General features: G+C 38.4%; 2 protein-coding genes across 15 annotated transcripts; one reads left to right on the top strand and one right to left on the bottom strand.

The window, feature by feature from the left end:
- Nucleotides 1–1,651: 1,651 nt before the first annotated feature.
- Nucleotides 1,652–26,009, top strand: MYB (MYB proto-oncogene, transcription factor). Of its 5 annotated transcripts, none has more exons than XM_030490613.1 (15): nt 1,652–1,937; nt 3,543–3,614; nt 4,193–4,285; nt 4,694–4,914; nt 6,419–6,653; nt 7,463–7,543; nt 7,944–8,048; nt 9,380–9,637; nt 10,673–11,038; nt 12,617–12,759; nt 13,159–13,273; nt 13,359–13,484; nt 14,168–14,278; nt 14,921–15,028; nt 24,571–26,009. In XM_030490613.1, the coding sequence occupies exons 1-15, from the start codon at nt 1,782–1,784 to the stop codon at nt 24,685–24,687; spliced, it is 2,307 nt and encodes a 768-aa protein (XP_030346473.1). In that variant the 5' UTR covers nt 1,652–1,781; the 3' UTR covers nt 24,688–26,009. The 5 variants fall into 5 exon arrangements, with proteins under 5 accessions (XP_030346473.1, XP_030346474.1, XP_030346475.1 ...); XM_030490615.1 differs by having other exon boundaries at nt 1,653–1,937; nt 10,883–11,038; XM_030490614.1 differs by lacking the exon at nt 7,944–8,048.
- Nucleotides 26,010–52,604: 26,595 nt separating this feature from the next.
- AHI1 (Abelson helper integration site 1) lies at nt 52,605–140,175 on the bottom strand. 10 transcript variants are annotated; one of them, XM_030489768.1, is made up of 25 exons: nt 139,969–140,175; nt 135,488–135,552; nt 134,494–134,615; nt 127,756–128,363; nt 127,031–127,188; nt 125,735–125,948; nt 124,859–125,051; nt 123,533–123,628; nt 121,897–122,082; nt 119,704–119,856; nt 118,128–118,260; nt 116,802–116,925; nt 114,439–114,668; nt 114,008–114,111; nt 112,914–113,032; nt 109,276–109,406; nt 107,889–108,029; nt 106,316–106,518; nt 98,699–98,816; nt 77,512–77,570; nt 71,813–71,878; nt 69,314–69,476; nt 67,755–67,855; nt 55,859–55,938; nt 52,605–53,262 (listed from the first exon to the last, which is right to left on the bottom strand). In XM_030489768.1, exons 2-25 carry the CDS (start codon nt 135,495–135,497, stop codon nt 53,034–53,036), a joined length of 3,741 nt encoding a protein of 1,246 aa, XP_030345628.1. In that variant the 5' UTR covers nt 135,498–135,552; nt 139,969–140,175; the 3' UTR covers nt 52,605–53,033. The 10 variants fall into 10 exon arrangements, 8 of the variants coding, with proteins under 8 accessions (XP_030345628.1, XP_030345631.1, XP_030345630.1 ...); XM_030489771.1 differs by having other exon boundaries at nt 119,704–119,820; XM_030489770.1 differs by having other exon boundaries at nt 139,940–140,032.
- Nucleotides 140,176–144,179: the final 4,004 nt, after the last annotated feature.

Genomic DNA, 144,179 nt, shown 5'->3' with positions numbered 1-144,179 from the left:
GCGGTGCCTGCAACGCGTGGCCGCGCAGTGACTGCTAGATGCATACCTGGTGTTTACTATGTGCGAAACTCATTTTCGAAGTGATACTTGGAAATCGAGCCACAAAACTTCCTTTGGCATGTGGGCAGTCGCACAGCTGTCTCTGCGTGTTACTTAGAAAAGTGAATCTCCTCCGAGCGACGGCGGTGGCGGCGGCAGGGGAGGGAGCCGACTCCCTGGCAGCTGGAGCATGCGAGCTTTGGGAGGCTCCAGCTGTAGGAGAGGGGTGCGCGCCGTGGTGTGCCCAGTGGGAGCTTCAAGCCAGTGATTCCCCAAAGGGGGATGTGGGCCGGGGGTTAGGGAGCGAGCCGTGGGGCCTGGCAGCCTGCGGGGCCAGGGTGGCATGGGGCAAGCTGGGGGTGGGTAGGTGGGTGAGTCTTGGGGGCCACTCATGAGAGGCTGGGGGAAGGCCACATGCATCACAGCAGGCTGTGGAAAGCTTCTTGCGTGTAGCACAGTTTTCATGGCACGTGCCACAGGCCAAAGAACAGGGTTGAAGATGTGTGGTGTGATTACCCTGGCGTACTTTAAAAGAATGTATGTTTAACAGCTTTCATTCTGGAGGTGTTTGCGTCTTGACTAACAGTCAGCCACACTGCAGCTTAATTTAAAAAGTGATCTCCTGAAAACAAGCTAACAGCATAAACCTGATAATTTTATTACAAAATAACTTTATTTTAATGTCTTAGTCATGCCTTACCATACCACAGCATACCATACCATCAGATATATCAGAGTTTTTAGTCTCGTAGCATGACATTGTCTCCTTTCTAGCACTTGTGGTTATCATCTCTTAGCTGAAGGGTCAGAACTGCTGCTCATATCTTAAAAGCTGGAAATGAAATACTGCCCACCAGAAAGACAGCTCCTGTTGCAAAACACTCCCTTTTAGTTTTAGTGAACTGGGTAGAGCAAGCGCGGTTTGTGAAAGGAGTAGTAAGAGACCTTTCTACCCATAGATAGCCTCTGGGGAAATCCCTTAGTCATGAATTAGGTGAGAAGCAGAGTATTTCAAAAACAGTATGAAGGATTTAGAAATGGAATAGAGGCAATAAAGTCTTAAGTTAGAGAAACGAAGAGTATAAAAGGGTTCAATCATTCATTTTTTGGTTGCAGGATATTAAATATACCTGTCCTCAGCCCTTGTCTATCCAGACCCATAAAAGGCAGGCACATTTTATGTTAGAGCTTATTGCACTTAATGGCTTTACTTAATTATAGAAACTTTTGTCTTCACATACAGGGTCCATAGCCACATTCTCAAACAAGGTGTTTATTGGTTAACTTTTTGTATTTAAACACAATGTGTTTTATTTGGAAACAATACAGCTAGCTATCTGCTCTATTAAACATACAAAAACACTAATGGTTTTCAGAATGCATGGCACGAGTTAAAGGTTTTGAACATGCGCTTCTGTAATGGACACAGCCTCTAGTTCTCTTTATTGACCAAACATTGTATTTTAATTTGAAACCTTCATTGGTTGAAAGTTTGCCAAATGTGTAATTCACCACTAATCTAACATTAAGAGCAGGTCTAAACATGCACAGTAATACGAAGGTTGCCAGCCCTTTGCTTGTATCTGTGGATACCAAAAACAGCAGAACCAGTTCGGAATACTAGAACAACAGAATGCAGAACAAAATCTTGTTGTGCAAGTTTTAAAACTTTTATCTGTGTAACCTTTGTAAGGATCGTAGTGGGGTTTTTTGTGCTTTGTAATTAAGTAGCTCAAGTCCTCATGTTCCGCTCTGTGTCTCACTGTGTTTCCTTCTGCAGTATATATAGTAGTGATGATGATGAAGAGGATGTTGAGATGTATGATCACGATTATGATGGTCTGCTTCCTAAGACTGGAAAACGTCACTTAGGAAAAACCAGGTGGACCCGCGAAGAGGTAAATCCAAATTCATTCATCTCCTGCATATGAAAAGGTGGAGAGAGCATGGATCACATCCTTCTCTGAGTTGCTTACCTGCAAACCAACTTCAGTGACAGTCCCATGTGTAAGAATGAGGACATTGTTTTTGGCTCATTAGCTGGGTTCAGTGTTTTGTTTAATATTCAGGATCGTTCTTATCTTTAATGAAATGCATAAATACCATTTTTTTATGTCCACCAATGTCTGTGTTTCAGGTATGAGAGTCTGTGTAATCCCTGTTGGAGAAACAGATTCAGGGTCACCTGCAGCAGTGCTTGATTGTTGCTGCTGCCTCTTTTTGTTTGAAAACGGTTGCTATGTGAGAACTGACGTGTGTTCGCTGTCCCACAGCAGCAAACAACTGTGACAGAAACTGCTGCAGTCCTTTTGTGCCATTGGAAATTTGCACTTTAATTGCAGCGTTATGATTCAGGCTGGAAATAAGTTAAAAGCTGGAAGAAAGAAATCCAGCAGTACCAAAATTGAGCATTCAAGTTATATTTTGCTTTTGAAGGTCAGAATGTGCTTTAGTTATGATACCCTTGTGCTGACTTTCCGGGTAAATTGTGGTATCAAACACCTTCGCCAGGTAGATATCCTGTGGCCATTTAACTGGTCCAAGTTTATTGTGAAACACATTAATACAGTTCTTGAGTTCTGTTTTGACTTTCTTCTCTCTAACAATGTATATTGATGTATAAACAGTGGCAGGTCACCTCTTGCAAGGATTTTTTGTTTCTGTTGTTTTTTTTTTTAATCATAGTCTGCTCTTACAGAGGTGGATGTGGTTGCGATGTGGCCTGGGAGGAAGGGATAGCCGTGGAGCCCAATGGCCGCTGTCCTGTCACATGAAGTTGAAGCTTACAGGGAGGCTGTGATCAGGGAAGGGCAGGGTTGCTCCTCTCCTCTTGCCTCATGGGGCAGTTGTTGCATGTTTTATACTATATCAATCTTTTCCAGCATGAGATTGGTTTTTGTCTTTAGGGTCTGTATTTCTGGACTTGTCATTAAAAATTGCTATTGCAGGTACACAAAACTCCCTCACAGTGACCAGGAGCAAAAACAAGCCATTATTTTTATTGTGCATTCATTGTACACAGATAGGCAACGAGCAAATTACTGGAACTCCCATTACTTTCAAGACCTATAAAGCTTAAGGCTGTGATTTTCAGAGGTCCCCAGACAGCTGGGTGCCTGAGTGTTACTGAAGTTAATTGTTATTCCGATGCCTAGCATCTAAACATCCATGCCCTCCTGTAAATCCAGTACAAGAGTAACGGTTACATTGCTTTGAACAGTAAAACGGGCATGTATAAATGAGAGCCACAGAACAGCACAGAAAAAGTCAGTCTTTCTCCTGCAGCGCAGGAAGGAACCTACCAAAATCCACAGGAGTAGAAAAAAATTTCCTAATTTAGGCAATTAAAATTATGAGAAGACTACAGACCATGTCCCCTTACACTGAGGAATTAGAAATAGATGCATAAATATCTAGAAGGACACAATTAAAAAAAAAAAAAGGTATTTCATTTGAGATATTGCAATATTAATTATATCTGGGTTTTATTTTTAATGATTCAGGATGAGAAACTGAAGAAGCTGGTGGAGCAGAATGGCACAGAAGACTGGAAAGTCATTGCCAATTTCCTTCCTGTAGGTGGATATTGTTTTCTGTTTCCAATTCTAGTGACAACTCTTTATCAGAGGTTTCCAAGTAAGGGAAAGGGGAGTGGTTGCTGTATAGTTACATTTTAGCGGGAGATATAAAACCTCCACAGATGGAGACCTCAGAAGTTTAGTTAAAGTGTTGTGGAAACCCTTAACTTCAATTTCCTTTCAGTTCTCAGAAAGGGTTGGAAAGAATCGAACAAGCAAAAGTGGGGGGTGGCAGAGTGTTTCACAGTAGAAGGTCAATGTAACACTGAAACAAAATGTCTCAACATGGAGAAATAAGTTGCTTTGGTGAATTTTAAGTATGCTTTAGAAGATAATTGCTTTGTGAACACTGGCTGTGGTAGAGATACTGCATGTGAAAGCACAACAGCTATTGTGCAGAGAGTGAAGTTTCAGTATTGATAGTTGAGCACCTTCTTCTCACACCTGTATCACTCCATGTGGTTTAGTTGGCCATGAAATACGTCAGGAGCAAGTGTACCTAGATGAGAGTGTTACCACTCTGTGTTCATCTTGTCTAAAGAATGGTCTACTTTGCATATTTTACATTTCTCTAGAATCGGACAGATGTTCAGTGCCAGCACCGGTGGCAGAAGGTACTAAACCCAGAACTTATTAAAGGCCCGTGGACTAAAGAGGAGGACCAAAGGGTAATCAGTTTTCCTTTCCGTCTGATTATGACTCACTAGTGGATTTCCTGTGTTGGGGCAAAACTTCTAGAGACTTTGGTGGTCTCAACACTAATATAGCCAGAGGGAGACCGATCCTATCGATATCAATGCTTACTATTTGTGTAGTGCTAAGTTTTCTACACAAATTAATTAATGTTCCTCTACAGCACTGTAATGTAGAGTTGCAGTCTAGAAATGCCTTAACTGTTACCAGATTTTTCCTTTCAGGTAGAAGTATGAGTGGGAAGTGGGGAACCTTAATTGTGTGTTAGTTTTACTGTGGTAATTTTGAGAAATGTTGTTGAAAATATTGCTCCACCACAGAAAAAATTCATTGATTAATTATGCATCGTTAAATACCGGCAGTTTTTATGTCCTTCTTTGAAGGTAATAGAACTCGTGCAGAAATACGGTCCAAAGCGCTGGTCTGTCATTGCTAAGCATTTGAAGGGAAGGATTGGAAAACAGTGCAGGGAGAGGTGGCACAACCATTTGAATCCAGAAGTGAAGAAAACCTCCTGGACAGAAGAGGAAGATAGAATTATTTACCAGGCACACAAGAGGCTGGGAAACAGATGGGCAGAAATTGCAAAGTTGCTGCCTGGACGGTAATGACATACACCTTTAGCTCTTAAAGCATTAAAAAGGAAAAAGCTGCAGGTCTGAGCAGTCCGTTTCATTTGCCTCAGGCTGCACTTTATAAGACAGAAAATTTTGGAATCAAAACCTGGAAAGCCAGTGACACCAATGTGTTTTTTCTCAGTGGGGAACTGTGCTGTTTGGTTGGTACATGGAACAGTACGCTATTTTTACATGTTTTTAATGCTTGCCGTAGGTAAAAAGGAGCTAGTAACTAGAGCAAGACCATAACAATTTCCTAAATGTCTGTGTGTCTTATTTGCGCTTCCAACAAGTGTCAAAATTTAAATTAATTTAACAGGCAAGGATCAGGTAGTGGAATAAAATTTACATTTGGCTAAGGGTGTACCTTAACATGAAATCCAGTCTGTTTATTCAAAATGATTTAAGAGAAGGCTGCTTCAACATTTGCAATTGCTCCTGAATCATCCAGATGATTTTGGCCTGTTCAAAATCAATGTGTAAAACAGGAGAAACTGACTTCCTCAAACTTTGGTCCTGAAAGTATTAGTCTCATTGAAAGCTTATACACAGCTTGCATATAATTTCAGAGAGTCAGTGTCTTATTCACTCTGTAGTAAAAGTGACTCAACATAAAGTGTTCTCAAGCAAATAACATAAGCGCGGGAGAGGTTTCCCTTCCCATTTTTGTTCCTGCTATTTGGTGAAACATCTTCAAGGCCTAAATATAATGCCTAAGAGCATGATACTCTTTTAAGCTGTCATTCCCTAGGCTGCTTTCACCTTCTAGAAGAAAACAAGAAAGTAATTACCCCTTGGTAAGTTTCTTGGTAGCTTCCACGTATCACAGATACCACTTTCAATGATACTGTGTGGTGGTGATGTTTTTCAAAGAGGGGAGCTGTCTCCAAACATACTCTTAAAATCTCACAGACTTAGTAAGTTCGCTTTTTCTGACACATGTATGTCAGAATTTGAATCTCAGTTTTTCTGCAGCTAAGAAAAATCCCAACAGCTTTGTTTACTGAATTTGTATGTATATCACAAATAGTCATTGTCTAGGTGACCAGTTGGAAAGTTGCTTGGAACTTAGTCTTTTCACAGCTGTTCTCCACAGTCTTTCTTTTCAGCAATGAGATACAGTAAAACTCCACTGTAATACTAAGGCTTAGGAAGATGATGTTGGCAGTCCTTTAGGGTAGCCTCAAAGGGATATTAGCCTTTGCTGTTACCTTACCTCATGGGAATGAGGTGAGGCTGGAGAGATTAATTTCTTATAGTTTAAGGACCGAAGGCTTAGAGATTGCTTTTAAAAGTACATAAACAAACATAGCCCATTTGTCTTTTCCCCTGCCTTTTATACTGAGCACCTTTGAGAAGTCGAGAGTAGCATTTGTAAAGGTGGGGGCAAGAGAAAGAGACCAGCTCATGCCAACAGCGTGAGCTATTCATCTGTCAGAATTGGAAACACTCGTTTTTAAAACTCCTCAAACGCATGTATTTCTGTTGCAGAACTGATAATGCCATCAAGAACCACTGGAATTCTACCATGCGCCGCAAAGTTGAGCAGGAGGGCTACCTGCAGGAGTCTTCCAAAGCCTGTCACTCCTCAGCAGCTGCTGGCTTTCAGAAGAGCAACCACTTGATGGCCTTTGCTCACAACCCACCTTCTTCACAGCTGCCAGTTGCTGGCCAGCCCGCGCTGAGCAGTGACTACCCCTACTACCACATCTCTGAGCCACAAAACGTAAGTGCCTGAAAATGTGTATGTGTGGGAGTTATTTTGCTTTGTTCAAATTAGCCATACCTGTTTTCAGAAAGCATGAAGGGTTTTCTCGCAGTTTTGGTGGACTTGTATGTGTTTGATGCCAGGCAAGGACTTTGACTTCATGAAGTGATAAAAATACGTACATTTCAAATTGGTTGCTGATGTTCAGGTGATAGAATCAGATTCAGCTTTTTTAATGTCTCATAAGCAGTGAAAATGTTTCTAGTAGTGTTTCTCGTGCTGGTGAATATTACATTTCTTGAAAATCAGTTGAATATGGTTAATTTTGTGTGTTCTGTCTCAAAATCTCCCACGTTCCCTTTAGTACTATGCTGTTTGTGGGTTGCCTGTTGGAACCAAGTAAACAAGTATTGTTTTTAATCTGATTCCTTCTCTATTAATGATTAATAATGAAACAGGCTGTTGCTTCAGACAGCTCCATTGCAGAGTTTTAGATGATATAAATTACATCTTTTGCATTTTCACTTCAATTTAGAAAAATCTTGCAAGTGTATCTACAAATTACTCATCTTTTCTCTTTCAGGAAGGGTAGATATTTCATATATGAATTTTCTTTCTTCCTCTGTAATGGTCACTGTCATATTCCTAAAAAACTGTTTACTTTTCTTGTAAACATTTTTTTTGGGAGGGGGGGTGTTTGCTATTTCATTTCCATAGATTATAAATGTATGTACCTAAACCCAAAGTACGTTTAACACAAATTCACAATGCAGGCAGACAATATGATAGAAATAATAACTTTTAGTGTCTTTTGCTTTTTGGCCTAGGTCCCTGGTCAGATCCCATATCCAGTAGCACTGCATGTAAATATTGTCAATGTTCCTCAGCCAGCTGCTGCAGCTATTCAGGTAGATAACTTGTACCTCACTTCGTGAGTCAATTTGTTAAACTTTTGCTAAGTCAAAATGCAGAAATTGTGCATTAAGGAGACATTTTAATGTAACAAGTGTGGTGAAGAGAGAAAATGGGGAAGGTGGGGGAGTTCTAACATGGCTAATAATTGCTTCTTCTGAAGTGGATTTAAAACACAGTAGTTGACATCTGGTGTGAATGCTTTCACTTTCTCCATTTCAAATGTCTATACTGAAATTCAGCAGGGACTTTGGTAGTGGAAAGCACAATTGAAGTTTGTTTCATCTTTGAGTCTAATTTGGCTATTATAACCACAGGACGGCAAGCCATAAGCATTTTAGTTGCTACATCCTATCAGACCTTTATCTTTTCTTTTCCCTTAACTCTTAATTTCAGAGACACTATAATGATGAAGACCCTGAGAAAGAAAAACGAATAAAGGAATTAGAGTTGCTACTAATGTCGACTGAGAATGAACTGAAAGGGCAGCAGGCATTACCAGTAAGATTGTCACTGTGTGCTTGGATGGAGGGATAGCAGCATTACCCCAGTGCTGGTCTTTTTAACTTTTTACTCCCCATCTGCCTTCAATACTAATCAAGGCTCTATATTTCATTTCAAAAGGATGAAACATAGCACATATATAATCTTTATTTGCTTTGTAAATTCTTTAACTGGAAAAAAAAGCAAACAATTCACAGCTGTTTTACTTTGCAAAGTGGGTGCAGGGCTGGGCTCTGCAACATGATGTGATATTGGAAGCATGATGATTGTACAAAAATGAAAGATCCTACAGATCTGAAATCAATGGGATCCGCATTTGGGAAAGTGTGCAATGGTTCATGCCATGAAAATGTAGTGCCTGTACATTAGATTTTCCTTGTCTGTTTTATTCTTTCCTTCATCTGTGTTTTATACACTTGGTAAGCTTCAGACTTGGTGCACGTTTGACAGTTTATTTTACTTCTCCCAATAATGTTAGATTCTTCATAACTGCATGTGTGGAACAAATGCTGGCTATTACTGAAGTCTCACGCTTTGTTGTATATGCAATTGGATGTTAATGTGTGAAAACCTTAAGTAATGACTTTAAACCATCACCAAAGCCAAGAATCCCAAAATCATTTTTGAAGATAGGTGATAGCCAGCAGATTCTCTTTTTCTTTTTTTTTTTTTTTTTTTGGGTAATATTTAAATTAATAGTGAAACAACTGCATGCATGATACGTTAGTTTGGCCACTTTTTAACTTTAGTTAATGTTTTGCAATTTCTTCTGTTGCATGATCACACTGGAAAGAAACTTCTGTTAATTTGTTCTTCTGCTTTCCTAACCACGTTGATTTGACAGCCTCTTCATTGCATTGGTGTAAGCTGTAGCATTAGACAGGGACAGAAGAAGAAAAGGAGATGAGCAAACAAAAGCAACTCTAACTCTTAAACCTTTTAGCCTTCTACTGTGCTGAGCGCTCAGTAGGGAAATCCTGCCGTTTCTTGCTTCTCACAGAAAATGACTTGTAGACACTTCGAGCTTTTGGAGTAATACAGAATGAGTTGATTATGTGTTAGTAAGGAGATATGCTTATAATCCTGGAAGTAAATTATGAGGTAACTTTGGGATAACAAATACAATGCTGATATTACTTAAAATGAGATCTTGCACTGATGAAAGGAAACATCTTGACAATTGTTTCATAGACATAAGCTTTTAGATGATGATGCAACTACTTTTATCTTTCCTCCAGTGGCATCTGACACCTTGTGCAATTTCATTGCTAAGTTCCTTCTGCCTTTCCCCCCCCCCTTTTCTTTTTTGTTTTTCCTTCTTCCTTTAGACACAGAACCACACATCAAACTACCCCGGCTGGCACAGCACCACGATTGCTGACAGTACCAGGAGCAGTGGTGACAATGCACCTGTTTCCTGTTTGGGGGAACATCACCACTGTACCCCATCTCCACCAGTGGATCACGGTTGCCTACCTGAGGAAAGTGCATCCCCTGCACGGTGCATGATTGTTCACCAGAACAACATCCTGGATAATGTTAAGAATCTCTTAGAATTTGCAGAAACACTCCAGTTAATAGACTCCGTAAGTAGACTTGCTGCCTCAGGTGGATTTGTGCGTGGTCAAGGAGTAAGGGGAGAGGAACTGGGACCGTCCTAAATATGTTTCTGGGTTTTTTTCTGAGTAGCTTCTAATTGCTACAAGATCTGAAGCTTAGCTTCTGACATAACAAAACGTGGCTGCTCATAAATGAAGTGGATGTGTATGCTTTTTGTGGGTGTCTCCCTTTCCTGCTACATCTTGGTATGGGAGTGTGATTTTTAGCAAACTGCACAATAGGACCTTAAAACAATCTCTTAATGTTAAGTCTCCTTAAAATAAAATCAGAGACACCGTGAAAGATTTTAAACAATTAAATGATACTTATAGTTGAAGTGACATATGCCGTAGATTTACGTGTGATTGCTCATGTGGCCACGCCATTTTCTAGAGGTTTTTGTTGTAGCTTCAGTGGCTGCTTTTCAAAGTTTAAGGAGCTTGCCCTGGCATATGTGAAGGACTGGAAGCATGCATTTTAAATGCCAAGTAGCTGACCGACATCAACATGGGCCTTTTCTCATGGTGGTGTTTGGGATACCACGTGTAACAGAAGTGGCACGTTGAAATGTTTGTTGGTGGCACCCTCCTTCAGCAGAAGCAGACATACCTGCTTTATGCAGTGTCACATCCCAATTAGCACATTCAGAGCAGGCACATGAGGAGACCAGTCTTGGTTTAGAGCCTAAGGCACACATTTTTTGGTAGCAAAAGGCACTGTCTTCATAACAAGCCGAAAACCCTTCTCAAGTAGATAGTAAGGACATCATTTGACTCATTGTTTCTTTAGTGACTCAGTTGCCAGCAACACTGCTAGGTTGTTTGACAGTTTGATGTGATCAGAGTATATGTTGGAAACACAAATAAGCCTTCACAGTGTTACTACTCAAATAAACAGGGTCAGGCTGAACTGAACTGGGAAAGACTTTGTTGTTGTTGGTTACAGGCATATCCTAGCACTGTATTTTCATGAGGTGGCACTATACACTGTCTTATAGCTCCGTGCCTCCCACGTTGTTTCAGGATCCTTCATCATGGGGTGATCTCAGCAGTTTTGAATTCTTTGAAGACACAGACTCTTCGGCTAGCAAAGCTCCCTCAGGCAAAGTTGCGCAGCTTCAGCAAAGAGGGGCCAGTGCTTGTAGACCTCATGGACAACCCATCACAAACTTGAGCAAAATCATGTTGAGTCAGGGCTCTCCTGGCTCACCAAAGTCCTTATCTGCCTCACAGGGCAGTGCGGCTCCATGGGTCCTTCTTCGCAAAAGGAGAGGGCACTCCGGCCCCTTAGCCAGTGGGCACAGTAGCACCTTGGTCCTAGCTGACGGCAGCAGCTCAACTCCTCCTAAGCGCTCCCCTGTCAAAAGCCTGCCCTTCTCTCCCTCGCAGGTAGATCAAGACTTCTCCACAGATGTTACTAATTCTCAAAAGTCACCCCAGCCTTAACAATTTAGAAACTAATCCTTTGGAACAAATGACTAATTACTGTTGCACTTGTTGATTTCACTCCATGTTTGAATCTTCTCACTGCTCTTAGTCCTCACTGCTGAGGTTAGATCATCAGCAAGCTAACTGTTGATTCTTTTCTTTTAAATTAGTCTGTGGGGCTTGGGTTGTTTTTGGGTTGTTTGGTTTTTATTTGGATCATTTTTTTGTAGGGGAATATGATTGCTTGCTTTGCTCTTGCTGTTAACTCCTTCAGCTACTAGAGTTTAACATTTCTGATCATTTGTAATACTTTCCATCTCTGTCCACTTACAGTATGATTCATTGACCTAGAAAACCCCAAACTGCATTTAAATAGCATTCAGGTTGTGAGACAAACTGACAACAACCAGAAAATTCAAATCTTGGCTCACCGTCCTCAACACTGTCCACGTGGGGTGGAGCGGAATAGGAATGAGGAGGAAAATGGCCTGTTAAAATGGCCTGGCGTGCACTTCCAAATTCCTGTGGATGGTTGCTTTGTTTCACAGCTGTAGCACTATTTAAAAGTGTTTTGGTTTTTTTGTTTGTCTGTTTGTGTTGGTTTTGCCTCGGTTTGGCTTTAGTCCTTGCAGTCAGAGAAACACTATTTCATGAAGTATAATAAAAGACTGCATTGTAATTATCTCCCACTGTATCTCCCATTACCTATGAGGTATTTTCATCATATATTATTTATCCAGCGAAGTCCATATTTTCTTACGTATTTTTATAAAGTGTTTTTTAATCCACTGAAAGTTGAGTCTAGAAGGGAATACGGTGAATTGTTGTCATAATAAAGGATACCACTATGCTCACAGATTTGTGGACACTAGAAATGGAAAAATTATTTTAGGTTACTAAGTAGAACTTATGCAAAAGCAATTTTCTCCAGTCTAATAATGCCACCTCCTTTTCAGTCAGCTGTTTCCACTCCAAAACACTCCACGCACCCATCACAAGTGGCAGTTTTCATTCAATGCTGTGAAAATGGAGGACTTTGTTTTGAGAGAGTTGATCAGAGATTTTTTTTGCTGATGTAAACACTTTATTTACTGCCTTCAAAGCACGTAGATTCCCCCTATGAATATTTGTAGAATTTACAGCCAGTTCCTGTGGGTTTATTCCCGAAACATCCCTTACTCATTTTCACCCAGTTCATACTTGGGCTCACTGCTCTTAATATTAATTAAAATTTGTTTGCAGAAAATCCAAATCAGGCTTTCAAGATTTGGCTCTTAAAGTGGTGGAGAGTGTTTCTTTTTGGAATGGAATGCCATTTTCTTTGTAACTTCCCTGTCTAGAAGTGCTCATTTTGGCTTCCTGAGTGCTCCAGCCAAACTGTTGAGTATTGTTTTGCCATGTAGCCAGGTACCCCCCATCACTTAGGTCAACCATAAGGAAATAGTTTCTTTTTCTTTTGTTCACTAGCGTCAATGTAAGAAGTCAAGTCAACCTTGTAATCTGCATGTTCCTGTTGGTTTTTCCTTTCCCTGCCTGCAGTTCTTAAACACCTCATCCAACCATGAAAACGTGAACTTGGACAACTCTGCACTAACTTCCACGCCAGCGTGTGGCCATAAGATGGCTGTCACCACACCATTCCAGAGGGACCAGACTTTCAAAGCTCAGAAGGAAAATCATGTGTAAGTCTGTTATCACGTTGTCTTGTCGGATTCATGAAGTTTCATTTCTTCGGGTTTGTACACAACCAGAGGGCTGGGTTGCTGTATGCTTCCTGCAAAGTTCTTTGCTAACACATGCAGATTTTTCTAAGTTCGGAGAAAAACTTCCACTTTATAACTGTAGAGGTAGGTTATTAATACAGAACGATCACACATATAGAGTCACCAGTTTTTTAAATGAAGGCATTCCACCTTAGCGCAGTTAGAGATGTTCTGCTGGAAAAGCAAAATATAGATGACAGGATTGCAGGAAAATATTTGTTCAAGTCTTACAGCAGCCACTGCGTGTATGCCATATTTCTGTAAAGAAGTAATATTTCCAAGCATGTTCTTTTAAAGTTTTTCTCCCTCTTTTTAAAGTTTCAGAACTCCAGCAATCAAGAGGTCGATATTAGAGAGCTCTCCAAGAACACCCACTCCATTCAAAAATGCACTTGCAGCTCAGGAAATCAAATATGGTCCTTTGAAGATGCTGGTAAGAAGGAAACAATGATAAAAGTTGCTTTGATATTAGTGCAGAGGGATGTTCTGGGACTTGGTATAACGTTTCTTCCTTTCAGCCTCAAACTCCGACTCATCTTGTAGAAGATCTGCAGGATGTTATCAAGCAGGAGTCAGAGGAATCTGCGATAGTGGCTGGGCTACATGAAAGCGGACCCCCTTTGCTGAAGAAAATCAAACAAGAGGTAAATCTCAAACTTACCTGAGGCAATTTAATTCGGCACTCTTTGCTGAGAAACTTATACCAATACCTTTTCTGTTAAATAGCTGTGTCTGTTTTTCTTTCATGTGAGCCCCAAGATCTTAGTGTCAATTCTATATAGTATACTAGGCATGCCTAATTCATCTCCCATTGATATCCATAGAAGTCTTTTTGCTGTTTTCAGCAGGGGTTTGCTTGGGCCGTTCTAATGTAGTTTTCGTTTGAAACTTAAAAAGCAAAAAAATTAGACAGGAATTTGGATTGAATCTTTCTAATATTGGTGAAAACTATAGAAGAACCCTACGGGGACCAAGCTCCATGGAGTGGCTTAGAAACCTGAACATTTGAGGGCATTGCATTATATTACTTTGTCACTAAAGTTCTAAAAATACATATATTCTCAATCCTTTCCAGGGGATTAAACTCCTGAATCCTGACAGAGCTCTGAGTGCAAGTATTCAAAGTTTTATTAGGTGGGGATTCTTTTGAGAACCTTGAGCTTTTTTCTTCTGCAAAGAGCAATGGTGCTTTAAAAGACAGTACTGTAAACATGCACTGTGCATGGCTGTGAAGAATATTTATTCAGTTTATTAAGCAACTGACAGATAAATCTCCTTCTGGCCAGTTAGGTACTGGTTTTTATCATGGTGCCTTTCCTGATTTCAGGTGGAGTCTCCAACAGATAAAGCTGGAAATTTTTTCTGCTCGAACCACTGGGAAGGAGAAAACCTGAACACTCAGCTCTTCACACATGCATCCACTATGGAAGATGTGCCAGTAAGTGCAGGTTTTCACACCACCGAATGATTTTTCTGTTTTACATCCCTGTTCTGTTCTTAAATGCAAGAGAGAAAATATTTTATATGAAATTCCTCTCAGGTAGGCATTACTGATTATTTCCATATCATTTTCCTGTGTTAATCACAAGAAGCAAAATCCTGTTCAGTGATCGTGATCACTGTAATGCATATAGAAGGCAGAAGAAGTTGCAGTCATTGTGCAGCCCACAGTCTTTGTAAAGAGCCTCTACATGGAGGATGCCTGCACCTGCGTATAGAAATGAGTAGGTCACAGAGATAAAACTGGTAAAGAAAGAATCTGTTTTGTTTTGTGCAAATGAGACCTTATGTGAGCACAGTTCCCGTTGCTTTGCTGGGGCTACTCAGTCTTACTGTTATTCTTGCAGTTGGGTGTCTCGCTGGATGAAAAACCTTTGCACATGACAATGCTCCTGCAAAGCCAAGTCTTAGGGACCCTAGGCTAAGGTCTGCTCCCAGGGCTGAGCATTCCATTTGTGACCGTGCCCAGTGTTGCACCCTCTGCAGTCTGGCTGAGTTTGCTTTTAATACGTTTGAACTCAGGTTGTTCTCTTGAGTGACTGAAAGATGTTTCTGGTTTTTTTCTTCTTTTCCTGTTCAGAATCTTCTTACCAGCTCCGTTTTAAAGATGCCCATGTCTGAAGAGGATGGTAGTTTTCACAAAACAGTTGCAGTACCTAGGAACAGACCACTAACTAGTCCTCTGCAGGTAACCATTCTTTGATAAAAAATCCCTTTGTCTATCAAAATACACATATATATTGCTTTTTCACAGACCAGTTCTAAGTTTTGAGTGTGGAAGAATGATATGTTTAGATGATGGTGGCTGAGGATCTCAGTGTACCTGTGGAGCGTGAGGATGCAAAGGCTACAGCTGTGCCAAGAATCTAAACAGGGCAAAGCCCCATGCATGGGGCATTGTAACTCAGCTGGCTCCAGAGCTAACTTGGTAGGACTGAACACTAACACGGGCCAGAGGCTTTTTCCTATAGACTTCTTGTAGGCAGTCCTGCTGTTTTGGAAAGCAGGAAAGTTGAGTGGTGTGGTGGTGGCCAGAGCTTGTCACTGGCCTCGAGGCAAGAGGAGAGACTCTGGCACTGAGTGGCTGGCCAGCACAGATGTGGACAGTATTGCCCATCCAGCCAAGCACCAGGATGGCCTTTCCCTGAGTGTGGGCTGAGGTCACACCAGAAATGTGGTTGTAACCGGTGGTCTGAAGGGGCTTCATGATCCTTACAGACAGTTGTACATTTTGGGATCTCTGAAATGAATTAAATGGGCAGTTGTTGTAATGTAAGCCAGATGTGAGGCTGGGGTTTACATATTTATGTTTTTTTCAAGTGTTAACAAACATATAAATTTGCTGTACTTTAAAATACAGCTGTTACATAGGGCCTGATCCAAAGCCCTATGTCAAATAGGGCTTTGTGCCGAAGTCACTAGCAGCCTCTTTGTTGACTCTTGCAGGCTTCAGATCACAGCAAGTCATTCAGGGAATGAAATGCAGTGTAGGTAGCGATTAATTGTCCTTCCACCACAACCCGTATTTTTGAGGTAGATGAATAAGTGATTTTATAGCCTTTCCCTACCTGGGAAAATAGAGCGAAATTGTCTCATTCCCCAGGGTGAGTCATTGTCAAAAAGGAAATTATAACTCCATAGCTCCTGACTTTCAGACAGGTAGTTCACATAGCTAATCCTTTCTTTCCTTCCTCTTTCCAGAATTTACATTAGGAATTTATTTGCAATAGGCAGGGGTGCATAAAACCTGGTTTTGATTAAGCATCTCTAGCTAGGCATTATAAAGTGAGATACTAACATTTCACACATCCCCATTTGGCACAGTTTGCCATGGAGTAGGTTTGTATTGTGCACTGCAGAATCATTGGTGACAAGCAGCTTTGGAGGTCAGGGACTGTCTCCCCTCTGCATGGGGGTATCCATAGAGGCCAAAGACTCACACTCCCTATTGCTCATTTGCTCTTTTTCTCATGAACTGTATTTCTTAGCTGCCCCACAATTGTTGGCTAAGCAGAGGGTTTGAAGATCCACTGCCCCTGGGTTAGGGCAGTTAATTAAGGACTGAATTCAGACCACCTCATGGCAGAGGAGCCCAGGGCTCCAGCTCTGTAGTGGGTTGCTGGAGCTCCCCAGCTGGTGCTATGGGATGAGGCTGTTGGTCCCCATGTGCTCAGCCCCACTGACTTGCCAGCACGCTGACACCTGGCCGTGTCCCCCACCCAAACTCCAGGCTCCTCTGTAGGTTTAGGTCAACATTTTAGGGTAGCTAAACGGAGTATATTGTACATTGTCCTGTTAGTGGTAGTTGCCTGCTCTCTGCCTGTAATAAAAATGAAGCATCTGAGGTGCCTGTAAAATAGGATCTTTTGATCTTTGGCGTAACAGTGTTATGTTTCCTGCTATCTAAAAATAATTTCTTTACAAGCTGCTGTAAATGAAAGGGCTTGTTTAACCTTTTCTCCTCACTCACACTGGTTTTGTTCAGGAAGTTTACACGAGTCAATTTGTGGGATCCCATTCTTCAGTCCTTGCTAAGGAAAAGCGTGTTAAAAGTCAGGTATTTTCATTGTTTGGATAAAGAGGACTTATCCTTAAGTAGGAACTGAGTTAAAAAGGACTTCCCAACTCACCTCAGTGTTTAAAACATGTTGAACTGAAAGAAAAAGCAGTTGTAAAAAGCCCCCAAATGAATACTTAGTATGTAGCTTCTCAGTGTACCAGTATGAAGAAGGTAAAATTATTCTCTCTGCCGATGAACCATTGAGTGTTTCAGCTGAAATGTAATTTTAAATGAAGAATGAGCCTAGGGGTTTCTGTGATGGTGGCACAGACAGGTTTTTCAGAATGAAATACAGACTTTATAACAATGCAGTATTGTCTGCCAATCACTGTGCTCTCTGATTTGGGCTCAGTGTCAGGGTTAAAAGGGAGAATCTGCTTCATCCCTGGTTAAGACTGCTTGGCTTCCTACCAGAGGGGAGTTTGGCCCTGTACAGCTCAGAAAGGACAAGCAGTCTAGCTCTGTTTCACACCAGAAATGGCTGCTGCTCTGCCCCTAATACTTCTCCCCCTCCATTCCAGCAGAGATGGATGTGTGTGAGAGGACAGAGCCTGTCTAAAGGGTGCAAATTAATTGGAAGTGTTAGTGTTTGTGCTTGATTTTGACTGGTAGCATTTTGTATGTGACCAGTTTTTAGCATGTTCTTGTTCTATGCTTTCTGCACTTTCTGGTTTGGTGTATCGCCCTCATACATGTACCCATGCGCTGACACACAAACGAACACTGGACTAAATCCACTGATTCCATGCAGGTAGACATTAAACACAAAGTAACTCATCTGGGTAAAATTTAATTGTGCCTGCGTATGTTTACATTGCTGCTGTTAATATTTTGGGCCTGATCCAAATGTTCTTACTTACACAAATTCTCATTGACTTCAGTCCAAGTAAGAATTATAGCACTCTGGCACCTTTGGATGCGTGCATGGAGAGGGAAGAGAGAAAAAGAGCACTAAAATTTCTTTTTTTATATGCTTGGTTCTTCAAATTCCATTTTCTCTTAAATATAAACTTGCGTAAGAGGGAGGTAGTATGTTTACCAGCCCACAGTATTTTTCATCTCTTTAATAGTTTGCACTGCATTTACATAAAGAAAAAGATACTTGGCTAGTAATCCACTCACAAAATGCCTGACTACTTATTGCATTTTGGATACAGGACTGATCATAAGCAACTTGGTAAATAAGAGTTGATGAACATATTAGATAGCACGATCTGAATCACCATCCCTTAGGAGGAACAGCATGTTGCATCACCTGGCATGTGAGGTCAGGGCTTCATCCTCATTTGATCCCCTGCTTACGTCTCTATAAAGTGTTGGATGTAAAGGCAGCTGTTTCTAGGATCTTTCTGGTAAGGTGCGGAGGTTCAGCCAGCTTTTTTGTCCTGCATTGCAAATCTCAAGGTTGTGCATTTGGGTATTCTCTTACTGGTCTCATCAAACCCATGTGTTTTCTTGGGGTGGAATTACTCTTACACTCCGTTGCATAGATCCCAAATACTTCTGCTTTATATTTGCGGAGTTAGTTACACACTATATTTTTACATGGTCTATTTTTGTCATTCAAGCAATACTTAGTTGCACAGCAGGGCGATTTTGGCCTCACTAGCAACTTTTCCAAGAGTTAAGATTTTGGGATAACATCTTCCCTTACTGAGGCAAACTAATGATCTGTAGTGAGCATTTGCTTGCGTAGTGCTTTGTAAGAGGTTATGTAAAAACCCCTGTTTCTGGCCCTTCCTATGTAAAAGTTATGTTTCATTTCACATTATGTTCTGGAGCAGTAGCAGTACCTAACACAGCCAGAAAAGTAGGCTAAATCATAGACCATCCACCTAACCCTGCAGGCTATCAAAAGACACCATGAAATGGAACCTTTCAAGAAAATAGCGCTGCTTTGATATGTTCTTCCCCCAGTAACAAAGGAAACAACACAGGGTAGAAGCCCTGCAAGCTAAAGAGAATGTTCTTCAACCCCTAGCTCCTGTCACTTTCCATTTTTTAACCACAGACTGACACGTTTCAGCTCGAATTTCCTGACTTTCAGTGGTTTATGTAACCATTTTCTTTAAAGAGTAAGTTTAAAGGATTTTAAAACAGTTACTTGGTTAACCTTTTCAAGACTGCGAGCTGTCATTGAGCTTAATTTTCTCCATTTAAAAAAGTGAAATGCGGAATTTCATTTGCAGCTGGTTGTGGGACAAAAAGTATAGGTGAGGCAGAATGCTCTCCTGCAGCAGCAGGTTTCCTCTGTTTTTTCTGGGGCAAGAAGATCCCAAAGTCTCATACTTTTCCTTGTTTAACCAAGGGACACGGGGAAGCACACTGTGCTCAAGACGTGGGAGGTTTAAGATCTGCACAGCAAGTGAAGGTAGCCCTGTTGGTTTCCCTCTCTTGTGTTGTCCCTTCTCTCACCAGTGGTTGATGTGTGCAGGATCTGTGCTTGGCACAGCTGAAGGAGCAAAAGGAATTTGGAAGTTACAGGTCAGTCCTTGCATGTTTTCCTCCCAGGGCAGCAGAATTTGGGTTGCAAGCAGGTCAGGAGTTACAGCCGCCCCAAGCAGGCAGAGAGAATTAGAGCGACAGCTTAACTATCAGCCATTTGCAGCTATGCGTTCTGATCAGTGAATTAAAATAAAGTTACTTATAGACAAAATTAGAAAGGGACTGAACATCCTAATATGAGTTGCAGGTGCTTACCCCATTTTCCGTATCTCTTCTATTAATCTTACTTGGAAAGCTCATGCATCTCAAACAGGAGTTTTGTCTGAGTAAGGGCTTCAGGGTTAAGCTCCTAAAAGTGCTGCCAAATAGCTCTTTCCAGCTTTGGTATCAGGCTTAGAATAAAAGCTGAAAAGTTGGAGCATCTTACTCTCTCACATTTAGCAAGCTGTGTTTATGATCAACGTGTTTAGGAGAAGGCTGTCCCATGCCCCAGAGGAGGACTAGCAACAGGAGCAGAAATAGTGCTCTGCCTTAGCAAATGAAGTAGAATTCATTTATAGTCACTTGAGTTTTTGATTAGTCTTTACTGGTCTTAATAAGTACAAGGATTTATCTTAGTTCTTCTTCCTGATAGACTAGAAAGACATACTAGTCTACATGATACACATTGTATTCTGCTACGAACTTGCTTTGTTTAGGGTGTTGGTTGTTTTGCTGTTTCAGAAGTACTGCATTTTCTGTTGCAAGCCTTTTCATCGGCATGTTCTGTAAATTTTCCATACCATGTAATCTAAGGGAAAACTGGCAAGAAATCCAGGTTTTTGCAGTAGATAAACATGATAAAATACCTTTTAATAGTCTAAACCCTCTAAATATTTTACACATTTTGTCTTTTTTTGGTTTTAATTGCCAACACAACTTGGATAAATTGAAGTATGTAACACCAGTAACTTTGCCGAAGTTGCTGAAGATACCTGACAGAGTAGTGGAGATTTAAAGCCTGTCTTCTAACACAGTTCTTTGCCCAAAGATTTTTACTACACTTCCATCAGTTTGTGAGCTTGGCACTGTAGGACTGCAGCAGCGCATGGTTTTGTTGTCCACCCCTAACAACTCGAGGCATCGTAAGGCAGGAGCTTTCTTAAGGTATGCAGTCAGTGCATGAAAAGGTGGCCCAGGCTTTGTGAGCAAAAGGACTAGTTGTGTTAGAAAAGCACCTTTCCACAGTCTTTTCTTGCTCCGGTCTGTTTTCTCTAGATGGTCCAAGTTTTTATTTAAAGTGCTTTAACTGGATATCCCAGTTACAGCTTTGACACTTTGTTTACAGTTTGCATTCTGCCTGAGGGCAGTTGAAGGCACATTACAGCAAAGTGAGGTAGTTTTACTGCCAGGAGAAGGATGTGCTGGTAGGATTACTGAGGTTAAAAAAAAAATGAGCCATGGAGAATGGCATAGCTGGAATTGTACCATGGGTCTGTAATTTTATCCTATGGGAACTCAAAGTACTACACTTTCTTCTCCCAGCCACTCCCTGTTTCAACCTAAAGAGAGAAAACTGCTGCTGTGTGGAAGATAAAAATACAGCGGGAACTACTGGCTGAAAAGGCTTAAATTCTTTTAATTGACAGCAAAACTAAGAGTAGTCTCCCACTCTTTGTGGCAATTAAAACAATTATATATGGAATTAATTGTACTGCGGAAACCCCTTTCTTTCCCCACTGGCTAAAGATTTAGGTGCCAAAACAAACACCTCGCTCTTAGATGGCTGAATTTAAGTAGGAAGAATCCACTGAATCAAGTAAACCATGCCCATCAATTTTGGTGGGGTTTGGGCCAGGCCTTTTGGATTCTAGTTGCAAAGTTTTTATGTTTCCATAAACATAATGGACCTTTAAATGTGACAGGAGAGATGCAATGAACATTCTGCAAAAGGAGTGGTCTGACTTGGGTTTTTGCGCTGTTTCCCTGCATGCCTCTAGCTTTCTCTGGGGTCTCTTCTCTTTTGGTACATTTGTCAAGCGCTGCTTTCTGCGGGGCATTGCCGCTGTCCTGTAACAGAGCCCTGTAGATACTTGCTGCAGTGCTGGCGTGGAAGGAGGTGTTGTGCTTTTCCCTTTTTACCAAGGATCCCATGGCTGTGTATGCTCAACCTGGGTCATGGGATCCAGCGCTCCCTGCCAAGCAGGGAAGTAAAATCTCTGCATCGGGATGACTTTCACAGGTGGCTCGCAAGGCGGGCAAGGCAGAGGCATTGTGCTTTGTTTTGTGTTGGCTGCTGAGAGCCAAGGCTTCAGACAGAAAATGTTTAATAAAAATACCCACTTTAAATATTATCTAACTTCCCCCAGATAGCATTGAAAACTCTTAGTAAATATACTACTTCAGAAAATATACAAATTCTGCCTTCTTTGCTGGAGCAAAGCTCTCACCACTGTCAGACTGCAAAGTTAGTCTCTTTTTATAAATTTGCCACAAGAGGAAAAATAATGGTGTAATGTATTTCTGGGGAATTAATACAAGGGTCAAAACTCTGCGGGGAGATTCTCTCGTGCTGTCTCTATGGCAAAACTTGAGTAAGTTGTTTCATGCAGGCTCAAGTCTTGAGGTCGAGCTGATCCTCCTGTCATTTGCTGTGTCTGCTGCCCTGTGCTCCCTGGGGCGCTGGGGCGGCCGAGCCAGAGGGAGGGCAGGGGGTTACTGCCTGCCTGAGTGGCTTCTGCTGCACTGACATAGGTTAAATGAAGACCAGGCTTTCAGTGGAATGAGTGACATGCAGCAGCTTGCTGAGATGTTGGAGATATCAGCGTATAGATTTATTTTTTTTCCTTTGTAAGCACATGGCTGTTAATACAAACAGCTCAGTGTAGATACCAGTGACTAAGCCTAATTTATGAAATAGGGACACTCCTTGCCTGAAATTGCTTCTATTTTTTAAAAATTGACATCTTGTGACAGATGGACTTTCCCTTACATGCTCTCAGTTATTTGAGGGACTGCTGATCTCTCATTTCTAGACCAGTACATTGAAGCTTTGGGGGATCACAGGGAAATACCATTTGGACACATGGTTTTGTCCTTTGAAATGATGGATATTCTGGAGCTACTAACTGCTTTTGAGGCGTACAGACCAAATCTGGCTTCTGAGTACAACTGATGGCATTGTACCAGGCATAATTTGGTCCCTGATGCAAATACCTCTAAAGCAATAGGGTAAAATATTCACAGGTGACAGAGCCCCACTGAGGATCAATAGGAGGCTGTAGGTTCCCAGCTGATGTAGGTGCCTTTGAAAGAGCTACCCTGGAAGCTGTTTAACCAAGACATAAAAGAAGCTGCGGCATGTCGCATGCATGTCTGTGGCATGCAGAAGTATGTCACACCTGCATTTTGGCTGTGGCATGTGCCCTAGGCACAGCCACAGCACAAGGTATACAGCCAGCCCAGGTTGAACGACTCTAGCACAGAGGTGCATGGTGTGTTTTTTCACTTCACAGATGTGCTTTCCCACAAAAAGCTGCAAAAACTTACTGATTCCAGGCCTGACCTGGTTCTCCTTCACTCAGGGAACTCGCACTGAAGCTCAGCAGAGTTCTGCCTGCAAAAAGGCATCAACAGCAGAGACAACATTTGTCTACAGAGAACAGAAAGCCGTGTATAGGGAAGCCCAGTAGAAGTTTAGCACGTAGAAGACTAGCATGCTTGCCCTCATCTTGGCCGCACTGCTTGCTTATTCATTGGGTTTGTCCCTTTTAGGCTGTAAGCCCTCCAAGGCAGGGAACCTCGGTCCCTGTGTTTGTACCAGTGCCCTGATTAGGGCATGTTAGGAGGAATTATCTGTATTTCATATGTTGCCCAGCCTTTTACTATCCGTATGCCTCAGATAACACTGTTTACAGTCAGAAGAGCGTTCTCTAAGCATTTAACCTGGAGAATAATGTAAAGATCCTTTTGCAAAGTTAGCAACTAGAAGGAGCAGCACAAAGAGCCATGGGCTCACCAGCACAGTTCTGCTCTTAGCAGATGGTTTGCAGTCTATTAATTATGCTTCATCCAGCGTCCTAGATGTTGGGAAGGCTTTGGCTATCTCATTGAGCAATGTAGATCTTGAATCACAAAGATGATCCTTGTTGAAAGCAGAGGAAAATACAGAAGGGTTTCTCTTGGATCTTGAGCATAGACCTCCTCAATATTCAACAGTACTGGGATCCCCTCACTGGCAGGCAACTTTCCATGGAGCACCTTTTTGGAATGCAGGGTATTCGTACAAGTAGCTCTATATAATAATAGAGGTTTTGTTCAGGGCTTAGGGAACATCTCAATGTGTAAAAGCAGACACACTTGGGTAAGTGAAGGAGTTCAATAGAAAAAAAAAAGCATGTGTAAATGTGTATGTTACTGGTAAATTCCAGGAGCTTTGAAATTTCATTACTGTTTATAGCTCAAGGCAATGAGAAACATCTCACATGTGTAGTGAGTAAATAAATACAGGGCGCACAGCCCTCTGCAGATATGTTTATCTCACTTTAACATTATACTAAATGGTGTCTGTAACCTCTATAAATACCACAAGAAGTGAAATGGCTTACATGATAATTAAAATGCTGTTTCTGCTGAGAGCCGTGTTCCTCCCTTCTCCTTTGCCAGAGGAGCTCTGCAAATGGGTACATGTTAATCGCTGCTCACAGGTGAAAGCAGCTTCAAGCGCGGGACTTTTTGTTAGCTGTGGGCAGGCTGTCAAGATTGTCAGGTTGGTTCAGGGAACACAGGGGCAGAGCAGCTGTATTTCTAGAATGGAGGTTCTGCAGGAACTTCTGTGTGGCCATAGCACTGAATATTGTAACTGTGGGCTTTAGACTGCCTGTGCCCTGTTGACTGTAAGGTCCACCTGCAGACTTTTCACAGAAAGGAAGGTTTAAAGACAAGGCTGTAGATACGGACTTGGAGAGCAGCCACTACTTGAGAGGGACGTGGGGAGGTTTGGATCCTGGCTCTTGTGGTGTGCCCCTCTGCAGGTCGTCAGGTCTGCCCACCCCTCTGGTCGCTAACTGAGAAGTGGCGGCAATCTTTTTTTGCCTGTTGGGTTGAGAATTCAGTTTCTCTGGAGATGGGACAACATCGTGTCCTGTTCCTGCAACACTTAATCATGAGCAGGCATGGCTTCAGCTGGGGCTATGAATAGATCACATGATGTTCACCCCAAATCTCTCTGCCTGCTTCTCATTTAGCATCTGAACAACACCTGGGAGTCAGCATCCTGCGGGAAGATCGAGGATCAGATGGCTCTGACGGATCAGGCGCGCAAGTACATGGCCGCCTTCCCCACCCGGACTCTGGTGATGTGAAAGGGTCGACGGACAGAGAAGCATTATGGTTTTGAGAACACTTTGCCTCCGATGGGAAATTCCTGTTCCTCTGCATGAAAACTTGTCATGAATGGGAGAAGAGCCTATCTTTGTTGTGGTACAACAGTTGGGAGCAGCACAAAGTGCATTTAGTCACTCAGCATATATATTCTTGTTGGATTTCACCCAACTTAAGAGGATTGTTTTATTGGTTTTTTTTAATGATACTTGCCTAAATTGTTAGGTAGTAAGTTTGAATCAGTAATTAATGATCGTAAGTGCAGACTTATAATAATTTTTCTTGTACTTTTGGAGATCAAGCAGACCTAATACACCAGTATTGTTATTTCAGTGATGCGCTAGCCAGGGGTGGGGGTTTGTTTGTTTCTTGTTGAATTTTTTTTATAATAAAAGAGCAGGTACTCAAAACAGATATATTTTAAATCACTGAACAAAATGCATTGGTGTAAAAATACTGAAGTGAAAAGCATTACTACAAACGCTAGTCTGTGCAAAGGGGGAAGACTGATCAAGATCGTGAATGCTCAAACATCCATGCCTCTTGAAATTCTCTTTTCTGTTATGGTTCTAGACCATTATACATTGTGTGTTTCTGTCTGGGGGGGGGTAATTAGCTTGCTTGAAAAAATATTACTGTATGAAACATAGATTTATGAGAAAAATTATATTTTTATTCAGTAATTTAATTTTGTAAATGCCAAATGAATACTGTGTTTTGCTGCTACAGACCTTAGCGTGTAGACATGCTGCTAGTGTAAAAGGGGTAGAGCTTTATATGGAAAGAAAACAAATGTTGATGTTAGCTAATTGACTATGCACTAGCATTTCAGATCTTTTTATTTTAAATTTTTTTACGTCATTTATATTTTTTCCCCTTTTTTTTATAAGCAATATTTTTGAACACTGTTCCTGGGAGATTTTTTTCTTTTTTGTCTAGATGTGCTGTTTTGTTTCTCATTGGTTTGTAACAGCATGCATTGCACCTTCATACATTTGGGAGATCGCTGTCTTGTTCATGTTGTCTGTTTTGTTCCATGTCTAGCTAATTGTTCCCTAACTTGGGTCTTGTGTACTGAATCAGGTTCCTGGAAATACATGGTTCTATTTACTGCCATACCAAATCTTTATCGATATGGCAAAACACTGATTTTATTTTATTTTTTTTATTGTTTGGGTTTTTTTATAACAGCCTCTGACTTCGCTGCCTTAATAGCATTCAGTGCAGCTTCACCTGCACTTAATTTTTTATACGAAAATGTACTGCCTTGTAGATAAATAAAGTGTGTTCTTTTTTACTTAAACCCACATGGTCTTCTAATCTTGTTTGCCTTTAGTGTTTTGGCAGTGGTGTTATAGGCAACAATCAAGCCGAGAAGGTTTTTTCCAGCGCACTTAGATAAGTAAGGAATAGTTTTGCACACCGTAGGTAGCCTCAACATCCTCAAGTTCTCACTGATCATTAGGGAAGTGGAAGGAGCGCAGCACGAAACAGGAAATATTGAGCATGTTGTGGACTTGAGGCACATCTCCAGCGACACCGAAGTCCAGGCCAGCTGCAGCCAGTGAGAGGCTCACTGCATCTTCTGTGCAAAACGGCTGGGCAATTTATTTCTTCATCTGAGACCATCAGATCAAGAACCAATTGAATAAAGGCAAAATATTCTGGAGTTACGATACTGTAGAACAGACTTTTTCACACTTTTCTTAGGAAACCAGAGGTAGGAATATACTTTGAAACCCCGGTGCATTACACTGCACCGCAAATAATTGGGTAGGCCTGCAGAGCTTCACACAGTGTAAATGCTGAGAACATTCAGCACTGGGAAAGCTGGAGAGTAAAAGCAATTGCCAACCGAAAAAAAAAAGAAAAAGAAAAAGGTGCAACCTGCTGGGGAAAAAAAGTGAAAATTGCATTTTGTTTCTGACCTATCCCCCACGTGCGGTTTGGGGTCGCACCAAACGCTGGGGGAGAACCAGTCCTGAGGAAGTTTTGCAGCATTTCCCTCAGGCAGGACCCCAGTGCTGGGTATGGATGACAGAGAAGGGGAAGTCTGTGGAAGCACTTGCCTGTGCAAAGGCTGCCGGCTCGCCCCATAAAAAGGCTTGTGCAAGATGTGAGGGAGGGCTGCAGGACCCGATGGTGTGCAGTTTGGGAAGAGGGAAGGGTCTGCACGTGAGGCATGCCACAGCTTAAACACTGCGTTCCAGCTTAAAAGAAGGGGAAAAAAAAAAGGGAAAAAGGAACACCCAGCTTACAACAGGTCTTCAAGACAAAGCTCTTGCTGTGTAGGGCTCCAGCTGTAACTGCACCAAAGGTGGCTGAGTTTAAACAGATCATTATCTAGCACTCAGTGAGGAGCAGTGCTGGGAAACATGGAAGCTCACCCTGCAGGTGCCCAGCATAGGGACTGGGCTTTTTCCCTTACTCCTTCCATTGCTTTAAAATCCATTTTTAACAAGCAAACTCACTGCAGTGGTTGTCTTGTTGATGGACACGCTTAGAGCTGATACAGAGGAAAATGTTTCTTTTTCCCTTCTCATTTCATTGAAAATGCAAAACACTCAGTAGATTAAGGCTGATTTGCATATGTTTCTGCATGCATGTGGCACTCAGCATGAGCAAAGGAAGAGGCTTTGTTTGAATGCTGTAGCCCAGGAACCTAATTATTTTTCCTCCACCAACTCTTCAAGTTCCCTTTGCAACAAAGTACCACCTCCTACATGCCCCTCTCACACAAATATTCACGTGTGACTGTGCTCTGCTTACTCTCTGAAATACACATCTTTCTTTCAGAGGTCAAAGAGAAGTCCTACCTGTCAAATTCCAGCTTGAGCATGGATCAAGCAAGACCTATCCCAAGACAGGTCCATGTAAGTGGTCTTGGCGATGGCCATTTGGCCTTTCAGTGGCCCTTTGCACAGGTGTATAGCCATCCCGGACCCATTTAAACCTAGAGTAACCTACCAAAATGAAGGGAAAACAGGTTCAGTCAAGTTCTTGTTTAATGGAGAGTAGATATTTGGCTCAAATTCCTATTAACCTTTTTCTTCACTGTAATTATAACTTAATAATGTTGTCAGTGGGAATTCTTTTGATTTCTGAAAAGAATTTAAATTATCATTTCAGCATGTGCCACTAATTAAAAATGAAGAGGCAAAGGAGCCAGCGCAAAAATAAAGGAAATACCAGAGTGTGAGGAGTTTCCCACCTATACCCTGCAATTCTCCAGCTCTCTATGCACAGAGTCCCTGGGGTTCAACTCCCACAGGTCTGACATATGTGACAGCTATAAGCTTAAATTTATAATGTGCCACAGCTTGGACTGGCACTTTGGGAAAAATCATTATAGCCTGAATGAAAGAGCCAGACTTTGTAGCTGGGAGCCAAAATGAAAAGTCTGCTGAGGGTAAAGCACAAAGCAGAACACTGAATATTCTGTAGCACAGAGCGATCCTTAAAAAAAGCCAGGAGGCTTTTTCTTAGTATTTTCAATCTTGATCCTTATCCAGGCCAGCTAAGTCAATGGCAATCAGCCCTCCCTCAAGCCCACACAGTCAGGCACGTAAGCAAAGGGTGCTTCTGTAGGGTTGTGACTGGAGCATCAGAATTATCACCTCCTCTTACTCCTACCACATCTAACTGTATTTCTACCTCAGCCTTGACATAGGGGTGATACAAAGGACAGAAAAAACATCCTTGTTCCTTGAAATCTATTTTAAATGTTGGGGTTTGTTTTTTTTTTTTAAAAAGGCATGCGAAAAATACTTCGGTTCAGAAAAGAATGATTTTGAGGCACTGTTTTGCATCTTGCTTGTCAACTGGTTCCACAGCATGGGTGGAGCCAGCCGATAGCCCAGTCTTTGCTCAGGAGCAATGGTGACATTTTGCCTGGGTGGCCAAGGAAAGACACTGGCCACATCTTTCAATCACCAGGCTGATGTCTTAATTCAAAAGAAAAGTTGTTATTTCCTGACCAAATGCACTTGTTCCCCTTGTTTGCCTCTTTTCTTTGAACTTGACTTCGATGTCTCAGCAGTTTTCACTAAAGACCTTGGTATCAGCACGAACTTGTCGGTGACATTTTTCTCTCAGTGACTGATGCTAGTAAGGTAATGAAGACAAACCGTAGAAGTCCAAATTCTGCTTTCAGCCATGTTTGCGAGCTGGCATTGGTTATACAGCTCATTGTTAAGGGCTGTAAAATATCTTCACTCTGCTATTACTTTTCCATAAATTATTTGTGATCAGGTAGGGGTTTTTTTATTACAATTCCACTTGATTCATGACATTTCTTCAAGGCATTTTTCCAATCCAGTTGAGTATCCGAACAATTGCTGATTTATTTTTTTTTTAACAGAGCCTCTGCTTCCCAGACTGCACAGATCCACACTTGCAGACTAGCTTGACTCACCCTCAAGGAAATTTCATTTCATGGGCAAACAACTTCTACTACTTGATTAAATCACTACTCATCGCTCCAAGACGCTCTTCATGCGCACATCTGTCAGAAAAGCCCTCTCAAACAGCGAAGAAGAAGAAAGTTTCAGGAAGCTCTCCCCAAACAGGTTTCTACACTAACCATAGAGACCACCTCTGCATCTCCCGGTTCCTGCCGGCCCAGCTGCAAGCCTGCCGTGGCCCTCCCGATAAAGTCAGCCCCCAGAGAGTCTTGAAAGGGTGCCTGCAGGTGTGCTTTCCTGCCTGTGCCTCTCTCCCCGCTGCCTCTAATGTTTCATTAACTCTCTCATCAGCGTACATCACCATAGGAGTTATCTGAAGGCGAAGAGAGGCCCTGACTGTTTAAGTGATGGGGTTTTGGTATCTGTGCTCCTATGAGCTCAAGGCGGAGACCTCAGAGGCGCCGGCTCAGCCTTCCTGTGCAGATAAAGCTGCTGCTATCCTGTGCTGCCAGCAGGGAAAATGAAATCTCCATGGGGTTATAGCTCCTGCCTGCCCAGCCAAGCCTTGCTGCACCTAAGGATTCAATAGAGAAACAGCCGTGTTTTGCTGTCCAAAGTCCTAAAATATATTTCTGTGAAATAATAAAGAGCTTATACTCAGCTTTTCTTTTCTGCTCTGCTCATCCTCCTGGCCACCCCTTCTGTCCCTGTGGTTCTCTCTGGCAGGTTCAGCTCCATTTCACCAAGGCACACAGCCCACATGTGGTCTGGCTCAAACCCTGCTGAAAACTGATTGAAACAAGTTGCCAGTCTCCACAACATCAGTGAGCCCAAGCCAAAGCTTTGTCAGGGTTAAGGACGTGGACCATTTCCCTGCCCATGGCTGATGGGCCCCTGCTACTCCCACTCAAGACAGTGCTCCTGTTATCCCCCGGTTAAGGACCACCTTCTCTGAAAAGCGACCTCTGTATCTCAAGTTAACACCCTCCAGCCAAGCCCCATCTGTGCACAAAGGCCTTTCACTGGACGTGATTTGCCCCAGGCTGGGAGACCCACCAGGAATGGGCAGGACAGGCCATGTTACACTCAGCTTTGGCACCCTCTCAGCACCTGCCTGCTTGTCCAGGACAGGGATGACTTCTCCTGCTGCCCCATGTAGATCCCACCGTGGCACCCCAGGAGCAGTAACTCATGGGGAGACCTCTTGAGCTAGCACCGATGCAGGCACACACTTAACTTTCTCTAATCAAAGAGGTTAGAGTAATCCTTTCCTCACCAACCTCTGATTTGTAGCCACATCCTCTAACAGAAAACCCATAACAAATACAAACGCAGTTCGTATGGTGATAAGCTACAGAACTGATGTGATAGTCACTCCTTCATCAGCGCTCTGAAAAACATTGCTTCCTAGCACGGCCTTTCATTGCATCCAGTTGACATAGCTGCTCTTCGGATCTCAAAACAAGCTCCACTGCCACAAGAGAGGAAGGAACCTGACACACACCTGCCCCGTGATTTTGCCACAGGCATCACAAAGCAACAAACTTGCTTACATGGTGATTACATTTAAATGCTGGATTTTTTTCCACCCCTATTGTTAAATTGCCACTTATGAGGTTTGCTATGCTGTCTGTCCGACATCCAAAAAATACCTGTTACCATCCTCTCTGGCAATTGATCAATGGAGCAAGTAGAATTTTATGTGACATCTTGAATGGATTGAATGTGAAATTTTAAATGATGCCTTGGTTTGCCTTCCTATCAGAGCGGTACAAGCTCTTCTTCCTTCCTCTTTAACACCCATAACCAACTTTTATTGAAAGGATTTCAAGTAACAGAAACCTGCTTTTCCCTAGAGCACAGGAAGTTGTCCAGAAGGCTTAATGTCCCAAACATTCTCCTGTACTATCTTGAAGCTGACGCTGAGGGTGCTACAGCTTCAGCGTTGCTATGTAAAAGCAGGTTTCCACATCCTACTCCAAACTTCCCAGTAGAACCAGGCTTTGTGGAAGAAGGAGACCCCAACCGTTACATGGGTAGGTTTCGACTTACCAGATACCTGTTTTCTGTGCACACAGGCTGGCAAAGGTCACCCTGATTCTGGAGCAGTGTTCAGGTGTTACAGTGATGAGGATGTTATGAGAAGTTGCATGTAGAATAACACAGCTGAGTAACATGGTGTGTTGCCCTTACTGTTTCCAAGTCCTTGAATCTCCCGAGGAAGTTCGCATTCATTAGAGAGCTGCTGGAAGTCAGCAAAAGAGAAGCATTGACTTCCTGGGAAGTGGTGATTTTTCTTTACATTTACTTATGTTAAGTAAGTGCCTGCAACTATATCCATGTATCTCTCTCTATATATGCTTACTTATTCTATCAAAAATAAAGGATGTTTTACTGAGGAGGCCCAAATCCCAACCAGCAGTCTGAACCTACTACAGGCTGTATATTGGGTGCTTTTGCCATGGAGACTCTTGGCTGCCAGAACAAAAACCGTAAAGGATAGAATTCAGGCAAACACGAGACTCGGAGCTCAGAAAAAGAGAAAACGATCCAAACAAGAGGTTGCTGTGAGAACATCTTCTATGATGAGAACTGAAACTGCAAGTCACTGGTTTTCATTGAAAGCAGTGCAACCAAGAGTCTGAAATCAGTCATGTCCCCCAACTGATGAGTCGTCTGAAATCCGCTGCCTTCCAGAACACATGGATCCTGAGATCTCTCAGCTTCCTCATTTATGATCACAGATTTCTGTAAAAGGGTACTTAATTATTAAAGATAAATTGTTATTATTATTAATATTAATAATAATAACATAGACACCATAGAGAATAACATACACTGAAGTTGTCCAAGATGTTTTCTTTTCCCGAGTGAATAACAGATTATTTTTTTAATTTATGTTGTAAGTGATTTCACACAAAGGCATTTGTCTTAGAAGCTAGGTCGTCAGAGGTTTGTCCAGATACACTGCACTTTAGAGTACACTGGACTTAATTTCCCAACTGTGTTTTAACCCAATTCTTCCATGCCTGATGCAAGAGTTTCCATCCAAGTCAATGGGAGCAATCATGTGAATAACACATGCAGGTTTTGGCCTGAAAATCCCTACCACCCTCATTTGTGGGTCAAGGTTGGTCTGCATGGAGAAAAGCACAATGCAGTGCCAACAGTGAATGGCCTTTACATGGTCCATTTCCAAGAGATACAATGATACCACCAAATCACCAGGACTGCACGCACATAATGAAAAGTGACAGTGCAGTCATTTGTGAAGGATATAAGACAGCCATGGTAGTTAGGGCAACATTTGCATAATCACATTAACTTTGAGGACCTACTTTAAAACTGACCTAACAATGGCTGTCATTGTTCAAAGCCACAGCTGTCTATGCTGATGGCACAACAAGCTTGGTCAACTTGTGTCGCAGCCATCTTCTTCAGGATGTTTTAGAAAGTTTGACTGCAAAAAATCATGGGCTCCAGGACATCCTGTGAATGTTTGGCCTCCCATCATGGTTTGGGTATCTGGGAATCCATGGCTTTCAGAGCCGCGCAACAGTTGCGCTTTCGTTGAGACTGATGTAATTTATTACACAGCTTTATTTTTCAGAATTGTTCATCAAGGCTGTGTGAAAAAGCACACGGAGATTACTTATTAGCTGCTAAGAACATTAGAAAACACAGATAGCCTGAGCCCTGGTTATTTTCATCTTGTGCGAGTTACTGCTAAGATTTGAAACAAATCAGAACTTGCACTCCAGACATGACACTTCACCCACGTGCTCCTTCTACACAGAGGGAAAAGTGGACCATTTCCACCTTCGTACATGCCTTGCACAATCATCCCACGCTGTAAAACTGCTGATATTCAGCCAAAAATGCACCTGGCGAATGTTCTTCAGTAGAAAAATATTTACTTAAATTATCAGCACATTTCAGGGTAGTTGGCCGTATGCAAAGTTCTGATGAAAAACCAGACTTAGCTCAGAATTCTTTTTCTTGTTCTCTTTGTTTTAGAAAGGCAGCCTTGTCCACCTTGAAAAACATGTTTATTTTAAGTATTTTCAGGATTCTCAGACAAGCAAAGTGGTACTGGATTAGCTGCAGGGAACTCAAAGTTTCAGTTAGAGTGTGTCTTCTTTGAATAACACTAACCACAGGTAGAAAAATGACTAGAGCACACACTCTAGACTGGAAAACAAATAAAAAGAAATATTGAAGAAAAAAAACCCAGTTGTAGCAAAAACGGTTCAGCCCTTTCTGAGAATGAGGTTGAGGAAAACTAGTTTCTCCTTGCCCTGGTAGGCCTAGTTAGCATAGCTGCTAACATGAGCCTGTGAACTTTAACTGACTTTTTGTTTTGCATTGCATATACCTGCGATTAAAAATCCATTTAGGCTCCCCACTGTCATTTGGTCTTCAACCATGATACCCAGCTAAAATATTGTTGCAATGCTTTCATTTAAGAAACTCTCCTGCCTCCATGCTGTGTGTCAGAGACTCGAAATTTCAAGTGGGAGTGTCATTTGTAACTCTTATTGCTATGAAGATCCATATAAGTATGACCAAGTCATAGAAATCATAGACCAGTTTGGGTTGGAAGGATCTTTGAAGATCACCTAGTTCCAACCTCCCTCTCACTTCATTTGGCTGAGGACCACCAGAGGCTCCCTCCAGCACGGCAGCTCCTCTCCTTGTAGCACACAGCGCCTATTTGAGGTTGCAGCTGGCCATCTGTGACCCTGGTCCTTGCTGTCAGGGGCTGGTGAGGTGTCACACAGCAGCTCAGCTCAGCTGCCTCGGTCTCTGAGGGGACCCCCTGCTGCCCCTTGCTAAGCCTACATGGGAAGAAGGAGGTTACCTGGCGTGAATGCGGGGAGATAAAGAGCAAGGTGGGTGTAAAGGCAAGTTGGAAGCAATGGGAACTACTGGCTAGGAGCGAGATGTAAATGAGTGTATGAGCGTGTGCACACACAGAAATGTGACTGTGTAATTAAGATTAGTATTATAACGCATATACAGAAAAGTGGGGAGTGAGGAGAGGGTGAATTAATTGCATGGAGAACCTCAATTCTGACTCCCCTAACTTTGAAGTTCTGCACTCCCAAACCTTAATGATCTTTTAATTTATACTTTAAATGATGATTTACCTTTTGATTATTCAAAAGATGGGCAACATTTTACACCAACACTTTACATTCAAGCCAAGTAATTGAAAAGATGCAAATGCCTTTGCTGAAGAGATATGCAGAATGCCCTTCTGAGTAAAGCACAGGTAAAGTGAGTAAGCATATTAATATAGGCAAAGTTAACTAACCACACTATTATTTATATTTTAGGCACTTAGTTCATTAAGAGGATCAGCATTTTTTCCTCATACTCATATCTGAACATATGAAGGCTACTGGAATAGCTCAATAGCATTACAAGAGAACTTCAGATAGAGCGAAGATAGGGATGAGATCTGTTGAAACTTCTTCAGAAACACCTGTGCTGTTTCAGCATTTCTCTACTATTTCAGTACTTCAGAAACCCCAATACCTTGGGACTGAAAGAAAATACAGCTTTATATCACTTAGGCTCACATACATCTCCCACACCAAGGAAAGCATCAGAGGTGAGTACTGTTGAAAGTAAAAAATTCGATGGTCGTGCAATACTGTCTTCTGACAATCAGAATCAACCTTGGGCAGGGAAAATGATATAACACCTTCATTTGATCTTATTTTAAGTATTCCAAGAACTATGGTAATCCCTTTAATTCAAGTCAATGTCAGGATTCATTACATAATTTTTACTTTTAGAAATCAGAGCTGTGTTACTCATACACTCCCATGGATTTGGTTATTACTGAAAACAGACCTATTGCAATGGATTAACTAGGTATTTCATTATACAAAAGTCTTATATAGATTTGTGCAGGGATCCAGAACTGAATGGATGTTTTAAATTTTTCAACTTGACAAGGATGACATTAGTACCCCCGGGATTTCTGTCTGGAAAAAATCTGAATATTTCCTGGGAAAGACCAAAATGTGCAGAGCGCAAAGAGATGAACTAGGGAATCTATTAATGTGCTCAGTAGGCTGAGTACCAAACCCCATCTCATCATCAGACATGTCTAGTACCACCCATCTATGAAGAATATTTCTGCATTCACGCTACAAAACGCATGCTATCAGATGCCATTCCCAGTTCACCCTCACATACAAGCCTATTCAATACAGGCTCAAAACAAAGCTTTACCAAGTGAAAGGCTAACAGCAAAACAGCATGGCATTTAACTCAGGCCTTCTCCACTAACTCGGCCCATCCAAAGTTTGTACACCTGAAAAGGAAGTTTGGTTCAGAAAATCACACTTCTCTTTCAGACTCAGTCCATCTGAGGTAAAAAGTTGCTCATTTGTATAAGCAATCAGCATTCACTTTCCTCGGTTACCACTATTTGCTGACAGATTAGAGTATTTCAGGTTCGGGCCACACCATTTTACACAGACTATATTGCTTACAGTAAATGCATGCCTGCATTGGAGAACAATTTGAAATTATGTCAAATAGGAGCTCACAACAGCATAAAATTGCCTATTTATGAATAGCGCCTATGGTGAAAAGCACAGACTGTAAACATTACATTAAATTTAACTTGTCTGTAAGACAGTAATCAGCTATTACTAACACATCTGGATGTAAATTAGGCACAAGAATAGCATTGTAACTGCTTCATGTAACTCTCCAAACCAAAGTGAAACAGTGAGGTCATTTATCTTAATGATGTCAATATTCTGCCAAACATAAGATAAAATTGTAGAGTGTGGATAGAAACAGAAACCCATTCAAGCACCATGCAACATGCAAGTCCTCATCAGCTGTCATAGAATCAATCATAGAATGAACGGTTTGGGTTGGAAGGGCCTTAAAGACAACCTAGTTCTAACCCCCCACTCCTCACTCCAGGCCATGGGCACTATCACAAAAAGTGGCTCATTTACAACAGAGTAAGACAAGGTTTATAGGGAGAGCAATATTTTTATCAGACTACCTGGTACAGCTTCTTAGACCAATGGTTGAACTAATGCAAAGATATTACAGACTTTGATTTTCCCCGTAGCAGAAATCAGAATCTCACTTGCACCCTTAGGCAATCACAGCTACAAGAGCATTCACTAATTACATGACACACATGGGATGAAGTCCCATGACTACACATCAAACTAGTGGCGCAAAATGAGTATTGGCAAGACCCTCCTACACAAAATTAGATGTGCCATTAACACCACTCATTATAAAGTCTAAATAGCACAGATGCATAGGAGCATGCTGTATGTATATAAAACTAGGCAACATCCTCGGTCCAACTATTACCCTATTTTGCCTTACACAGCAGATGGTGGTACCTGTTGTAGAGACAGGTGAGATCTATCTGCAAACCAGCTAAGTGTTTTCTGCAGTGGTGGTGAAGAGAGCAAGTCGTTCTTTCTGGGGTACTGCATGCCTTGACATGTGAGATTTTGTTAATCTTTCTTAATACCAAATGTTATTTTATAGCCAAGTACCCATGTTATGCACATAAAGATACACTGCTCAAAGACTGATTACCATTAGAAGGGCAGCCCAAAGTAAAATTTAATACACACACACACCACCCAGCTACCTTCTCCAAATCCCCCATATACTTCATTGCAATATGCATGGGGGCTATTTTCAGCTGCTGTAACTTGTTGATCTCCCTTTAGCAACTTCTGTATTTTTTCCTCTTTTTGTTGTGCTTTGAATGTGTGGGTTTGTAGAGCAGTGATGTAGAACAACCACCTTAGGAAACAACCTAAATTAAGGATCTATTGATATTATTACAAAAAAGGGAAAAAATCAGATGTCTTTTGCTGCTGATAGTATTTTCAAAGCCCACAGAAACAGTGCATAGCTCTTCAACTTTTCCGTTGGACATTTTCAGTTTTTCCTCCTGCTAAAAAAAAACCAGTCTCCTTTCATGGAGACTGTTATCCTACAAGTCTTCTTTTCCACTCATATTTAAATATCTCAGCTCTTAAATCTGCTATTAAACTATTGTTTATTTCCATCACAACAGCAGGCAAAAATGTCAAGGAGAGCCTTATTGTACAACACAGTGTAACACAATCCCAGAAAGTTCCCATTGTGTTAAGCAGAATTTGCAGTTACGAGATCTATTTAATAGTATTGTATTTTTGTGAGAATAGATCTCGCCCCTTCAAAGAGTCCGTGCATTATCTGCTGCTCTGCGATGGGCAGTGAAGGTACCTTCATGGGCAGGTGGGACTATTTATTTTCATCATACACTAGCACATTATGACATAAACCTATAGGGTCTCTGTCAGAACTTCTTTTGTGAGCATACATCAAGCCGTACGGTTAGAGCTCCTGAGCGATCTTTTGCCTTGCATTGGATTATTGGAAGAGCTACAACAGCTCTTCTGTCGAGGAACTACACTAATGATATTGATTGGTATGTGTTATACAGTGGCGGCTTGTCTCTTCTGCCTACGGTCACTCAGTTTGGGATTCTTTCCATGCATTCATTGTCTCTTTCAAAAGAGCAAAAAAAAGAGAAAGAAGGGAGGGAGGGAAAAATCTCAAGCTATTTCTTTCGAGTCCAGACCTCCATGCAGTGGCCAGGCACGCACGGCCTCTTTTGTGCTCTGCCATGTTATGTGGCAATGCAACAGCTTTGATCCCCAGGAGAGCTGAGGCGGAAGTTGGTCTTCACCATTAAATTTTTTTTATAGATAGCAAAGTCCATCCTTCCACCTGCATCCAAAACACTGAGGCAGCTGGCAGAACAAAGTGCTAGAGAAAAATAGTTGACCAGAATCTATCTGAAATTGCCAGCATACAGGTGCAGTCTTGTTTTTCATCTCAGTCGCAGCAGTCCCTAGTGACTGTCAATGTTTTACTGAGACTAATTAACCCTTTTTTGCCTAGGATGAATCAGAGGGAAAAAAAACAAACCAAACAAACAAAACCCTCACCAACCTGCCACTCAAGCTTAAACGAGTAGAGAAATGCAATAATCACGCCTAGTCCAGAACTGTGCCACAAATAAAAAGGTTGCTATAAGAGCAAAAAAGAAACTGCAAAAGTATGGGAAACTTTGCATCTTAGGATTGTTGAGATTGCTCCAAGGTTAGCATGCTACTTCTAACACCTGAATGAGGTGGTAAAGATAAACAGAGAAATCACCCACTGCTGAAGCACCGCCAACTCCTGAGTGTAAAGGAGCAGTTGTTAAACAAGGAATAGTAAAACTGAACAATAAACTTGGATAAGCGCTGTAGACAGGAAGTCAGGAAATATAAACAACTGAACTGAAGATAAGAATTTCAGGATAGATAAGAATTCCCAAAGCTGCAGTTCGGCTGAGCCGTCAACATTAAACATTCCTTTGGATCCTCAAGGAGAACTGGTGGCCAAGGAGGCTTATGACTTTTAATTTTCTTCCTCAAAGAAGCCAGAGAAATCCCAATGATCCGTGCAAAAGGCAGGACTGTTCCCCGTGGTGCGGTACCTCGTGTTCCTCCTCTGTCTGGTTGTTCAAGTCCTAAACTATGGGCTTCCACTACTACCCTGAGGATATGATCCCATAATCCCAGTGTTAGGGTTTTTCCATTTACATGTAGCCTAAGTTTTGCTTCTCATTTTCATCTCATTCCTGCTGTTTATACCTCCTCCATTAAAAAGAAAACATCAATTGTTATTTGTTCCAAATATTTACCTCATTTTCGCATCCTCTCTAGCTAAGTGGCTGTCATTAACCAAGGTGTATTCAGTTCTCTGACAGCTGTGGAAGCCACCCCCAGGTGATGGCAGAGCTGTTCCGAATCCCTCCTTCTCTCAAGGGCCAGGCTTACCACAGCCACAGAGGGGAAAAGGTCCTTGCCTCTTGCCACAGTCACCTGATGCCTCAACATGGCCCTCTCAAAATGCACTGGCCTTTTTTAACTTCTCCCATCAGAGGATGAGCACATGCCTGACTTCACTACCAAAGAAGTTTCTTCCCTTGCGCAAAGTATATTTGGTCCGGGTTACATTTTCCCTCAACATCATTTTTTCCATAGCAACTTGAATTAGACCTAACCACATCTCTGATTTCCCACAAACACTGTCAGCTTCCTATCCACCACCAAAAGCTAAGTGATGGTAGGACAGAAAGGTTAAACAGACAAACCACATCTAGGCTTGTTTTTACCCTCATTCTTCGGTGTGACCATGTTAGGAGGAGAGGCTTGAGTATGAATTAAAAATAACGAAAATGGTCACTGCCTTGCTCTGCTTTTTTTCCAACATTTCTGCTGTCATGATTTCTGTGCTTCGGTTTGCAGGGTGGAGAATTTGGAAGAGGTTGCTCTCCAGATGTTTCAGAACCCAAATTCAGATCCACCAAAGTGTCTGTAGCTGTAAATAAGGCAGTTTTGGTAAACAAAGAATAACACATAGGTCTGGGATGAAAAGAACAAGAGAGGGAAATGCTCAGTTGTGCTGGTACCACAGTTGGTTCAGCGCTGGTGTCCGAGCCGCTGAGCCCTACCCGATCCACTTCAAACAAGCCATTTCACAACACCTCACCAGCCGGGAGTTGGGGATTCTTGAGCTGCAGTCACATTCCTGGCCCTCAGCAAAACCGCCCACTCTGCTTCTCAGGAGCAGTGTCAAAGAAAGCGATGCCTCCGGACCCAAGAGGTGGAAGCCTGCCACAGGGCTGGAACTGCTGGAAAGCCGGGCCATGATGCAATGGTTTGGCAATCGTCGGCTGTGCTGCAGTCAAGCTTGCACGGCTGTGCCAGTTATGCCTTCCACATCCCTCGCTTTGAAGAATGCCCTGCACAGACTCAGTGAAAGGGAAACATTTTCCTTGCCAAGAAACTTCAAGAGCAAGCCTTGGACATTCTTCTGGCTATAAAAATAGAAAATACAGTTGGAAGGCATCTCAGGAGGTCATTATGTTCATCCTCATGCTTTTAGGCAGCATCAAGCCTAAGAAGCATTCTTGCAATATATATTTTTTAGCCTCTTCTTGGATGTCTATAGTGGTGAGATGCCCAGTTTCTTCAGGCCTCTCTATTCTTAATGCAATGCTTTCTAAAGTCTTACCCAAATCTTCCTTGCTGCAGTTCAAGCCCATTCCTTCTTTTTCAGTCAGCAAAACCATGATTTTGCTGTTATTTTCCTCTTTTTGTTTGTTATTTTCCTCTTTTCAGCAATTTTAATATTTAATATTAATCAACAAACATCCTCTGATTAAATGGAATGAAATTTAGAAACATCAGTCATTAGGAGCCTTCAGCTGAAAGGCGGTGCACCTTGGTAAAGTAGTATGGCAAAGCCTACTCTCTGGTTGTAAAGGGCTCTTAAGCCTAGCATTTCAGGATTTAACTGGATTCACACTGTTAAATTGAAATTCCACAGCAAATGGAATTCTAGACTTGCAAAACAACTTCCTCCCGTCCATAAATCATATCACTTTGCATATATTTGAATGGTCAAACATCTATTTAGTCCTTGGAATGATTTGTTCTTTCATTAATGGAGACTAGATGAAAGCTGCAGATAACAGCTCACAAGTGATTGAACATAAAGTAAAACTCCTTTATTGTACAGGATCTGCAGCCTGAGCACCATGGCAATAATCTAATGATGCCAAAACTTGGATGCCCTTCAAATGCCTTAGAACAATGCATGCTGTCAGCATGACCTACACGAGGTACCAGCAACTGAGAAGCCAGAGACTGAAGTTAACGCTTTCCCCCTGCCACTGTGGGCAGCACCTAAGGGCAGTGTGCCTCAGGGGCACCCAGGAAGTGCTGTGCACCCAGAAAGCTGGGCAAGTGGCTGGTGCCGCTCAGGCCCTGCCTATCTGGGCTCCTCTTTCCTCTTCTGACCTCTAACATGCAGCTGCTATTGAAGCTGCCACTGAAACTCAGACAGAGGTCAAGCAGAGTTCTTGTTAGGATATTCCAGAGCAGTTAAGCCCACCAGCGCCCACTGACTTCAGCGAGACTTGCCCAGCAATGAAGCTTGTAAATATTTACTCTTGCAGAACTTCCACATTTTAACGTTAACAGGGGCTCAGCCTGAGTAAGGAGTGTGGGATGGATGTAATCCCTAAAGCTGCTCCAGCACTTTGGAGCAGAGAGTAGAGGAGCCTTCTCACGGCCAAATGCGCAGCACACTACAGCCAGTTAAAGTGCATTCAGCTGTACATTAGCAGCCCCTGTAGAAGAAATGTCCAGCTTTCGTTGTTTGCCACCAAAACCCAAATTATTTTAATGGCTGTGCTGGGATTCTTCAACATGTATGCCATAAGATCCATATGTACTCTGTGTAGCATAAAACTAAAACACAGCTGGAGAAAATACATTTTACTTGCAAGCAAAAAGTGATTTCTCAGACTAATACTTGGAGTAATTTGGTGCTTTCAGAGGGTTTGTGGGAATGGGAAAGGGTGGGGAAAATAACCCAACCAAAACATGGTGTAGTTAATTTCCTGACTATTAATTATTTCCCTTCTTTCCGCCAAATGGTTGCATTCACTGACTACATTATTTCCTGAACAGAAATAGCATTAATTTTGAGTTGCAGAGAAAGATTCCTCTGTTGAGAAAAAAATGTGGGATCATTACAAACCATTCGCTGACTGAGATCACAAAAGAAGAAAAATGGACATGAAAAAAGGCCAAGTTCTCCAACACTGAGACATTTCCGATCGGACTGTGGTATTTATTTTCGTTTAGACATGTTGCCCAGTGAATTAATGAACTGAAGGTGCACAGGCCAGGACCCACCAGGAATACTCTCCTCTCCTATCATAGTATCAGGCTGAATATTTTTCACAAGCCTAAGTGGTTACAGCCTTTATTAGTCCTGTTTCAGTCTAAAGATACTTCCACTCCTTAATGAGGGCGTGCTTACAATTCAGATAAACAGTGGAATTGCAGCATGACCCCCAATCTTTCGATACGGCATTATTATCTCACATTGTGTAAAATAAGGAGGGTCTCTTCATCTACTTCTTAACACACTTCTGTTTTGTTATCAAATCGGCACACCATCCTATATGCTAGGGCACGCATTCCTGTTTGTGGGGGACAGCAACTTGGGTCCTTTCCTTGCCAGCTTATCCAGTATTTATCTTCTCTCTCTGTTTTGATGGTAATTATCACTTATGAATGCAAGAAACCTGAGGGGAAAAGTAACCTCTCTTTCCTTGCCATGGAACATACTTCAAGGCTTTGAGGTTTTCTGGCCAGACTCCCATCCCAGATTTTTGGAGCTCCGGTGCGGCTTGCTTTAGAGTCTATTATAGCTGCCAGGGGAGAGTGTATTGTAATAAGTTATAGTCTCCAACTACAGCTGAATAATCCACTCTTTACAAAGGCCTTTTTCAGAGCTTTTTCATCCTGTGTCTGATATTGCCAGCCCCAAAAATAAGATAATCAAAATTGCCTATCCAAACCCTAAGACTGAAAAACATGAGTTTACAAATGTACTTTAAAAAACCCACCTCAAAACTTAGTCCTACCATGAAAATGGACTATTTTTCAACTACTTACTGAGTCATATAGGTACGTGACAGCTAAAGTTTTAAGATTCTGCAAGACAAGGGCTAGAGGACTGTACATTGTCAAGGCAGTCTTACACAGATTAGCTCTGAGGCTGCCCGCAGGAGAAATATTAGTATCTCCAGCTAAAGACAGGGAAATTGAGGTGGAAGTTCAATTTACCCAAGGCCATGCCATAAATCATCGGAACAGGACGATTAAAACTGAATAGCCATGGGCTCCTGAGTTCTGGAGAAAGATTCAAGGTCAGGATTTTTGCTCCAGTTGGAGATTTATGACAGAGGAGATGGAGATAATGAATAAAACATTTCCACTGTCATTTTTTCTCAAAGAACAGTTGTTAAGCACCAACACTGACCTAGTGGGTCTTACAGATGCTAGAGGAAGAAAAAGGCAACTAATAATAGTACGCATAACACAGAGAAAGGAAATATATGACCATCTAATTTAGATGCCTCCCGAAATACTTCTTTTTGCTCTGTCACACTGCTGTCAGCTAAAACTAAACTTGTCCACAAGAGAGAGAAAAATTAATAGACATGCTTTGTAATGAAATCACATGGACATATATCATTTCACACAGGGCTGCCTAAGTTCTTGCTTTCTGTAAAAACCTACACACAGTTAAGCACTCCTTTCGTGTCTCCCATTCCTCATCTCTTTTCTACACTAACAAATCCAATTCCTTGCACATTCCTCACAGGTTTCTGAATCTCTTGTCACCCCCACTGCTGTTCCCTGGACCCTTTTCAGTTTTCTAGTTTCAGTATATGGTGCCCAAAACTACAGCGAAGTATTGCTGCTGAAGCTTCACCAGCATAATTGGAAGGAAATAATCCTCTTCTGATCTCACACATTTGCACACCTGCTAATATCAACACTCAGATGACCTTTTTTCAAACAGACATAGTGTGTTGTTGATTCACTTGGGTTGCGTTTGAACCTATCACCTTCAACATTTTTCAGCAATGAAAGGCTGAAAAGGCATTTTATATTTTTGCCTTTGGTTTCTTCTTCCTCTGCCTCACACAGATCTCACTGGCTGCTATTTCACTCATTTGCACCATTACTTCCACTTTCCAAAACAATTTTTAATTCTGATCGTGTCTTGCAAAGTGCCTGCGAACTTCTGGTGTCACGCACAGGTTTTATAAATACTACTACATCGTCCAGCTCATTAATGGAAATAGTGAATAGAAGTGACAGGGAACTGACCTCGGGGACCTCACTTGCAAGATCTCCCTGCTATGATAACTAAACTTGGGTAACTCTTTTTTTGAATGCAGCTTTTCTTTTTTAATTAGCTATGCATCGGCCCCTTGTGATAGTTTCATCTATTTCCCCCCTTTGCTTATAAAAAATATCAAATGAGACAGTATCAACAATCTCACTGACATCAACATTTGTCACACTTTTATTATGCAGTCTTATTCACTTAGACCAGTTATACTGCCAAAGAGGCAAATTCATTCGAGTATTCAATATCAGTCTTTTTCATACAAAGATTTTTCTTGAAACATGGTCTGTAAATAAGCACATTTTCACTATGTTGACAGTGAAAAACTGTCAACACTGTCAACATTTCCTGTGACAATGTAATTACTATTTTTTAAAAAATTATTGTAAAATAACTTCTGGTATTTCTTAGTAAATACTGATAAAACATAACTTAGGCTAATGAATTAGGTCATTGAGTATTTAGACAACAGTTTCAGATTAAAGTTAATTAATCTGATTTCAGTTAAATGTCACAAAACCAGCTGTAAATTCAGCCAAACAAAATGGAAACAAATAATCATTTCAATATGTCTTGACAAATAGTTTTCTTGGTTTCCAGACAGCACTAAAATTCCAGATCATAACTTTAACTTCCCAAAGCATTTTTAAATGCTTTTCATCCTAGAGCAGATATTCCTTAGGACAGAAGCAGCAAAAAACAGTTCTACTCACACCTTTCTAGTCAAAGAAAGTTACAATGATAGTGGCAAATAACCAGCCAACCAACCTAAACAAAAGAGCCAACCTTCAAAAGGGCCGGTGCAAAACAAGGCAGCTATATCAATATTTGCACAAATTTGTCCAGGACTGAATAAGTTCTTTGAGTTACACGAGGCATGAGCGCATGAAGAAGTGAGTCACCCCCAGCATGGACAGCAGGGTGTTTGTCAGAGGGAGAAGCGGCATCTGATGCCCGGGCATCTGGCACGCTGCCACCCATCCCATTTCTCCATTTCAGCTGGAGTTTTAGAGAGGAGGCAGGAAGCCAGCAGGAAACTGAGGGCAGCTGGGAAGGAGAATGGGAGCAGCACCACAAATTGCGTGTCCTGCCAGGAGCCCTTAATCCCGTGTGACATTTGCCACTGCTTACAAATCCGCGTATCACAGGGCCTGTTTTCCACACTGCTGCACTGTGTAGTGCAGAGGCGACCAGTGCGCCACTAAAGCACGTCTCCACTGGTTTTGCACAGGTCCAAACGACAAGTAAATTACCTATTTCTTTCTCACCCTTACTCAGCTCACACAATTCAACCTGACCCTGCAAGATGTACTCATGTCAAGAAACTCCAAGTCACAAAGGAACTCTGCAAGTGAGGTTAACCACGTTCAGCTACAGTTTCAGGCGCAAATACATGCATCTTCAAATTTGGAAGCTGTGCCAGTCCATTGTTGCGTCCTAAGAAAGCAGGTATCTAAACTTAGCTGATTCTAGCTCTAGGAAGAGATGGCAGTGTTCCAAAAAATACCAACAGTTCACATGAATTAGGAAAATTAGGAGCAGGTTTCTTCAATGATACAGAGATAAGTTTCCAACATGTAGTACCACACATTCAAAAAAGGCACAAAACCACAAAAAAAAAAAACCCAAAAGATACCCCCAAACATTCACAGATGTTACAGCGCTGCTCTTAGTGTGGGAAACTGGCAGAGTTCAAGTGACTCAGTGAAGCAACCTCAGCCTACACAAAGACTAAACCTTGACAGTGCTTGACCAGTGTGCCAACCCCAATGTGCTGAAATAGTCGCTCTCCTCTCCATACAAAACTTGTCCTTCAAAAAAGCAACCCAAATTAAACATTAGATTTATCGTCTTTGGTGGCAGGCCCAGCAAGTGCATTTAGGCTGAAAGGGATTGGAGTCTTACAGCTTTCTCCTCCTAGTTTTTCATGGCTCAGGAGAAAGCTTTGTCGGTGGTGGTATGACCTGACTGTCAGCATTACCAGTCCTGTGTTGCCTCCTGTTCCACTGGTATGAAAAAATACTGGTAAATGCTAAGCATTGTCAGAAATATTAGCTCTCCTGATGAAGCAAACTGAATCAAGCTGCTGCTAGGTGACAGCACAAACTGACCAGTAAATTGTACCTTAGACCCTGGTCATTCAACACAGAACATACCAACAACCAGAACGTGGGAATTATCAGACATCTTTTTTCCCAATGAATTCAGGCTACCCAGGGACCTAACTGGAGGCAGCCAAGTCTGTACTCCTTGGTCTATGAACCTGATGTCAAAAGCACTGCCACAAGTGAGTCTCAGCAAGAGCCAGGTGTCCAGGTTTCCAAACATGACTCGAAAATATATATTATTTTGCTGCCAGAGAGTGTAAAGGGCAAAATGCCAGAGATGCTGAACTCAAAGAACTTGCCATGGAGGGCTTTTTCTGCTTTCAGAGAGAAAATTTACCCTGACTGAAAGAACAAGAAGAAAGCAGCTGTAGCTACCACTTCAACCAAGCATGCAGCAAAGAGCGCTGTCTAGAGCTCCCACCCTTCTTTCCTGTGCTGGCTCAGTGACTGGAGCGCATCCCAGGGGAGCAGGAAGCCTTGTCCTTGCTCCATGTCAGCCTGCAGCCCCCACTGTGAGGAGCGTGCCGTGGGTTGCTCCCCTGAGGAGTGAGTGTGCCCGGCTCCCTCCTGACCTGCCCCCAGGGCAGCCCACCTCGTCCTCATCCAAACGTTTGGATGCTGGGCCACAGATTAGGAGCTTTGGGGTCTAAAGTAGGAGTCCTTTGGCGACTAGGTTCTGAGATGGGCAGCAAGCCAGCTGAGAGCCACGTGCTGCTCCACACCTTCTGTGGGATGGCAGGAGCCCTCAGTCATGCTGCAGAGCGCACTTACTGCCCCTTCTGCCCTTTCCCTGATGTCACTTTCTCATTATGACATTATACCGAATCACAATTGGGATTAACCACTCCCGTATAAACTTATTATAGGCTTATGCAGGCTGCTAGAGATTGGCTTTAGATGGCATTTATTCTAATGAGCCTGGGGCTGATGTCACAACTAACACCCATGACTGTATAACCCCATTAAGCGCCACAATTAATGCAGGACACAAAATTAAGTTGCCTTATACAGTGTCTATACAAAGGTATTGAAACCCTGATGGCATACACTGAAAAAAAAAAAAAAGGCTCATGATTCAATGGCAAAATAAAAATGTCGAAGTGGAACTAAGGGAACAATTACAGTCCATAATAAAAAAACACTGCCAAGTGAGTAATGCTTGGTGATGACAACTACCTGCACTGCTCATCTGCACCAATGGATACGCAAAGGATTAATTTGTGCACATTAGAACACATAGTTGCAAGCAAGGAAGCAAAACAACCTATTCTATTTACCAAAATTTGGGAGGGAAGAGGGAGGGTTTTTCTTCAAATTATGCAGTTGTGCAGTGCTGAATTGGCTATATTTAGCTGTAGGTTAATAGCAGGGTATTCAAGACTGAACGTATTCCCCAAAAAAGAAGAATTTTGGTATTTCTTCATTGTAACTGAGAGCTGAAGCAATGAATTTAGGATACGCAGTTGAATACAGGGAGGACCTACTCCAGTCACCTCCGTAAGAACTACGGCAGTAAGAGACATTAAAAAATTTATTTGTAAGAAATGTGTACTAATCCTCTTTTCAACTCACAGACAATTTAATTGGAACTCTTTCACCGTTACTAAACAAAACCGAGTGTCTTAAACATGGGCAGAGAAAAAACCATGGACTGATCAAGAAGAAAGTTAAACCGACACTGAGTGTCTCAGCTCCTCTAACTAATTTCATCTAATACACAGCTAGGGCCTGCACTGACTCACAAAATGTGTGAAAAGAGGTTCCTCAGTTGAACATGTCCACAGACCTTCATTAGCTCTCCTTCTGACTCCCAGAAGAGTAGGATCTAAGCCAATATGTTCTGCAACCATTTCCTTTCAGCTAGTACTTCTGTCTGCGCTCACTTTGCTAGGGACACTTCATGATGTTGGTGAACGTGAGACTGGGAAGAATTTCTAGATTCAGAGAAATAAAGGTAATATTGGGCTGTCTTCTTTCTTTTTTTTTTCCCCATTCCATCTATACCTGCATTTTATGTGACTACAGAGTTCTCAAACAGCTATATCATAACAGTCTGTCGCAAGTGTATTGGGTGTTTCAGTTTGCCAGACCTGTCATAATAAATTAATTACAGGATGTTGCAGAAATGGCTGAGTTCCAGCAGCATCTTGCACAGTTTAATATAGCCCTATTTCCCCATTTCGATGTATTTGTGGTTAGATAAATCCTCAGAAAATTTACAGCTGCTACACGCTAGTTTATTATACCCCCTGCCTGTGCAGGCGATATAAGTTCAACAAAAATTTGATGTCTGCTCAGAGCTTAGATTTTACTGATACTGCTTTACCGGTGTGGAAACATTTTTCTGCTAAAAGTGGCATCTGCACTTTTTTCCGAGTATTTGCATTTGAGCATTAGACAGGACTCGCAGACTTGCTTGCCAGAGCCAGACATAGTGCAAATTCATTTGGCCTGATCAAGCCCTCACATAAAATCAGGTGAATGGAGTTTTAGATGAAACATGGGGCTATCATTTTTGTTCCTGAGTGCAACTAGAAAGTATTTTTCCAGTCTTTACCATTAGTGCACACTAACATATCAACTACAGTGACAATGTTGCTGCTGAAAGCCCAATCCTTGCTGACTTTGCTGGAGTTTCTTGTATAGGTGTCCATCTACTCCAAGTAGCTTGCAGGACTGGGACTCTACATATGCAGGTCACTGCTGGAAAACTAGACCCTTCTGAAGGAGAAGGAAGCAAGCAACTGGCATACAACAGACTGAAAAAAGGACAAAACCCTTCCCAAAACCACTATGAGTAGAATTCATCTATACGTAAGAAAAGGATCATATGATATTTAATGTTCAAAACAGCAGCTCGATGCTTGGTGTGAAATTCCCATCTCTGCTCTAGCTGTTTTGCACCGGATGGAGAGGCTGGAGCAGACTGAATCAAGGCAGAGGTGCATATTGCAACAGACAACTATAAAGGTGCCCTCTGAAGACTTGTGCCTGTGTTAGAGAAAGCTTCATCTACCCTAACAGCACTGCAAGCCATAGATGATAAGGATTTTTCTGGGCTGTAGCTCAGACTTAGGGCAGTACCAAGTTAGAAATTACTGGAGAGATGAAGGAGAATATTTGTCATGGGTTCTGAGCTCATCCAAAAAGCTCCTGTAAATGGCACAAAACTTCAATGTATTAAAAAGTGGTTAAATATCTTAATTTCTGAAGTCAAAAAACAGGACTGAAGCCACCAAAGCTCTGCTACAACACGCCTTCTCACTATCTTCTGTTCCTTCTTCTTAAGTTCCAATTTCTAATTGCCACATTCTTGCAAGTCTCCCCCAGACAGCAGTTCTCTTCTCAAGCTGCTTATTTCCCTCTCTCAGACCTCCTCTCGTTTCTATTCCTCACATGCAGCAGTTTTGCTCCTAACTGCACATAATTTGTACTTCAAGCAGTAAAACTCCTTGAACTAACACAGTAGGTTTTTACAAGTGCAGGTGTACATTCATGAATTGATTTGTACAAAACACTCTGGACAGAATGCTAAGGGAAAAAACCCACGGTACAAACCTGTACGTGAATCTTTCTAGCCTCCCTCCACTATTCAGAAAATACTTCCATCCCCTCCCAATTTCCACATCCATAAAATAGGTTGCACTGCATACATACCAATTTCATATGTGCTAGAAAAGGATTATTAACCCCCACCACCACTCTTTGTGTTTACCAAACAAGTGTTTTTGCTTTAGTCTGTTCCCGCCTTTTAAATGAAGGATTTCCTATTCACCTTAGCAATTAGAGCAGAAGGATGTAGTGAATGAAGTGCCTCATTATCAAGTTTGTATCCGCGGTCTCTGCAGAATGGCTACCATGCCGGCTATTTTTCATAGCTGTCTGCTTTTGCTTGTAATGGGCCATTGTTAACCCTAATGATCCTGACATTCAATTCTCCGGCAGACAATCAGGTCCAGCCGGCAGATTTAGTTCACTAGTCAACAGAGACTTTCAGTTGTCATGTTCCTCTGTGTTCTCATTAGCCCTTGTTTGACTGTGATCCATCCCCTACTGCCTTCTGAATTAAGTGATGCTACAAATACACCAATTGTGTTTTATGATGTCTGTTCCTCAAATTATTTAAAAAAAAACCCTAAATACAACCTGATGGCTATTGAGAAACACAGGAAAATGTGCCATCCATTCTTTCCTATTTTGTCGATTTACACATTGTTCTCTGTGTCTCTGTCATATCATAAAAATGTAATAGGAGCTGTATGTTGTAACCCCACACACAAAACCTGAAAACACCAGAACAATGAAAGCCCTACTATGCTGTTATCACCAGGCAGTTACAAATATCTAATATTTACCCTTTCTTAAACAAGGTTTTATCTGCTTTGTTCCAGTAATGAACTTGTATCACCCTCTAAAAACTGCTCAAATAGACTTTTATAACTCTCGTATTTTAATTCATAGCTCAGGGAGCAACTTTGCAGAGGAAAATTTTTGGTAGGCAATCTGAATCCTTGTGGAATTCTATTCTTCCACTGGAATTTAAGTCCTTTAAATACTCAGACAATTTTCAGCAAATACACATATGCTCATTTTAAAGTTATTTTAAGTCCTACATAGGTTACACTAACACAGAAACAGGAAGCATTATATAAAGTTTAATTTAAAAACTTACTTTTTTACCTGTTATCTTACTCGAAACTGTTTAAAAGTTTTATCCTTTCTTGGAAGTTGAAAATCCCAATAGCATGTCTGAAGAATAAAGAATCTACTAACACTGAAGAGAAAAGCATTCTCCCTTAAAATGAACGTATCAGCCTTTGCCATCATGCGACATTAATAATTTGTTAAGAGATTTTAGAGTGAGGGTTCTAATTTTAACACTGAAAGATCGCTTAGACTTTTTTTCTTAAATTTCAAACCTTTTTGTTCATACTCTGTCAAATGAATGCAGAAAACTCTCGTATCTCAGTGACATGGTATAAAAGAAGCGTCTAACCAACCACGTAGTAGGGAGAGAAAAATTCGAAAAACAAAAGCTATGGCAATTACAAGAAAACATTATGAAAAGTTTATTTTCAACTCCCTGCATTTTCATGTTTGGCTCTTATTTGATTCCTTCTGCTTAATTGTGATTTGGAACTGTGCCTTGGAAGACACTACTGCTGCCTCTCCTCTCAATTTGGAAAGTGTGGCAAAGCAGCTCTATTCAGCTTCAGAGCAGTGAACATAATTGGAGCCCTAGTTCGCAAGCATGAAAGGAGGTGCTGTGCCTTTGATTAGAACTACCATCTCTCTGTGGTGTTTATCTGAAGTGTTATTTCTGTCTTCAGTGTCCACAATGCCAAATTAACATTTTACAATGCTTTCCAGTGAGCTCCTAGATCTTGGCTGCTGCTCAGCTCTCCCTGACGTGGAGACTGATGTCATGCTCTGCTCTTATTTTAAATGTGACCCAGGACATTTTAAGAAATGTACAGTGTTGAGGATTTTTCCCTTTTATAAGATCTTTAAATCCCACATCAGACAGAACGATGAGTTGGAACATGTTGCAAAAGCAAAGAGATAAAGAGGCGAGGAGCCTTGCTACAATCAGGCGCTCCCAGTACCATGATAATTTTACACCACCCCTGACTGAGGAAAGGGACATTAGTAAGTTTCCAGTACAAATACGCAAACCTCATTTAGGAGAAGACTCCATAGACAGGCTCTAGGCAAAGCAAAGCTAGGACTATTAGCAAGGAACTATTACCAGCAGGGCCAAAAGAGTATTTGCTGCTGTGCGTTACTCAAAAGAAACAAGTTCACAGATTCTTCTGGCTTTAAAACATGTGCAGGGAAGATATAGCAACATATAGCAACTAGTTCTCCACATCTGGGTGCATTTCACACATCAGCGCCCAACATTGTTATTCTCACTTCTTTTTTTAATGGAATCAAGAGCCCTGCCTACTAAATAAGGGCTTTCTAATTTTATGTTATTTATTGCTTCAGAAAGGGAGGAGGAAGAATTTCCTAGCAGAGTAAAAATAAACTGGACATCATCAGCCAGAAAAAATACCAACATTAACTGATAGGAAGTGTTTTGTTTAATATAAACCAAAATTATTTAGCACTGTACATAATTAGTGAAGTCATTAGTTAAAGTTTACCACATAATACTCAAGTGAAAAAAAAAAAAGATTAATGACACAAGTGAATAAGGACTACAAGTAAAACAAACAGTACAGTTGGGTATAAAATATTTCATTCAGACAAAAGGAAGTATATTTGGCAAGACTGCTGCCAAAGCAGCCAGGAACTCTTACTAAACTGCAATGCATCTTTATTATGTGCAGAAAACCTCATTTGAAAAATATAACTGCCTGGAATTTGCAACACTTATTTACATTGGTAAGCATGAGTAGTCCCACTGAAGACAGTGTAATTGCATAGGTAAGTTACTTGAAATTTGCTTTGGAGCTGCAAAATGCAGTCCAGGGAATATCTGATGTCAGGAAAATATTTTTTAAAAGTTTGTTTTCAGGTACATTGCAATGCCAGCGTTCCTTTGGAATTTTACCATTATGAACACTCCTCTATTTTACTTAAAATGCATTTTAAACCACTAATTTAATAACTTACGTAGTGGTTGAGCTTGTTTTGTTCTATATCACACTTTTTCACTTGATTCTCTGCTCCCAATGGATTGACCTACAGTCTACAGAAACGCCCAAATTAAGGTGTAACCAGATACTAAATTGATTAACATTGTATTGGACAGTTTCAGATTTTACCAGTCCAGTGAGGAGCTAACATTCAAGTTCTGCTGATTTCCGGGAAGCCAGAACAAAAGTCTTTGAAAATAGTTTTACACCATTAGTAAGTCACGACTGGTGCCATTTTGCATATTTGAGTATTTGTTTCTTGTTAATCCTAGAAGTGAGATTGCGGCTGCAGCCTTCAATGTGTACACTGAAGATCACACCAGTATTTGGGATTAAATTATGACTACACGTCATAGCATTCAGGCTCAAAGGCAATATTTGTCTTTCCATTTGTGCTTAAGTTTGAGCCTCTCACTGCCTTTTTCTTCTTCTTCAATTCTACCCCATGGGCTGGTGGTTCATTTTCAACACCATTAGTTGTAACTGATGATACAGAAGTATTGAGACCCATTAAGTTGTACTGATTTTCTCTCTCATTCCTCTGTATCCTTTTCTTCTTTTTCTTTGCACCTCTAGAGGAAGGTGGATATAAAAAGAGTAAAAGAAACACAAAGTTAGCCCAAATTTAGAGCTTTTTCCACCCACGGCTGATGTATTAGAGCAATTGTCTGCCTGTTCCCTGAGTACAATGCTGAAACAGCTACAAAAACTACCGTTCCACAGCAGAACAAAGACAGAAAAAACATGAAGACGAAATAGGAGACCACTCCACAAGTCTACTTTTTATCATCGTGCTGCTTTGAAAAGAACAGCTCGTGATCTTAAAAATCAGCTAGCCTTGATCAATAGTCAACAGATGTAATTAAAAACTACAAATTACCAGTCTCCTCCTCTCATAAAAGCCATTGCACTTCTTTTTCTCTCCCAAGCTTAGACACCAAAATACTTGCAATTAAAGAGATTCCTGGTTTATCTACTCAACAAGAAAAAGACAGGCAGGCAACGTGGATAAGATTAGCTTTTCCATTTTAACTTACGTGAACAGATTTACAGAATCAGAAATCACTTTAACGTCTATTTATGCCTATCAGACTTCATTCAATGCCAAAACTATCAGTCAAGCTCCTGCATCTTTCCCAGTTAGTGCCTTTAACAAGGAATTAGACAGGTCTTGCAGATGATGCCAGGGATTATGCAGATGTGACACCACTTCTATCATGAATTCCCACTCTTGGCAGAAGTTGCAACTTTAACTGTAAATATGTAATAATACTTTGACTGTAACCTTTCAAGGGCAGGTACCATCTTTGTTAAAAATTTGTATTGTGCCTAGCACAAAGAGGTCTTGGTTTGTGACCAGAACTGTTATGTTGAATGCTGCTGAAACATGTAAGTGCATGGGTGAACCAAGACTAAAAATGTAATGAGATGTGTGCAGTTTCCCCCAAAAGAGTGCTACAAGATCACTACTATTTGTGACACTGTCCTTATGTAATCCTATTTTATAGATGAAAATGTTTACACATCAGCCTTGCTAGTGGATTGATGACTATCTGCCTACAGTTTGATTCTTTTTTTAAGCTAAATTGTGTATTCAAGAACACATGCAGTGAAAACTGCCCTCTCCACGTCAGACAAAACACAAGCACTGGAGTAAAAAAAGCCAGAAAACCATAATAAAGCCTACCATGTCCTGTACATGGAAGGAAAATACAGCACTGTAATAGACTAACATGTCTATCTTCCTCCCTTTCAAATTAGCTGTCCCCTGGCAAGGTAAAGTATCAAATGCTATCTCATGGCATCTCTCCCTCACTACTGATCAGGTATAAGTGGTTCAGTACCCTGAAAGCTTGTGAATGAGGCTCTGCAACACTGCTCTTGGGCCCAGATGGGACAGCAATGACACGAAGCATGACTTCAGACTGGCATCTCCAAGATGTGCCTGGTCCTTACAGCTCAGGAAGAGGGAGCACGTTTCAGTGACTCAGGCATGTAGGTGGTTTTTTTGAAATGTAACTGAAGTCGTTTTGGGGCTCTGTTTCTTCAGTGTGACACTTCAGTGTGACCCTTCTCAGGACAGCCTTAGTTTCCATTAAAATGGATATTTCACATTTGATATGACTCAGAATTCTTGAATCCCACATTCTTCAGTGGGTGCTCTGGACAGGTCACTCAAAATAATTGTTTTCTGAAGTTCTATTAATAAAAGTTCTATTAATAGTGTTAAGTCATATCAGATTTTTGATAACTGGCTTCTAACAGACTGTATCAATCATCACAGTAATCGTGCTTTTAAGGCATTTCCTTCCTTGATATACATTCTATCAGAATAGTTATGCCCAAAATTCACTGCTGAATTTTGTCAATATGTAGTTATACAGCCCATTCCTCATTATACATGAAGGTTAAACTTTTCACTCACAATTTATTTTCAAATCTAGATACAGACAGAGATAGAAAGTTAAGATTTAAAGACAAGTTAAAATTAGATATGGATCTGCATCTACACCGTATACGCACAGATTATTTATTTGGGGAGAGGAGCAGTCTGCAAAATGATCAGTGAGATAACTTTGCTTAGATGACAGACAGCTGTAATGGCAAACACAGGAGGTATTTTCAGATGTATTTTTTGAAGTATAAATGGTTGCAATAGCTAAAGATATTGTGGAAGCTCTTGTTCAAAATGACCTTATCTGTCTACAGCTTTCACACAATGAAAACATACTATTTTTTAAAAGTGCAAGTGTCCCAAGCGAAGATGCTAGCTTGCATCTTCTCAGTATGTGCTAACCTTTCGCAATTTGCATCAATTAATTTTTAGAAGGTGCAAAAAGAGTTTTCAGTTTGCAGCAAGAAAGCCTAATATGTAGCTAAGCGATGCCACGGGGCCATCCCATATCCCTGAATTTTGATTCTCATATACATTATAGTTCTTGCTTTTTGATGGGGAGACAGTGCGTGTATGCGTATGTGTGTGTGTACATACATACAAACTGTTATTTCCTTCACATTTCGGGTGTGAAGCGCTTTTTGAATGATTATCCTAAAGCTAACTTCTTGCTTTGCTTGCTGAAACAAAATAACCCTTCAAACATTTCTCACAGTTTTCTAACAGCAGTTGTAGAAATAACACTGCAATTGTTTTAAGTATTTCTTGCTTACTGTGTCGCAGGTGAATCTCTCTCTCTGCCGTGCTCTGAGTTAGATTTTAGGTCCTCTGACTTACTGATGACTGGTGGCATCTGTAAAAGAAAATTAAAAAAAAGCAGGAAGGTAAAAAGATGACAGACAATGGGGCCAACACATGTACATAGAAAACCCACCAGCTTCCTGAATAAGGAGAGAATATACCTCATTTGAAAAAGAATGTCTTTCAGCCATAAAATGTTAACTCCTATGTGGTTACAAACAAGGAAACAGTACCCTGCTTTATAAAAAACAAGCTACTTGCAAATAAAAGAGTTTTCAGGTATATGTAGAAACAGCAGGTTATGAATCTCCTTTAAGTCAGCTTAAAATACACATGGTCTGTAAAGAATTAAGGTATTTCTGCTACTACATGAGTAAAGACAGAATGCTAAAAAGCCATCTTATTTCATAGTTTGAACAGAGAAACCTGTCTATTTTTTAAGCCTGTTTCAGTCAAAAGCAGTTCAGATCACTCCAGCTTACTTTATAATTCAGGGCTAAAAAGAAAACCAAAACCGAAACAAGAAAAAACCCCAGACCTGGAATAGTTTAAGTAAACGCTCTAATTTCCTATGTAACTAATTAGTGGGTCTCAATGCAACTCGCTCCCTCTATAAACATACCTCTTCTAGCTCTAACAGGTCTCATACTTACTGCAAGAATTCCCATATCGAAATGTGAGTACCCTTCCTGAGTTTACTGTCTTCAGAGACAGATTATTTTCTTTGCCTTCTTCCACTCAGACTGTTCCCAAATATCTGTCTTCCACCCAGGCTGTTCTCAAATATCTGGTAACCAACCATGTAGTTTCATTTTCATGCAGGGTAGAAGCCAACATAACTGATAGACCTTATGTCTTATTCAAGATTTGCTCTTCTGGAACCAGGCTTACACTGCACATCCAGCCAGAAACTTCAGGCCTCTAGAACACCACAACCGAGCACGACGAAAGCTGTGGAAAGCAGTGCAGCACACTGTAGGTTCAGACCCAGTTTCACAAAGCTGCCAGTGAAAAACTGTTGTGGACCTCTACTTTGGATTGACAAGACAGCTATATTCTGTAAGTGTCTGTTTGATATGGCATGCATGAAAGAACAAGTTATATCCAGGCAGGCACTTTTGGAGTGGGGACTGGTTCCTATAAATACCTTGGAAAGCTGGAGAAAAAGTCTGGAGCCCTAAGCCAGAGAAGGGAGTGAGAGATGAGATCTAGTACTTTCAAAAAAATTAAGTTTTTTTCAGGTAGTAAAGAAGAATGGGCTTGAAACTAACTCAACCCTCAACTTAGCCCACATTTCTGATTTTTTAAGACTGTTAGTTGAGTTTTGGAATCATAGCAAGCCTAAAGCAAAACCTACTACATTGTTTCTGAATTTCTCAAATAGCCTTAGTGTTAAAAAAGATCAGACCATCCAGTTCTGTCAAGCACAGAGGTACTCATCTGCTTCTAAATAAGATGCTTAATGTTCTGCTATCAGCCTGATTGCTCCAGGAAACAGCCAGTTACTGACATTACTGTCTCTAAAACCCCAGTTAAAACCAAACAGTATTAGGAAGCGAGTACCATTCAGCAGTTCTGGAGTGCCTAACAACAACACAGCATCTAAAAACGTAACCACAAAGTCAATAAAAGCTTTCTGGAAGCAATAGAGAAATAAAGAATTACAGTTCCTGACCCTCTAGTCTGCCAATTGTTGCTTTCATTATATGAGATCTCACAGGCAAGGTGTACCATGGTTCCTCTGTATTTAATGTAAACAGAGAAAACAGAGGGCTGCTTCACAGCAGTTCATCACTTAAGCAGTAGTTTCGATGTTTTAAAATGGAACAAAAATACTTTCCTTTCAGACACTAAACTTAACCATCACAGATTTCAAAGCCCTAATGAGTAAAACTTAACATTCCCCTGTCAAGTATTACTGTCCAATTTTAATTTGGCATAAAGTGAGGCACAGACGAAAACTGCCTCGGCACACACAGATGAAGACCATATTGGAACCAGAAACAGTATCTCCCAAACCTCAGTTTTAGGTCTTGAACAGTTCAATTACTTTCTTAAACTCTAAATAGAATTAATTAAAAACTTCCTTGCACAGCTCTTGTCCCTCCCATGTGATGGTGCTCAGCAGGTCCCAGGGCAAGGAAGTTGGGTCCTGAGCCCATGGCGGGCTATGGGACCAGGGCCCCATAAAAAGAGCCCTGCCAGAGAGCTATTTTAAGTCAGTTCTCCTCAGAACAGTGGTCCTGCAGTCAAGGACTGTCCCCTTGAGTTGAGACATCATCCAAGGCAACTCCTCGAGGTTGAGAGCCCCCCCTTTTTAGGTGAGTGAGTGCACATTTTGGATCACCGGCCATAAAGAATCAGCAATGTAGTGATGAATCCATGTGACATCCCGAATCTGTAGCTGATGTTGGTGGAGCTTTGAGTTTGAATAAGAAATTTAATTTAGCCTCAGCTTACTGGTTCTGTGACAAATGCTAGTACTTGACTGAAATTTGAACTTTTTTGTCTTCGTCCTGCTCCCTAATATTATTACTTTAGTATTACTTTCCCGCTGACTTAGAAGAAACAGGATCAAGCTCCCACTGACTTGTTGAATTCATACAAGCACACTGCCCACAACAACCACATTCCAATATTAGTCATTAGAATTAGTCTGCTGAAAAAGCATAGATTGCTGATTAGTTAAGACAAAAGTCAGCCTATTAGAATATAACAATGTACATTGGCAGGGCTAGGAAGAAAAAAAAACCTACTTCACACACAAAATCCTTGTTAACACAATAATAAACTTGAGACTAAGTCAATGCTAAAAGTAAACACAAAAGAAGGAACTATAATGCCACAGATATGAAAATACAAGGGAGTGCTGTAAAGGGAATGACTCTTAAGTAATTAATATTTCCTTCAGCATTTATAACCTTGTAGTTCCTTGCCATATAAAACCATGAATTCACTTTACTTGCAGTTGAAACAAAATGTTTTTCTGAAAATCCTGTGGGAATGATGCTGAACTAGGTTTTTTACCCTCCTTTCTGAGTAGCTATTTCAGAATCTCTACATTGTTCTAAGGCTACAAACAAATACAGACCTTTCCAAAGAACAATCTAGTAGAATTCCCAAAAGTGCCACCACAGAAGACTGACAAATCAAAAAGGGACTAAGTTTTTTAATACTTTCAGATACGAAAACCCAGGAAATTGTACTTGTTTTACAGCTAGAAGATTAAAGGATCCACTAAATTAAGTTGCCTAACTGAAGTTTCTTACGCTCTGTTTTAAAAATAACTCATCACATAGGCTTTCATATATCCAAGCCCAGCATTTCAGTATGAGTACCTAGGAAAGAAAAGCACACAATGAGAGACGTTCAAACAGCTGTGTTCACCTGACATGGCAACTACAGAGAATTTCTAGGGTCTGTATGGGCAGACTCCCAAATTCTCCAGGGTAATGTTTGAGTATGATAGCTTTCTTACCTCACTCCTACAAACTTTCAAGCATGTAATGAAGCAGAAACTAGATACTAGATCTTTTTGAAGCAGATCTCACTGCCACTACCTTCTCTTGCCTATGCCACATACCTTTGTGTCCCTCAGCCCACCCCTTGAACGACTTTTCCCATCCCAGTGATGTGAGTAAGCAGTAGGAGTTCTGAAGGAACAACTGGGGTCAGCGGCAGATGCAAGAAGGCAGTGCAGGAGCTGGTGCAACAAAGGGGATGAAGCAGCAGAAGGAGAACAGCCAACAAGTGAGTGAAGGCTGGGAAATAGGAGGTGTTTGCCTAAGGAGGCAGTGGTAACACTTAGACCCTGGGAAGACATCAAGGACATTCTAATGTAAGGAGCAAACCACAGAAGTCTGGAGTATAGAGGGGACTGAAGAGGCTGTTGGTCACATCTTTCCTCATTTCTAAACCTCTTGACCACTTGTTATGCATGGGCAGATCTCACAGGAAGCTCCAAACAGTTCTGCCCTATACTATGTCTGTACTAAGATGCAGCAAACCCAGGATTGTAACAGATACAGTGTTAAATTCATCTGGCTATCAAATTCAACCCACTTACAGAGCTTATCTATTAATACAGAATTATTAGGGCTCTGTTTGCTTCCAAGAAAAAAAATCCTAATGTTTCAGATAATTATGACTATCTTGAACTTTTCCATTCACTACAACAAATACTGAACACAGGACAAAATGAGCTCCTTTGTATAGCGTGCCAATAATGTCCAATTTTGTTGCCATATTCTGATTTGCCACCCTTTGAAAGATACCGCCTACCAGAAGGATAAAACATCAGTTCATATCAACTGCCGAAGCTTAGATTTTATGAAGTTTCTCTTGCTTTGTTTACAATTATAAAAATAAAAACTGTAATAAAACATACACTTTCATTTTCTAGAAGGCTTGTTTGCTTTACAGCTCATTTTTTGGTACTTAATGCTGTCTCAGTATTGCCACATAAGAAGCAACCAAGGCAAAACAATTAAAAGCTAAATACACAAAAGTGTATCAATTCCTGACCCCTGCTGTAGAATCCACAGCAGTAAGTCAAGCACTAAACCCTCCCTGGGCAAATAGTGGAAACAACCAGATATATCAGAACTCAATTCCTAGCAAAACCTGACACAGAGGGCATCTAAAGTATGTACTAGGGACAAAGTCTCATCCCAAGTCTAATCTTTGGTAGTGATTTCTCTAGGCTGTGCAGAGTTGTCTCCAAGACTGATGGTCCATGGAGGTTCTCTGTCAGACTAAGAGGTAGATGGACAGAATGGGGCAATCTATTTGGGTGATTCAAGCCATTAAAGTAAATGTGCTTGCTCTATAGCCTACTCTGCACAGGGGAACTCTCCCATAGAAGCTGTTTCTACAGAACTTGATCTAATTAAAGATTCATTGGATCACAGATGGCAAGAATGAACATGTCTCTGCATCTTTTCAGACTAGTCCTTAGGATGTTAAGCTCAGTATTAAGTTTGTATTTTGTTTTCTATTACATAGTCCATGGATAAAAGATTTATAGCAATGTACTTAATTCCCCAGAACCATATTGATGCCTCCTGTCTAAACTGCTCTAACTAGGCAAATTTGGGAGAAATGCTGTGACACCACACTACACTCACCATTTTCTTTCCTGCTATTCTGTACCCTTCCACACATTTCCCCATTAAATGAACAACTGGCAGGGAGATTTGCTAGTGGAATTACATATAGTTATTTTGCTTATTTAAAATTCAATTAACTTATAATTGCTTTTTCCCCCCTCTCTAGCATTTTTAAAGAACAAACCTATCTAAATCGGATTAACCATATTGTAACTCTTCTGTCTAACAGTACTTAGTATTTAGCAGAACTGTGGCTCTGTATGCAACAGAGACATTAGCATGAATTTTATCTTTCCCACAAAAAACCTGCTAAACCACTGAAGTGTTTAGGACTAAGCTAACTTCTCCATCCATGAATGCTAGAGCCACAGTCAGAGAGGACTTTTCCTTGTCTAGTCTTTGCAACTGCAAAATCCCAGGGGAGTTCAGGGCTAGGAGAGACCATCAGGAAATGTGGTTGGTGAAAACAGTAGTCGTGGCTCAACACAGACAGATACTGCATCTCAGAAATTAAATCAATGAGATGACTACTTGAGGGTCAACAAAAGAAAGAGGAGGAAGAGTGGAGACATGATACTTCAGACTGAAGCACTATGGTTTAGAACAGCTGTTTTCAGTCTTGAAGTCTTGGCCTCTGGGAATTTATCTGTGGTTACAGCTTTGCGTTAAAATTTGCATAAAAATAGTTCAATCCTGTTCAGAGAGAGGCTATGAGGACCCAATGAGAAAACCATGGGCAAAAGAGAAGTTAGCTTGCTCCTGAGAGCTATCTTACTAATATAAATGTCCCTCAACAGTATTTTTGGTTTTGCTTGACCAATTCAGCAGCTCAGCCTGATTCTTCCTTTCTTTAAACAGAACAGTCACTTACAGCAATGACTATGGATGTCATTTCATCTTCCTTTTTTTCCTCCAATAGATATTAATTTGCTTACCAGCGACTTCTCTTTCAATGACTCAAATACTACAGACACAGGCACAAACATTTCATGAGACAGAACACATTAGGAACCAGAGGTGGTTTTGGAGTTGAAAAAGAAAGAGCTACCAGCTTACAAATAAAGTAGTACCATACATGCTTAAGAGAGAGTAATTCAGCTTCAACAGTACAAACTGCATTTCAAAGGGGAAACAGTATCTAAAAATAAGACCTAAAAGGCTGAAATATGTTAACATTGAGTAACATTTAAGGAAAATTGTCCATTCCTCATAGATAGTACCACAGTAACATTTCCTTCAGAAGAATGATTTCTTCAAGAATAATCAAAGTAATTACTATTTCAAAAGTAGATTTGCAGATGTGTCTATTTTATAACGCCTATTCAATAGTTTATGTGGAAGACCACAGAGCAGATTTGCAGACTGATTCTAGAAAAGCAGTTTGTTTCAGCCCAGATGTCAATGCCTTTAGAGAGATTTGTAAACATATTAGCAACAAATGAAGCCAAAAATTACAAACTTCACTATAATATAATTCAACTGAATGTCACATTTTTTGGGTCTGCAACCTCTCAGAACGTTGAAACTGAACACACTTCATGCTGTGTTGAAAGTCTTCAGCTCTATTCACTGCAAGAGTTAATCTGTATTAATTTTGTAATGTTTCCCTCATTAGTATTATCACATCTTCCTGGTCCTTCCTCTTCCTAAAAGATAATCAGTCACTGAAGTGTTCCCCTGTAACCTGAAGAATATGACCATTAAAGGAGAACATAGAAACAGCACAAACTATAAAATTAAAGTTTTTGATGAAACTAATAGAAAAATTTCTAGCTGGTATTTTTTGAAGTATTTTTTGAGCAAGTTTTCTATGCTTTTAAAATATTAACAACTAATAAATAAATTTTGAGCCCATAAAAACACCCACATTCAAAGAGCTCAAGCCCAGGGGAAAAGCATCAATTACTTGGCAGGTTAGTTTCAGACATGCTAGGCTAAGTATTCAGAAAGTCTGACAACAACCTGCTCTAGGGGAAGAAGAGTGAGAACATGAATTATTTATGTGAGCACTGATAATCCTCTACTTCGTTTAAAAATACATGGAATCAAGTTTTGATGATCTCTGAGTAGATTATCCAAATTGTGCAATAATAATGTAGTTTTTCAAGGTAAACCTTTTTATGCTTATGACCATTATTTTACACCTTAACATCATTTCTCAAAGATAAATGTGCTAGAAAAATATTTTTTATATTTTAAAAATTATTGTTTTGGTTTTGTCTATTACTATTTCCTACTATTCTCACTTAATGTAGAATTGAGTACTTCACACTCAGAATCCTATCAGATGCATTTTACATAGTGAGTGGTGGGCCATCTTAAATCATAAAACATATTCACAAGATTTTATAGACAACAGAACATTCCTGGAGAAAAAAAGAAGAAAAGAAAAAAAAAAAAGACACACTATTGACTTTGAAATGTCTCTGGTTTGACAAAATTCTGTAAACCCCAAAGTCTGGTTTCTAACAGAACCTTATCTATCTGAACCCTTGTCTTTTCTGCCTTCATCTTACAGAATCTGAAACCAGCACATCTGCTGGAGCAGAGAGATGACAGTTCTGTCTCTATTTCTTGGGATTCTTCATCAGAGCAGTGAGAATTTCACTCCATGAAATTTCTATTGGCAGTTTAGATGTATGTTGTAATTAAAGATGATTATGACCTAATTTTGTGGCTCAGGAATTAAGTAACTCATAAGGCAGGAAAACAAGGTTTGCACAAAATTATTATGTTAGGAATGCGAAGCTGATGGTAGAAGGCATTTTGAAGGCAAGTTCTTTGAACTGCAACTTTTTTTTTCTTATTTGCAAAGATTAGTATTGGATCTTGAGTATCACACCTTCTTCTAATGTTAATGATTCCATTTTATTCACTCATCATACAATTCTGACAATTAGTCAGATATGCATTTATAATACCTGCACTTGGAAAACTATTTTTAATTAGACTAGCTGGTATTCTCAGTACTTACAGCCATACTAGTATTCTACATCTTAAGTGCCCTATTTAGTCTTGTATGATAGCAAAATCTGATGAGTAACTGCTGTAATGATTTTCACAGTAACTGTGTTGTGCGGTCTTAGAGCCAACTATTAAGGATTCCTCAAATAATCCAGAAAGAACAACAGACACAGCAGACTGGATGTAACTATTTGGGAAAGCACGCTTGTGTCCATAAACCAAACACAACCCAAAAACTCAGTTATATTCTCCTGCTTGCAGTAACAACTTAAGCAATAACTTAATTATTCAGTAAATATTTTTGTATTTAACAAAACAAAAACCAAATAAAAACCCAAAAAAGTACTACAAAAAAGTTTCACTTTCTGCCAAAGCAGAAAAACTTAAAACTATAGGGTATTACAAAATATTCTTATTTCCCATGTAAAAGAAATTGGCATTTCCTTTCATCAGCTCTTATATTGAAAAGAAATGAGAGGAATAGGAAGAAAAGTTGCTATGTCACTGCTGCAACACAGGAACTGCCATAACTGATTAGCCCCCTCAGTGGTCCTCTTAGCAGTTTTGTCTCAGAAGTATCTGGTATTGCCTAAAGCCAAAGTGCTGTAGAAATTACCTTCATTATAAGCTAAATGACAATTTGTTACTTCTATGCAGCAATCCATAGTTTTTGTAAAACTATTACACTTCAAGGAATTGCAAATCTTACATGAAGATTTGATTCATCATTTGATTCAATTCACTAGCTTGGTGATTTATACAGTGCTTATGTCATTTGAAATCAAAAATATCAGCCAGATTTATGTTTTCCAGTCATTTAGATGCTTTTAGGATCTCAGCCATTACCTCAGACTAAAACGTGTTATTAAAAAATTAATCCCTGAGCACATAAATTTAATAGTGTCTTGTAGTAAGTAGGTTCACCAGGTTAATTAAGTATGGCATGGACAAAAATTTCCTTCTACTAATATTAGATGTGTTCCATTCCAGCTTAATGTCCCCTGATCTTGCTTATCTTTCTTAACAGCAGAAGGAGAAAAAAAAAAACCAAAAGAAAAACAAAAAAATAAAAGAAAAAAGAGTGCATCCAATTCATCTCTCTATATCATGTATTATTTTATACACTCTCTTCACTGCTCATTCTTTGCTAGTGTAGTCTTCTAAGTATATCCTCTCATACCACTTTTTCCAGGACTTGTACACGTTTTATTACTGTTCTCTGGACCCTGTGATTTTGAGATGCCCTTGGATGCTGTGCAAGATAAAACCCAACATATTTGCTTGGTTTTTGGCTGTTACTGTATACTTTATTCATTCTGTCTTTCAAATATCTGCATGTATATACAGACTACTCTAAAATTCCAACTAATTATTAAATATGCAGTCAATTTAATTCTAAGTGCCAGTAGAATCAAAGTAAAGGATACTTAAATGAAATACTACTAAAACTGAATGTTACTAAGAAAGTGCTACTAGTAATACAAAAACTGTTGTTAGAAAAATATATCAACCATAGACACTTGAGAAAATGTAGGTGATCATAACTAATCAAATGTTATTTCTCACAAAGTTGAATAATAAATGCTGGTTGCAAATGTTGTTAACATTAGTTAGTGCACTTAAAAGAATTTTGATCTAGTAAATCAACAAGATTCTTACTAGATTAAAACAGAAAAAAAAGACATGGATAAAACTGATCAAGTGTTTAAGGATAGTAAGTATCTCGGCACTTCTCCCTTTTCCTATCTGGGTTTGAGTGAAACTGGGTGAGTGTGGCAACATATTCCCTCTGGGATGTCTTCCCTGCCTGCAGCAGTATGGACAACAGATGAAAGAAATCTTCATGCTTTCCAGTAACGTAGTTTACCCCATATTTGTTCCAGTCTGCCTTTACAGGACTATCTAGAAGTACTGCACCCTTGTCTTTCTTGGACAATGGTTTGGCTATGAGTTTGTCAGCTACAAAGAGGTAAAAGATACTTCAGATTAATTATTTCTACTTGGTGTAGTGATTAATTCTGTTTTTCAAGTATAGTTAGAAACAAAACACTTAGTAATTCGATTTATAGCAGTTGGCTTCAACAAGACAGCTGGCTTCAACAAGACTGCCAAATAAGTAATCTGTACTCAATAATTTATTAAATGCTACCTCTCTCTATTCACCTACTAAAACCAAAAAGCTACACAAAAACGGTTAATAGAAGTAGCTTTGACTGTTTTAACCTTGAACCTTGCAATATACGTTATGCAGCAAAGAATACATAAACCATCTGAAAAAAGAAAAAATTGTAATTAAGCAACACAGCGTACACTTTGAGACTCACAAATCAGAAGTAAAAATATTAGATTCAATTTTAGAAAAGTACATGGAAAAAGTCAAGTAATTTGGAAGAAATGTGAACAAAAGTAATTTTTAAAGTAGTTATGTCAGTATCATTTGACTAAATGAATAGCTATGAAAAGCACACGTAAGGAGGATACAAACATTTTGGAATGAAAAAATTCTTAAATTGTAACAATTATTTGAAGTCATGTTTATTACTTTTTTTTTTTTCTTTTTTTCCTTACAAAGTATCCCATGTTTTAAGACAATCACCAGTCTTACTTCAAAGAAGGGGAATATGAGCAATGCAAGGTTTCTAATCGTTGTCTGGAGAAGAGAGAGTCACGCATTGGAACAGGCTCCCCAGGGAACTGGTGGAATCACCATCCTTGCAAGCGTTCAAAAGCCATGTAGATGAGGCCTTTAGTGACACGGTTTATTGGTGCACCTGGCGGTCCTGGGGTAGTGGTTGGACTTGATCTTAAAAGGCCTTTTCCAACCTACATGATTAGGCCTGCTCTGCACATCACAGTTATCTCTAAAGATCTCTACAAATAAAATAAAAACCAAACCCCTATTTTTTTTTTCTTGACTAGAACCTGGCTACTGTTTCCTTGTTCTTCTGTACATCCTGTATTCTGACTGTAACTAAAATCACACAAACAGGAATGCTTCTGTGTATAATATAGTATGTGATATGTAAACAACAACATAATGCCATACGCAACTCAGTAAAAGCATATGGTGGGAGTGGAGAGATATTAGATCTAGTCAAGAAAAAAGCCTTTTTCTTCTTTGCTCCTCAAAAATATGAAGTCTCTATAGTCTACCCTCCTGAGCAACATATAGGATGGGTGCAGTCATTCACATTAGAGAACCATCAGCAGCTTTTAAACAGAAACATCTATTGGCAAGTAAGCATGCTTAGATGCAGCATATCTTCTGGTCTGGAAATAAGGCTTTTGATCTCATTCTATATCTTTAACTAGGATATTACTACATGGGCTGACAAACTCTCAAGAGAAAAACATCACAGTTTTTTCATAAGCAACCTGATAAGGAAATTCTACAGCAGAAAATTTGAAGAACCTGTAGGCAGTGCATATTCCAAGAACGACAGTCAAATGCCCAAAAGTACATCAGGTTTTGACAAATCCATGTTGTTTCTTCAACCATTATTCAAACCAGGTAGCTGTTAAGAGACACTTCTGTAAACTCTGGAGTCAATGGGAGATTTGCCACTCATCACAATAGTGCAAAAGTAGCCAGAATACTTAATTGCCACATGATGGAACAGTTGTTTCCACTCAAGACAAACGTTAGATTTCTGTTGAAAAGCAAACTGCTTGCCTGGAGTGAGGTCTATGCATAAGAAGGTTTTCCAAAAAGGACTGAAAATTAATACAGCCCACCTGGCACACAAAAGACATACTCCACCACTACTTAGGGAATCCTTCCTTCTCAAATTGTTACCTTATGTAGTGTTGCAGAATTTTCCTCTGTTTCTGTTGGTCCTTCAGGTAGGAGAGGAGCAGAATGTGGTACTAATCCTGAAGGCTGTTCTTCATATTCTTCTGAAAACAGGATCCATAACTGACCATTATGAGAGCCATGAAGTATTATCACAATACTTATTTTATGTGAACAACCATGACATTATGATCTAACCAAAAACAGGATGTGAAAAATGTTTGAACCTAAACTTTGTGTAAGAATTTATCAACACTTGCCCATTAACTTTTATTTATATTAGTAAGCTTAGATATAAATGCGATTTATATATAGGTAATTTATATAGGTAATTATATAGAATAAAAATAATCAAACATCTGCATGGTTAAGAACAAAGTCCATACTGACAGCAATATAGCCGATACTTAACAGATGTTTCATATACACTTGATTCAATAAGATGGTCACCAACTAAAACAACAAATTATATACCAAGGGATTTTTTTTTTCATATTTGGATAACTGCCTCAAAAATTTTGTTTTTAAGAACAACAGGCTATTACTGAAGACTCTTCCTACAGACTGCTCTCTGGCTTATTTTGCAAGGAAAAAAGGAAGGAGAAAATGAACAGGATGTGCAAGGGGATGACAAAGGGGAAGGGCAGTAGTTAAGCTAACTTTAGTTATCATCATCATCAAGTTAGCACAGAGTTATGTACAAGTTTTTTTTAGGAAGGAGGCATAAATACTAGACTTTGCTTTAAAGAGACGGAGGAACTAGAACATGGGGGAAGACATCTTGAGAAATGTTGGGTTAAAAGATTTCTAAACACCACTATAACTGATAGTTTGATAATTTAGTAAGGCAAATGAATTTCTTGTAGCATGCAACCACACACTATGTCCATAAGCTGAATACTAACAACTGTCAGGACACTGAGCATCTTTGTATCAGACGACTCAGTTAGGATGCTTCCTATATTATTTGTTGGGACTCATATAGCTCTGTCTGTTTAAGTTTAATCAAAACTGTTTTAATGACAATGACCTGGAGCAAGTTCAATGCTCAGGTATGAGATTTAACCATTACTGTTTTTTTAAAACTGCATCCTGGAATCGACTTACTTGGGAACTGAGCATTCTGTATTAGAGGAGGGGAAAATTAAGAGTTTTTACAAAAGTATTTGATTAGATCTAATGGACATCGCCTAAGAAAAACCTAAGATGTCTGTGAAATGCTTTGAGGTGTCCTAAAAAATTGCAAGGTAAGGCATGTACCAGGTGGCTATATGTAAGAAGAGACAAGGAATCAATCCACTGGACTGATAATTACGCCAGTACTTTATAAGCTGGAATGTTTAACTACGTGCCAATACCCTGCTAACTGAGGTATGTCAACTTGCTAAGTGGTTAGCAAGTTATAACTTTATACAATTTCTGCATCACAATAAGTCATCATTATGCCATCTGTGTACTACATAAATTCATATCTTCAGAACAATAAGCAGTACAGCATGGTAAAATCTTGGACCATCAGTTAAACCCACACCGGTATACCAGGAAGACAGCAGTAAACTTACTTTCACCAGCCACATAATTAGCTGGAAAATAGCCTTGCTGTCCATTTGCTAGGCTGCCAAACCACCAGTTATCATTATCTTTGTACAACACTTGGATAATGTCACTGCGATGGATGGTTAGCTCATCTGATCGATGCGCTGTGTAGTCATAAAGAGCCACTACCTAAAAGAGAGATAAGAGCACCACAGCTTTATCACAACCATGCCACAGAGAAAAAAGCGCAACATTCACTTCCTCTTGCAGAAAAGCAGCTGAAACCAAAGCTGCACTTTGGTAAAAGCTGAGGCTGTCTCAAGTTTTGCTAATGGGATCAGGGGTGGTGGGAAAGCAGCAGGAGAGGCAAGATAAAGGACTGTGGGATTGTAAAAATGGTTAAGAACATTCAATTCACTAAGATTAGGTTCAAAACAGCAGCTGTTAGTTTTATAAGCAATTTACTTGTGAAGAAAAAGGAAAAAAAAAACCACTTTATGCATTCACTTTCTCAGAATTGTTACACCACCTTCAGATCCCATTCTGTGTGCTCATGAAGCATATGTGTTCGAATAAATACTTCGACAGTATGACAGTTTTACTGAAGGAAAAATTTAGTACAAAAATATCATTGCAATCACTCCACTTTTTGTTTTTCTTTTTTTTTTGTTTAGAAATAAGGATTTACATATACACTTTTACAAATAACTGCCAAAAATACGTTTATATTCCATTTCACATACTGAATTCATTTTTCAATGAGATACAGTGCATCTATATTTTTCTGGAAAAAAGTACTAATAGTGGTCAGCATCACGTATACTACATAGAACACATTACCACAAGCCGGCTTTCTACCCTGAATATGAAAATATCACATGTAATTTCTTACTTATTTCCTATGTCCTATTTACAAAAATCTGTCCTGATGAATTCAGAGCAGAAAAGGCTGAATCCAAATGAACTGAAAAAATAAGGGATTTGCTTGCTTCCCTTATCACAAGTAAAGAGGACAATTATGAACTATTTTACATGAAGGCCACTGCTCCTCTACATATAGTCTTAACCTCAGATTCCTCTACAAAATTGTAAGTGAAGAGGTCAGAAATGGGGATTGTTAGAAGTGACAGGAGGCTACAGGGGCTTGAAGGAAAGATATTATAAAGATAGGAATATGGAGACAAAAACTTCCTTTTTTATTATTCATGCATGCATTTGAATCCTAAGTCTGCCAAACTGCAGAGTGCTTTTTATATTTGCATTTCTATTTTGAGTAAGATCACCTGTGAGTTATGCGTGTAAAAATAAAGCCAGTGTCACTTGTATTTTCATAATTCCACGTCACCAATTAAACAGATTAAATCAGTTACGAATGGGAAAAGATGGAAATTATTCTACCATTGTAAATTCTATGTGGTAATTTGTGAGCTGGTCAGCATCAAAGAATTATTATCAGCATAGTTCTCAGTAGACAGGAAATTTACCTTTATACACATTCAGTAATCCTGAACTTACATAAAGAAGCTAAACAATGAAATATCCTTTATCATAACTCTCCTCCCCAGCATTAGGAATGCTAATGCAGTAATTACAGGTAATGTTGACAACATAGAAATATGAACTATAGAATAGAATCAGAGTAAAACACACTAATGAGCATCATAGAGAAACAGTACAGAACTTGAAGCTTGGATGATCATGTCCAGTAAGGGGTGCTCTAAAAGTGCCCACTTCAGTTAAGTGACAACAGTTTCCTTAGAATTAGTACAATCAAAACCATGAGGTCACTTAAGGTTAAAAACAAAACAAAACAAACAAACAAAAAGTAACACTAATTACTTGGAAGCATGAAAAACAATGAAAGGCAGAGCATTTTGTAGCATGTTTTGTGAGATAGTTCTGATGTAAATGTTTTGGGTTTTTTGAATATATTACAAAAATTTAGTAAGATGGAAACACTGCCAACCACGGTTCAAACCAATCAAGTCCCACTGTGTCTCCCAGAAGTAAAAAAACCATAAACCACCAATGCATCCTGTAATACAACTGGTTTAGCAAGCCTGGCAATTTAAACAAGATGTGGAAATAGCCATTATGTTCTCTGGAGACAGAGGATCAGAAAATGACCATCATGCGATATGGGAAACGCACCTCAGGATCAAAGAGGAATGTAAACCACTCACATTAATGCCCAAAGCAATGGAAATTCCTCTGGTGTGACATTCAGACATTTGTTAAGTTCTGTCTAGGTCCAAGGTCAAGCAAAAAATAAAAATCCATATTCATCAAAATGTCACAAAATTATTTTTCCAGAGTGATATAAAACCAGTAATGTGGTTATGCCAGAGTTATGAACATGTTTCTAAGAATTACAAAAACTAGGGTAGTAAAAAATCCTTGGCATCACGCTAAAAAAAACCCCAAACAACAAAACCCGCCCCCAAAAAACCAGAATGTGCTTTCAAAATACACAGATACGGTGCAACAGGTATAGAAGATACTGCAAAAAATTACATAATACTTACTGTCTCTTGCCCGAGCGGACAACTGCTTCCTCCTCTCACACCCAGTGCAGTCAGGCAGTCATCATTCTAGAACAAGAAATTATTTAAAAGCTTTAATATGAAGCATTTTGATAAACCATAATTTTGAGTATTTTCCTGTCTACTGTAAGCCAGTAAGAATTATCACTAATAAAATGCCTTTTTTAAAGAGAAAAAGCAGAAGTGATGTTAAGCAACACAGTAATATTGGCTGTGTAGATATTTAGAAGAAGATACTAAATTTTTCAAGTATGTACACTACACTAAAGACAACATGGGGGAAGACACAGGGTTCATGACTATGCAGTCTAAGCTTGTTTGCATTGCAAACACTGCTGTAGAAGTTTAAGGAGTTGTTGCAGTGAACTTTACCTCTGAACCAGTATGCAAAAGATATCACTTTCACATAATGGAGAATTTCAGGTTGGTCTTAATAACCAAGACTTCTAATCTAATTCTAAGTGGTCTATCTTTACCACTTACTCTTCAGACTTCCAACAAAGTCAAAGGAACAGCAGGTATTTAATGCAACAATTTCAATGTGCTTGTACCTACGAAATTTGATTTCTGTCAAACAATAAACTTCTTCAGTTGAAAGAAGACTTAAACCAGAAAAATTATGAAACTTGTCAGAGGAACAACAAACTAGAACAAAGGAAGAGATGGAAGTCCTTTTCTTGTGTTATTTAACTTTTTCAATGGCCTATTTTCACAAAGGGGAAAACCAGTTTCCCCTAGATTTTGTGTGTATCACAGGATACAAACTACAATACAGAATAGAAATATTACACAGCAATTAAAATATTTTAGAAGACAAGAATCAAATGTGAGCTTTGTGAAGTAAACAACATTTCCACCCATAACAATCTGTACAACATTATAAACAACATTTAAATATGAGAATTTCTACCCAATATACTTCACCTTTTTTATATTTTACAGCCCCTCCTTTAACTGCTTTTTTGCATACACTGCTCTTCTCTTGCTTTTTTAAAAACATATATCTAAAATGTATTGCTCCTTCTATTTTTTTTTTATTTTATTTTATTTTATTAGGGTGATCCAAGGACCATCATTACTGCAATCCTTAGCAAAATAAATGGCATTCACTAGAAAAGAGATTCTTGCCCTCAATGTTGTTTTCCTAACTTAGCCAGGCTTACCCCATATAGAAAAGAAATAATTGACTGAACACAGAGGTTCCATCCACTCTCCAGATTGTTTTGGTATTGCCACAGTAGTTACAGACACACGCAGTACATACAGATGGACACAGTATAAAAGCAAACAGTCACACTGAGTTCTTATCATCTACCAGAACATCCAAGCCCACCACCTAAACAGTTCTGAATAATTCTGTATATACACAGAAGGGGTAGGGGGGAAAAGCGTAACCACCTGATTTTCTAAACAAATTTTGAACAAAGACCAGTGGAGCTGCAGTTCAGAGTACGTGGCTTGTTGAGTGGTCTACGGGTAGCTAGCACTGCCTTACAGGTTTCAGCCAATTCTCATTTTCAATTCTCAAGGTTAAGAGAACTGTGCAAGCAATGTGCTTAGCCTGTGGGATGGGAGTGCCTCCTGTTGCTCAAAAATGATTCATCAGAATTATTAGCAGTATTATTTAGGTATCCAGTTCAGGTACTCATATTGCTCCATTATTGTGTCTCAATCTGTCTCTCTTTTTAATAAAGTATTTATGCACTCTCAAACACTCAACCAAGAAGAGCTTGAAGAAAGCAAGCTGTTTGGAAATAACAAGCTAAAATCCATGAGTCATCCTGAGACTATGCTGAATGTTCTCAGATACTGTGTTAAACTTTTAAGGCAACAACAATCCAAAGAGTTTCCTCTTAAAGTGATAGTCTGTCACAGGCTGCACACTCACCCTGCCTCCAGCAGGACAGGGGAATTGCCACAGCTGCCTACCACAAACATAGCTATTGCAAGGCAGCAGAGTTGCCCCTGGCATGCCATGCCATTTCTCAAATAGTGCAAGTACCAGCTGCAAGTACTGCAAATACTGCAAGTAACAGCAAAAACTACTGGCCTTTCAGTTCAGAAGCATCATTTTTTTTTATGCTGTGAGGGTGGTAAGCCACTGGCACAGGTTGCCCAGAGAAGCCGTGGCTGCCCCATCCCTGGCAGTGTTCAAGGCGAGGCTGGAACGGGCTTTGAGCAACCTGGTCTAGTGGGAAGTGTCCCTGTCCATGACAGAGGAGTTGTAACTAGATGGTCTGTAAGTTCCCTTCTAAACCAAACCATTCTGTGATTTTAGGATTAAGCCACATTTTCAGGATTCCAAAAAAGTGACGGACATACTGAAGTGTATGAATACATTGCTCTTACTACAGTATTAAGAACTCCTTTTTTTCTTTTTTTTTTTTTTAATGCAAGATGGAAACTAGTTAATCTTTTTCTTGCATCAGAAAAGATGTGGGGCTACAGTTATGTTCTGAGGAGTTGGGCTTTTTGGGAGGCAGACCACCTGTGAGAAACAGGAACAAAATGCTTGCTGAAAAAGCCTGTTGTGTCACTCTGATTTTGGCTGAATAAAGCTGTTAGGAGTTTTCAGCATAAGCAACATCCTCAGAAGAAGATAAATAGATCCAACAACTGATGCAGAGTTCTTGACCATGCAGTATGACGCTGGTTATCCACAACTAACCCCCTTAGATAGCCTTGACATTTCTAACACAAAAACAAGCAAAAAATGTTTTAAGACAGTAATATAAAAGAGCATTGCAGGTAATGGTAAACTCATAAGTTGCTGTAGCAAGTGTCGCCAATTTCTGCCAATTAAAATGTTTATGGCTTCTTTTTAATTGGGAAGTTTCAGTGATTGTGGTAATGGGAGGTTTTGCTTTTATTAATGCAGATGTATAGCGGCTAACAGGATCTGGTCATCAGATGGTATTCATTCTCTTATGGAGAAGCAGCACCGAGTAAGAACAAGTGATATGTTATTACTGCCATTCTTGTAAAAAAGAAAAAAATCAGCATTTTGTTCCTACTACTGAACAAGTAATATTTCAAATACCACAATACCAAAGTTTAAAGAAAAAAATACGGAAAAATGTAAATGGTTTCATATGCTACTTCCTTACGCGTAAACACACTCTTCATTGTAACAGAATAAACATAGAGACTAAGTCCCACTTGTAATTAGTCATTAACTCTTAATAACTACACTTGGAAAATAACCTTTCCTAAGATCAATTTTAGGCAGACATTGGACTACCTGGGTGAACCCCAATCTGTGTACATACCAGGCCAAAGCCACCTTCCCTCTTTTTCCCGATAGAGTGACAGACTCTGGGACATGAAGAACAACAACAGCAGCTATTTCTTGGATGCTGCACAGTATCATTGCTTCTCTCCACCTCCCTATACCTGCTATCTGCCAGAACAGAAGAGAGACTGGGAGCGTTACATGCGCAAACATTCAAGAAAGACAGGGAATGAGTGTTAAAACTTCTCTTGCTTGTTCAGTAAATCTGTGTCTCAGTATGTAATAGCCTAGGTTTTGTTTCCTTTTTTTTGTTTGTTTTTTAAAGGAGACAAAATAAGAAATGAAAAAAAAAAACCCCAACCCACGACTGGTTTAAAAGTGAGATACTATTTAAAACATTTAAAAATCGTATCTAATCAATCTGAGCTTTTACAGTTGCTCTATTCTTTTCATTTTTCCTTATGAACCCAAGGGTTAGAAATTTACTTAATCCTCTCCTTCCCTAAGAATGTCATGCAATCTCTTTACCCCAGTAATTGAAGTTTTAAATGAAATGCTAAATAAGCTGAGACTTAGCATAATATAACTGAATATTGTTAGCACTGTCACATTTCTATTCTTGTTCTCTGGTCTAATAAATTGTCAACGCTCCCCTAGCTCAGGACACCTAACTGTACAAACTTAGTCTATGGGAAACAGAAGTACAAGGATCATATTAGTAGCTAAATTAAAATTATTCTAGAAGTATTAACTGCTAAGAATAATGTATTCTTCCTGGGCCTTAATTAATCTGTCTGTAGACACTGTAAAGTTACTTCCTTAGGCTTCAGATGATTACAATCCTTATTTGATTACAGCCCTTCATTATTTAATAAGTATGGGAATCTATAATCTGCCTAGAGGAAAAAAAAAACCCCAAAACTGTGCCAGGCTGCATTTTATTGAAACCTGCAATATACAAACAGAAAACAGAAGTGCAAACACAGCTGCTGCAGTAAAGCCTACAGGGATAACCCTCTCCCCCACCAACACCCCCCCTCCAAAAAAAACCCCAAAACAACACCGCTCCCTCTTCCCCCCAAAAAACCACCCAGAAAGTTAAAAAAAAAAAAAAAAAGGAAGAAAAATCAATTCAGAAGCATGTGAAATACTCCTGCTCCTGAAATTATTCAAAACCTCGTCAACTATTTCTGACATTTGTAAATATGCTACTGTCTTGACAAAATTACTCAGTTTACCTCAGCATTTCCAACAGAAAAAGTAACAAAAATACTCAAAACCTTAATTTAACTGTCTCAGAAAAAAAATATTATAAATTAGCTGCTATTTAGTATTTTCCAAAACAGTTAATCCTGTAAACATCTATTGAGCTTGCTGTGATGGAGAATACAAATACTGATTGAACAATTTATACTTTTTCCTAAAAATTAGATACTGATGGCTAAAAAATTGAAAATGTGAAAACAAGAACCCTTTAGCTCCTAACAAAACAGCAATGTACAACTCTAACTTCAAAATTTCTTGGGGGATCCTATGTATCTTACCAGCCTTCCAGAACTCTATTAACAAATTCTGTTAAGTAAGGTAGGTCCAAAAAATCCCCTAAGCCAACCCAAACCAAAACCCCAAATCTAAACTGTTAAATGGCTATAAATGACCCAAGTTAGTTTACGTTCATTTCTGACATTTCTCTGAAAAATTACACTTAGCAAGCAATTAAGACATAATAGTAAAGCATGACATTCTGTCCATGGGTGCAGGAAGATTAACATATCCAGTACAACAGGTCCAGCTTCATACAGCCACATATACAATCAGTATTCAGAAGTAATACTTGTTCTTCTATCACTAGTCTCTCCGTATGTTTTGTGTTTAATCCTGTTTTATCAAGTGTATTGTTGGAATTTATGGCATTTACAGATTCTGTTGGATTTTTATTATGGTGATCGGAAAACCAGAAAATAAAGGAACAAATATAATTCCTAGAAGTTGCCAATCAATATTTAACAGATAAGTGATTAAATATAAGATAGCTCGGATTTCACCTGTTACAAAAAGGTGAGGCATGAGTAAACAATGAAAACATGGTGCTGATATTAGGATTCAATTTCAGGTTATCGTCCCAGCTTTTTCTCCCTACTTATCAATGCCAGTATTCTTACTAATAATCAAAAACACAATACTGTGATTTTAGCTTATTTATTTCTAAAACCAAAAAGTAAATAATGAAAAAATATAAACTTTTCATTTGCAGATATGTGATTTCACTACCAGTTTGCTGCAGCAAAAAGCTTATTTGCCCATGTGGACAATTTGCTTGAAGATACCTCTTTTGTGAATAAGGGCAGGATAAAAAAACCCCTCCTCTCTACAACGAGAACTTGTGAATAATGACATTTTATAGTTAAACATCAATTTAAAAAAAAAATGCAAAGATAGAATTCCTTACCGTCTGTAGTCTACCCAATAGTGTTCGGCTAAGAGGATTTCCTACTGGGCTGAAACACCCTGTGAAAAGAAAAGGCCGTGAATTTTCTGCTTGTTATCCTTTTCCATCGAATAAACCATTTTATTTTAAAATCATTATGTTAGCAGGACATGTTTGACAAAATTCTAATGAAAAGCAGCAGCATCTTTCAGTCACAACTATGCAACCTTCAGTCAGGAACAGTTGGAGGGTTTATTTAACTAACAGACCTGACACAAGGTTAACTAATCCAATATTTCCATTCAAATGATTTGGAGAAATAGCTCAAGCTATGTCCACATGCCACCTCGTGCTCAAAGCTGACACTATTATCTAGGCTGTATTGCTTTTCTCTTCATTGAATTTCTGAGTAATGCATACAAAGTTTTCCAACAAAAATTCTCAAAGGAATTACTTCCTTATTTTATCTGAAAGAATAACTATGTCTATTCAGTATTTCTCTTTGATCACTGAGTTCCTATCACAACACATCTTGCTGTTTATTTCATTCACTCTCTACATCGCGCACTTGAACAAGTACTTGTAAATTCTTTTCTTTTCAAACTATTATGTTAACTACTAAGCTCAGGAAAATCCTTTCATCATCTATGGATTTATCTTTTTGTTATTGGTCTCCCCAGCTGTATACTTAAGAAAACATCTTAAAAAGAAAAGATACAAAAATCTGAAAACTGTTGAACATGACAGTGAAAAACGCTACCGCTTTGTTGGAGAATGGTTTCTCTAGCATAGAGATGCCAGACAACACAGAGTTAAGCTCACTGGATTTTCTCTGTGAGACACTAGATTTGAAACAAGTTTTGTTTTCAAAGAGGAGTAAGTTCTGAAAACTCATTTTTATTTGCCACTCAAAAAACCTACTCTTGAGGAGTCCAGTATCTGAATAAAGAGGACTTTTCAGATTCAGACTTCTATGTCCTGGCACAGCTCCACAAGGAAGCTTGCACAACTCTATCTACAGTATACTTTCTAAAACCTAGTGGGTTTGATTTTCACAGGAGATTTACTCAGAAATGTTTAATCATTAAGATAATTTAGATAATTCTAAATATAAAAGCTGCAAGCTCAAGTAATCATAGTTAAACCATGCTCCTGCAGTTGTTCTGCATGTGAATAATTTTGTACTTGTGAGAAACCCTACAAGTGAGGCTTCAATTTTGTGTATGAATTAGAAATTTTATGATTTTAATTTCAAAAAAGCTTGTATAAATTCTGAAATGCTTCATTCTGAAAGGCTTACTTTGATTTTTATTACTTTTTTCCATCTCTTTTTAGAAGAAAGAACTAAGAATAGAAACAGTTAGTCAGGTAGACCTGAAGCTTACCTTTTTACAAATAAGCTATTTGCTAAAACATTTGTTCAGCACTAACACCAAAAGCCAGTGGGCATATTACTCCTCTTAATATTGTTATCTACATAGCCATATAGTTCCAAAGCAAGCTGCTACAGAGATAATATTACATAAATCTCAAACTCAAGACCAAGAAGATGTATGCATGATGTAATATTTTCTTTAGACAGCTTAGTATTCTACCACAGGATTTTCAATTTGAGCATTGTAGTGTTGTGTCAGTTCACACAAACCCATTCTAAGACAAAACCTATATAAAATAAATTATGAAAACAATTGCTTATTTGGAAAAATCTTCAAATTTTAATTAAAATAATTTTTATCAGTAATATCATTGATGTTCTTGTTCTCCTAAGGAAAAGATGTATTCCTGCCAAATACTTCCAGACTGTATGTTTTTGTATGAGTACTCCTGTGCAGTCTCTGTATTTAGCTGCTTGTCAGGTGAAAACTTTATGGTTAGACTGATATCCCCAATTAAGCTTCAATAAAGGGCAGCGTGGACCTGTTCTGCAGCAAGCATAGGAGAGACAGATGTGTAACTCAAAGACATAAGGAATGCTGTACTGAATTCTAGCAGCTGGCACTGGTTCTGACTTAGCACTTTCCATGACTAGAGTCTTCTTCCAAAACAAACATGAAATTCTTATTACTTCGCTTGAGGTGTAATAACTAAATAGACCTCATTACACTTGGGTTCAAATATGCTGTGCTCCACAGAGCCAGTGCTATTTAGTCATACTGATTACGCCTATTGGTTACCCTGAACTAGTATTTAGTGTTATCTGTTAGTAGTTTTCAGTTACCAAGCCTTTGTTTAGTAGCTCCTAAATTTAGAACAGTCATTAAAAAAAACAAGACAAAACAAAAACCCAACACACAACAAATATATTCCTCATTCAAATATTCCTCATTCACAAAACAAGATCGATTCAACAATCAAGGGAATATCCATCTCTTCTTCCTCAAATGATGTTGTAGATTTTTAAAGCAATTTTACACAGCTATTGGTTTGACAGGGTTCCATGCTTGATGAAGCATGTAATTGATACTGAGCAGGTGTGACTAACAGCCTCAGCAGTGCCTGCTTTGGTTCTCTCTGATCCAGGCTGTACAAACTTTTCAACTATTACAGTGAGGTAGTGAAATTGAGGCCAGGATTACAGAAAGACATTTCCACTTAATTAAAAAATGTTTATAGGACACCATGACCTGTGGGGATTCTCACTTAGCTTATATAAAGGTCATTAAATCCATTCTAAGGTCCAACCTGAAAAAAACAACACCCAGGTTAATCTGTCTTATCTTAAAGATGCTTCAGAATCACTAGTGGAGAAGCATTTTTATTCAGTCAGAAGGTTTACTTGAACTCTCCAACAATCTTCTTTAACAGCATTTGCTGTCTTCACCTTCAAAAAACCCTGTATGCCTTGAGAACTAATATTCCCTATGAAAGTATTAACATTTGAATTACTTTATTTCTTATTACTCTGCATTGATTCTTCAGTGGTCTCCCTTAAATGTAATTTCACATGAGAAGAATAAATTCTTTCTAGAAGAATCTACTGCTATTGTCTAAATGCAATGTTAAGATGTCTCAAATTGAGATGCTGTTGCTTTTCTCAAACGATCAGAACGTTCACACGCACACAATTTAACAGCAGTACAGCTCCTTTTATGGTCCACATAATCCTCTCACTACAATTCTCTTGGGAGTCCAAACATGATGACTTTAGGTAAACGCCTACCGAAGAACTGGTATCATTTGAAAAACAGTGTAGCTGTCTGCCTTGAGAGGGAGTCTGAAACTGTATTAGTTTCCTGTACAATTTGAATAGTGAATTGAAAGTCTACCCTTAGTACCCCTGGATCACTTCAGGCAATATATTCTGTGTCAGTATGATTGTAACTAAAGAGAAAAGACAGAAATCAAGTAGTTGTCCTCCTGGTCCAAACACGTCTGTACTACCAAGTTCCAAATTTTACTGCATGCTTTCTCTGCTCTAGATAAGCACATTAATGTGAAGCGATCAAATTCTAAATAGCTGGGCTGAAATACACAGGAAATAGATGAGTTCATTTCCAAACAGATTAGACTTATACAGAAATTTATATGATAACAGCAACAATGCCCCAAAATAGCACTTGTAATAATTAAGAACACTTCCTTTCAAGTAATACCATCTTTAGCTATCATATGATTTAAATTAATAGCAAAAAAGCCAGAACAGGGAAAAAAGTCCTTCTAGGGAGTCACATAATTCCACTATTATCCTATTGGAGTGTCTACAGTCAACTAATATTAAACGTTTATGTGAAAAAAATCCTCTTCTAAATAGAAGTTGAGAGGACATTCATTACAAAATCTATGTTTTAATTAACTTTTTAAAAGAAGGCTTTTTCTCCCTTCATGAAATGCTCTTGATAAATTAATTCTTTAATTAATAAAAGTACTTGTGCATCGTAAGTCTCCAAGGATTCCAGTCTCATGGGATCTACAGTTAATGAAATAATCTAAAAGTTCATTCTGGAAAATCCTCAGAAAAATCTCAGAACACCAATGAACAAATACATAACTAAGAAAACTGGAAAAAGATAATATTCAGACATTTCTGTGATCAACCTTTCTAAAGCATGCAGAGAGAAAAAAATAACCTTAACTCTTCCAATTCCAGATTACCCGATTTTTGGGTTTTAAGATTATACTAATTATTAACGTCTAAAAAACCCACAAACAAATCCTGAAAGACATGAAAATAAACTCTCTCCTCTAAGAGATAGTATTTCTTATTGCAGAAATTCTTCTTATAATTTATATTGTGGCCTCTTGCAATATGGCATAGTTAAAATACACTCAAATAAACAACAAACACTGAAAAAAAAAAAGTCAACTCAGATATGAGACGAATTACGTGGATATCAGCTCAGTCCTTGTCCTACTCATCTTCTGTGGCTTTAAAACTGCTCCCAGTAAACAGAATTATGTTCTCAGCACAGTCACCTTACTCAAAAGGATGACCTTTGCGATGAAAAGATTGTAGTTTTCAGTATAATCTGTACTTCAGGCTTCCAAGCAAAGTTTTGAGGTTTTTTTATTCAAGTGAAATCCTTCAGAGAAGTATTACTCAGTTCTTACTGTAATTTTTCAAGCTAAGAGAAAGAAGCTAATTTTGTTATTTTTTATATATATATATTTATCTTCCCTTAAAGGCTTTATCCTCACAACAATTATGCTTTAACAGATCAAACAGAATTCATTACATAAAAAGATTGTTTATACATTGGGTAATAACCTGTTTTCCTTTACTTAAACACAGGATCACAAATACTTTCAAAACCTACTGCAAACATTTTCAGATGCAGTTCACGTAAAATTAAAGGAACGGATGCACCCACTTAACACAAGTGTACCTTTTGTTTTACTAATACGCAATGCTACAGGTGAAAACCCACTTCAAATTCTGCTCTACGTAACTTAGCCTAACACCTACCATTTTGAACATATTCCAAATTGAACAGGAGAATGGATAGGACCAAAGTGTATTGAAAACTGTTTCAATGAAGTTTAGTCTGTATCACAGCTTATAAAACTATTTTGGAACACATTTGGCTGAAGGTAGAGCAAGAAAACTACACTGAAAGCAGTTCAAAGTGAGACAAGGAACAGAGTATTTTTAGCATTCTTTCTAAAATAGTTATCCTAATGTGATGCCAAAGGAAATGGTTAATTTTCTTGAGAGCCCATATCTTGCAAGCCACTTAAAATGTATATTCTCAAAATAGATGGTTCTCACATACTATGTTTAAGTTTATATACAAAAGCACTGTGATGGCACCACTGCTGAATGCAAAGGACTTCTACAAACAGCCATTAGATTCTTGCAATGTATTCCGCATTGATTTAAGCCTACTCAATGTCAGGTGAGCCCATGCTGTTACTAGCCCTCTCCTTGTCTTTCCCCCCACTTTTTTCTTTTACCAGAGCATTTGGAAAAGACTGAACTATCTCCTCAATATCATTCTCATTTTCTAAGTGGGCTTCCAATCTATCCACTTAAAACCAGAACACAAAACCTACAGGACAAATAAAATTCCTTCCTGTTTACTGTATTACTTTCTATAAGTTCCATAGAGAAACTTCTGTTAATTTACATTACCAGTCAGATATGACCACTGTTTTCATGTCATATACACTTTAAAAAAATGTAAAAGAGAAGCCTTCGCTGTACTGCTGCCAGATGTCACTCCTCCAGTTACTCATGAGACTGATCTAGATGGCAATGACAAAACAAGCCCTCCCTCCCCAGTTAAGCCAAAACAGAGCTATGCTGAAAGGTGGAAAAGCATAATTTCTTTTTGTTTCCCTTTCCCATCCCCAATAACACAACGAAGACTTGTAAACTCACAAAATACAAGAAATTTGGGAACTTACGTCAATAAATCAGGCCATGATTGCCATTCAAAACACTATGCTATAGAGAAAAGTCTGCACAGAAGGATAAGCTTTCAGTAAAAAAGTGTGCAATATTTACCCTCTTAAGCAATTATTTTACTAAATCCTGGTATTAAAAACAGTTACCTAGAAAAGTAACTCTAGGGAGCTACACAATTCAGCACCATGCAGTTCCACGATATTGCTGCAACTTCTTTTACACCAGCATGTGATTTTCCAGTAGATGTCCCAACTCCAGATATTAGGAGAACTCTGGCATCTCAAACCATGAGTCAGTCACAGTCTTCCTAAACTGAGGAAGACAACTCGTCTAGTGTGCTTAAACAGATTAACTTTCTTATCCAAAGACTGGTACAGTTATCTCTAGCTATTGCATCTGGTTGTCTCTGATTCCCCAGCCCTTGCAGCAGAGTTAAGTGAACACCGGAGCAGTGGAGTGGAGCAAGGCCTGAATTCACACCTGTAGATCCACAGACAAATACCTTCACTGTAACACCAATTCCAATCCTCATATAAGATACCTCAGAATCAGACAGCAGTAACATGAAAAAACACTATGCTGCTGGCAATGCCATATCCCAGAACGTAATTATATCTACCATCAGCCAAAAGAATGCATAGAGATATTCATTTGAGGTTAGCCATCATTTTCATTCCTGTTTCAAGGTGTACAAGGGCAACAATATGTATTTGCTCTGAATCTTAGAATAATCTTCCTGAAGGAACTATGGAGATAGTCTCTCACTGGCTTGGAGGAGAATACTGTTTCATACAAACACATTTTTCCTGTACTTAGGCACAATGAACAGGCAGAATTTGGCCCCTGTTTACAGAAGGTATAATGAAGTAAAAACTATTGCATCACAAAAACAATTAAAAAATCCAACTTTTTAATTAGAGATTAAAATCAAATACATTTAGCAGCCTACACACCCACCTAATTATTTCTGAGTAATCTTATCAAATCATCATCTTACATTTTTCTTGCAAATGTTAAGTTTCTACAGTACCATATATAAACAATGCAAGTAGTAGCACGTGTCCCAGGCATTCTTTTGAAGTAAAGAACACTTATTGAATTCATGCTAATCAGGAACGTGCTAATTTATGACAATCTCTAACGTTACATCATAATGGCAGCAGATAAAACTGAAAATGAGCAGGGGATATAGTATCCAGTTGTTTCTTTCTACAATGTAGAGAACAGAAAGTGACTCTTCAGCAAACATCAATAAGCCTGCACAGATATCATCAGCATTCTGAAATCAGATTGGCAATATTATTTACAAGTTCTAGATAGCAGATAAAAAAGATGTAAAGAAAACGCAGACTATGACGCATACTTTGTATTAATAAGAGTTATTTTTCTTCTAGTGCTGCAGATATCCTGAGAAAGTCATTATTAGTTTTGCTAAGCTTACCAGGACTATTTCAAAGCAAACAAACTAAAATAAATTTGAAAAGAAACATATTTTACATTCTATTAAATAAAGTTTGTGGTATTACCCTTCTTCATGAAATACAAAAACTGCAGCCCCTTAGAGTTAGGGATGCACTGAAAGGATGCACTTTTGGGTTTGGTAATATTTTTGCTTCTGCATTAACTTACCCTTCGTGAATCAGAGGAAATGAGGCTTTTAAGCAGGATTTATGCTTATCTATTCGCTAAAAATATGTAGTACAATTAAATTATATTTATTAATGCAGTTAATTTCTATGTGATACAGTTAAATAGAATTTAACTCTACCTGCAACTCTAGAAGTCAGGTATCTAGTGACCTCAGGAGCTCTACTCATGTCTTTAAAAAACATACTTGACTAGGGATAAAAGACTAAGAATGCCAGGAAGGAAAACAAAGCAATTTACTTTGCATCCCACAACTGAAATTCAGCAATGGCTAGTTACTCATAGTTACTTAAACGAAATTAGCCTATTGCTCTACAAATGGAAAGCTGTAAGAAAACATGCTTACAATACCACAAATACTTTTCAGAATCAGCCCTTAACATTTTTGCAATGCATAGTCTTCTCAGCTAAGAAAAAATAACTAGTTCCTGCATGAACTACTGAGTTTGCACATTACCCAGCAGCCTCTGAATGTCAAATCAAGTCTGGACCGAAAACAAACACACACACACACACCCCACACACCCCCCCCCCAAAAAAAAAATCTTGAAACTGCTTGAAGAACATACGTAGTATTTTTCTAACAAACACTTGCATTCAAGGAAATATAAGTATCAGCAACATCATATGCAATATGCTGGGAAAAAAAGTCAGCTTGATATTTCAGGTCTTTACCATGACCGGAATAGCCACTAGTTTGTACCTAGCCTACCTTCTCCATTAAACAGCACCTTCAGCCAGTACTGAATATTCATTTGGAGAAAATATTACCAGAAAATTCCATGATATTGCCAAACAATTCATACATTATTAATCTGAGAAAGGCAGGGTCATCAGCAGACACTAAATCAGGAAACCATTATATAAGAATTTTAATATAGTCTAAAATCAAGAAAGTAACTAGAAAAAGTTAATAGCAGATACACTTATTATTGTATTCTCAGAAATAGAAAGCTATGTCTTTAAAATACATTCCCAAGTTTACTTTCCATTTCGTAGTTCAGAAACTAGATCGGTCAGATATTTCATGAGAACATGAGCATGGTGAAACCAACCTACCACATGTGAGTTTTTGTGCATGCACACTTTTAAGTTTTCAGACAATTTATGAACAAACTACTCTGAGAAACTACTACATTTTTCTACGTATCAGGGATAAGAACATGCACAAATAAGTAAATCCTTTCTAATTAATTTCCAACTGTATGGAAATAAAACAATGGCCTGTAGCAACCTTGCTAACAAAATCTGAATACACTTCCTTGTAAATATATGGCAAAGCTCTTGAGAATAATATTGGTATCATCCATCACAAAGGAAAATATAATGAAAAGTTAAGTCCAACATTAAAGCAACACACTGCAGATCCAGTTGGGCACTGACTTCCACAATGTTGATTTTTCAGTTTCCTTCACCTCCAAGGTTCGCAAAGCTTTCTAGAATGCAATAGCCACCTGCTACTACTTTTACAGCAGTGAATTTTTAGAATGCCCTCTAGAAAGTATCACTATTGTTATACTCTCAGCCTTCAGCCACCATGCAAGTACGCCACCAGAAGTTACAATTGGTTATACAAATATGTGGATATCAAATGTTATGATACTTCGGAGAGCATAAAAAAGATGACTTGGCCATTAAGGATCACCTTCTAGTAGGAGACTCTATCCGAAGAACTATCGCTTGACAAAGAGCTGAAAGCAATCTGTTCTAGACAGATTTTTCTTTGGGTCTTAGGTGGAGGATAGGGAAAAATTAAGCATGGAAAGGAAACTGTTTGCGAAGAACATCATTAGGAGGCAATACTCCCTTTCATTTACAAAGTGGTACCTCATCTGAGGAGAAGTAAAAGACAGAAAACCAATGCAGGCAGGTTCATAAACAGGGACTGTGCCCAGCTTTGGGCTAAGACCACATTTCCAGAACTCTGGATAATCCTGGAGAGAACAGACATCTCTCCAAGGTTCAATCCGCAATGCAAATCACTGCAACTGGTATCTAGGTTTCTTTAAAACTGACTTAATTGCTAACTGCTACACAAACATTTGTTTCTTCAAAAGGACCAAACAACTGTATAAAACGCAGAAAACTGTCTAGTGATATTTTGTAAGTTTGGAACTCTCTAACCATATGCCTCAATAGCCTTGTTCGCATAAAAGCACACAGTTGTTAAATCTTCCTACATGGTTTTTGCACATTTGCATGTGCCAAATTGTTAAGAACTGGTGAAACAGACAGCCCTGGACATACCTTGTCTTCTTTGTGGGATTCCTGGAACTTACCCTGAAAATTATTTGTTTTGGTAAGAAAAGCTGATTTGCAGGAAGACTTTTAATTACAATTGCTGAAGATCCTTTAGACATATCAATAGGCAAAAAAAGATGCAAGTGTTCTTTGTGCTCTTTAGCACAAGAACAACTTTCCAATAAACTACTGTTAAAGGTGCATATAATGTGATATATTCTAGATGTGTATTAAGAGGGCACTGCACTCCAGTGCTTCTTATGCTTTACTGGTGGATAGCAACAATGAGAAGTTTGGTGAAAAAATTCTCAAAATATTTTCTGCTACTAAACACTTTATCACACGAAAAGATCCTCAACATATATTATTAAGTATATTTTATTATTTGGCATATTAGCTGCAGCAGTCTGCTTCCTTTGACCAGCTAGGCTCTGAAAGGATTCCAGAAAGACCTGTATCAACACGTGTCACTGCAACACCCTTCAGCTAATCTGGAAAAAAAAAAACAAACAACAATCAACGAGGCATCACATGCTAGCATAGACAGCTGAAGTATAGACAGTGGCCCTTTATTCAAAACAGAAGACATTAACAGGATAGGAAAAAGGGATGTGATATCTAGAAGCATATGGAGATACGATATGCTGGAATCAATCTTCAGATGAGATACACAGTTTCAAATACTACTTGCTACACAGTTGTAGGAAAACTGCCCCAGCACACCAGAGCAAAGTCCGAGGTCATATGAGCAGGAAAGACTCTTAAGAGAGTTGTTTTTTTAATTTGCCTATGTGTCATTTGGATATTTTTCCTTTGGCTGAGGCGGTAAAAACTGAGGAAACTGAGCCCTAATTGTGAGGAGAAAAGATGAGGAAGGAACCTGTGCAATCAGTTCCTTCATTGGAGCATGCCATAAGGTTGCAGAAAACACCCAAACACAAATTTTCAGGGGTAGAGTTTTAAGGCAATTCTACCACCCGAGTTGAAGCCCGCAAGCAATGTGTCACTGTTCCTTACAACCTCCAGTGAGCAAGAAAGCAAGCTAACAGTGAGGAGCTATGCTCCTGAGAAGCTCTCATTTCATCTGGATCAAAGCAGCATGTTGAGGCCAGTTCTGTAAACAATACCGAGTCACTAGGTTGTGTGACAATAGCAATGTGTAAGTTACACACCCAAGAGAAGCCTTCACTTCTCTGTACATGCTGCTTTCTTAATGCTTTCCCAAGCCACCATCCCCTAGCATTAGTTTCTATAGAACCAACACGATCAGTATCAAGCTACATTGGGACCACAGTGTCTTGCAGACCATACTATGGACCACAAATACCCAAAGTTAATTTAAAAGGTGTTCTATTAAAAAAATGAGTCATGTGAAGAAAGCTTGCTCTCACTGAACTTGGTGTTTCAGCAATGACGATAACAGTTGCATACGAATCCATGAAAGTTTAGTTATTTCACACAGATAAAGATCTATCTACAAAATTAGCAAGGGTTTTTAAAATAGTTGGAAAAGTACGCATGTATGTATACAAAAAAAAAGATGGATCATATATCTTAAAAACACATTTTTTAAAAATTGTAATTATTTTATATTTAATTATTTCAATTTTATATTTAATTATTTCAATTGAATGATCTTTATTAATTAAAATGATTTTTAAATTTACTTGGGTTTTGCTCACTTGCCAAAACCAGGAATGAAGACTAAGGACCTAGGTCTCCTCCTGGGAGGGCAAGATACCTCCCTCCTGTGCATCATGGCTGCTACCTGGTCTCCTGCACGGTCCTCCCAGATCCTCTGGAAATGACAGTAACAGACGGATTGGAGCAACACAAGGGGGGAATCAATTTCCTTCCACCTTATTCATTCATGCTTATTGCTGTGCAGACAGCATTCTTGCTGAACCTGAACTGCTAGACAGGGAATTGATGCTTTACTGCACAGCCCTTGGGCAGAAGAATTGTTTCCACCTCTAAAACCAGGCAGAACTGCATTTAAGCATGCACTCTGCCAACACTTTCTGTCTTGTGGCTCAATAGCTCAGAAATTACAGACAAGCTCTGTGAGGGTGGTGAGGCACTGGAACAGATTGCCCAAAGAAGTGGTAAATGCTCCATCCCCGGCAGTGTTCAAGGCGAGGTTGGACAGAGCCTTGGGTGACATGGTCTAGCGTGAGGCGTCCCTGACGACGGCACGGGAGTTGGAACTAGATGATCTTATGGTCCTTTCCAACCCTAACTATTCTATGATTCTGTTTGAAAGTACAGACAAGCTCAGACTGAAAATAGTTAACAGGACCTCTCTACTTAGGAATTAATTAGATTTGGTTGTTTTAGGATCCACATAATTGAGAAAGTAAAGGCACACTCAGGCCAAATCACTTTTGGCAGAGTCTTTCCTCAGTACTACGTCACACCCTGATTTTGCAATCTATACCCACTGCTGCCAAACAGAGAGTAATGCTTCATTTAATCCACACCCTTGTATAATTTGGCTGAGAGTACTTCCTTTAGCCTGAAGGCACAGCAATAATTACCCTAACATACACCAATTTCAAGTAAATATAAATGGTGTTCTTTTGATAAAGATTTTGGAATCTTCAAAGATTGCTGTTATTGTGCTCTGTATTTAGTGTAATTTTTAGTGAAATATTTTAATTAACCTGCCTAGAAGAAACATGAAAAAGAACATATAATAAAGGAACATGTGTATCTTTGATCTCAGTATAAACAATTCTAGCAAGTTTAACTAGAAAATACAAACTCTTCTGACATTTATAACATCTTATCAATCAGATAGAGGAAAGTGGATAACCAACCTTTTAAAACAGAAGAACTAGACTGTCATTAATGTTAATGGTTTTGCCTCTATGTCTTTACTATTCTGTTGGAACATTTTTGTGGTTAGATGAATCTATTTATACAGTTTTTGTTTTCAAATTAAAAAATAATTTTTACTATTCATTTTATAAATGTAAACATTCGGCTCTTCTATCTTAAAAAGGTCCTGTATTTGTGCCTTGAGCCAAAACTCTGACATTGGTGCTGGTGGCCACAGAGGTCTGAGGAAGTTTTCACCTGCAGAATCAATCACGTAAGCTGCCTGTAAGCTACGGTGAGGGCACACCTGTGTCTTGGTACTCTTAATTTTTATTTACTGCCAAAGTCACCTGCAGGATGAGGGCAGAGATGGCTCTAGCGACTGAACTGAAGGAGTAAGATCAGGGAAGTACATACAAAGGTTGGCTGCAGATGACAACCAAGTCTTCACATCCTATTTTCATTGAAGAAATTGAGACAGCGTTTCTTTAAAATTTAAATGGTATAGCAAAATAGCTTTTAAAAGAACCAGAAAGGCATAAAAAAATTATCTTGTGATAAATGTTTTTATTGTTTTGAAAGAAAATTAACTTTCAGAAAAATATCTTTAAGTTGGTCTTTTTCGTACTTCTATTCTGCTATAAGCAAATAATAATAAAAAAGTTTTCTTTTCTTTCCCTCTTCACTCTTGTATCTTTCCCCTAAGTAAAAATGAGAGATGCAAATATCTTAAAATGAATGATCATTTTCCCCAGGGGAGTTCCCATTCAAATTAGCACACAGACATATATATATGTCACATATATATATATGTCTGTGTGTATATATATATATATAAAAATTAGACCTAATGTTCTTCTGCTTTTGGTAAAAATATTTTTAACTAATTTCGGTGTAGTTATGTGGGTTCACACTTGCTGAAGATCTGATTTGTGGTGTAGCTGGTACTCTGTCTCTAGTCAGTTCCCTTACTCTCTCTTGAAAGCTAAACAGAAAAGCTGGTAATTGGATCTAAAACTTAACTCATTATCATAATTTCTGTGACTATGCAGTGTTTCATAGTTAAAATAAAGCCTTGTAATGAACGTAAAGGTATTATCAATAGGAAAAAATTAAAACCCAGAATAATAGACTAAAAAAAATAGAGACTAAAATAAACCAAGTTTATTTACTTAAAAAGTGTTAATTTTCTGCACTTTCTCATAACAGTTTTCAAATGCTATTGTTATCCAAGTGGGGAGAGTGTTTAAGTAACTCAGTTTCCAAATGGAGGAAAACATACCTACTTCAGCCAATCAGAGATAGAAGCAATTGAGTTCTACAAATTACAGCAAAATGTGATTTTGCTTCTTTTTGACTCTGCAAAGTTGCAGTAAGATACTTGTTATAATAACAAAACCCAATGCATATTTCTATATTTAGAAGTGCAAAAGAAAACCGTCTGCAACATTTTTAATTTTTTAGAGCCACTGTCCCATTAAAATAATTACATGAAAAGGCCACATTTTAAAAAAATTCCATCTCCATAACAATGTTAGAAGAGTTTTCTTGAACAATTTTAAAAGGTTAAATTTCTGAAAAATGTGTTAGGTAGGATCAGTTCTTCAAATATATGACAGAGCAGGAAAATAGCAAACTGCATAAAAACATGGAAACATAACTAAGAAGTGAGAGACAATTATTGGGCATGTATTTCTTCCATCTTAATGCACATTCACTCTTTTCAAACACATGAAAATCTACTATAAGCAGACTGTAGCTTGCAGGAAGCTCAACATTCTGCAAGCACTTTTGTATTCTTAGACCACTTTCTATTTTGGCAGCACCTCTACAGGACATACTAATAATGTTCTGTATTTCTATACAGTTTAAGACTTTAAGAAAACTGATAGTGGAGTACTAATCAAAGATACTTCCGCCCCGGACTGCCTGATCGCATTGAGGACAGTACAACTAACCCATAGTGAAGAGGAAACTTTAATTTCTCCCTCTATAGTAGTAAGGATAAATAGGAAAAGATAAACATATCAGGCCTCCAGGGAAAAAACCTCAAACTAGTAAACCCCTACTAAACAGGCCTCATGATGTCACTTCATTATTTTCTTAATATCAGAAAAAAAAAAAAAGCCCAGCAGACTCACGGATACTAATGAAACTGAGAGACTGCTTTTGTGAGATCATCAAACATCTACATCCTTTTTGTAAGCATTCTTATATGTAAAGTAAGGAAAATTAGTTTCCATCACGACCTATTCCTCCTAGCAGCTAGTATTACATTCAAACCACTTTTAAGTAATAGAGTGCGTACTGAGCCACTATTAGGTATGTATTTGGTACTCTTCACCACAATATGCTCCTGCCCCAATTTTAAGAAGGTGTGGGGCTAAAAAGAAATATCTCGGAGTGACTTAGACATTACAGCAAATTGCTGCACCATTTCCATAGCTCTGATCTGTGTAGCCCTGCAGGCTTAATTGCTTTCCCCATTACAGCAAATCTAAATGAAGCTGTTGGGTGAGCTAATGAGGCAACACGCTTTACAGTTTAACAGGGAACCGATACACCAAAATTGAGAGTTCTTTTCTTATGTTTATATTCTCCACAAGAAGTCTTTTACACACAAACATTTTCTCTTAAAAAAGAAAAATGAATAGGAAGACATTTAACTCCTACTTTAAAATTTTACAGAATACAGTATTTACAGTAATATGCTAGTATTAAAAAAGTATTCAGTGATGTGTGTGCCATTCCATTTGCCTGCGCGGACTCGATCCCAGTAAACAGATTTCTCAAACTGGTGCTCCTCCTGGCACTCCCACTAAACAAAACTGGTCCCCCAAGGTCAGCATTATCTAACTTCAGCACAATAGGGTGAGAAAGCTGGCGATGTTGCTGGCTGCACTACATGCTTTCTCTTAGTTGTCATCTTTGAAAACGCCAGCAACCTGTACCCAAACAGAGCCAGAGATATACTACAAATACTGTATTTCATGTTATACGTGGACTATATAGTACACATACATGCCACCTTCAATTAATATATACTCAGTAATCTTTTTTAATATATCTCCAACATGTTATTACTATTTATTTTCACATTAGAAAACTAAACTATTCTAATAGTTAAAATTAATTAAATTGTTCATTTAATATGTTTTCAATTAAAGTTTGCACAAGTCTTTTTTCCCTTATCAGGTTCTTAGTAAGAGATGAAAAGAATAAGGCCATATTGATCTAGCTTTCTACACACGTTCTTCCTTCAGTGGTAGATTATTATGTCAAAAGCAAGACAAATACTCCCCAAACAAATAAACATTAAAGTCCTCCAGGATTGTAGTAGTACTGAAGACAGATACGATGTTGGGTATGAGTTGGGTAAAAAGCATGATATATAGAAAAAACATAATTAATGATACCAAAATATATTTAGGTTGCAACTTTTGGCAGCGTTTCTGTAGCATCTCAAAAAAAATGAAAATTTTGCTACTTGATATACCTCCTTTTCTGTTTCTAAAGAAAGAATCAAAATAGTATTTTAAGAGCATTTAGTTGCTCTGTAAGTATTTTTGATATCTTTGATATAGAAACCTATTCCACCGTTTGCTTGAGACTAAAAAAAGAAGTTTTAAATAGTCTATCAAATATAACACAGAACTTCAATGCAAAGTCAGTTTTGTTAATCTCTTCAGAGAGTGAGAAGAGTGCTTTTGAAGCTTTCACTTTATATAGGTGGAAAACACCTTTGACTGTCAGTTGTGTTAACGGAGAGAAAATTTCTAATTGTTCTCAACCCTGCCAAAGCAATGTGTTTTTTGTTTTTGAGATTTTTTTAAAGATACAAGAACCATCACGTTTCTAGCACATACGTAATTAATTTTTAAGAGCAAGTTTAATTAACTGGTTTTACTGAAGTCAAAATTTAGTGAAAAGATCTGTGCAGTATTTATACTCAAGCTTCAATCTCCCACATAGTTAACAATTAGGGTCACTGCTAATTACAATTACTTGAAACCTAAAACTTATTTTACAAAACATGTCCTGAACACAGTGGGAGTTACTGAAGAGTCATTGTTGAATAAAGCCTAAAAATGCACGCCATTTCTTTGATAGCATGCCACGGATTTGCAAAACAGTGTCTGAGAGTATAGGAAAGGTGATTTCACTGTCCAAAGATGCTCACAATCTTAAGGAGGGAAGGCAAACAAAACCAGAGGGGATTTTAATGTCTCTCAGAAAATGCGTAATTGAAAGCTAGAGTTTTTGCTCCTTCCTTATTGGTTTAAAAATTAACAACTAGGAAATCGATTATCCTGGAAGAAGGTACAAAGATGAGAACATGGTAAGGAAAAGATAGGAATGTCTAATATTAAGTCCTGGATAATTCTACAATGCGGTGCTGCAGAGTAGACTACAGGATGGGTATGATAAAATCAGCACTGAAGCATGAGCATAAACAGAACTATACAGGACAAGGAAGATAAAACCTCAACTCTGACTATCAAAGATGGGTCTGAGACAAATATTCTTATTACCAAAGAGAAAAAAAAAAAAGAAAAAAGAAAAGAAAGAAGAAAAGAAGTTCAGCAAGCTTAAACATACACAATAATCAAGTAAGAATAAAGTAACCTGCTATAAATACAACACAGAGAAATCTGACTGAGAAATAGGACTGGCCATAAGACTTCATGAATCCAAATTACAAAGGTAAAACTCAAAGGAGATGATTCTGTCCAAAGACACACATCTGGCAAACTTTTCAAATGATTGAAATAGTTATTAGCACAGCTGCTGCTTTACTGAGACAGACACAAAAAACCTGATATGGCAAAATGAGTTACACACTTGAAAAATTCCAACTGACAGGCTATCAGGACGGAGAGGAAAAAAAACCTAAGTTCCATGTCGTCCTCTCAAATTTAAATTAATTTTGTTACATTTTAAGAAATCTGTCTACTGAAGTGTTTTATACATAACACATAAGAAACAATCCATATCTTATACCTGCTTTTGTTAATTACTATTTGTCAAAATTCATTACTTTTTCTTAGTAATTCTAACCATACTCTTGACAAAACTTTACATCTCTTGCACAGCACTCTATGGCATTGATTGGAAAACAATAGATGTTAACCTTGATTTAACAAGACTTTCAACAGTGTCTTTCACAACATTCTCGCAGACAAACTGATAAAGTATGGACTGTGTAAACAGACAGCGCAGCAGACTGCACTGAAAATTAGCTGAGCTGCAGGGATCACAGGTTTGTAACCATTCACATGAAATCCAACTGGAGATCAGTCATTAGTGGTGCACTCCAGGGGTTGATACAGTTTAATGTCTCCATTAATGATCTGGATGATGGGACTGAGTGCACCCTCAGTGAGTCTGCAGATAATAAAGAACTGGGAGGAGTGGCTGATATACCGGACGGACATGCTGCCACTCAGAGAGACATTGACAGGCTGCAAAAATGGGCCAACAAGAATCTTATGGCGTTCAACAAAAGGAAATACGAAGTCCTGCATTCGGGGAGCGATAATCCCATGAACCAGTGCAGGATGAAATACACAAAATATCACTGAAACAGAATACAGAGATTCAGCACCTTTCTCATGCACAGACTGCTCTTTGTGTGAGATTAGTAAAGATCATAGTACCATCAAAGTGGAAAGGCACCTGTGGAAACTATGTACCAAAACTCTTGTGCTTACAGCAGGTTTACCCAGAGCAGGGTGCTCAGGACCATACCTACTTGGGTTTTGCATATCTCTAAGAATGCTACAGAGCAGGTGACAGGTTTGTCAAGAGCAAATGCATCAGAAGAAGTCTCACAATCACAGGCCCGAACTCTCACGGAGGTTTTTAACCACCTCAGTATCTGCTGGTGAGTCAAAAACACAGGCTAAAAGCAATTCAGACTTCTGGAATGTACCAAGGATTTTTTGATGCAGATGCTGGACAGGCTGACCAGGGGGGCTGCACCCTTGAGCATGCTAATGATGAATAAGACAGAATTGACTGGAGACAAAAGCAGTCCTGCCTTAGTGACTATGTGATAACTGATCTCAAGGGAAGTCAGGAAGATAAATAGCAGAACCATGACTGGGCTATCATGAAAGCCTACATACATCTGAAAGTACACACCTGACAAAAAGCCAAAATATACTGTATGTTTGAGAGTATATAGAGCCCATCTGTTAAAATGAACAGGCATGTTTAAAAAGCATAGTAGTGAATATTACTTTTATTTGAAGTATTATGAAATTACAACTATTTCTGCAAATATATCTGGATACAAAAAGATTTATAAGTCAGGAAAGATCTACAGTATTACTGCTACTGCCCATAAATCACAAAGGTCAATACCCCACTTTTCCACCATTTCCTCCCTAATACAAGACCTAAATACTCAAATTTTCTTTTAAAAGAAAGTGATGCATGTATTCACACTACTACACTCTCCATATAAGACACCAGCTAAAGCCTTGTCAAGTTAATATTAATACAGCATGAACATACACCAGTTACATGCTTAAAAAAATTGCTAACAGAGCTTTACACATGCTGCCTGTAGGGACTTCACTCTAATGGGAATTCTGCATTTTGCTTTAAAGAAGCACTAAATACACAGCAAAAGGTGACAGGAAAGTGTGAGAATGAGAAGACTGAATAACCGCCAACATAACCCTCAGGAATATGTAACCATGTGCCAGACAAAAATGAAGGATCTCTGTATTACAGGCAGTTAATAGTGTAACATCCCAATAATGTACAGAAGGTACAGAAGGTACAGAAAAGCATATATATCGTGTATAAGAAACCAACACAGAAAAGAAAGGTTTTGTGCTTCAAACACAATCCATAAATGAACAGTTTTGCTTAAGTACAGATTTTCTATCATTCAAAAGTAAAATTAAACTGGCAGTTAGGAGATATGAACACAAGCACCTATCTTTATAACTTTTATAACCAACAAGGAAAGATGAAATAGATGAGTAAATCTTACTCGTATGTTTCATTGAAAACAACTTTATCATTCTAGAACAACTTGGAAGGTCGTAAAATGATAGAGAAGTAATTTAGGATTTTAAAAGACCTTCTTACAGAAAAATCTATTTCAGTTATGGTCCACTAGCATTTTTTGGTCTTTTTTCCCCTCCTAAAAATCTCCCTTTTCTCATTGCTTTCACTGACTGTTGGAAGACCATTAAAACTACTTCCCTTGCATAAATAATATCCTGTACCTGTGGATCATCTCAAAGTATTAGTCAGTTTTGGAAATGACCACATTGGGAGTGCACGTGAATAGCTGTAAAATATTTCTATACTTGTTCATGATATTTAAGAAGACTCCATCAACACACTTTACTGTGCTTCTGCATAAAGTAAAATTCAAGACAATAAAATGCACTGGTTTGAGCAATATTAGGTATAGCTATTTAAACCAACTTAAAATATTTGCTAATGTTCTTTGAAGGGTTAGTCCACTTATTTTAAATATTCACAATATGTAGGACAGCCTATATATTCTACTGTTTCTGTAAGATATACGCACTTTGGAAATGATACGCATCTGTTGTGTCACAGATGATTATTATTATGGCTCTGAGCTTTTATATTAAGGTAGAAAATGGCAAACCAGAAGTTAATTGGTGTATGACCATTTGCATCGTGAATTAGTGACTAAGAGCAATTCTGAGAGTAGTAGTCAATTTCATGCTAAGGACCTCTCTCCTGCCCCTCAGAAAAAGTAATCATAATTTGATTTGTGAAGAAAATTATCTGTCTTTAGGAAATAATTCTATATAATTATAGAGACTATTTCTATCTTTCTTATCTACATTTTAAATCTCAGACTATTCCTATCTTTACTATCTACATTTTAAATCTCTATTACCTGGTTTTTAGTTCATTATATATTCCACCCTCCCCTTGGACTTGTTTTTACTCCTCTCAAGGATACAAAACAAAAACCACTTCAAAACCAAGGTTTCAATTTTCTGTCTGATTTTACAGGTATCCCAAAAAAGGCATTATCAATTTTATTAATAAATATTGTGATTAGCAATGCATCAAGTATTATTAGCAAATTAAGTATCACAAAAATGCATAATTTTATTGCTTTTTCTCAAAATTTATAAATTTTCTCAAAATTTTCTCAAAATTTATACCTTTTTCTCAAAATCTTTGAATACAAAATCTCTTTAGAAACAAGCCCCTAAAAACAGATTAAACACAACTGCAAATAGACTACCAAGCATTATGGTTCTTAAGTAAACTGCTTTTCTTATTACTGCTTTCTTATATCAGTACATATGCTTTTAAAAATATGATTTTACTGTTTTTCTGTGTCTGTGTTTAGGATACTTAAGCGAGTATTAAAATACCAAAATATTAAATTAAGAAAAGCTGGCACTCTCATACTTTTCTAGGAACTTACAGTGCTAATAAATAAGTGTACAGCTTAAAATAAAAAAAAAAGCCATTACAAGGGAACATATGTATTGGACCTTATCACACTACACGTTACAAACAGTATCACATATAACAACCAGGACACTCCCTGAAAGAAAGCAAAATTTACAAAGGCAGAAAAAATCCTCATGGAAGTTATTACCCATTCTCTACAGAGAGTGAAAAAATAAATAAACTTACCACTTTTAGTAGTGAAAGAATACAGAGGATTCAGTGGAGTGCTCAGAGTGCCAGGCAGTCTTAGCTTGGAGTGTGGTGACAGCGATGATGGCGCAGGAAGCGAGAGATTTGTGCTCGCCTGTAATAGGAAAGACAAATCAGAAAGCGAAGTGTAATTTCCTGGGTTACTTACTGATGCAACAGCTAGAAGAGAAATATTTGCTTACTGTAAGTAATTATTAAATTCCAATTTCAATGATGGAGTTTTTTGTTTGATTGGTTTTGTTTATTTTTAGAATACTTGGGGACACCACTTGGTAAAATTACTGATACAGCTATAAACTGAATTAGACATTTACATATGGACACACTCTCAAGCAGTGCAAACATTGGAACAGAACTGTTTGAACTGGCATCTCATTGCATCTTCCTGTATAAAACTAAAAATATATTTATGTATGGTTATAAACTCATAAATGTAAGATAACGTTTAATTTTTGAGTACTTAAAGTAGACTACATCTACAAAGAGATTACTCAAAATCAGAATGAGAGGGAAAAAAACATAATCTTAAACCAGTCCTAACACAAAGCTGATTTCTGCAAATCAATAAAGCAGACCAAAATAGACCAAAACACCAGACACTTCCTTTATGGAAGCTACAGAAAAAACATCTGCTATCCTAATTTCCACAGAAAAAAAGATAATGTAGTTAAAATGTGGTTTGATATGGAGTTTCTTGATGTACATGGAGCTATCACAAATCAAAAAACTTTCCAAAACTTTACTCTTGACATATTATTATCCACTACAGCCTATGTAAAATCGAACAACCTCAGGGTTTTTTCTTAATCCAATTGAGAATTTTACTGTTTGTTAAACGTATTTTCACTGCTTCAATAATGCAGCCGAAGATGAGGGAAAATAGGCCTTAAAAGATTTAAGCAAATATTCAAGCAAAATAAATTCATATGCTCAAATTTTTGAGAGTTATCTACATAAAACAACATAATTCTTGACCACTTCAAAAGTCAAGCCTAGAATTCAACCTAGAATAAATGCATATGGTCACTAAATCCAACTAAAAGCTCACACTCAGTGGAGCACTTCCTCTGGCCTCAGTAAACTCTAGATCAGGCCCTTCAACTTTAGTTGTGGGCCAAAACAGAACACTGACATTTTGCAGATTTTCAATCTACTGCCTTGTAAATTCTACGTAAAGAAACAAGACAGCTAAACCAAGGTGAATCCATGGATTATTTCTAGAAATTATATAATTTCTATATACTACCATTTCTGTCATTTAATAAATATTAAACAATTCAACAGGTTTCAATAATGCATAATATTTGGGCATTGGCAGGTGTATCGGGATGCAGATAATATAGCACTAAAACTGTGTTGAGTAACTTGACTGGGCCGTAGAGGATATCTGCTACCATCTCCTCTGTATTACAACATCAGACCTTCATCTTAATGTATCTATTCTTTGTGTAGCAGTATGAATTTAATTCTACTGAAAGAAGTAAAAACTGTCTTTTACCAGTTAAGGCCTCCCTCAGCAACTGTATGCAATTACAACAGCTATGCTCCAAAACTGACCAGAAATAAAGCAAGATAGAAAATGAGACCATTCAACATGATTAACAGAAAGCATTAAACCAGCTAGATTTTACTGAAGTGTACAAATTTAACAGAATGTTAGTAAACAGTAGTTGTGAAATGTAAGCAGAACAGAGGCCTGTTTTTCTGAACAGCAAAATAAATCTGCTTTTCTTACATTTACATACGCAAGTGATTAAGTTGCAATAATCTAATGTTTTCTCTGATCCATGCAAATACAGTGTAAAGTCATTAGCTTATATGTTTACTCAAAGACAGAAAAAGAATCTGTTCTGCAAATGTGTCAAGCTCAGCTTTCCAGCATCTCATCTTCTTTTATATACTGTTAACTCTAGGGAGAGCCCTTCTGCAGTAAGACAGATGAGAAGATCTCCCCCCTGCATGAATTTCTGCCTGAGTGCACACTATACCATCAACGGTACAAACGTATGTTTTCCAGTGAAGTATACTAATGGAATTATCTTTCAAATTTCCTACCAAAAAGTTGGTTTCAGACCCTACCAGGGAATGAGGACAGGCTGAATATATCAGACGTTGGAAATCAAACCAAACACACCAGAGCAAACTATTCAGAACACTTTCACAGACACTTCCCTGGTTCAACCTGGAGGGAAACACAAACTATCAGGAGAAATTTCTTGACTGTGGTGCTTGAATGAATAAGAAATGTGGAATTCTGTATATAAATTATTCTTGTACAGTATTTAATTCACTTCTCTTATCTGCTGTATTACCCAAACACTCTCATTATAAATTCCAAACAGCATGCTTTGAAATAAAATGTAATGGCATGTACACTAGAAGACTGAATGCGTGGTCCTGAACATTTAATAAAATCAGCCTTTTTAAAATGCGAAGTAAGTTCTATCTCACAGCCCCTCTTCTCCAAGTCCTTAAAAACAAGATAAAAAAACATTTTAATATCCCTTTTTTATAAAAATTGATGTTTTAAATTTAAGTAGTCTTACAGGAGTGATTAATTCCCCCACTTAATGGCAGTGAAGATTAGCACAGGTGAGCTATACAACACTGCCCATCCAAAGAAAACACAAAATCAGAGTTTTAATGACCTTTCTGCCACCAGCTCTTAAGTATTAGTTAAATTTCTAAAAGGCCCAAAGTGGAAAAGAACCCACAACGTTATAACACAAGAAGGAACGGCTCAGCTAATAAGTGAGGACTAATGATTCAGCAGAACTGTTTCCACTTGAAGTACACCGTCCTATGAAGAATAATTAATTTTCCTACAACACACATAAGACTACCTACAGAACAGAGTGAAGCAATCATTTTTTTTTTGAAATGCATGCTGTGGGAAGGCATTGCTAAATACTTTTACAACGAGTGAAGTTGGCTAAGATAGTCAACCATCAATCTACTTATTTTTCACAACAGGCTCTGCTTGCTTCATACGCAAACCACAGCTTTATCAAAGACACAGTTTACTACTATCCTGAATTGAGTAAAACTCAAGTTATAACATTCATGTAGCTTTTGTAGAAAAAAAGGATACCTACATAATGTTTGCCAAGTCTAAACAAAGCTGATTTGTTTTTTTTTTTGTTAGGGCAGCTCTATGCAAATTATGTAAATCTACATTTTCACTGGAACTAGTTTTCACATTAAAAGTGAATTGCATGAGACAAAAACCAGAATACTGCAAGACTTGACAAGCTGACAATAACAATTTCTCCTTTTTTCCAGAGAATGCAGTTTTATGACCTTCGCAATCAATATAATCAGCATTTCCACAAATACTTCCAAGTCAAATCAAGTTGGCCAGCTCTATACTACCTCTTAGACTTTTAGTTTCAGGCTTCCCTTTTGAAACTTTAGACCTCCAGGACGCTGCTTTTAAAGACAGTTTAAAAATACTATTAAAACATGATTCTGCCTATTTTAAAAGTTGACAATCGAATTTGAATTAGAAACAAATCAGAAATCATAGAATGCTTATACCTTATTGATGCAAACCAAGGTATAAGCTTCTGGATTCTCTCACAGTACCTACTCCTGTAATCAATTCTCTCACAGTATTAAATACACTCAAAGGAGAAAAAAAATAATTCAAACACTTGTAAGTGTATTTCCATATATAGGAAAGAATACTTTTACATTCTATTTGTCTAATATCACACTTAAAACCCTGTGAGTATCAGAATTTTGGTAACCACTTCGATAGCCTTTTAATAACAATTTTCAGAAATAAATCATGAAGTAAAGAATGGAAAAGACAATCAGACTTTTAATAAGTGTTCACATATTAAGAGATGAGGCAGCCAACATATAATTGATTCTAGGACTAGTACTACAGAGTATGTACATATGCTTAACTGCTTAAAGTGCTTAAGTGCTACAAAGGTTTTTTGCCCCCTTGAAATTATAGCATGAATATTTTGACACCTAAAACCCACAATTTCAGAGCTAGGATATTATACCTTTAAAGGAAGATCTTCTCTCCATATCTACATACATCACCTCCTTGTTATACAAAGTTAGAAACAGGTATTTTGAATGTTAGATGGAAGTGAAAATTTAAATACATAAATAGGAACACTGAATGAAAAGCACTTATGAGTTCTTTCAATGACTAGAGATGGGTTAAGTGTTTTCCTATCAAAAATTTCTGTGAATAGAAACATACATTAGCATTAGTTCCTTGAGAAAGAGACAAGTAATAATTGCTGCCAAGATTCACTATCCTGTTATTTCTCTGCATGGTAAAGAAGCCAATTATGCATTCTAGTTTGTGAATTGCTAAGGCTTTAACCCAATATTCAACTTTTGGTTCTAATCGCACATTTTCTGGGCTAACAAGGATGGTAATGTTGCAGAGAAGAAGAAAAAAAAATTTCCTCTATCAGTCGTTAAGGTTCCTGTTTAGGTAGCAAAGAAGAAAAAGAAAAAGGTAAAAAAAACATTGGTTCTAAAGGGATCTGGAAAGGAGGCACTGGTCACAAGACAACCCCCTGAGCTTATACAGGGTCGGAATATTCTCTGTTTCTAATGTGCTTAAACCAAATTTTCATGTAGTCACATTACGTTTTCAAATTACGTATCTAAGTCACAGACCTCCAAACTTTGCACTTATAAGTTAATTTTATATCCATTAGTTACTGCTGGGAAGTTCACACACACTGAACCCAGAAACCCCTATGTTAGTAGATCTGCTGTCCAGAGAGTCCAGCACCTTCGTCTCATAAAACATGACTCCAGGCGTGACCTCAGGCCAGGTTTACTGCCTACGAGGTATGCTGCCAACACAGTTGTCCCAAAATGGTAACCCCATTGTCTGTGACAAAGCACTGGCGTGCAAATATGACCCAAAGACCAGTACAACGCCTACATAGTTTCCAGTTCTCTTATTTTTCCCATCAGACAAATATGTGCAAGATAACACCTGCATTCTCATTTGGCTTTTCATATTCCAACTTGCTACCCTACATGCGGCTTTATTAAAGACTCCTTTCTCTGTTTTCACTTGTCTGTACCCAAATGTATTAGCACATTCTCACGTACACAGCTAGGCGCCAACTTTTCTGAGTCCTACGTCAACAAACACTTTTGTAAATCATTTATGTGAGTATGCATTCTAACAGGCCTTCCAGCAAAACCTGCACTTACCTATATGCATCATTTTTCACATGAAAAAGGGAGTTGCACACTCCCTTTGTACATAAAAACTGTACATGTATACATAAAACTGTATACAACATACAGTTGTGTATGTAAATGCATACACATACAAAACTGTAATTCCCAATGACAAATTAATAGCAATTTGAAGTTTTAGTGTTTATATAACACTGGGCATTCTGGTGATGTCCAGAATCTGATAATGCAAGCAGGCAATACTGCACGCACATGCAAGAAATGATTCTATCTCTGCTTGGAAAGGAGGTATCAGTGTCCCCCAGGTTTCATGTTGGATCACTGAAAAGATGAGTATCGAAAGCCTTCCAAAGAAAAGAAATCTCTCAATTTCTCAGTATTTCACAAAGCCCTGAAAGGACGTACTCATCACTCCTATGTTACAGACATCATTCTGAATGAGGACTCTTTCAACCACCAACCCCTACTGCTTGGAAATCCACATGGCGAGAAAACTCAGATGACCTTTCTCACACCTCCCATATATGTCCATGGGTAGAGGATTTGGAGGATGTGCTGCCCAAACCATTGATCATGAAAAATTCCAATGGCTGAAAGTTATTCTCTCAAACACAGTTCGTTAGGCTTATCACAAGCCTACACACAGTTGTAGGCTTATCTATTTCATCTAGCTACATGGTTCCATGGAACCATGCTAAAACTGAACCGCTGGCTAATCAGGGACTAAACAGTTGCAATGATAAATACTCCCATAAATTCATTATCCCTGACTTCTCCCTCAGATGACAAGACATCCAGAAGAGTAAAAATAATTTCTTCTGGAATGTCTTCCTAGAGTACTTGTCCCAGACACAAGGTTACATGCTCCAGTCTCTCTATATTGTGTTTCTCTGACTAATAAAAAACTTAAATCCCTAAAACATGATGACAGTAGCCACAGCATCCTCAGCAATAACTGCTTTCATCTACTCATCTGCTTCTTTTGTGCTTCACTACTTAATGCAGACAAAGCCTAAAACTACATTAAAAAAATAGTCCATATGCATTCAAAAGTACTTAAAAATGAAACATAAGCACAAACCCAAATGCAGTTCATGTTTTTTGAACAGGATTATAACTGCATAGCACTATTCAGGAATATTCTGCATTGCTGTTGCACGCAAAATTGTGACAAGTTGGGGAATTTCACTTAATTAAATTTATTGCCAATTCCAAAAGTTTTAATTACTGATTCAGGTATTAAGAAACAACACAAATAGTGAAGCAAATACCCTCCCTAAACATTTTCCTCCCTGTCTGTCTCAACTTTTCTTCACTTCTCTCCTTTTTAGTCGCTAGTCTCCTTGTTTTTGCCATCATGTTACACTCAATCCCTTTAGTAAGGCAAAGGGTGGTGCAGGTTAGTGCACAGCAGCTTGCTCTTTTTGCTTCTCCTTGTTTCTTACTCCTTTCAAATGCTTTAGTGCAGGTCGTCCAAAATCCCCTCGGGGATGGATTCCTCCATGGGTTGCAGTAACTTCAGTACCCAGGAGTAACCCAACAGGAGGCTGCAGTACCTTCTCCCGTGATTTCTTTTGTGTGTCCATACCCATGTCCCATCTTTCCCTTCATGCCTACTTCATTATCTCCCCGTAACATCATTTGTGCACCACTTTGTGTCTCCTGCATTCCCTTCATGACTCCTTCTGTCTTCTTTTGTGCCTCCTTACATCCCTCCTCCTGTGTCTCCACTCGTGCCTTCCGGCATGTTTTTCTTTGTGTTTTCTCTTCTGCTCTGGCATCTCCTACCTCTAGTAGCTACAGACCTTTCTTAAATACGTTTTCACAGAGGTGTCATATGCTCTCCTGTTTGGTTTCAATTTCATTTGTACAGTGGGTCCATACTGTCCTTCCTGGAGCTGGCTGGAAACAGCTGTGCTCAGCACAGGGCAGTCCATGACGTCCTCCTCTACAGGTCAGCCCTGCACCCCTAAACATATACACACACACACACACCCCCACACACACCCCCTTACTATGAAACCCCTGCCATTTATGCCACATACAATTGTAAAGACGAATAGTGGAGGAAAAAGAAAATAGGCAAAAAAAGAAGAAAAAGAATTTTCTAAAGCTCAGCCATAATGACCTATGGAGTAAATCATAAATCATATGTATGGCAGTAGGCATTGACAAAAAACATCCCTTGTCATCAAATACTTAACAAATAAAAATAACTTGTATATGATTAATTTCTTCTAAAGAGCTACTTACAGGTGCATTAATATTAGTGAGAGATGTATCAGTTTCTGAAGAACAGATAACAAGACCACATATCTATGTTTCGTCACATATACCAGTCCAGAATATGAATTTCAGCTGAGAAGACCATATACTTCTGGAAATAAATTAAATTTGACTTACCGTAACAGAATCAAGTTTTTGTTTCACCTTCTGCATTCTCATTGATGCTCTTGCAACACTGACAAACTGATCTGCCGGAGCCATCACTGAACTTTTTTCTCCAGGAATTTCAGAAAAACTGCTTAAGAACTGCGGCCCTCTTGGTGCAGCTGTGGTAAGTGATGAACTGAGATCTTTTATGAGTTCAGCTTCCTGTTGTGCAACTGTAGAAATAACCAATATTAGTGTGTCAGGTGAAGCTTTATGTCACCATGGGACAAAAACCCCATAATTGAATGATGGTTGTCATTTTGCCAGCCAAACATTTATCTTCAGTCAAACACCATCAGAATCTCTACTAATAGTGCTATAGGGAAAACCTGAAAAAGAAATTTCCCCCTGACTCTTCCTGATCACAATGTCTCCCTTCTGTTAACTGTGTTCAGTAACCTCTCACAAAGAACAGATAATTTTGTGCCCCTTATGAACAACAGTGTTCTCCATGCAGAAATATTAGGGGGGAAGAGAAAGGAATTTTTCAAAGGCAAGAAAGTTACAGAGCTTGCACTGCGTTCAAGTCAGCTCTTTTACCAGGTACATTTCACATTTTTTCCAGACTAGTTCAAGTGAGTTTATTATACTTGAGTAAAAGTTCAGAAGTTGCTAGCATTCTTAGGAGGTAGCTTGTTCTAAAATAGGATACTTTTGATGAAAGTTGTGCTCACTGTTATTTAAACAAATTTTTTGACATTTGCAGGTTTTTTTGTACTGTGGTCTCAAGCCACATTACAAAGCAAATGTATAAAGACAGGATAAGCTTTATAAATCTATGTTCACTGCAAACATAATTCAAACAAAAATCTGTTACAGATACACAAAATTTATTGCATAATTCATATTAACATTGTCATGTTGCATCTAGACAGTAGATATCTGAAACCATGTCCTTAACTGAAACAGACACTGCTGAAGCTAACCACAAAAACACAACTATCAGAAAAGCGTGCAAAGGACAGCCCGCATTTATATTGTATATCAAAAATTCCAAGTTTGCATTTATCACGATCTTCTCTTTATTATAACATGGGGAATAAAGGTATTCACATAATCACACCACAAGCACAACAACTGTATATTAGAACAACCTACTCTCATTTCTACACAGCTCCTCAACATTATTTTGTAGTGTAGTCAATACAAAATACTAAGATTTCTTTTAAGCGATTCATTAATTTTCAGAATGATGTTATTTTCTGGCTCCATAATTCACCTTGATACTGAAAAGGGGCTTTTAAATATTTATGACACTGCCTATATATGATAAAGTGCTGTAAAAATCACACAGGATGATAATAACAAGTTTAAACTTGAGATTGCAAGGGACCTCTGGTGATTGGCAAGGCCAAAGCCTCTGCTCAAAGCAGGGTCACGTAGGGGTTATGGTCCAGTTTTGTTTTGTTATCTCCCAGGATAAAGATATCCATTATCATCACATGACTGTTTGCTTTTTCCTTCAAAAGAAGTACAAATACTAGCAAATCACTTCTAAAAATAAAATATTTACAGGTGTATATAAAGAAAAATTGTACTGTACCTTTATAATCATGGATGTATACAAGTATTGGCTGGTTTTGACCAAATGCACAAAATGATACCATGTGCTCATGTGGATGAAAAGCAACATCACGAAGTGGAGATGTGAAAGAAAGTTCAGAATATATGGCCACCTGATCTCCTACAAAAGTGAAATATGTTTATTAATACCACGGAAACATATTTGGTGCAGCAAAATAGCAGTTGGTTAAGGCTTGTATGACTACAGTGCAGTGACTGCCACTGTAAATAAATACTCCTCCGTAAACTTCCTTATTGAAAAGTAGTGTTTGGTTTAAGAGGAAAAAAATATCACATATTTTTAAGTTATTGAGTAAGTCAGAAAAGTTAGTGATGTGGCAACAGCTGCAGGAAACGCCAGAAGATGCACCAGGTTAGCTGAGTTCTCTTGTTCTGATAAGCAAGTTCTGGAAAGGTGGCGTTCCACACTATTTGTTTGTGCTTGCATTTTGCCAGAGATAGCTATCTTGGTTGTGGATTTCGACTATATAATACTGACAATAGGAATGAAAGTTGAGTACAAAATTATTAGAAAAATAAAGTTAGCTCTTCAGTTGATGGCATTATAAATGCAAATACAGTGTGTAAGCAAGAGTCAAAGCCCAGTAAAAACATACTAACAACAAAGTTCATCCCTCCCACTTTTATGCTTTAAGTTTTCAGACAAATTATGTAGCGTCACAGATGTAAGCTAATATTGTTGGAAATGTGGGAAGAAATTAAAAACAGAACCATTGGTTAGCTGCCAGTTGTAAAATATTTACTTTTTCTTTTTTAAAAATTATTTAGATCAAAATGGGAGACAATATCATGCCATCAAAAAATGTATTCTGCTACCTTTTACTGTTATATTTGTCGCTTTTACCTCACTGCACAATGAAGATGACAAACTCTTAATCTTACATTTGCTTAACATTTTTCCAGAAAGATCTTGATAGCTATTTTGAAACTACCTGACTGGGGAATAACAGATGAAGAAAACTTCTATTCCAAAGGCCAAAAATATTCATAGTCTCTGACCACACTTGGGAAACAGATGAAGTGGTTCTCAACAAAAGAGAACCAAATCCAAAAAATTCAAATCCAAAAATTCCCAAATCCAAAAAAGCACAACAGAAAGACTGATTTGACATTTTTCTGCATCCTTTTTTAAGACCCTCATCCACATGTAAAGAACTGCAGTGTTTTAATTCCCTCTAGAGAATTAAAACTTAGAGATTAATAATATCTACTCACAAGGTGGAGCTAAGGCTTCAGGATTCAAGAACATTTTAGAAAAGTTTATTCCATATCAAAAGTGTTTCAATGAGGCTTACAAACCCTTTGTCCTCCTGACAACCTGACTTAAGACCATAAAATAATGTTACCTGTTTCTGGATTCCAAACGTAAGCTTTTCCATCTTCACTTCCAGAAAATAGGAATGTACCACATGGTGTTAAGGTGCTGTGAATCTTTTCTCTGTAATTTGTGGCACCTATGAATTTCTTTGTAGCCAAGCTATAAGATGAAGAATAGTTTGCAAATGTAGCAGATACTTTCAGAATAGATGATTGTAACTTCTTATGTGTCCGTCCGCCTGTCTACTTCTCAGAAAAATGAGTACACCTTACCTCCCAAATAGATACACAAGCACCCACATTTGTGGAGTGCAGTGTTTACCTTTTCCTTTCTCTGGCTTTCATAATGCACCTGAATTATAGATGAAAGTGTACATCCTTGCCTTTCAGTAGAAAACAGAAATACTCAGATCTAGAGAATGGATAGAGATGTAGTAATTAGCATTTTCTTGTTCCTGGGGGCTTTGCAAAAAATGGGAAATTGGCACTATTACTCCAAGCTCTGCCAAAAAAAAAGTTTTAATTATGCTTCCTGAGCTTGATTTCATCCCAGTAGGGCTTAGATTCACACAGCAGCTCTCTTTAGCTCTTCACACTAATGTCTCCTTGGTTAGAAAACCAGCAGCAGAATCAACACATTTCAGACATCAATCACAGAACGGTTTGGGTTGGAAGGGACCTTAAAGCTCATCTGGTTCCAACCCCCCTACCACAGGCAGGAACACCTTCCACTGTCCTTGAACACTGCGAGGGATGCGGCAGCCACAACTTCTCTGGGCAACCTGTGCCAGCGCCTCATCGCCCTCATCGTGAAGAATTTTTTCCTAACATCTAATCTAAATCTACCCTTTTTTACTGTAAAGCCATTATCAACTACATGTTGATTTACTATTATTTTGCAACTTAGGTATCCTAATCTTTTTTCACTTAAACACTACTGGTCACCACAGTAATAATGACCTACTAATGAACTATGGTTAAACAGTTTGTAGGCATCAAGTAGGAGAGAGTCTACAAAAGGATTTAAAGAAGCACAGCCAGCTTGTAAGATGCTGGTACCTCTCAAACATGAGGTACAGCTTGGAAAGAGATAGGACAGTTCAAAATGGAGGCTAATACAGCAGATACACTACAATGCAGAATTTGAGGCAAGAAGAATGGCAACAGGCCACCACAGCCCTCAAAGACTAATTTTTAAATGTGTTACCACAGAACCAGTGGAGGTATGCTGGGAGAAGTGAAGTGCAGTTCATGACAGGAAAACTATTTTAAACAATATTCTGAATACAAGTATATCTGTAAGCAAGAGGAAAGGATGCTTTAATGATTACAGTGGAAGACCATATGACCTCAAATAAGAGTTTTAGCTGTGTGAATAAGAAAGATAGTATCTCCAAGATGTCATGTAGAACAGCTCTGCAAGATGTAAAGCTAACCTGCACATGAAACCCTAACGAGAGGTCTGAACCAAAATGAAATCCCTGGTCACATACCTGAGTGACAGGACAGCAGCATTATGCAAAAAGATCAAAAAAGCAAGTTGAAGGAGCAAAGTTAAGAACAACCAGCTGTCAATCAAAGTGAATTGTGTTGATCTGTGACCTCCACCCCCTCTTTTCTCATGCAGCGAATGAACAGTTAATGCTGACGTGTAGAATTATCACTGCTGGGTATCTGACCCTGTGGTTTATTGACAGACTTAAGCCAAAGTAACTGTGGGCTGCAGTGAAGGCAGCAGTCCTGCTGCTGTCCTCTCCACCCTTATTTTCCCAGGCTCTCACTCATTTCTTCTCTTGTGCTTGGGCAGCTATCTGATGAGTTCGATCAGATAGTTGATAAAAATGAAAATTAATCATTTGTATTTGTAGGCTGATTTTTAGTTGGATCAGTTTACTGATCTGACTTACCCTGCATCAAAAGATCTCTACAGAAATGATAAAAAGGAAATGCTAGGAATACATGCCCAAAGGTGTGGGAGATAGGAGATGGTGTGTCCTATGGATAAACTGGCTTAAAATAATTGTGAAATTGCTCCCCAGATTAACCCCTTCCTAGAGATTAATATGCATTTCCATTTTTCTCTCTCAAACAAAAAGTCTCTGCACTTTTTAGGAATGGTAGTGATAGAAGAAGACTATCTGCTTCAAAAGCTAAAGGTTCCCTCTGTTAATCCACCAATTTCATGCTTCAATTGAGCAGATATTTGAGACCTCTAGGATAGTCATTATAATTTATCATTTACAGGAAAAGATAAGTGCACTGTAAGACTGGAAAGTCTTCAGCTAGTCCATATATCCAACCCAACAGAGCCATAGAATAGTTTAGATTGGAAAAGACCTTTAAAATCATTGAGTGCAACCATTAACTGAGCACTGCCAAGTCCACCACTAAACCACGTTTCTAAGCACCACATCTACGCGTCTTAAATACCTCCAGGGATGGTGACTCAACCACTTCTCTGGGCAGCCTGTTCCAGTGCTTCACAACCCTTTCAGTGAGGAAATTTTTCCCAATATCCAGTCTAAAACCTCCCCGGTACAACTTGAAGCCATTTCCTCTTGTCCTATTGCTTATGACTTGGGAGAAGAGACCAACACCTCCCTCCCTACATTTGTTGAGAGAGTATAGATGCTTTACCATCATGCTACGAGAGTAAATGTATTTCCCCCAGGTAATTTCATGCAGAACACCAGGGACTTTTGATTTTCTGCGTGGTGAGGAGAGGAAGGGAACCCATGAAATTAAGGATGAATCACTTAGAAACAGCGTTCATACCTTTAATGTGACTTCTGAAAAGAGAATATTCAGGTGCATATTCTCAATGTGTGTTAACTGATGGGAATGAGACTCATTCAGCTTCACCCATTGACAGGACAAGAGGGAATGGACACAAATTGAAATACAGGAAATCCCATCTAAAATTAAAAGTGGTTTTACTTTTAAGGGTGAATGAACACTAAGACATGTTGCTCACAGAAGCTGTACACTCTCCATCCTTCAAAACCCAACTGGGCAAACCTCTGAATAACATACTGTCATGTTTTGGCTACTGGGGTTGGACTGGACACTCTCCAGCCTCAATGACTCAAGTTATTCTGTGGTCCCCTTCTTTTTAATTGTAGCTTATTATTAAAAAATCATGTTTATAGATATTACAAATTAGAAAATCATCAGAAACTAAATTAAAAAAATCTCACAGCCTACCTGACATACCATAATACATACATCACTGCATTTTTCAGTATTTATGATGTCATAATCTTCATTCTCTTTTATCATCAAAATACTCTTCCCAGAGTCTTAACAATGAGAAACTAATGCACACATAAATGTTAAAATTTCACAGTATTTTCATGTCCAAATTGTATTTTTAAAAGTTAATTCAACTTTGCAGAGACTAGTGTCTTCTACTTCAGGTCACCTTAAACTCCCAAGTAATCTAGCAATTTTTGGATATTCTATTCTAAAAGATTTAACCAGTATCACAAAAAAAGGTCTGTAATACAACAGTGTTTTGAAACCATTTCCAAGCCCTAATATTGCTATCTTTATTAGGACATCTTTCTTTTCTACAACTATACATTTAATAGTTTTATTGTACTTTATTTTCTCAAGCAAATTTTGAAACAAAAAGGAAATATGCACTTGTCATCAAAAATCTACTCACATTCTGAGATCCATGATTCTCAGGGTACTGTCTTTAGCATGGATTAATAAACGCCTTCCATTTGGATGCACCTCCAAATGATTTATTGGTGTTCCTTTCATATCATTTTCTTTGATTTCCTACAGAAAGAAGGAAAATAAAGTAAAAAAATATAACTTTGTGGTTTAAAACATGTTTTTACACATTATTACTAATTTTTCCGTTGCATTAGTCTTTTTCTGCCCACTTTATTCTATTTAAGGAAAAAGTTTGTTCCTATATTAAGGCATTACATCCTAGTCAATCGACTTTTCATAAACTAAAGGCAGACTGTGCTGTGAATCTGAGCTTCTGAAACACAGCTGATGACAGAAATGTCGACTGAGCATTAGTTCTATAAGGTATGAACAAAGGTGATTTGTAAAGCCTGTGGTCTGTTTCATTGCTGTCTCTAGGGACAAACCTAATGCATTAGCATTTATCTGATAATACAATGCTATTAAACCTCACGGTTTTTCATGCTTTATATACAAAAAATTGAAGTTGCAAAACAATTTAAAAAGTTTAAGTCCGTGAATCACAGCATTATTATCAGGTCTCCTGTACCGTTACTTAAAGAAAATATGGCTGGAGAAGAGAAGGCTGCGTGGAGACCTCATAGCTGCCTTCCAGTATCTGAAGGGGGCCTACAAGGATGCTGGAGAGGGACTCTTCATTAGAGACTGTAGCGATAGGACAAGGGGGAATGGGTTTAAACTGAAATAGGAGAAGTTTAGGTCAGATATAAGGAAGAAGTTCTTTACTGTGAGGGTGGTGAGGCACTGGAATGGGTTGCCCAAAGAAGTGGTAAATGCTCCATCCCTGGCAGTGTTCAAGGCCAGGCTGGACTGAGCCTTGGGTGACATGGTCTAGTGTGAGGCGTCCCTGCCCATGGCAGGAGGTTTGGAACTAGATGATCTTAAGGTCCTTTTCAACCCTAACTATTCTTATCATTCTATGCCTCAGTTAAAAAAAAAACAAAGAAAATGTATAAAACAAATTGAATTCAAATCAGAAGACTAAATTTGGAATAGTTCACATTAAAATTACAATGCTAGTTTAAGGAACCTGTATACCTTATTAATCCTCCACTGTTGAAACAGGTGTTGAGAACTTTCTTTGACAAATGTATCCCAAATTATTATCAGTCCTGAACCATCTCCGGAGAACATATGGAGCCCTGTGAAGTAATAACATCTTATAAGTAGAAGAGTACCATACAAAAGAACTAACAATAGAACCACATATTTGTTTGTCTGTCCTTTCTATGCTTACCTTTTAATTTATATAGGGGTTATATATCCCTTTGTGCTTGTCCAAATATGGCATACTATTAATGCATTAATTGCAAATGTATTAATTATTAACATATTAGTTGCAAACACAGCTAAAACTATTCTATCCTACTATAGCATTTCATGAGACCTCTATGAAATAAAGCAAACTAGTAATATTCAAGCTGGTCTTCAACTGAAGACTATTTGAAGGAGTAATCCTAAGTACATACCTTCTGCATCAAAACAAAGTGTGTTGATGAAACTTTTGTGACCATCAAGCTCCTGTAGCAGTTGCCCATGGATTTCTTTCACATTTGCATTCCAGATTCTAATCACTGAGTCATAACATCCTGTCACGACCAACGAGTCAGCAATAGGGTGGTACTTAGCAGTGTAAACAAATGACGGATGAGCAAAAACTCTCACTGCAGATGCTGCCTGCAATTCTATCTTCCACATTCTAAAAGGAAAGGATGTTAGGATATCTACTATATAAAGCAATCACATACACAGGTATAACTGATGCCATATTTTGTGCTAGTGGTTCTAGAGGCAGATGTTTGCAAACACTTGATACCATCTGTCTATCCTGCCAATTTGCTCCACATATGTTTAATCCTTTAATATAGTACTTCCTAACAAGAATTAAGACACATTTACTATTTTACAGAGTAATCTGTTTTCAAAGTAAATTCATGACTACTTACCCATTTAATGGATATTTTGCACATTTTAAGATACATATAAAAATTGCATGGAATGGAACAGTTTGTTTTTCCATGATCAGTGATTGTGATCTCAAGGATGTTTTCTTGACATAAATTCAGTTCTTACTATTCATTTATTTCCTATCCTTCAACACCCATACCTGTAAGATCAGATTTTTCTTAAGAGGTGGGGTTTTTTTCTGTTTGATGCTATAAATTTTATTACTGAGCCTTCCCCAAAAGAGAGTCCACAAAGAATGGAATGGTACCTGGATCAAGAAATACAGGTGGACAGCACATTTCAGAGTGCGCTCAATTACAATATGAAATTTAATTATTTAAGTGCCACGCTTCCAGGTGGAGTGACTAATTCTGATGGCTACTGACAAATTCCAAGCTTACTCAGAGATGAGTTCATTACAAAATTGCAATCCCACAGCGTATGGCAATTAACTTGCAACTTACTGTGCAAAGGTCATAAGGAGTCTACCTACTTTTTAGAATGGTTTTGCTCTACCAGCATAAAAGTTAATTTATTGCTTACAAATAATGTGGAAAGGCTCAAGGGTAACATAAAACACTAAAGAAGAAGAATTAATGTAAGTTCTCAAATTTTCCCTCCAAGCTGCCTTAGAACTCAATCTGAGAGATGATCCAAGTAATGAACTGAAAGCAACGGGATGCCTTTTGGTCCTCATCCTTTAATTCTAGCATATTTAAATGGCAAAGTGCTCCCAATATGAAAGGGAAAAAGAAGAAACTCCTTGCCTAAACTGAGACTTTTTAAGGAGCTCAAGGCAACAGACAATAAATACAGGAACTAGTAACTTGCACAGTGACTATGCATAGTACACAGAAAAGGAGACAGACCACTACAGTTTCAACTTGCTGCCACAATTCAAGAATTGAGGAACTGCTGGGCCTCTTTATAGTTAGCATAAATGACTGAAATTGATATTTACTTCAATATAAAAAATTCTTATTTGCTTCCAAATAAAAACCTCTCAAAATACTCTTTTTATGCCTACATACAAGCAGCAAAAAAAGCAAAACAGTTTCACACATAAATATAAAATTTAACAATTCTTCTGGCATTTCAATTATGCAACTGCCTGTAGCATTACCAAGTTGCATAACAGAAACAACAGATAGGGATCTGAAGAGCCAAAAAAAAAAACCAACCAAATTAGCCCTATGAAAACATATGAAGTTGCTAGTAATAAAATTGTACACTGTCACAGCCATATTTTCATGTATTTATGCAGTTTTGAGGGTTTTGCTTTTAATCCTTGATTAGTATTTTAACATTAACACTGCACTGAAGTACCCTTTTTAATTGTAGAGGAAAATGTGTACACATTCTGTCTTGGAAATAATACCATCAAATTTCATTTACAGCAATTTAAGTTTAATTATTTAATTAAGTGTCCAACCCACCATCAACAAAAAAACTACATACCTAAGTGCAGCGTTACCAATTTATACACATAACTTTAATCTTAAATTTTCAATTTCCTGCCTAATGTTCAAATCTTCAAACTTAATACTGCATTCATAATATGGCAGTTTCTCCAAGGACAGAGTATTCCAACTGTCTCAGTTACTTCTTGAAACAGAAAGTCTTTTGTTTTTTTGCTACACTGGTAGATTTAGACACCACAGTTTTTGGAAAAGCTTAGGTCTCAAATACATATACATTAGAAACCAATATAGGTAAATACAGTGTGATTAACCCCATCACAATTTTTATATTATTACAGAGTGAGTCAAATTGTAATAAAATCTTTAATTAAAACATTATGGCACAGTTTGTAGCAAGACATGAAATTGGACTACTTTTTTCTGAATGCTTCTGATGCTATCTGCCGGAACATCTTCATACTGACCTGACCATTCCATCAGAGGATGCAGTAAGAAGGTACTGATTGTCTTTTGACCAACAAAGATCATACACTATATTAAGGTGACCATAAAATTCTCTCAGGAGCTGTCCAGAAGGAATTTCATACACTAGTGAAGTTTAAACAGCAAAAATAAGAAAAGAAAAAAAAAATAAATTAAGTTCTTACAATCAATTATATGCAATTATTAGTGCAACATTTAGTCTAATCTTAGGCTAAGTTTCTGCCAGCATACATCAACTAATTTTCTTTATCTTCTCATTTTCAGAGAACAAGATCAAATAGTTGCTAAACATGCATGGACAGCAAACATATACTTCCATCTAGTGGTTCATGGATGTCACGAACATCTTAACCCTTAAGAAACAGCCTACTCACTTTAAATTATTAGAACCAGATTAGGTTTATAATGTTTTTTGACAGCTACTCGACCAATCTTTGAAATAGATCAAAATTGAGATAATCTTCTGGGGTTGTGTAATGAAGTAACCTAGACTTACTGCTCCTTGCATTTAAACATTTACTTTGTGTACATTTAAAATACTGTTCTCCAAGTTCTTATGCAGGTCGTAAGAACTATGCAGTTGAGGCTACTGTGCAGCAGCAGCCCCAAGTTTGAGTCATAAGGAATATTTGTAGTTCCAACTGAACCGGACCATGAAAGACAGCAGCCTCTAGTAGTCTCTCTGGAGATGACAATGTTCACAAAACTTACACAAAAAGTGTATGATGTGGAGGCTGAAAAGTTATTTCACTTAAACCCTTGTTATCAGAAAATATGTCTCTTAGGCAAACTGATTTCGTATTTCCATTATCATAGAATCAGCTAGGTTGGAAAGACCTTTAAGATCATTGAGTCCAACTATTACCCTAGGACTGCTAAGACCACCACTAAATCATATCACTGAGGGCCTCATCTACATGGTTTTTGAACCCTTCCAGGGACAGTGATACCACCACTTTCCTGGGAAGCCTGTTCCGATACCTGACCACCCTCTCTGTGAAGAAATTTTTCCTAATATCCAATTGAAAGCTCCCTGGCACAGCTTGAGGTCTCTGCACAGAAATAGCACGATTTCATACCATTAAACCATATATACATTATCATGCATGAAAAGCCAGTTCCAGCCCTATGAACACAGAAAGAGCATTTTTCTCAATGCTCTTTAATGCTTTAGAACAATTTGCAAAACACGATTATAAAAGAAAACTGCAAAAACACTCACAAATTAAAAATACATCTTTTGCCCTTTAATTTGCAACTACATGAGGAGTAAGAAAAAAAACCAACCAACCAAATTTAAAACTTACAAATAATGGGATAACCATTCCTTCCTGCACATGCTGCTGCCAGCGTTTTCCCATCATGAGAGAAACGAATACAGAAACAGCCCAGCTCCCCACCTCGCAGTGAAAACAGAAGCTTGTTCGGTATGCGGCAAGCCTAGCTTTTTGGGTAAGAAATGGGATTACACAGTTATGAATATTTACTACTCAATGGTTAAAACACATTCTTAGTTACTGTCATGCATAAGTTTTAAAAAGCTACTAACATTTTAAGGGAATTTAAAAGGAAAAAAAAATCAACCTTATAAACAAGGCAGTTCTGCTGCATTACTTGAGCCACATCTAGTTTGTATATTTCTGCCCCATTATTACAGACAACTAGCAAGTTTTAAAAACCCTAAAAAAACTTAAAATTGGATCATCTCCTTAATCTTAAGAAAGGCTTAATGATGTCTATCATCAGTAATATAAGCTAGAGAGTTTGAATGTGAGTCATGGTTGTCTAAGCACAACTTTTAGTAACTTAATGATCGCAGTGTGAACTCAGGAGACGAACTACAGGCACTCAAACCTTTGGTTTACCAAATCATCTTTAGCAGTCTTAATTTGTATTTCAATTCCTGATTTTTTAAAACATAACTAGAGACAAAATATTTTAAAAAAATGCACAGGTGTATAGTCACCCTTCCTCTTTCCCCAAACACTTCCTCTTTTTAACCCATGGGCTTTTTCTCCAGAACTCAATTCAAAGTTTAAGGGGAATTACAATATCCTGAGTAGTTATGTGATTATTTAACCTAAACCTGATTTTCCTTTATGAATGAAAAATCAGTATGAAGAGATTCATATGCATTTAAAAGTACGCAAATAGGTCTTCTTATGCAATAATTGAATAGACACTGTTCATTTCTAACAATTCAGTTAGAAACTAAACAAGCTGCCAAATTTCATTTGTATGATCTCAGACAAATGGTCTTAGGATCATATTTATCTTAGTTTTGACTACACACATATTTTCAGAATGGCAACTTTCTGAAAACTAGTGAATATTAACTTAAATACAACTTTTAGGTATCCTGCCATTTTTGGTAATAAAATTTCTATTGTAAAAACGGACACATCTATTCTTTGCTATTTTATTATTATTATTAGCAAACATTACTGGGAAATAAAATTAAGTCCATGTATATTTAAGTGTTCTTTTTGAAAGGATTTGTACAAGGACCACCGTATGGAATCAAAACAAAAATCAACATTCTTTGTTACCAAATCTTTGTATTATTTGAATTTTTATAGAACCATGAACTCACTTAACCTTCTTAATATAGTTCTTCAATGAAAGTTCCTTCTTGAATGAATGAAAGTTATAGTGTAAAAATAACTTCAAATGAGGGAATAAGAAAAAACAACCAACCAACCAAAATCCCAAAACAACCAAACAAGGAAATATATTTCCAATCAAGCTGAATCCTGGGAACTGTTTTTCTGTCTTACTTCTACTACCTGAATAGGCCTACTCTTTCAAACTCCAGGAGAATTCTGGAGATGATAGTAGATCTTTAAGTTATTTTCCTCTGAAATGCAAAGAAAACCACTTCACCTGTCCAGGTAATCTTGTCCATTTAAATGGCTCCTTCTTCTCCTCTGGAAAAGATTCACATGAGTTTTTAGATCCTTCTCTCTGGTGCTCACACAGCGTTGCACTACCTTGTTCCTGCTGAACAGCGATCATAGAGCGGAAAGAAGGAGGAACCTTAAGGCAAACAAGACTAAGTATCAGGAAAAATATTTTTTAAATGAACAGTTTAGTATTTGAAAAGATTAAAAGGTACTTTTAACTTCAAATGCATTGCATTTTAACATCTGAAAAACAGACATTGGAAAAAGCTTAATAATCAAAAACCACATAGCAAAAATTTCATTTAAGGTAACCAGCAAGTCAGAAAGTAATCTGAGCTTCCAAAGTTGTGTCAATCTGATGGTATCAGAGATTTTTCAAATAATCATCACTTTTCTATTTTTGTTAACTTTCTAGGTAAGTGAAAATTAGTAATACTCTACTACCTGGTGAAGCTGTTGTATGAGAAAAAGAGCATTTCAGCATGTAAATAGTTTCAGTGACATTAATCTACCGCCTTCAAATCAAAATACTGCCTTGGCAACAAAATCCACTGATATCAAAAGATATTACCAGCACTGTGTATTGAACAAGCGATGTTCAAGTGTTGGAAAGAAAAAAAGAGAACTCACCACACTGGTGATTTTAATTATAGGTAAAGCACCTACACTTTCCAAACTTCTGTAAGTACACTTACTGAACCTTACCTGCAAGTTAGGTTATACCAAGCTTGAACACACGGGAAGCCTTAATGCTGTGAAGCAGCCTAGAAGCCCCATGGCTGAGGGGCAGAGAGGTCATTAAGCAGCATTAACACATCTGAAGATGTGTTTCTGAATAACAAGCAAAATTAGTTTTCTTCCAGGCTGAGTTGCCTGATACCCACTTCAGGATGAGTAACTGCCTAGGTTTCTGTGACTGAAAAGGGATGCTTGGCACCTACTATGCAAGTAGAAACCAATCCAGAAGATTAAACCAGCTGTCCACACACAGGTATCTACTTCTGTGCAAGATGCCCTGTTTTACCTGAGATGTTTTTTTCATATCTGCTACCCCCTGGAGGAGATATGGGAGATCTGAGCCCTTCTGGAGAAACAGGAGACTAGGCAGGATCTGTAACAGACCTTAAATGCAAGCGAAATCTATGCACAGAAAACTGTATTATGCCATGGCTCTTACCCGGAGCTCAATCCCAGCCTTGACAAATCTGGCATTTGTCACAAGAAGAATGAAATAACATCAACAGCAAATTGATCCAAGTCAAGCACAGCTCAGAAAGCCTATGCAAATTCATCACATAACTTGAACTTTACAGAGGACTGTAAAGTAGGGACAACTGTTATCCAGTGATAGCACCCAAATGTGTCAGGAAAACATTCAGACCATGGAGTAGGCTCAGAACACTTCCAGAAAGATGAAGCACAGCTGCTCAAGCAAAATGCACAGAATTCCTAACAACCTCAGCAGCTGACTGAGCAAGAGATCTGTGGATGTCAGTCCAGTATACAGATTAGAAGTGTCTCAAAACCACGAGAACTAAACCCACATACTAGCTTGGTTTCAGATCACATCTCACCAGGCTTCCAGAGATCACTACTGACTGTATGAACAGTGAGCAGAAGAAAGACTTATGACAACTAAAAATACATATGGAAAATTACATAATAGAACAATATTCTACTTGCATTGTAGAATGCTAAATGCTGTATTTATCTTGAATGCACATCTCAGCACATACCAATGTAAGCTTGTCTTTAAAGGAGTTTTCATTTTAAAAAAACAAAACTCATTATAGCTTGAGGGTGCAGGGAATCAGAGTTAAGTATCTTACACCTCTTTGCTCTTTCAGAATTTACACACCTGCATGAGTCCAGTGACTTAAAATGGCATTTCTCCAGCAAGAAAGTACCTTGGAAGTTTTCTCACCATCGACAGCAAAATACAGAAAGTATGCCTATTTTTCAGAGATAGCTATGAAGGACTGAGTTTGGAACATGTATCTTAAGATGCAAAGTTATTTATAGCTAGTTATATACTAGTTATCCTATATACTGCATATAAGTACAGCTGTTACACACATGCATGCAAACACGCACATGCTCTACCTAGTTACTAGTTCCTACAGAAAAGTCTGTATGTTTGTAAATACATTTATATATCTTATATTTAACTTACATGATCTGGTAGTTTTATGCCTTTTACAGTTACATATAAAGTTGATGGGTAACGATTTCTAGGACATTTTGCCCACCAGCTGTAAACCTCAACCATACTAGAATGTGATTTGGTCTTTGGAGGCGGGTAATATAATTGCAGACGGAGTTTTCCATCAATGTTCAGAACTCCATTTGCACCTACAAGCTGGAAGGGTGATTAAAAAGAGGGAAAAAAGGTTGTGTTAATGTAAAACTAATAGGAGTCATTGATTATTTCTAATATCTTAAACAATTACAGTATAAACTCCTGAAATCCACTTCCCATCAGGGAAGTATACTACCCCTAAAAGTGGTAATGAAGTAAGCATGTATTGAACACCCCCAGGATCAAATCACTAAGATTAAAGCTTAGATGGCAGCCTAGTTTTGAAACATGCTTCATATGCACAACAGTAACATCTTGTATATGGGAAGACCTCTGCAGTACCACTTTTTTTTTTTTAATTACTACTTGCTGAAATCACCCAAATCTCAAAGGACTGTCAACCCAAACAATCTGCCCCCTTTGAATGCTGCAGCAAAAGGCATTGGTAAGGCTTTGACTCAGAGCAGAAGATACAGCAAAGCAGTAACCTTTCTAACTTCATAGGAAATTGAATTCTCTCTACTGAACTAAAGAACAAGTGTACCTACTGCCATTAACACTGACCACTGTTTATCAGGACATTTCTACTTTGACTGATTCAGATTAAAGCACAATGCAAACAGATGCAGTAGGAATGAAGAACAGGACACAAATTGTATGTATGAGCTGGAAATTCATTCTTCCCTTTGTCCAGGAGTAGGTTATACTGCATGTCTGGATGCACAGTTTCCACCAGCTATACATTCAGACATGGGATACCAGAGCCCTGATTCCAGCAATTCATCTTGGGCAGAGCTGAGAAGAGACACTGTATTGCATAATGAAGGGAGGTCTGTCTCCCTTTCCCTAAACTTGCAGAACATTATCTTCTCCTGTATTTCTCATGTTGTGGACTGCTCAATGGATGTGAAGATGTATCATCTACAGGGGCAGATGTAAATTAACAAACCTCAAGCAAATTAAAGCTTGTCAGCTCTCAGAGGTCAAACTAGCCTATTCAAGTCTCTCCCTAAACAGGTAAAAGGTATATGGTGTGCTGGCTAAATTACCTGTATCTCAATGCTGCAGCATTTCAGACTCTTCAATAAAAATGACAGGCATTTTATAGTTAGGCAAGGGAGTCTTATCAAAGACTGGCCAACTGAAAATGACACTAAAGTAGAGTAGCAGAGGTACAGAAATCAGTGGATTTGTCATTTTCTTTGCAGAAACGATCTCACAAACACACAGAAAACCCCCAAAGAAAACCTTCTTTTGCACTTAATGAACAACAAAAAAATTCTTACACACTCTATACTTTCTTGGAAAATACATATTCCTTACTGTGAATTTTTTGTGGTGAAAGAAGAGGGAAAAGAGAGAACAACCAAGCAAGCATTTGCTTTTCCATCTCTGTTGCCTGGAAATGCATTAAAAACAACATTTCCCCATTTAGTACGGTTAGTGTCTTTCATGTAATTAAACAAAACTACTTATAAATTTTGTTTCTTCATTTAAATAGTTACAATACCTTTAGAAATGCCCAACAAATTTTTCGGAAACCAGATTCCTGAATTTGTACATCAGAGTTGGCTCTCAATTCATCCATACTTAGTAAATCAAGCACCTGAAAGTATTGGTAGGAATATAAATGCATTTGTAATGAATATATACTTTTTAGTAATTAAAAAAACCTTCTGAAAATATACTAGATGTGATTCACTAAATTAAACACATTCCAATTTTAAGCAATTACAAAACCAGTACTTCTTCCGCACAAGTATGCAATTAGAAATAACAGATCCTTATGCATTTACCTGATGACTATTTATGGCCTGCTTAAAAAAAAGGACAGAAGTCTGGTCTTAGAAAACTACTCTTGCTTCCCTTCTGTCTCAATAAAAGAGGAAAATATTAATGTGTAATTTTCCTAAACCATATATGGTTCACAAATCATATAGATCACAAATCTGACAGCCAAAACCAGCTCTATGTTAACCTAAGGGCTCTTAGTTCTGTAAATGTGGTTTAGTGGTGAACTTTGCAGTGTTAGGTTTACGGTCAGACTCTGTAATCTTAAAGGTCCTTCCCAACCTAAATGATTCTATAAATGATTCATTAATATCACAGAACATAAAGAAACATATGCTGATATTGTGTATACAATCTATTTGAAATATAAAAAGTGAAGGATGAAATAATATTAATTGTATTAGGTTCATTTTCAGGTTAATACTACAGAATCTCTCTTTACAAATACTGAAATACTTACAGCTGAAAGTCATGTTGAGGATAATACTTTATAATTTTTTCTTTAAACCTAACTTTACTGGAGGACAAATTAATAATTACTTTGTGAAGAATGGGAGAGGAGATGTAGATGTCTAAAATGTCTAATAGTTTGCTCATTGGTACAAGGGAAAAGAGGTGTTGCTACCAGTAGGCAAACTCCATCTTTCAAATTCTGGTACTTAAGCTTCTTTTCTAAATTTCAAGAATGTGAAAAAGGAAAAAGTGATATTCTTTAGACATGGTGCCATCTCTCCTATTCTGGAACCAGCCTTTCCTATAAATTTGACAGTTGATTTAATAAGAAAGCTTTGTCCTCCTTACTGCTATCAAAACAGGGTTGTGGGGTTTGTTTTTTTTCATCTATAATAAATGTTTATTAGTATTAGCAATCACCAACATCAACCACCAACATCACTTATCTCCACTTAATACTGTATCTTAAGGCTACGCTATTAATCCGCTATATCTGAAATAAAACCACACAAATCAGTCAAATATATACTGTTGAAGAAACAAACAGAAAATCATAATGTGCGTAAGTTGGATATAAAATAGTTAACCTTACCTCAAAAAACAGGATTACTAGAGGACTTTCTTCAGTGTTTTGAATAAAATAACTGAAACGCTCATTAAATATGACTTGCTCCTCCCATTCCGGAACTGTTGATTTAGACTGTCTGAAGTTATATGGTTGTGTCATAATAGGAAGAATGTGATCTATTTGTTCTTGTTCATAATAAGATGAAACTTTCCTCTGGCTGTTTGAAAATTTCCAAACAGTTACAATTGCTATAGTGCCTTAAACTGTCCCCCAACTTAAACAAAACAGTATTTTCAATTACTGAAAGAAACATACAATATACCATTTGTTTGATTTTAGAAAAAGAAATTCTCCAAATTTATGCATAATGATCACAGTAGAGTACTGCTTAAACACTATTAAAATTTTGTTTTCAGGAAAAGAATGCATATTACACTGGAAACAAGTAACTGAAGCAATTAGAATTACAAACAACTAAGCTTCATTTCTAGATTTTAGAAGGCTTTTTACAAAAGAAAAGGCAGACACCATGCCATAAGAGTTTTGCTTACTTATTCTAATCTTGGCTTCTACATATTTTTGAGATTTAGGAAATATTCTCTCTGTAAGGAATACAGAATGAACTGTGCTGTAAATATGGGTACCTTGACAGCAATACAGTAGTGCAGAGCACTTAAAAGTGCCAAAAAGAAAAGAAAAATACCACCCTAATTTACTGCAGGTATATATGTATCATATATACATCATATATATATATCTATCTCATAGATGCAGAAACTAATGAATTGCCTTGCAGGCTTAAAATTCAGTGTTATTTTCATTTTAATATTTAATTTTCCAGGGAAGAATCTATGTATTTATAGTAATCATTGATACTAGAAACAGTTTATTAAAAGTCACCTATGATCCTTCTTGACATATAAGCCACTTCTCTGATCAACAACATGGATTTTAACCATGGGATGAGATACCCGGAGATCAGTTTTAAGTTGATCAGATCGATGGATGTAAACTCCCAACACAAGATCATCACCAAAACCAAATTTACTCTGGGTTGAAATTTCCGAATTTTTCATTTCCTCATCATTTTCCGCAGCAACTTCTGTATTTTCTTCTAGAAATAGGAACAAAGTAAATAGAGGTTAATATGTTCAACTAGTGACAATTTAAAGGAGTAAAAATGCTCTGTATTGTCTCAGCAATCAACAGTAATAACATTCAACATGTTCTTTATGTAATAGGTTAAAATAAAATTATAAAATTTGCAGCATTTTAAGCATGTATGAACATACACACGAATATGTATTAATATAACCTATTCCTACTAAAAAAGATTTTTATTTTAAATCAGATGTCTTCCTCTTGACTGACATAGTTTCTTTCTTGCTACAATGACTTAAAATCCACACAGTTCAATATCCTGCTCTGGACTACAACCTGTAGTAGGTTTTGTTTGTTTGTTTTATGAAAATATAAAAAGATAAGCCTAATCTGATGCTTTCTCAATGTGCATTTTCCCTGAATCTACCACTGTTTTCAGAACTTCCTCCTTTACAAGTTACAGTGAGACCATCATACTTAATAGATATTAAAAGACCTACTCCTCATCAATTTCTGTAATCTGCATTTTTTAAACCTATGTCTTAGGTGGCCTCGACAATGTCCAAGGAAATTAATTATCCAATTTGACTATGTGTTGCATGAAAAAGTACTCCTTATGTTTGAATTGAGCATCAGGTTAAAACAGTGGTGATACAGCATTTATAGCATAAAGTAAATGAAAATGAGAAAATAATAAAAAGACAATTAGAATATGCATCTAAGTAATACAATGTAAAGATGGTATATATATTTTAACATTATATTATGCTTAAAACCCCCAAACGTTTAAACTACTTATCAATTTCAAAACTATTTACAATAAATGAATTATCAGGATTTTAGACTGATACATCAAATCAACTTCCTTATTAATTAGCCTTAGAATTGGAAGAGCAAAAATACAATTAAGTAACTTCATACTTATGTTTCATAAAGAAACATAAGTAACTTCAACAGCTCAAATCACTTCTGTGTTACTACTACTATGGACAAATACTTCTGCAGCAGTGCAAAGAGGGGAGAAAAAAAAAAGGGAAAGAAAGACTTGGATAAAGCAGCAAAGCAGAACACCATTCTAACATTGTGTTGTCAGACCTTTTCTGATTTTCTTTTTAATCTTCTTTGCTTTAGGTTTCTGTTTTTCCATGCTTTCCTCCTGTTTCTGCCCTTCTGATGTAAATAGTCTTTCCAATGAATGATTTTCATTGCCATCTTGTGCTGGATGATGCTGTAGCTCAGAAAGGGACATTGCACTGCAATGTAATGGATTACTGTCACCAATTGCATTCTAGTGCGTATATGGATACAATTGCTCATTACCACTATTAATACACTTGAAATTTCCTCTTTAGGTCTGCAACTCATCTGTGTATATTGAAAATGCAACACCCCTCCTTAACATTAGTTTCTTTTCTTTTTCATTTCTCTCCCCTCTTCATTTCCCCATAATTTCCAGATAGTTGCAGAACCATTCATGCGAACAGAGCTAAGCTAATACTCTTCTGCTGGATTAGGGCCATCACTCATCACTAAAAGACCATGCACAAAATTATCTTCAGTTAAGAGTGAGTTCCACAGAAAATAAACATCTGATAGTAATGGAGAACATTTCTTTTTTATAAGTTGAAAGAATCTGTGAGTTAAATATTCTTGACAGCATTTTGAAAGAGTATGTGGCAATATTTTTTCATAACAGAATCATCCAATTCAACACTTAGTCAGAAGCTTTCTGATAAACTGTACACATTTTCTACCTAAAACCAAAATGTTTCATTTTGTTTAAGATTCACAGGCACATGGTACACCGTTTATCATAGTACCTTGTTTCAGCTTCACTTAAAACTGCTTTTTCTTTCTTTTTCTTCTTTTTGCCTACTTCATTGTTCAATACAACTTCATGGCTTTGAACAGTAGAGGTAAATTCAGACATCTGTTCTTTAAGTTTCATTTTTATTTTCTTTTTAATTTCATTTGCCTCATCTTCAGCCACATGCAGCTGATAGGCTCGAATTAGCTCCTCTTCCTCTTCTAATTCAGTTACATTTCTCGCTTCAGTCCAGAAATTTCTAATCTTTCCATCACCTCCTTGATGAGGTACATCTGTTTGCGATTTACTTTTTGTTTTCTTCTTTGGAAAATCATTAATCTTTTTCTCAAAACTCTCCACTTTAGCTTCATGTAAATTTTCCTCCTCATTAAATTGTTCTTGTAACAGTGATTTCTTTTTCTTCTTGTTAGACTTTGGTTGCTTGTTCTCCTCTCCACTAACAATATCATTGTTTAATTTCTTTGCAATTGAAGCTTTCTCTCTCAGTTTATTTTTTGTAAATCGTGGACTCTCTTCTTCAGGATTGTATGTGTTGTTTAGAATTGCTTCATCATTCACACTTTCCTTAGCTAGATCAATATTACTTCTAAATGTGTCAAGCTATAAATGAAAAGAACATAGAACATACTTGTACTAAAATTATGTTTAAAGGATAAACATATCACTTAATGTTACTTCTTTAGCAACATTACACAAAGTAAAATGAAAAGATCTAGTTATATTGTTTAAAATTAACAAGTGACAGATTTAAAAGCAACAGAAAATTCACAGTGGAAAAAACCCCCAAAACATTTGGCACTTCATCCTCAATTTTATTTCATTATGTTTTTAAATTACTTTTATGTATATCCAGTCAAAAAAGTAATCAACAAGTCTGCTCCATAAACAGATGCCAATGCTTTAGACTATGGAAGACTTGAAGATTACATGTAGTACAAAATCAAGTATTTTAATCCATTTAAAATGCAAGGTAGAGACAGGCTTCAAGCTCTGCTGTTTGTAGTCTCTTTAACTGAAAGTTGCTTGCCAAAGTTAGACAATGAAATTATATTTAAAAGTGCTACAACTGAAAAACAGATTTCCATTAAGACTTTATTTTTTTTCCCCCAAGTATAAAGTTGAAAGAAAAATGTCACATTACTCTTATCAAAATGACAGAGTTGATCTAAAGACCGGTCTATTAAAACCAGCTAAGATTAGTTACAGCTAATGCATATGTCTGTGCACTCCTTCTGCCAATTTCTGGTCTTTTTCAGAAAACACATTGTAAACATTCCTCCCTCCTTCAATTTTCTATTCCTGGTTACTAGAAGTTATAATGACCCATCCCTCGAAACATTCAAGGTCAGGTTGGACGAGGTTCCGAGCAACCCGATCTAGCTGAAGATGTCCTTCCTCATTGTAAGGGTGTTGGACTACATGACCTTTAAAGGTCCCTTCCAACCCAAACTTTTCTGATTCTATGACAACTCCAAACAACAAAGCAAGTAACCAAGGCCTAATTCTGTAAGGAGATCGCACACAGATATCTGCTCCTTGATGTAACTTTCTACAAAGTTGCTGAGGTTCATTTACTCTGCTGTCTTACATAAGTCTCTCCACATGAAACGTTAGAAAGGACTTTAAAACACAAAGAAAACAAATTATAAAAAAAAAAAATTGAGAAAATATAAGTATCTCCATACAATCCTTTCTTTGCCAAGACTATATTCCTCCCTCAATAAACAGAGACATCTTCCCCTTCTAGCTGGGATACTTTCTCCCAGTTACGGAACCATGTTTGCCTCAAACATTACACATATTGTCCCCTTTTTTAAAAATAAGAGATCACCAAAATGTACAAGCTTATAAGAAGAAAAAACTTATGAGAATGAAGTTGCAATGGCAATTATACTTTGCAGGATGGATCCTGACTTAAAAACACCTGCGAGAATAATATTCCATGACTGAAAGAACACTCAACGTGCAAGTTATCTGCCACTATGTTGCATGCCCTCAATTAGGTTAGCCTGCAAACTTTCATCACTGTCTTGCTTTATTCACATCTGAGATTTGATGAGAGAACATGGAGAGCAAGGAAAGTGCAAGTACTGAAGAAGGAGAAGGGAGGATAAAGGAAGGAAAGTTTCAAGTACATGAGAGAAAAAAATTCAAGGAAGTTTGTTGTGTGTACAGGAAAATTGTCAAATAAAAGCAGTGTGGCAACAAAAATACACCAAGACAAAGTTTAACACAGAAATAAAAGCTGATGTCTGAAACTAGAGACAAAGCTTAAAAATACACTAACTAGACTAATGCTACGTATTAAAAAACACTGTCCTAATAAAGTCTAAGTTAAAAAAGAAAGCATCTAGAATTTCATGCAAGTATGCTTATCTAAGACATTAGAAAAAATCTAAAGCCATTCATATATCTTTTCAGTAGTTATCTTTATTTTTAGTATCCTATGTCTAAAAATAGTTTAAATTATCTAGATATCAAATCATGAAAAAAAGTCCTTGTACCTTCATCTTTTACTTGCTTAAATAGACCAGTAACATCCTCTTTATTTATAAGTTAGTGATTTAAGAGGATGTGGAGAAGTTCATATAAATAACTTGAAATACAGAATAGAGTAAGGGAAATAAAAAAAATAAGATAAAATAAAGCATCAATCTTTGTATAAACTAAAAAACCCAAAATAATGCTTTGTAATAGATGGATCACTTTTCTGTAATTTCTATGAATAGCTTGAACTGCAGAGAATAAGAACTGAAGATTAAAACATACTGGCAATTAAGGCCCAACAGTGACCAATAGTTAAAGTCATGCTGATGCTTGCCTTGATAGAATATTAATCCATTAAGCCCAAAAAAGTAGAATACTTTGAGAAATCCTTAACAAAATCCTTAACAAAAGCCTTTGTCTTTGACCTGTTCAAGAGTTTCTAAAATAGCTGCTATTCGAGAATCCTTTCCTCAAAGATACATAGATGTTACAACAACTTGCTTGAAATATTTACTAGAACTCGTTGTTATGCCTACAAACAAAAAAAATGTCCACAAATACGTGCCATGAATAGTAGCACACACCTAACTATAGCTAATATACCCACAGGAAAAACAAAACAAAGCAGAATATCCTTATAATGAAATAAAACACAATCTCAAGCTACAGCAAATTCCAAGAACATTAACAGATACTGCAGGTAGCACAAAGCTGCTTCAGCAGTTCAAACACAAATTCCTCAGATACACAGGCTGTATGTATCTTAGTTCAGGACACTTTTTCCACATGTTGTAATTGCATGATATAATTAAACACGGAGGAAAGATGACAGAGTCACAAAATGATAAAGTAAAAGCCAAGAGGTTCATAAAAAACATCAGATTAGGTATCAGAGGCAGGGATACTGATATAGATTCTCTCTCTGAAACGCAGGACTGAGAAAGATCAACTAAGAGCAATTGTCTATATATAAACATACGTGAACCAAGTTAGCAAAAGCAGTTAGGCAGGAAAAGCAGCTCATAGGATAGGCCTGTCTCTGGAGTAAGCCCAGAGGGTTGCTGACCTGAGCTTGACCTCCTCAGCTTAAACATGGAACAAATGAGAAGGCTTTTTTCAAAACAGCTCCATGACCACATCACACCACCAGGGCAGAGAAAATACTCTCCCCTGAGAACAGACCTACTTGCGCTACTGGCTTGATAGCAGCAAGAGATGGGCGTCAGCCAAGATGCACACAGGTGGGCTAATACCATAGAGAGCCAACCCAAGTCATGTCACTTGTTATTCATGTTCCAGAGCTGACAGCAGGGACTACACCTAATAATCTTACTTCTTTTTAAAAAGGCTTCTCACGTATGCACGAGTGGAACCTGGAAACACATCAGGTGATTTTGCCCAGGGTAACTGGAAACTCAGAGAACCAGACTTAAGAGACGCACCTGAAGTTCTTCCCATAGTACAGGCACACCTTGAAAAATAGAAATAGATATTGCCAGCCCACTGAAGGGCTGATTGTGTACAGGTTGTAAAAGACCATTTACTTACAACTGAGTTGATAATGAACATACTTGTTAAGGAAAATTTTAATGTATTAGGGAACCAATTCTACTACCATTGCTCATGTAAGACTACAAAATGTAGACACTCAAAGCTAAAAGAACTTCGATTTACAGATAGGATGGGCTTGGAGAAGTTTCACCAAATTTTAACAGAAAACATTGAGAAAACGTGTAGGTCCAGTACATAGTGAACTACTAGCAGTTTTCCTATTTTAAATGTAAGAAACAATGGGCTAAATCCAGTGGAAATCTCAGCAGTTTTTCAGTGCCTATGGCTACTGAAAACCAAAGCAGGTCTTTCACTGGCCACAGCTGATGTCCATCTCCATTACAAACACCTCATTCCTATCTGTTGTCACCAAACTCATCCTGACTTACTGATATCAACCCTTCCTCTTCCAGTCAGGCTGCTTCCCTTCTCTCCAGGTAATGGGCACACAGAGCAGAGCAGGCAAGTGTGCAGGCAATCTCCTTACCCTCACTTCTGTCATTTAAAAATCACAGAAAGCTCCTGCAGCTCTAGAACTCAGGTTTCAAGGACACAGTGGACAGTGAGACAAAAGGTTTCATTAAACTAAGAAAGGCTAGGTTCAGTAAAGACAAAAGAAAGCAGCAGACTGGAATATTTCCAGTGGAAATATGCTCTCAACCATGACCTGTTTATGATCAAACCTGGGACGTCATTTATGGCAAGTGCGTGACACAAAGTCATCACTGATAAATTTCACATTATTTCAAGATATGTGAAAGTCTATACAGTTAAATTACATACAGTGAAGAAAACTGTAGGAAAAACAAACAACAGCCAACCTCCTCCACCTACCTTCTCTTTCCCTCCCACATACATTTCTTACAATGAAATGACTGGTTATTTGCTGAAGCTTTTACAGAAATTTCTACTGGAATGCAACCAGCATGGAAATACCAGCCTGAGCTCCTGCAAAATTGCCACAATTTAAGGAAATATTCAAAATAACCAGTATAGTGTTTTAATACACTTTCTCAAGTTCTTCATTTTCAGTGCTTTGATTGGTAAAAATCTATGGCTTCAACAAAACCACAAAGCCAGGCTTCCACACTGACCCTAAAAACGCATCTTAATCGGTGTGTATACCACTAACTTTTCATTCCATTCACTGTGATTTTAAGTGTTTCTAGGTAACTCCAAAACACTAGCATTTTATATCAGAGATTTCTGGAATGTAAACCAATTTTAAAACCAAAGCAAGCTTAAAATATTTATGGGTAATATGAACCCCCATATGAAGATACAACTATGTGCTCAAAAATATTTGTATCATAAAGTACGGATTTAAAAACTCATGTTTCATCAAAAAAGTAAACCTAAGCAAGGAAAAATTTAACCTTGTATTTACACGTATGCCAGCAAAAAAAGGAAAAAGACCACCCTTAAAATTTCCATGCTATGTTTTAGACATGATGTTGATTCTTTGTATAGACTATTGACTAAATTCCATATACTTCAAGGCATGCAAATTAAAAAATCCGCACAAATAAACTTCAAATTGACAATCTAATGACAAAATTACGTTTCAGCATAACGATACTAACTTTACTATAGCTACTTACATATCATAAATACATATAACTCTAATATTATATAAAATACCACTCCTTTGTTTTAAATGAGTATTACGGAATGAAAATTAACTTCCAGCACCTGGTACATGTACAATTTTAAGATAAAAAAACCCCAAAACTATCAAACCTAACAGGAGAAAAATAAAAAAAACAGAACATTTGTCATTGAAGAAAACTGCTTTTTGAAATGCCAATCATTGTAAGTCAATAATCAGTATATATAGGATGCATATTAAACATTTATTCTTCTGTTCAGCAAAAAAAGCTACACTATGAACCACAACGCAGAGGAATATCTGAGAGTCTTTTAATGAGAGATACGCCACAAAGAAAAATGTCATCTAACCATAAGGGCAGGGTGACAGAATCATTTATAATCTGCAAGTCACAAGTTAAGGCCAGAATCTTTAAAACAAATCTTTATGCCTAAGTAAACACGTAAACAGGAGACTACTCAGACACAAAGCTCAGCATATGCAGAGATATGCTGATTACTGAGGTCAAATTGGAAAAAAAAAAAGTTTCAGATGTTGTTTAATATTGTTTGTAAATTGTTATTCTTATACAAGTGATTTTTAGGAAATGGATTAAAGTTAATGAATATCCCCAATACTATTACAAATTCTCACCAGTTCTCAATTCTCAATTCAGAGATGTATTACACAGATGTAGTGCTCTCAAAATTAAATATTTTTACAGCCATTCTATTAGCCCATCTCTCAAACTCCCACTAAAGTTAATACGGAATTTGAAAATCTTAAATGTTTTCTGAAAACTATGAATGAAAAAAAAAAAAGTACTGGCAGACTTTAAATGAGTGCATGCCTGCACACGCCACTTTCTTTTTACATTTATTGTAGTCTATATAATTTTGGCATACCTCCAAATTACAAGGATGCATTGGTGGTACATAGACAACATATAAAAGCCACCTTAAAACCAAAGGATATGTGCAGAAATATACTTTATAATTTTTTTTTGTTTTTGGATGCCTACATCTCCTTTCTACAACATATTTTCCTGATCTTTTTTTCATTAAGGAAGGCAACCACCCAAAGCCTGCATGTGTTCAAACTCACCACAATATTCTCTTCAGAGTGAAACTTCTTTTTCTTTGATTTCTTTGTGTCTGCTAGGCCAGCATGATGTCTGAAGATCTCCTCAAAGCAGGCTCTGGTTTTTGCCTTTGCCTCACTTTCAACTGCAGAAAGAAATCTAGAGTATGATTTGATACCTCAATAATCACCATTGCTAAAAAAGTGCGTAATCAGGCTTTAAAATTGAAAAGAACAAGAATTATTTTATGAGGGAAAGTTTACCAAGAAATTTGTGTAGTATTCAGTTAAGAATTTCCACTGACAAAGTAAACCACACAAGGATAACTCAGCAACATTGTACAAACACACCAGGCTATTACTTGTTGTGAAAGTCGGCACCGCCAACTTTGTTTCCTGAAGAAAAAACATTTTGAAGAGCAAAAACATCAGGATCAGCATAAAACTTGGGCTAGCTAAAGCAGAGGGCAGATTATTGCCTTTGCTGTTTATGAATGGTACCACGCTGATAACAGATGACACTGTCTCCAGGATAAGCAGCAGCTCTAGGTTCTTACTGAGTCTGGATTCCAGAGAAGCACCACCAAGACAGATCTGCAACAAGCAGGAGCATGCAGGGATCCGAAATCAGCTGGAGCTGAGCCCCTCCTTTCTGTGAATCATGATACTGCTATCAGCAGCATTTCAACCCTTGAAGCAGCAGTAGGTGTTCTAGCCCCCTGAAGTAAAGCTTAATTTGTAACTACAGAATTAAAAATGTAATCTGGCACACCTCTGAAAAAGACTGTTGAATCCTCAGCTAGGGCATATTTACCATATGTCATTACAAATTTTTGCAAAAGCCCCCAAATTTAAGGAATAATTAAAAAAACCCCAATGCTTCGGAAATCAGCTATAAACACAGACTCAAAGCAGAGCAAACGTAACATTAAAAAGTTACAGACAGAAGTAAATCCTGTCATTTGCATCTAGTTGTGACTACAAAATATGTATTAAAAATCAGACATAGTCTTCTTACCTACTGGCATTTTCAGTCCTCAGAAGTGGCTCAACACACCAGCTGCTTCCTCAGAATTCACCATTCTATTAAAAGTAATTAACAACTTTCATTAACATAACTGGTACTTAGACTTATAGCTAACAACTGAATGCATGCTTATTAATATCAAGGATAAGTACATAGCTTTTAGGGAAATATTTATTTCTAAACTATTTGTCTAAGTTACTAGAAGTTCTCTGCCATCAAATCTCAGCTCAGGAGTCTCTGCATCTACCTGATACTTGTTATTTGAGAGTAAATAAAAAGCAACACTGCAGCCGTTTAATTAGCTATATGTTTCTGGGCAATAGTCAAATACGTTAGTACTGTATGGCTCCAGTCTTCTAAAAAACCCTACAGTTTATTTAAATAATAATGACCCATGAAGCCATTTACATTGAAGCCTTTCTGACCAGGTTCGTATCCTGACAGCATTGTCAAAAAGTCGCACTGTAGCCAGCTGATAGCTTTCAATGCAAAGATTAATATCTACCACCAAATCTAACTTTATCACAACTTTCTAAATATTTATGTTTATGTAAAGCATTTGTGTTTTACATATAGCAGACAAGCAACTACATGAAACTCATTTCTCTAAAGAAAAATGTCATGCTTTCCTGACTCTGGAGAAAAGCCTGCAAACGTAATCCAAACAAAGCTTGAAGGCAAATAAAAATACTACACAGCTTTATCTTTTCATCAAGAAAATTCAGAATGTTTTACAAAAACCTTTAATACAAAAAGCTGTTTTGTAAACAATGGAACTAATGAAACCTAGCTTTCTATCAATGTGTTATGTTCTCCTTAGCCTTCCACGAAATAAACTATCGTACCTATCTCCCTGACAGCCCATTGAGCAATAGCTTCAAGTTCTCCCTAGGCAACACCTCCTCATAGATACCACTAACGCACATTCACTGGACACTCACACTACACCAGCCCTAATAAATTAAGACATACCATTAAGTACTGCCAGGTTATATGATTGCATTGTCCCTGGCACCAGTTTGGTCCAAGCAATTCCTGGGTACAGTTTAGGAGTTCATATAGATGATTATTAATAAGCAGTTTTCATGCAGCCACTCTGATTTGGGTCTAAGAGAGTTTAATAGTATTAAAGTGGGCCAAAGACACCACTTGGCTTCAACACTGAAAATCATTCCTAGGTGCACACCTCTTACCATTATAAGAAAGAGCCCAGGCTACACTTACCATCCCCAAGCATCTGCACTACTGTACTCTCAGATGGTATGATATCTCTTTCACAGTGTTACTTTCTTCTTCTCTGTCCCCCACAGCCTACACACTTTCAGTTCATTTCATATTTGTTACTTACAGTAGTTTGGCCTGCTGGGTAGCCAAACCAAACTAAGAAAAAAAAGGAAAGGGTTAGGGTTGGTTTGGGATTATAGAAGTGCTGATTAGTCAGTTGCCAGGTGTCATTAGTTTACTTCATCTATTAAGCAAAGCATTTATGCTAAGTATCCAACAATCTAAGGGATATTTGAAACAAGCAAGGATGGCCAGAACTGACTTCACAGGAGGAAGGAAAAAATGGTTTGTTCTGTAATATGCTTCATGATGGCACTACAGGGTAGCAGTATTTTCACTAAGTAAAATACATTTTGACTGGCAAAGCAAAGCTTTACTGTCACAACTAAAACAGTTAAAAAGTTCTTAAAAAAAACAGAAAATATTATTGAAAAGTATGGATTTGCAATTTATACTTGGTTATACTAAAAGGCTGTTTCAGAAGTACAACAGTCATTAAATGCTGCTCTTCAAGTAGTCATTTCACAATTGGCTGGAAAATACTTATTATGTGAAAGAGTAGAAAACTAAATATAGTTATAAAAAACAGCTGATTCTATCACTTTAATCATTCCCTGAGGATTGCAGAAGCATAAAAAAGTCTCTTATAATTAGTTGAGTGATTTCAATCACCCCTTAGAAAAACTAATTACAAACAACAAATGAAATGCTGAAGTGCTCTTACATTTAAAACCAAAAATATGAGAGGCAATGTAGAACACAACAGCAACATAAAGTACACACCTGTTCCAAGTACGGAAAGAATTTTATGGTCAATGGTTAAATAAATCACACCACAAAAAACTATACGTAAATCTATTTTGCAGATACTTTTGATTATAATGGAATAAACACCTTTCCAAAGGCTAGGTTCACAACATGTCTACCAGCACTCTCTGTAATATGCACAGACTTGCCAAACTCACCAGAGAGCATAATTTTCTGTTTACCTGTATTTATTCAGTAAAAGTCGATCCTCTTGCAGCAATAAAATTAAGACATAAAGTCCTCTAATGACAGTGCTATTGTTTTATACACATTTCCAGTTTAAAATTACATGGGCTTTAACATGGTGCATTAAGGCAACTATTACACTTGTGTAAATATAGATCATTAATCAACAAGGATAAGAACAAGCCTGTTTACTCAGTGTAATCTCACCTTAAATTGGTGAGGATTTAATCTTACATCACAGGTCAGCAATCGCAGTGCCCCAAGCTGAATAAACTCGGTTAGCATTAAGATTAATCTTGTAAAATGCATTTTTGCCTGATCAGATTTGATCTCTTCCATGTTAGTTAATATAAGGCAATCCAGGAATGACAAAAATACATACTTTGAACAGTGGCATATTCCAGCCATCAAGAATAACCAGGAAAACAAGATACTGAAGCCCAAACTTCCAAGAATTACTGCATACCTTCCTGAGAATCATCTAACTTGCTCTTCACTAATACTCCACCTGTATTCATAAATGTGATTCTACATCAAATTCCTGCTCTTTTCACAGTATTTTACAACACTGAGTTGCTATATTCTGCATCCGTAATATAGGAATTCTCTATGCGAAATATGCAACAAAACCCACTATTCACAAAAAACACCTTTACTAATAATATAGGTAGAGGTTTTTCATAAACATCAAACCTATAGTATAATGAAGCAGAACATACAGAATCTGTATTACACAATGGGAAGTGACAAATTTCCTGCCTAATTAGGGCTGTTTAGGAAAATAAGTAGACAAAGTAATTGCACACTTCAAGGTTTTCATGAACTAAATCCCTCCTTTTGTCGCAAAAAGTGAATGTAATCTTCAGTGCCTAAAACCAAGTAGAATATCAGGCCATCCTTTAGGCGAGATTAGTCACCACAGTGGGAAATCCTGGGTTTAACTAGTAGGTTTCTAATTCAGCTATCTGTAGGTATCACTACTTTGAGGTCAGAAAAAGCTTTAACCCAGAATTATACAGTAAAATGGCACTGAGTTGAATCTGTTCCTCTTCACTAATGGTAAGCATGACACCAAAACCCAGTCTGGTTTTATTCATGAAAATTCAGTATTTAAGTCGAGAAAACTGACAGCTTTGTTATTACCATGTAAATACCTATGTACTCGCGTATCAAATAAACATCACCACAACAGCAGTAGCTTTCTACCAGTTCAGATGCACCTGTAAAAACCTTGTGCTCACACTAACTTAGAAGGATGTTTAAAAAAGCTGGTGCTACCCATCTGAGTTTTATAACAGTAACTGAGAAACTTTAGCTTCAGAGTTAGCTGCTTTTTTTTTTACCCAGAAGACTGGGCACCTTTCGTGGGTTACGAGAAGGCTGCAAAGAGTGTGCCTGCCCTGATGACAAAACTATGGAGTTCAGTTCTGTGTAAGGAAACAGAGGTGCCTCCTATAGTTTATTACATTTTAAGTCTCTGCCTTATATCCTAATTACAAAAACGGGTTCACATCAATGGACCGACCTAAGGATTTTAATTACCCAAGTGGCATTTTGCTTTGTGTAGAGGAACCATGGTAAACAATAAAAATACAACGGCACACTGGCAGCACACGCAGCTGGACTAACGGGATTAATGGCATTTATTGTGCAGATGCACATTCCCTACGCGCGGGAGGCATCGCTGCTTTGGGCCTTAACACGCCAGGCACGGAGCAGCCCTGTACCTTCACGTGCGGCGGGGTACGCAACCTCGCCGAGTAAACCGGACAGCGCGTACCGAGAAAGGGGAGGCAGCACCCGCCGGCCACGGGACCACGCGGCACTGCTGCACCGACACCTGCGGCCGCGCAGACCCGCCGGCCCCGCCGCCACTCGGGGCAACCACGCGGGGTGCGGGGCCTAACTCCCGCTGATCGCCGCAGGGCGCCGCCGCCGCCGCTGCCCGCGCATCCCCGCGGGCGCCAACGGCCGCCGCCGCAGCGCGCTCCGTAACGGCTTGCGGAGCCCGCGGCTGAGCCCCCCCGACCCGGGAAGGAAGGAGAGGCGAGGGGAGGGCCAGCCGGCGCGGGAGCCGAGGGAGGGAACGGCGGCGGGGAGGCGTGCCCCAGCCTACCCGCCTCTGGAGCCGCGCACGGCAGGATCCCGGCCCTTCCCGTCTCCTACCCGAGGCGCCCCGCGAAGGCATCACTCACGTCAAGCCCGTCCGCTTCCGTAGCAGCGCCGCGGCCACCCGTCTGCTGCGGCGGCCCCGCCCCCCCGTCCTCCCCGCCAGTGGTCTCGCCCCCCCCGCCCCCCCCGCGGCTCTGCGCGGGTGGTTTTGCCGAAAACAATCGCCGCTGCCAAGGAAACAGCAGAGCGGGCGCATGCGCGCAGGGGAGCGGGGCCGCGTTTTCCCGCCGGAAAGTGGCGGCGGCGCGCATGCGTGGCAGGGCCCTGCGCCGCGGGGGGGGCGCGCAGCGCCGCGGGGATGAGGCAGGCGCCCTGGCGCGGTGGCAGCAGCACGTCCGTGTGCGCATGCGCCGCACCGGCTCGCCTCCTGCCGTGTGGCTGTGCTGGGCGGGCCGGGTGGCGGCTGCGTTCGGTCCTGCCGCCCTGAGGCGGCGGGCGCGGGCGCGGGCCTGGGCCTGGGCCTGTCGTTGGAAGGATTGCCGCCTGTGCGGGCGCTCCTGCCGCGCGTCTGCCCGTCCGTGTCGCCCTCCCCTGACAGCGGCTTGTGAGGACAACCCGGCTGTGCTGCCCGCCGCCGGGCCCGCCACCGGGTGCGGTTGGCGGCGTCTGGTGGAGCTGTTCGGACTGGAGCCAGCAAGCAGCAGGTGGCAGTAGCCATCTCCGCCTGGGTTCGGCGCCCGCCTGTTCCCGCTGCGCCTAGCCGGCTGCAGCGGGAAGCGAGAGAGGTCTGCTGGTAGAAAAGCGGTGTGCGTTGCAGCAGTGGCCTCGTTATACCACAGGCAGCTAGGACAATGTGTTCCACAGAACACAAGAATCACAGCGGGTAGGTCAGCAAACTAAAAACGTGGGGTTGGAACTTAGTAAAAAAGACACTGGAAAGCTTTAGAAATAGGGGAGCGCTTCAGAGATGCTGCATCATCCATTTAGGAAAAAAAACGGTCAAAAGTACAAAACAGCTTTTGCAGAAGAGTAAAGCCTCTGGGTAATAGCCTCAATTGGAGTGAGGAGAGTGTCTTACCAAATGCTTGGAATGGAGATCAGCTTTTTGCAAGTGGCAGCACAAATGCATGTCCTGAAGCTATGCAAATACTGCAGAAACTTCTGTCTGATTTAGTAGCTAATTTAAACGGGGGGTGGGGGACATGTATTGTTTTTTGTGTTTTTACCCTAGAAATAATAACTCCTCATTACTGTCATGCAAGTGCTATTAGCTAATGTGTGTAATAAATAAAAATTGTAGATGTCAAAAGTTCCTTCAAACACTAGAAGGCTCAAGAAGTTAATGCAGGTTTTGGATGAATGTGGCCATACTTTTTCAGCAGTGAAGTTGAGTAAAATTAGCCTGCGGTTGGCCGCGTTCTATTTGTACAACCTAAAGGTGAGATAATGCTTGTGGTACTGTGATCGTCACATGGTTCCTAAGTGTAGTGTCCCTCAAATTCTAGCAAGAGTTGCACCAGCTGCCAGAAGAATACACATTTGAAACCTTGTTTCTCAAGTATTACTGTTGTCAGATGCTGTAACCTCTTTCTGGTACTTACCTGTCCTTAACTTTGTCAAATACTTACATGCACTCAAGTGAGATGTAGGGGTATTTCTTTTCATAGGCAGGTATCCTGGATTGCCTTGGCTTAACACCATTCTAAAAAGATAGCTCTTCAGCATTTCTATTGCTGCTTTCTATCCTTAGCATACCTTCATTCTCTGTCCTTGCAGTATACAAGGAGATTGTATATCTCTGTCCTTGGTAGTACCCAAGACTCGATTAAGTAACAGCCTTGAACAGCCTGATCTCACTTTGAAGTTGGCCTTGCATTGAACAAGAGGTTGGACCAGATAACCGGAAATACAGATGTCCATTCCTAGCTAAGTTGCATGATTATGACATTATTTGTTATGTTTATAATTGACATACAATTATATGGCAGTTCTAGGGCTAGCTTTTACAGTAGTCAGGACACATAAAATGGTCTCAGGTCATAAAGTAGACATCCTAGTCAAAGGCCACCTTTATTTTAGTGTTTAGTGTTGTGGTTCCAGTAAGTTGCAGCAAAGGATTGAAACTTCATGCAAATCTTCAGTATAGGTAGGACGACTGCAATGGATTCTGAAAACGCGAGCCTACATATTGTGCACGTACACAGGTACTCTAACACAGCCTGAAGTGCCTTCTCGATGAAGTCTTCATCCTGGTTATTTGCGATATCTCTCTGCAGGGGGCTTTTTTTATAGCTCAGCATGTTTAGTCCTTTAAGAGAGTCACTGTCACATTAGGAAGAAGAATAATTACACTGCTAGGTGCTCCCACAGCCACGCTGCTAGGGAGAGGGCTGTAGTAACAGGACTTGAAGGTGTGTAGTGGTACATTTACCATACGATAGAATCACTTGCTTACAGATGAGGGAAGAGCCTAGAATTAGATAAAGGCTTTCGGAGAGTAAAGGCTGAAGAGGTCATCCTGTATCCTCTGAGGCTAGTGCAAATAACAACTGAAGCCAGGGGAATTTGAGGCAGGACTTCTGGAAGCTGAGAGTCACTTGAGGTTTTTTTGATATTGTGGTTAGTGTATGGTTGAGATGGAAGGAACTGTAAAGCTAATGGTATTGCTTTGCCCTCTATGCCAGTAATTTAGGAAGAAGGCTTTCTGGGGCAGGCTCATAACTAATTAAATGGAAGATAAGAGTTCTCTTCACCATAGTGAAGCTTTTAGGTTATGATTAAAGTTCTTCTAATAGTTGGGACAACAGGAACTGTAGAATATATTGCTGGGTATGACCAGCCAACAGGCTTGCAGAAAGTGAGGCAAGTTGAAATGAAAAGTGGTTAATATTTTGTGGTAAATTGACAAGAGTGTTCTCCATCTTGAAATTATGCTTTCTGTGAGGATTAGGGTTGGGGTTAAATGAGAATCTTCTGTGGTTCGTGGGACTAAGATACGGGTTGGTGTTGACCATATAAAATCCCACAGTATGTAGGGTTGTAATTCTTTGGAGAATGAGTGTTGAGGCTATTGCCAGATCGCTTTTCTGACAGCAAGGCTGAAGAAAGACCTTACTTTTCAAATCTGTTAAAAGGTAAATTCATGCAAGACCCGCAGGGCTTGCGTGAGAGCTGAGCCTGGCAGAGTGGGTGCCATATGGCAGCTGGGAGGCTCAGTTACGGTTAATTCAAACCCAGTCATTTTTAGTCATTTACATGGAAAGCAGATTTGATATTGTCTAAGATTTGACCTGTGAGCAGCAGTAGTAGGCTACAAGGCCTCTAAATAAACCTGGCACTAAAACATCAGCAAGATTCCTTATTGCTTGTACAAACTTGTGTCAAGTTTCTGGGAATACTTGTTTCACAAGAACATCTTAAAGAGTTCTGTGGCCATTACAACTATGAAAGACCTGAGCTATTCTTTGGGGGGACAAGCAGAAGGAAACACTGCAAGTCTTAGTCATAAAGAATAGATTCTGTGATAAAACCAAAAATACAAGTCTATGTTAAATTTGGTACCCTCAGCCTGGGATAGTTAAATACTGCTATTCTGCAGTTAAGAATATACCAAATAGAAAGCTACTGTAAGCCAAGATTTGTAATGCTGATCTAAAGAATCTTTTCCCCCATGTTTCTTCCTATGTACTTTGCATAGTGCAAACATTGTCTGCTGATACTAAGCAATCCTTAAGGTTTCTAATCACACTTTCACTACAGCTAAAACTGTTGCAGTATGTATTCCAACATCAGTGTCATGAATATCTGTTGTTCCATTTCCTGGTAGTGAATTTTTTAAGAAGATTTAAACTTCACTCATTGTTGCAAAGGCAGTGGAAGTCAGGAGCAGCTTCTAAGAAATCCACGCTGGGAACTTTGACAGCCCTCAAAATAGTAGGATGAGTTTTGTCTGTACTTTGGTGGCCTGAGGAACAGACCAAAAAAAAGCAAGCATATTCCAAACTGAACACATCCTGCCCAAAAGCATAGACAAGTGTGCAAGTCCCGTTGTGCTGGAAGGAGAAAAAACAGACTTATGAAAAGATAGAACAGTTATCATGGATGCATGGAGTTTTTCAATGGATTGAAAAGCGTGTGCTCACAATGTCACCTGACTTTTCAGTTGCAGGGGCTTGTATATGGAAGGCTTCCTATTACTTACATTTGCTATGTGTGGGAAGTAGACAGGGACATGCACAGCGGTGGAGTATTGTAGTGTACAGGTAGAAAGCATGTAGATAATAGGTGTATTCTG

Source organism: Strigops habroptila, chromosome 6 (genome assembly GCF_004027225.2).
Source record: "Strigops habroptila isolate Jane chromosome 6, bStrHab1.2.pri, whole genome shotgun sequence".
Lineage (NCBI taxonomy): Eukaryota > Metazoa > Chordata > Aves > Psittaciformes > Psittacidae > Strigops > Strigops habroptila.
The sequence above is the reverse complement of the archived record's forward strand: the minus strand, read 5'-3'. Positions and strand labels throughout refer to the sequence as shown.

Coding starts and splice junctions, on each gene's coding strand:
- MYB (XM_030490613.1), top strand. CDS start 1,782: ATGTTCCGCTCTGTGTCTCACTGTGTTTCCTTCTGCAGTATATATAGT. Junction 4,915..6,418: donor GCAAAGTTGCTGCCTGGACG/GTAATGACATAC, acceptor TTTCTGTTGCAG/AACTGATAATGCCATCAAGA. Junction 14,279..14,920: donor CCACTATGGAAGATGTGCCA/GTAAGTGCAGGT, acceptor TTTCCTGTTCAG/AATCTTCTTACCAGCTCCGT.
- AHI1 (XM_030489768.1), bottom strand. Junction 67,856..69,313: donor TAATTATGTGGCTGGTGAAA/GTAAGTTTACTG, acceptor TCCTGTTTTCAG/AAGAATATGAAGAACAGCCT. Junction 55,939..67,754: donor ATTCTGCAACACTACATAAG/GTAACAATTTGA, acceptor TTTCTTTTACAG/ATGCCACCAGTCATCAGTAA.